The following is a 126,454-nucleotide window of genomic DNA, read 5'->3' as shown; positions in this document are numbered from 1 at the left end:
CCTTGCATGACCAATCCTCCTGCCTGTACCACCAGAGGGCTGCGATTACAGGCTTGCCCCTTCAAGCCGGTTTCTGTGGTCCTGGGGTGAACCATGGCTCCACACATGAGCCCAGGCTCAGGTACTTGCATTAGTTTTTTGGTTTAGTAGTTTAGGCTCTTGAGTTTGACCAGGGTTCCAGGTTCCTCTGTGATCTCCTGACCGTGTGATGCAGGGGTCTTTCTGTCTCTTAACCTTGTTTTTATTATGTGGTGTATGCTGTCCTTACAGACGCTGTCTCATGCATGGGCAGGTCAGAGGACAACTTGCAGTTCTCTACTTCCACCATGTTGGTCCGGAGGATCAAATGTGGGTGGTCAGGCTGGCAGTGAGCCCTTTTACATGCTGAGCCCTCTTGCTGGCCTTGTCTTTAATGTCTTGAAGTCTAGCCTGTAGTCCGGGCTAACCTTGACTCACAGCATCCTCCAGGTTGAGCATCCCAGGTGTGGGGATGACAGCTGTCTACAGGCTAGACCCTGTCTCCCAACAACATATTTTTAGTTTGTGGCTTTTTTTTTTTTTAATTGAGTACTTATTTACATTTCCAGTGTTATTCCCTTTCCCAGTTTCCGGGCAAACATCCCCCTAATCCCTCCCCCTCCCCTTCTTTATGGGTGTCCCCCAGTTTGTGGCTTTTTGAGACAGGGTCTCTCTACATAGCTTTGGCTGTCCTGGAATTCACTGTAGACCAGGCTGGCCTGTCTCTGCCTCCTGAGTGCTAGGATCAAAGGCATATCGCCACCACGCCAATATTTTGTGGATTTTGTTTTTGTAGTTCTGTGAAACGACCCGTCCTGCAGAGCTTCAGCCTCAGGAGGGAAGCTCCTGCTACCCTCCTCAGCTCTGATCCTTGCACAACGGTGGCCCTGGGACACTCTACCCACACGAACTCAGTGTACAGCCCCTCAGAAGAAAGGCCACTTGCAGGCAGGGACTGAGGCCCCAATGAGTATTGTGCTTGCCTGACCTAAGGGAATCCCCAGGTCCTCAGAAACAAGGGGTAGAGCACGCCTGTCATTCCAGCACGGTGGACACGGGCAGGCAGGGGGCAGAGATCAGAAGCTCATGAACTGAAGACTACACAGAGACACTGGGAAGGAGAGGTCAGCTTCTTATCCCAGGACAGGAGTCAAAAGAATTCTCAGCTACTCTGGTATCAGCGAGAAGGGAAGGGGCCTTCCTTCCTGGGGCGGGGCTTCCTGCTGAGGGGTCAGCCAGAAGCCTGCAGCAAACCACAGGCACAGATAAAATGCATGAGGGTGACTCAGAGATGGTCTGGACAGACAGAGTTGCGGTCAGCACTTCAGGGACAGCCCTGATGTCGGTAAACAAGATGTCTTGGCCCCAGGCCAGGACCCAGACATGAAGGTAGTCTGGACTTAGTTCTTCAAGAGAGGAACTATGGCAGGGTTGGTTGCCGGCGAATGTGACGAATGCATGTTAACCGCCTGTACATAGGGATTTGGCTTTTTTTTTCTAATTTGTCCATTTTTATGCAGGGCCCTGGGTGGTCTGGAGCTCACAGAGCCCCTCCCAAGTGCTGAGATTAGATATGGCTTATGCACTGCCCCACTTCAGAATTGAAACAAGCCCTCCCCACACTGGGACAGACCCACTGCGCCACACCCTGATTCTGATTTACATTTATAAGAAGTCACGAGAAGTGGTATGCCCAATTCACAGTTGGTCAAACAGTATAGGTCACAAAAAGCCACCAAGGTGGTGCAGCTAGGAAAGTTAGCTATGCTGTGCTGGATGTGAAACCCAGGGCTTCCCACTGCTAGATGGGTGTTCAAGCCACGGCCACCCCCACCAAACTCCCCAAGTGACAGTGGGCTTCGTGACTCTTCACTGTGACTTAATACAGGAGTCGAACTTGGGCCAAGCTTGCTTCAGGCTCTCAGCCTATGGTGACAAATAATAGAACTTTCAATGTCACCTGTCACCACTCTTCGAAGCCGTGGAGGCCTAACTCCATCCCTCCCCTGCACCCTCAGGGGCCTCTGGGAGACTTCCACACCCTTCTCAGTCTAGCAGGCTTCCACCAGAATGACTTTTCAGTGTCCCTCTAGAGAGCAGACAGGGGGAAGCCTCCCTGTTCTGCTGGGAAGTCCAGAAAACACTCATCTTGTGACCTGAGGTGCCCACAGCTCTGCAGGAGGGGGAACAGAAATCAGCGGTCAGCAGTGTCTCGGGCTGCCTTTCAGGAGCCCACAGGGTTGCAGGACAATGGGTCAGTTGAACTGGAGTGTGGATGTGACCAATGTGTAAGAAAAAAACTGAGTGGGCTTAGTGGTGAAAAGCACTGACTGCTCTTCCAGATATCCTGAGTTCAATTCCCAGAATCCACAGAGGCTCCCAACCATCTGTTCACAACCTCCTAGAATGGAATCTGATGCCCTCTTCTGGTGTATATGAAGATACATAAATACTGGGCTGGAGAGATGGCTCAGTGGTAAAGAGCACTGACTGCTCTTCCAGAGGTCATGAGTTCAAATCCTGGCAACCACATGGTGGCTCACAACCACCTGTAATGAGACCTGATGCCCTCTTCTGTGTCTGAAGACAGCTACAGTGTGTATAATAAATCTTAAAAAAAAGAGAGAGAGATGGAGTTGGGTAGGTTCAGCTCCCAGCACCCATATGGTGGCCCACAACCGCCTGGAACTGAAGTTCCAGGGGATGTGAACGGCTGGCATGCTCAGAAACCCAAATCACAAAAGGTAGACAACTGGGTGTGGTGGAGTAGAGGCAGTTCCAAGCCACACGGGCCTGGCTCTTGTCTCCATAAGACATGTGGAAGTGGGTGGGAGCCATATTGAACATCTGATCCCAGCTTCCTATGAGCAGCTCATAGGGGAGGTAGAAGGTACCCAGGAAGCTCCCTGGCTGACAGCCTGGGGTATGGGCTATCCTCACCTCCACACATAAGCAGGCAGGCAAAGACAAATGTTTCTAACCTAGTTGTGGTAGTGCACACCTTTCAGCTCAGCACACAAGAGGCTGAGGCAGGGACTCAGGGCAGCCTGGGTTACACATACAGGGAGACCCTGTCCCAAAATAGAGTCATTTGAGTTCAACACATGAACCACACACTCCACTCCTGGTGTGTGCCGGACACAGCAACTACAGGGACAACGAGCCCAGTGTCACGCGGCCATCAACAAGCACGAGGCTCCAACAGCAGCCAGTGTGGCGAAACCCTAAGGACAACCAGCTCCGTGAGACCCAGAGGTGACAGTGTGGGAGAAAGGCAGGAAACATGAAGGACAGGATGCGTGAACAAGGAATGAACTCCTGGATGCTGCAGAGGCAGGGCTGGCTGGCCGGCCGAGCCACTAACATGGCCAACACACTCCTGGAGTCAAGACTGCTGCAGGACCTCAGGAACCTGGCCAGCACTACTGAGCTGAGGAGGATGGGGACACTGCCTGTGGCCAGGTGCTGCTTGAAGCAACAGCAGGTACCTGGGGGACAGCACAGAGGAGCCGGCCAGCCTGACACAGGCTGAGACGTGACCTTGTCACCTCGGCACTGAGGTGAGCAGAAGAGCATGGACCCCAGCTACCCTGGAAGCTGGAGGCCCACCATACTGCCCCGTCTCAAGTCTCAGAGTGGAGAGAAGGGCAGGGTGACCCAGGGGCCTGGCGATTGTGTGGCACAAGTTCTTCCAGCCTCACGAGCAGCGAGGCTGCTATATGGTAACGGACGCAAAGCTCAGAGTCCACCCCAAGCCAGAGGCTCTTTAGGACCCACCCTGCAGGGTACCAGGACCACCACCACCACAGCCACAGTAACTTATCCCAAAGTAGCTTTTAATTCTCCGGGGAGTCATGGAGAACTCTTAACAGAGCAGTGACCTCAGGGCGAGGAGTGGGGGTAGGGCTGAAGCTCTGAAGTTGCTCATCCTGCGGGATGAAAGCCATGACCCACACGCTGGGGCTCATGGGAGCAGCGGCTCTGGCCTGGTCCTCTGTGAGGTTGCTGGTGAGCTGTGAAGGGCAGAGCAGAAGGTTCCTGGGTCTCCCTGCGCACTGTGCCACGCGGACTCCACAGTTTTCCAGAAGAGACTCTCCCAACACCGAAAAGTCCACAAACTTGCCTTCAATCGCAGCAATCCTCCTGCTTCAGTCTCCAGAGTACTAGATTTCCCCTGGTAATAGTACAGGTTTTTTTGTTTTTTCTTTTTCTTTACTCTGTAGCCCTGGCTGGCCTGGACCTCAGAAATCTGCCTGGCTCTACCCCCCCTGGCACTAGGATTCAAGCCTGCCTTTCTGTTATTTTATTTTTGTGGGTACAGCTCAGACCCTCTACCACATCGAGGGCAGGCAGCGGGGTCATCCAGCACCAAACCCTCATTCTGCTGGGGCTCACCTGCAGCTACTGCACCAGGCGGTAGGTGATGTACCGGCCGGCTGTCTCACTGGGGCGGATAATCTTCACAACCTGTGGGAGCAGGTAGAGTGGGGAGTGGCAGGGCCTTGGGCATCAGTGGCGAGGGACGACTGTCCTCTGGCCATAGTGATGCTGGCTTCAGAGAGAGAGAGCGAGGGGAACAACGGCTATGGCTTCTCACCTGCCCTCGCTTGATCCCGAAGTACCGTGCCACCGGGTCCCCAGCCTGGATCCTGGGCAGCTGGCTCTCACGGAGCTTGCTAGAACAGTCAAGGACGTGCTGGTGGGCAGTGCTGGGGGTGAGGGCATGCGGGGACAGGGTAAAAAGGATACTATCGCGCCAGTAATTCCGTCACCTCCTCCTTGGTCATGACCACGTGCTCAGGGACTAGCTGTGAAAACAGAGACCCACCCGCGGCCATCAGGAACCGACAGACTCAATAGGCTAATGGGTACTGCCACAGGGCTGGGACAAAGGACACAACCAGGCTACTGATATCACCAAGTTGGATGCTCAAGGCCACTGCACTAAAACTGGGGAACGACCCTGCCCAGCTCATGAATGGCACGGCCTGAGACTGGGAAGGTCCAGGGCCCTCCCGTATCCTGTCCAGACCACGCCACCAGGCCATGCCACCCAGACCTTCCCTGGGACACACGCACCTCATGTTCTGTGATATTGATGAGCAGCTCCTGCTGTAGAAACTGTTCCAGCACGTACTTAGGGGCCATGTCCACCAGGGACTGCTTGGCGGAGGGTGTCATGCCCTGCTGCACCACGATCAGCGCCCGTGTGATGTTCTCCTCCTGCATGCGCTGGCAGTACACCTTGATGGTCTTGATGCCCACCTTGGGCTCCTCTGCAGGCACACAAGCGTGACCCTCACACCCACCACTAGAGTCCCTGATGTCCTGCTGCCTGTAGACTTAGCTTCTCCACTCACAAAGGAAGACCAGAACGCAAAGCCAGCCACGATGGGGCTACCACAGGGCGGCCATGGCGGAAGGAAGCTGCACTGTTGGCCCCTCCTGGTCCAGGGGGTGAAATTTTCAGCAGCTCTGAGATTTGTGGAATATGGTATTGTCAGCTTGGGCAGCCTCAAGGAGAAACTGACTGACCAGGAGGTGGACCCTGTGTCTGACATGGGGCTAAGCCTTCTCTCCTCAGGCAGAGTGGGGTTTACTGGAGCAGTAGGATGCAGAGCACAAGAGCAGGCCCAGGTCACCCAGTCTGCAAATTATCGGACCTTATCTAGACTCTACACACCTTTTTACATTATGATAACAGTGGCAAAATTAGTTAGGAAGCAGCAATGAAAATTTTATGGCTGGAGATCACCACAACATGGAGAGTCCCATCGTCGGGAAGGCTGACAGCCACTGCCTTACATAGTTCTGGCTGTCCTAGAAGTCACTGTGTAGCCCACGCTGGCCTCGGCTGCCTGCCTCCGCCTCCTGGATTTACAAACACATGCTACCATGCCCATCCCTGCACCCCCAATTCTCACACTAAAACCCCAGGCCCCAGGCATCAACATCAGGTATTAAAGGAAACAAGCTGCCTGCAGAGACTGGAGGAGCTGCAGAGCTCACTCCCACCACAAACCTCTGAGAGCCGCCTGGGCCTCAGACAGCAACTGTAGACTACAGCAACAGGAGCAGGGGGACTGAGCGCTGGTCTCGGACTCAGGGGCAAAAAGGACACCAGGGGAAGACAGGGACAAAGCAGGCAGCTGCCACCAGAACTGGAGGCCCCCACAGGATGCCACTACTGCCAGCCCAAGGACCCTCACCTGGGAAGAAGACAAACATCTGGTCTGTGGGGTCATCGTTGTGGGCCACCAGCACGGTGAGGTCTGTGCGCCTCGGCCGTCCTTCGCTGGGCTTGTCCCCAAACTGCGCCTTGAACTCCTCTAGTGTCTGGTCCAACTCATCCTGGGTCACCAGGTAGCCTCGGTCATGACACAGCTGTAGAGAGAGAAGAGTACTCAGCTAGAGGACAGCTGGGGACTAACACTGACAGACCCGCAGTACCCAAATTCTGCATAGGCTGAGACTACAGAGGCCCCAGCCAAGCCTCCTCCCTTCCCTCCAGCCTCACCAGAGCAGGCTGGGGTCAATGACCTGGCAACTTTCCTGTCTTGGACCCTCCTAATGAGGGAGACTAGAGCATCATTCAGGCTGAGAACAGGCCTGAGGGGGCCTAGATCAGGTCCTGGGCTCCACCCAACACAGCATAAATTAAAACTATTAATACCTCTTTCTCCACTGGGGTCTTATCTACTCAACTCGAACAACCAAAATTTTTTCCTTTTTTCCCTTTTCTTTCCAGACAGGGTTTCTCTGCATGAATGTGACCCTGTCTATCCGGGAAATTACTATGTAGACCAGGCTGACTTCTAACTCAGAGATTCGCCTGCTTCTGCCTCCAGAGTGCTGGGGTAAAGGCGTGCGCCGTCATGCCGGCTTGTTTTATTTTTTTAAATAGCTTCTTTTAATCCTATGTGTGTCCAAGAGACCAGAAAAGAGACACAGATGCCCTGGAACTGGGGTTACAAATGGTTGTGAACTACCATGTGGGTGTCGATGGTGAGGCTCCCTAGTACTGAGGAAACCATTCGTTCCCAGCACCCCGTAAACCAGGTGTGACCGTGTAGCAGCCATGTATCCCGTTTCCGAAGCAGAGAGTCCAGCTAGGACTTTTCCTCTGGGGCAGGGACAGGGGCAGGGGCAGGAGGCTGAAGCAGGAGGATTGCCAACAACTGAGGTGGGTGGACTCCACACTTTAAGAGGGGATGCATCCTATTACCTGGGAGGCTGAAGCAAGAGGATTAGCCCCCATTGGAGGCCGGCCTGAGCGGACGGACAACCGCAGTTAGTCCACAGCTCAGCGCTCGCTCAAAACCTCCCCATGCAACTCGCCTGCATGATAGTCTTGCGGATCTTCCACAGCCGATACGTTTCCTCCTCGTCGTCCATGTTGTCGCTCTTCACAAACAACTCTGCACGCGCACTCGTAGATCTACCAGGACTGAGCCTGCGCGGGACAGCATAAAGTGCACGCCCCCAGCACAGTGCGCCTGCGCGGAATGCCGAGAAGGCCCCGCCCAGGTTTGGTTTAGGTGATCGCCGGAATACACCAACTTTCCAGGATAGGTTGCGCGGTGGGCAATCCCAGCATTCACCGCAGCGGTGTCTGCGCGAGATCGCACAGGGAAGATCGCGCGATACTTGACCCGCCTTAGTATTTTCCCACTAGGCGTTTGCAAAAGAAAATTTGGCTGTAGTTCACGCCTTTAATCCCGGACCGAGGCAAGCAGTCGATGAGTTCGAGGCGAGCCTGGTCTATAGCCAGGGACATCCTGTCTCGAAAAAGAAAGGAAAGAAAGAAAGGGGGAGCCCGGTGATGAAGAGCCAGGTTCATGTGCCTCAGTTTCCCTTTTTATATAAGTTTTTATTAATATATTTGCACTTTGTATGAGAAATCGGATTCCAGCGCCCACTTGAGGTGGCCCCCAGCCATCTGTAACTCCAGCTCCAGAGGATCTGGGGCCTCTGGCCTCTGGGTATGTCTAAACACACATGCAGACCCACACACATGATTAAAATCCTAAAAACTAGAAGGAAAAAATGGACATATAGGCATATAGACAATCGACAAACAAGTGTGTATGTGGTGGGCTACTCGTGCTGCCTTGAAAGTTAGAATGTAAACCAGGTCTCAACAGCACAGAGCATGCCCTGCCTCTGCCTCCGCAGTGCTGGGATTGAAAGCTTGTACCATCGCAACTGGCAAGGGCTGTCATTGGAAATCTAGATGCGGACTGTACCCTCCATTCTGTCCTGATGTGAGTCTGACTCAGGTCTACAGATCATGACCGGTTCTGGTATGGAAACTTAGGCTGATCCTGACTTGGAAAGACAAGTTTTGGCCAAGGGCACCTGATCACTGAACCCACCATATGCCCTGTAGACCAGGGCTGAGGGGCTGTGGTTGCTACAGTTGGCTAAGAGCTGTGGGTGCAAAGTAAGGGGATATGGGCAAAGAAATTTTTGGGGAATGAGAGAGTTTGAGGGGCTGGAGAGATGGCTTAGCGGTTAAGAGCACTGACTGCTCTTCCAGAGGTCCTGAGTTCAAATCCCAGCAACCACATGGTGGCTCAACAACCATGTAATGGGATTCGATGCCCTCTTCTGGTGTGTCCAAAGACAGTGATAGTGTACATATATATATATATATATATATATATATATATATATATAGAGAGAGAGAGAGAGAGAGAGAGAGGCATTTGATTCTAGCACTCTGGAGGCAAAGTGGGTAGATCTCTGAGTTCTGGGATGGAGCCTGTGTTTCTCTCTCTCTCTCCCCCTACCCTCTCCCTCTCCCTTGCTCTAGCAGGGGAGCCCCTGACATCCACTTTCAGGAGGAGACATGAGCCTCTCATTGTTGATGGTAATGGACTATCAAAGCCTAAGTATGTATACTTGGGATTTAGGAAAATAGCTGGGTGTAAGACAGGAGCTTTCCAGGGGTTGGGAATTTGGCTCAGTGGTGAGCGCTTGCCCTGGGTTGGGTCCCCAGCTCGAAAAATAAAATTAAATTAAAAAAAAAAAGACAGGAGCTTCCCAGCAGCCATGTGGATAAGTGCCACTGAGAGGCAGCCTCCAGCCTCCAGGTGAGAGAGCATAAATCAGAACCTGCCTGAAGGAGCCTCTTCTACCTCCTCTGTGCCTGGGATCCTGCCTCTTGGTGTGAAGCCTGTCCCTAACCCCTTTCCTGGGTTCCTCTCAGCCTGTACTCCTAACCCATCTTCCTTCTTGTCTGCCAGCAGCTGATTGCAGACGTCTCTACCAGGGAGCCCACAGCAACCACACTTGCTAGGATCCACAGACGGCAGCAAGCAAAAAAATTGAACACCCACCCAACAGAGATAAAAGCAGACTTAATAGCAAGAAAGACCTCAACTAACTGGTTGGGGATTTGGCTCAGTGGTAGAGCGCTTGCCTAGGAGGCTCAAGGTCCTGGGTTCGGTCCCCAGCCCCAAAAAAAAGAAAAAGAAAAAATGCCTAGAGACCAGTGTGAGGCCACCAGGCCTGGGCTCCCTGACCTTAGCACAGCTGGTGAAGCATAATCTGGGCTGTAAAACTCAGCATCGGGGGTTGGGGGTTTAGCTCAGTGGTAGAGCGCTTGCCTAGGAAGCGCAAGGCCCTGGGTTCAGTCCCCAGCTCCGAAAAAAAGAACCAAGAAAAAAAAAAAAAACTCAGCATCGGCAGCACCAGCTTCCAAAATGAAAACAAAGGCCTACTCTGTTGTCAAAGCCCATAGCTCTGGGAAAGTCTCTAAAACACAACCTTGCTTTTTGGCTTCTGTAGTTCTGCCTCTGGGTAACTGTTCTTGATAACTGAAGATGCATAAAAGCTCACCCAGAGAGAGGCTCCAGGCTACACTGGGATCCCAAACATGCAGGCGTAGTTGCTGGCTGGATCATAAAGACTTTCTATTGGCTTCTCTGGTGGACACCCCAGAACACAGGGCAAACACAGGAACATGCACAGGCAAGATAACAGAGTTCCTCCTGGGGCCAGCAACCCTGTTGCGGTAGGCCCCGAGAGATACAAGGTAGCTGAGGCCTAAGATGGCATGAAAGCAGTAATTATGACTTTGTTCAAGGACCTTAAAGGGGTAGGAATGAATCCTGAAGTCTGGCTGATACAAACAGGTGGATGACTTAATGAAAATAACTGAGGACAGGGAGGTAGAAGCTCAGGGACAGAGAAAATCCAGCCGGTGCAGCGCGCGCTCCTTTGGCCCCAGCACTCAGAAGGCAGGCAGAACTCTGGAAATTCAGGGCCAGCCTGGTCTACAGAGCGAGTTCCAGGACAGCCAGGGTTACACAGAGAGACCCTGTCTTTAAAATAAAGAAACAAGTAAATAAAATCACTAAAGAAAACCACGTCTAAAATAAAGTTAAGGGCTGGAGAGGTGGCTCAGTGGTTAAGAGCACTGACTGCTCTTCCAAAGGTCCTGAGTTCAAATCCCAGCAACCACATGGTGGCTCACAACCATCTGTAATGGGATCTGATGCCCTCTTCTGGTGTGTCTGAAGACAGCTACAGTGTACTTACATATAATAAATAAATAAATCTTAAAATAAAGTTAAGGGGTTGGGGATTTGGCTCAGTGGTAGAGCGCTTGCCTAGGAAGCTCAAGGTCCTGGGTTCAGTCCCCAGCCCCGAAAAAAAGAAAAAAGAAAAAAAAAAATAAAGGAGGGTCTGGGAAGAACTGAGGAAGAGGGTGTTGGCATTCTGTCTAAGCTCCACCCCCACAGTTGCCTGGCAACAGCCAGGTATGCTCTGCCCCACAGTTGCTTGGCAACAGCCAGCTTGCCTGACACTATATAAGGGGCTGCTTGCCCCTTCCTCACTCTCTTTGCTCTTCTCTCTTCCCCTCTTCCCTTTTTTTTTCCTTTGGAGCTGAGGACTGAACCTAGGGCTTTGAGCTTGCTAGGCCAGCGCTCTCCCACTGAGCTACATCCCCTACCCCCCCCTTCCCTTTTAACCCTGTCTCTTCTCCCCCCATCCCCCCCACCCCTTCCCTCCACACGCCCATGGCCGGTCTTTACTTCTTCCCCTTTCTACTCTTATCTCATTAAACCTCTCCTCGTGGAACCATGTTGGTTTGGTGTGTTCTGTCTGGACGCCAGCCGAGATTTAAGCCTCAACAGAGAGAATATGACAGATATGCATTGTGTGAAAATATTTTTCAATTAGAAAAAAATAAAAGTAGACACTTGACCGATTCGAAACAGTGGATACAGAAGTAATCTGAGAGCTCTTAACTGTTTCAGTAAACACTTCTGCGCTGAACCCTAAGACCCTAGATACCGGGGATGCCCCCCAAGTGGTTGACGAATAGTGGAGCCCAGCCTGCTCTCAGGATAAACCTCTCACCCCAGAGATCAGTGCTGTAAAAGGGTCTACAGGCCCAGAATGCGGTCCCCACGATGTGATCCTCTTCATGGCCTACAGAGCAGGTGGAGAAGTGAGGGGTGGGGTGGGGGCATACCAGGATTGGTTTGGCTTACCCGGTTCCATGTCTTTGTCAAGCCTAGCAAGCAGGTACTGGATGTGTCCTAGTGACCCAAGGGAGAGCATAGTCCTCACAGGATCCCAAACAGGGTAGAAAGAATGGGCTAAGGGATTTGAGACCTTACAGGAATAGGAGGTCCAATGCAGGACTCGGCAGCAGCAATTGCTGTATTCCCTTGACAAAGCCCCAGGCTAAAAGAGTGCCCTTTCTTTCCCACTGGGACAGGATGCCGTCTGGGGCACCTTACAAGCTGGCCTTGTTTCCAGATTAGGACAGCGGGTGAATGAGGCAAAGTCTGCTCCTGCTCCCGGCCGGCCGTGTAGACCAACACAAAGGAACTCTTTCTCTCAGCCTGCAGTGTGAATTAATCTCCGTGTGTCACATGACAGGGGATGGGTTTCACGCCTAATGGGTTTCTCTGCTGATGTAATAGCTCAATAACTCAAACCAAATTAAAAAAAAAAAAATACAAAAGCAACTGCACACCTTTAATCCCAGCACTAGAGGAGAGGTGGCAGAACCTATCTCTGTGAGTTCGAGGCCAGCCTGGTCTATAGAGCGAGTTTCAGGGCAGCCAGGGCTACACAGAGAAAATGACTTGAGAAACAAAAACATAAACAAAAGAAAGAAGAGGAAGGAAAGGAGGAAGACAGACAGACAGACAATGGTCAGAGCAGTCAACAGACAAAAGCACACAGCACAGCAGTACTGCTCCTCACCGACCGCACGTCTGTCCTATAACAGAACAGAATCGAAGAACTTTAGGTCAATTCGAGAAATAAAAATAAAACTGAAAAGAGAACCTCTGAACGCAGAAAGGAGTAAAGACTTAACAGAATAAGAGACTGTGGTCCATTTCCAGTATGAGGTGTGTTGGAGCTCACGGGAGAATCGGGGTGCTCAGAGTGCAGACTGCTTCCTGAGTCCGCTCCCGGTTCAGTCTAAGGCTGAAAACTTGCAGATACTCTGAGCCCAGGGGAGGATGCAGAATTGAGGAGGGACCCCTGGGAAGAATGTCTGGAGGGGGTGAGGATGTGGGGCTGGTGGTGTGGGGTGTGGGTGTGGGTGTGGATAGGGGGGGTGGGGGTAGGGGTGTGGGGTGTGGTGTGGGTATGGGGCTGGGGTGGGGGTGAGGGGTGTGGGAGTGGATATGGAGGGATGGGTGGGTGGGGTGGGAGGGTGGGGCTGGGGGGCTGGAGGGGTGGGAGTGAGTATGGAGGAAGTGGGAGTGGGGTGGGGGTGAGGGTGGGGTGTGGGTGACGGGGTGGGGGGTGGGGAGTGTGTGGGGTGCAGGTGTGGGGCTGGGTGTGGGCTGGGGTGGGGGTGGGGTGGGGCCATTGTTCCCTGGCCACCAGGCATGCCAGCTGCGGCTGCCTGCCTTCTGTCCAGTCTGATGCTGGATCTTGCAGAATGAATCCATCTGGCTTTCACTCTGAAGTCTCTCAGCTTTGTTGTCGAGTGAGGGTCCCTCCTGTCGCAGATGTATGTATACGTGCATGTGTGCAGTTGCAGAAGCCCCATCCCCTCTCTCTGGTCCCCGCACTGGCCAGCTGGCCCTCTGATGCTGCCTTACCCCCCTAATGGTAACTCATGTTTCCCCGTGTAACGCTAGTGGGAATGTGTTGTCCACGAACATGGAGGGAACATGCACCGTCTGGTACTGTGGAGAGGAGAGGAGCGGTTGCCATAAGGCCAGCCTGGACCCCTGAGCAAAACCCTGTCAAACAGTCAAGGCAGGAGATGTGGCTCCATTGTTGATACCTATGTCAGGTGACTCAGAACCACCCGCAATTCCAGCTTCAGGGGGACCCAAGGCCTCTGGTCTTTGCATGTATCCGACCGAACTCACACGCATAAACACACGAAGACATAATTAATAGACATAAATAAATAAACTCTCAGGAGGCAGCCTGGTCTACATAGCAAGTTCCAGGCCAGCCCAGGCTACATAGTAAGACCCTGTGTTGGTTTGTGTTTGCCCCATACTAATAGTGCCCCAGCACTATTAGAAGGTGTGGCCCTGTTGGAGTAGGTGTGTCACCGTGAGTGTGGACTTTAAGACCCTCCTCCTAACTACCTGAAGATACCCAGTCTGTGCCTGGCTTCTTTCAGATGAAAATGTAGAACTTTCAGCTCCTCCTGCACTATGCCTGCCTGGATGCTGCCATGTTCCGGCCTCGATGACAATGGACTGAACCTCTGAACCTGTAAGCGGCCCCAATTAAATGTTGTCCTAACAAGAGTTACCTTGGTCCTGGTGTCTGTTCACGAAGTAAAACCCTAATTAACTAAGATAGACCCCGTCTCAATAAAACAAAAACAAGTCTCATAATCAGCAGGAGGGCGGCTGGGGCACTGTAGCAGCACTGTCAGAAGCCCTGGGTCCCAGCTCCACCAGGTACGGGAGGCACAGTTGGCTGTCCTCTCAGAACTGGGGAGCTGAGGCAGGAGGATTGCTTTAACTTTTCATCCCGTCTAGGATACATAACGAGTTCTATACCTACCAGGTGTCCAAGCAAACACAGCCAAGCTAACTCTGTGGGTTTCTTTGTGGCCACAGTTGTAATTGGCGCCGCCCACTCCCGGGGCGGGCGCCTCGGCAGGGGTCAGGGAGGGGCACCCCAGCGCACAGGATGGCTCCTCCCTGGGCTCCAGTCCTGGCTGTGTCTGCAGCAAGCAGTCATCCCATCCCAGACCAACCTGCTGCCATTGTTCCTGAACTAGAACACAGGGCCAGAGGAGCTGGGTGTCTCGGCAACCAGGAGGAAGAGGTGTCTGGAGGCGAGGGAGCCACCCACTGCCAAGTTGGACAAGGTTGCCATGACCTAGGAGCAAAAACAGGGGTACTGGGGGCCTGCAGCCTGAGCTGGACCCAGGCACAATATCAGGGCAGGAAGAAATGGCAGATGTTGGAGGTGGGAAGACAGGGTGTTAGGGTGTGAGAATCCAACACTGGACAGGGCCAGGGAGGGGAGCAGCTGGGAGGAGAGAGGAGGAGGCCTGGGGAAGGGGCCCTGGGCCAGGTGACGGGGTGAGCGGAATGGGAGCAGCCCAAGGGCTTGGCATGGGTGGCAGGGTGGGGTAATGGCACTGCTCGGCCCAATGAGTGGTAGGGACGGTGGCAACCAGAGGGAAGACAGGTGTTGTCTGGAGTGTGTGATCCCAGGGCCCTGAGCAATGACTCAGACTGTGGCCTTGGCACCTGAACTCACCGCCCTGCCAGAAACAACTCAGGGCTTGTGGGAGGAAAGGTAGAGGGTGCTTTGAATGAACGCGTGGGGGCGGTGGGGGGGGGGCCTGGAGAGCCGGTTTCTGGGTAGGAGCCCGAGCTGTTGTGGACGGGAACCTGGGCTTGGTTCCCGGCACCCATGTGGTGGCTCACAACCACCTGTAACTTCAGCGCCAGGGATCTGACGCTCACTTCCATGGTGCCCGCGTACGTAACACAGAGGAGAGTCAAAGGCTGAACAATTACTGTGGTACCTAGTGATTCCATTGTAGGAACAGCAGAAGAAAACACAGGCGCACATACAAGAACAATAAACCTTGGCAAAGCACATACTTTAATCCCAGGAGCTCTGCAGGAGGATTCCTCTGAGTTCAAGCTCAGCTTGGTCTACAAATGGTATCCCCTTCATTTAAAAAAAAAAGGGGAGGGGGGTTTGGGGATTTAGCTCAGCGGTACAGCGCTTGTTTAGCAAGCGCAAGGCCCTGGGTTGGGTCCCCAGCTCCGAAAAAAAGAAAAAAGAAAAAAAAAAGGAAAAAAAAAAGGACCGGACAGATGGTTCAGTGGTTAGAGCACTGGCTGCTCTCTCAGAGGATCCAGGTTCAACTCCCAGCACCCATGTGTACAGTATTCTGCCTGTAACTCCAATTCCAGGGGATCTGGCACCCCCATAAACATACATACAAGCAAAACACCAAATGCACACAAAATGAAAACTTTTGTCTGCTTTGTAGAAGGACTCTTTTCCTCCTACTGGGCTGCCTTACGTTGGTGTGCTGGTATGTACTGGGTCTTATTGTAGCGTGTTATGCTGTATTTGGTTTAAGTCCCTGGGAAGCCTGCATTTTTCTAAGGGGAGGTAGATGGAGGCGGGGAGAAGGGAGGGGAAACTGCAGTCATATGTTATATTTGAGAGGAAAATACAGAAAGAAAAAACACCACCACCATTAGTTGTTATCTGTGTAACAGAGGTGACAACCTCAGTCAGGGGGCTGCCTGGAATTCCTGGTGCAAACAAGTCTGAGGGTGGAGGGTGTGGTTCTGGTTTTCTTCTAAGCAAGGGCCACTGACTAGCACACAAAGGAACCGCTATCTGCAAGCAGAAGCCACCTCCAAGTAACCCACATTGGGTCTCAGTGAGGTCTCCGGAGACACCACTTTGCTCCTCTATTTTCCTTGTCTTGTTTCGATACCAGGTCTTTGTAGCCCAGCATGACCTCCAATGCATGACCTCCTGCCCTCAGCTTTGGAGTGCTGGTGACCGTGCACACACTGTCCCTCCTCTGCTGGGGTTGGAAACCAGGGGTTTTGGCAGTGAGGGTGGTGAGCTCTATCCACTTAACTTCACAGCCCCCCCCCTTTAAAAAGGATCATGTGACAGGCGTGGAGACAGCAAGGCCTTGGACCTTAACTACTTCGTGGGTTCCTCCTTTTCCCACTATGTATCCCCTCGGTTTCACCTCCTATCACTAGGTGGAAGAGAAGAAAGGAGGGGAGAGAGAGAGAGATCTGAATCTAATTTCTTTCTCCGTGTTTCTTCTTTGAGCACAACTGCTAACAAATTACAACCAAGCCAACAGCCATCAACCCCACCTCTTGGGGCCCAGCATGTATGTACCCTCTGAAAAGTTCCCAGAATTCCAAACATCACACACTCCCAGACACTGTCTTTGGCTGGCACAACCACACCTCTGCTAGAGCACGAGGCAAATCATAGTCAGCTGCTGCGGACGGTCTGAAGCAGCCTCACATCCCACGCCTGGGATTAACAAAAACACATTCTTTTATTTATTTATGTATTTATTTTTCATCTTTATTAACTTGGGTGTTTCTTATTTACATTTCGATTGTTATTCCCTTTCCCGATTTCCGGGCCAACATCCCCCTAACCCCTCCCCCTCCCCTTCTCTATGGGTGTTCCCCTCCCCATCCTCCCCCATTACCGCCCTCCCCATGAAAACACATTCTTACACCTGTTTGTTTGTTTTTTTAAAGAAACCAAAATTCCAGGATTTTCACTACACCCAGCACTGGAGGAAAGAGGTCAGTCTGGTCTGCATAGTGAGAGTGTCAGAAGGAAGGAAGGAAGGAAGGAACGAAGGAAGGAAGGGAGGAAGCACAATGACTGGAAAGATGGAGCTTTAGAACACTTGTTGCTGCACAGGGCCTAAGTTTAATGCCCAGCAGCCTCATAAATATCAACTTCCAGAGGCTCCGTGTCTCCTTCTGACCTAGACTCCAGGAACACACATAGTTTACAGACTATATGCAGAAAAGACACTCATACACAAACAGACGATAAATGTGCATTGACTACATAAATGTAAAGGAGAGGGCTGGAGAGATGGCTCAGCGGTTAAGAGCACTGACTGCTCTTCCAGAGGTCCTGAGTTCAAATCCCAGCAACCACATGGTGGCTCACAACCATCTGTAATGGGATCCGATGCCCTCTTCTGGTGTGTCTGAAGACAGCGACAGTGTATCCATATACATAAAATAAATAACATCTTTTAAAAAAATAAATAAATGTAAAGGAGAAGGTGTTTCTCTGGGAGTGCGCGCTTCTAGAACTAACATGTCTTCCTGACCAAGCACAAAGGAATAAAGGTCTCAAAACGCAACGGTGGGGTGTATGGGAGGAGTGGGGATTGAAGGAGAAAGGCAAAAGCAATAGCTAGGCCTGGGAGCTCTTGCGTAAACTGATGCCTTAGGCCAAGCAAGGTTATTAAAGAGCACCACATCCTCCATGCAGTGGTGGCACACACCTTCGATCCTGGAGGCAGAGGCAGGAGGATCTCTGTGAGTTTGAGGCCAGCCTGGGCTATATAGAAAAACCCTGTTTCAAAGAAACTTTTGAAATCCAGCATCCAATTTGTAGGTGGGGAATGGTCTAGGACAGCAGAGAGTTAAATCAATGTTGGCAAAGAGAGCTTGGGACACCTCAGACGCAGCTTGCCTGAGGACCAATCAATCATCGCAGCCCTTCAGGGGAGAAATCAGACTTCTTGGGAAACAAAACCTTAACTCTTGAGGTTCAAGCCCCAACCCCAGGCTGTACCTTGTCATGTGAGCCCCTAGACAAGGACTCAGAACTATCATTGCTGGGTTGGGGATTTAGCTCAGTGGTAGAGCGCTTGCCTAGCAAGCACAAGGCCCTGGGTTCGGTCCCCAGCTCCGGAAAAAAAAAAGAACTATCATTGCCTTTGTCCTTCGATTGAGATCTGAGAGCTTGGGCTCGCTTGGGCTGGTTTGGCTCCCGACACTTGCACAGTGAGAAATCTCTCCAACACTTACAGATCACCGAAGGGAAATTCCCAAGAGCACCTGACCAGCTCTGCTCAAGGCACAAAGGGTGCAGCCAGCGACAACAACCCTCTCAATCTTCCTGATGGTGCCATCCCTTAATACGGGGCCTTATGTCATGGTGACCCCCCAACCAATTATTTTCATTGCTACTTCATAACTGTAGGTTTGTGAGTTATGACTTAATTCTAAGTATTTAGTGTGCAGATGATCTGATAAGGAAGGACCTCTGTAAAAGGGTCCCCAAAGGGGTCTTGACCCAAGGTTGTCTTAGCTTCTATGGCTTCACGGCCCCAACTTTGATCAGTTAAACATGTTTGATTGAGGCAGAAACAATCCAAGGCTGTTTGGACGAAGGCGGAGATTTCCGGTTTAAATAGAATCTCAGTCCTTTGGACACAGCCTAGGGGCCTGTTGCTTGACAGAATCCAGCCCTTCCTGAGAGTGGAATTGAGGAAAGACCGGACTGACTGGCTGCAGGAGTCCATGGGCTGACTTTGAACTCCAGGGCTTCGATATCCGGCAAGGGGCAGCTGTGAGCCTGGACTGGGCTCCGTTTGTTATGGGAAGGAAGCCTAACTGGCCAATCTTAGTAATGAATCAGAGTACTCTGTTCTAGAGTTCTCTTCCTACTGTCCAGGTCAAGGCTGCAAGCCTCTGAGAGCACTCCCTTAGCTAAATTCCACTTTGCATAACTTAATCTTTCCTAAATCCTTTCAGCAGGCCATCCATGACGTCAATTTCTTATTCCCAGTGTCCCCAGTTGGTGGCTGTGCCTCTGTATTTCGAGTGCTTAGGAAGCAAGAAGAGGGAAGCTCCAAGGAGCTGAGGCTGGCCTGGGGGAATGGAAACAAAGGTCTCAGAAAACAAAGGAAATTAGAGTCAAAGGCTGGGACTCAAGGGCTCACTTGGACCCGGGGTCCACACCCAGCACCCCAAAAACAGGCCTAACAAACCAACAAACCTGTCATCCTAACATTCAGGAGGTAAGGTGGAAGAACAGGAGTTCAAGGTCATCCTTGGCTACAAAGTGAGTTCCAGGCCAGCCTGGGCTATATGAGACACCCACCCCACCCCCTCACCCCCACCCCAACCCGGTCTCCACAATAAGAAAGGTAAAAGCCAGGCTCTGTCTTGGTCCTTCCTGGAGTTGTGGCTTCTCGGAAGGCACTAGCTCAGGTTTTCATTTCCCAACTGGTTAAATTAGGGTAAAGTTGGGGTTCCTTGGGAGAGGCAGGCACCCCACATGCAAATCCCTCCCAGATCCTCCAGTGCGGCCACCTTCAGCCCCAGCCCTGGGCCTCTTTCTCAGTCCAGCGTTTATCGAGGTTAACAGTAGCCCAGAAGCAGGGGCCTTTCAGATGCCCTGTGAGGGTGTGGCTGTAAGCCTTTGGGCACTGGTATTTACAACTTCACACTAGTCCCTCAGAGGCCATGTCACCCCAGTCTAGGGGCTGGGAGGAAACAGAGACTTCCTGAGGTGGGAGGGGCCCTCGGAGCTACCGTGAACCTACAGAACAGGGTTGTTCAAGAATGGATCTTGAGGACCCAGATCTCTGGTCATCTTAACCTTCTGGGGGTTTGTCCAAGGTGCGCCTAGGACTGGAGTAGAAGGAAGGGGCTCCTGAGCTCCCCTGGACCTAGATTCTCTCCTGGGGAGGGCTCCTGATCTGTCTCAGCAGCAGACGGTCTCCTCCAGGGGTCAGAAAAATAGGGAGGATTTAAGGGATTAGAGTCCAGGGGAGGGCGTGTTGGACAGGCAGCTGGGCTGAGGAATTTCTGAGTCACTCCTGTGACACAGAGAGGGCAAAGGGCCCACAGTGCTGGGCTGAGAGCAGTGGGGCCTAGACAAGGTCACAAGGAAAGTTGCAGGGAGGAACCTCGGGCCTTTAGTTTCTCACACAGGTCTTTAAGACCTGTAGCTTCTTACATATGGGCAGGGACCTCTGCGGTCCCAGGAACTGTTGTGTTTCTGATCCAGGGTTCACTGTGTAGCCCTGGCCCCACCTGGAAATTGCTAATGAGGCCAGGCTGCCCTCTCAGCCTCCAAGGGCTGGGGCTCAGGGTATGGCTGGCTACCAGGCCCATCTGTCTTGGTTTTGAGGCAGGCTCCCTCACTGAGCACAAGCATTTGGCGGACCTAACTGATCCCCTGGGATCCTCCAGTCTTCGGAATCCCAGGTTCTGGAATGACAGGAGCATCCTTGTGCGCAGTTGGTGTGGGTGCTGTGATCTGGAGTCCTGTGTGTTTGCTTGGCAGTGGCTTTCTCCGCCAAGCCCTCCTACCACCCCTCAGATCATCTCCTTCACATCAGTACCTACAGGGGACAGGACCAGGCCTGGTGTCATCGACCTATCATCCTAGTACCCAGGAATCTAAGGCAGGAGGATTGCTGTGAGTTCTGGCTACATCTGGGGTTCAGTGGGGAGTCAGTGGGTTGAGAACCCTCCCTGGCACGCTTCAGGTTCTGGCTTCCATCTCTGCACTGCATGGCTGCACACTTTTGCCATTCCAACTCTTAGGAGGTGAAGGCAGGAGGATCAAGAGTTTTAGGTTGTGCTGGCTACACAATAGTTTAGGCTAGCCTGAGCTACATGAAGACAACCTCTGAAAAAGAAAATAGAAATGGAAGGGAATGAGGGGACTAGCCGACTTCCGCGATCCCAGCACCAGAAGGCTGAGGCTGGAGGCCCAGAGGTTCAAGGTCATCCTCTGCTATATAAACGGTTTAAGGCTAGCCTGGGCTACATGAGATTCTGTTTCCAGAAGAAAAAAAGAGACTCCTGTATTCAAGGGGATGTTTAGGGAGATGATTTTGCCATGCTTTCTATTCCCAGGGATTCCCCAAAGCGCCCTGGCACCCTGCTCCGCTGCGGGCAACCTCGCGGATAACTGTCTGCAGCCCTCCAACGCGTAGGCCGCGTGGACGCTACTCCCGTTTCTCCGTCTTTCCCATCACTGAGCATGCGCAGTTGCTGACAACAACAAACTCCAAGCCCCGCCCCGCCCAAGCCGCCCCTTCATTCAGGCTTCCCATTGGCTACAGGGGTCTCGCGTCTTCGGCGCAGGCGCACCCGGCCAATAAGAGACGTCAGTGGGCGTGGCCGAGGGCGGGCAAGCCAGACTCGGCCTCGCGCGTCCATTGGTCGGCTGCGTGAGGGGAGGAGCCGCTGGCTCCGGCCGCCGAGATGAGCTGGGGCCGTCTGAGCCGCTTATTGAAGCCAGCACTGCTGTGCGGGGCTCTGGCTGTGCCTGGCCTGGCTGGCACCATGGTGGGCTACTGGGACCTAGGAGATCGCGGGAGGGGGCAGGGTTGGAGTCGGGTCACTGTGTCCAGGGTGGAGGTCGGGGGGTCGTGGGATCGGTTAGCTAGAGTAGGGGGCACCCAGGTGGGAAAGCGGAGTCTGATAGGCATCCCCGGGGCTGAACAAGGCCAGGCCTCGGCCGGGGAGGTTCCTGGGGGGTGGGAACCGGTGTCGGGGTCACTGTAGCGGGCTCTGACCTGGTCACGCGCCCCGCCTGGCCTGATGCGTCACAGTCGGCGGCTCCTTGGCTACCGGCTCTTTGTCCCCGCGCTGTGCTTGGGACGCACAGACGGGCGGGCATGGGCCGCGCGGCCGCCCGCAAGCGGGGACGCTGCAGACAGCGCGGCCGGTCCCCGGGAGGCCGGCGACGGCGTGAACCTGGACGCCAAAGTCCTAGGAAGCGCCCAGGCCCTCGGAGGAGAAAAGCTCGCGCGCGCCGCCGCAAGAGGGCGCGCCCTCGCCGGATGGAGCCCATTCCCGAGCCTTTCAACCCGCGGCCTCTGCTGCAGGACCTTCCCCAGACCAGCAACAGCCACGAGTTCCTGGGCTTGGTGTGCGGCCAGGGATACCCCTGCCGTCCTCTTCCCTGGTAGCATATTAAGGGATGTCCAGAGATGTTTTCTGGAGGACCTGAAAGGGGCGTACTTAATGGAAGAAGGAGGAGCCTCGTGACTCCTCCACTCATTGCCCCAGGACTTTTCCTTGGGTCGGATATTCCTCCCCTGGGGGACCTGGGGTAGGACACTCAGTTTCCCTGTTTTTACAGTGTGCATCCCGCGATGATTGGCGCTGTGCGCGCTCCATGCACGAATTCGCAGCCAAGGACATCGATGGGCACATGGTTTGCCTGGATAAGTACAGGTGGATGTCTGATCATATGGGAGGTACATGGCTGGTCTGAAAACGGGGCCTCTCCTGACTGTGGCCTCATTCCCACCCTTTCCCTCCGTAGGGGTTGCGTGTGCATCGTCACCAACGTGGCCTCGCAATGAGGCAAAACCGACGTAAACTACACTCAGCTAGTCGATCTGCATGCCCGATACGCCGAGTGTGGTTTACGAATCCTGGCCTTCCCTTGCAACCAGTTCGGGAGGCAGGTCCGTGGCTGTTCCCGGGTGCTGTGTCAGTGTGTGTGTGTGTGTGTGTGTGTGTGTGTGTGTGTGTCTGTCTGTCTGTCTGTCTGTCTGTGTCTGTATCTGTCTGTGTGTGCAGTGTAGTGCACCTTCCAAGTAAATCTGTTGCTGCCCGCAGGAGCCAGGAAGTAATCAAGAAATCAAGGAGTTTGCAGCCGGCTACAATGTCAGGTTTGACATGTACAGCAAGATCTGTGTAAATGGGGACGATGCCCACCCACTGTGGAAATGGATGAAAGTCCAGCCCAAGGGCAGGGGCATGCTGGGAAAGTAAGTGACCCTGGGGGAAGGAGGGGGCAGATGGCTCTGGACCAGGGTAGGGAGGGAGTGCCAATTTTTTAGTATGTTTTGAGGGGGTTGACTCATTGTGTAGCTCTAGATGGCCCAGAACTCACAGAGATCTGCCTGCCCTACTAAAGTGCCGGGATTAAAGGAGTACACCACCTGGCCAAGCCGCCTCAAAGATGGGTGTTTTGCCCGAGTGTATTTATGTGTAGCACATAGGTATGGTGCCTGCAGAGGCCAGAAGAGGGCATGGACTCTCCTGAAGCTGGGCTTGGTGGGTTGCAAGAGGGGACTGGGGGCTGCACTTGAGTGCTCACAATCGTTGGCCTGTCTGTCCACCCCGCCGCTGCTCTGGATTGTTTTGTGTGTGGGTTTTATCTGCACGCAAGTCTGTAGCCCATGCGCGCCTGATGCCCCCAAGGGCCTGGAAGTGGAGTTAATAGACTTTTGTGAGCCAGCGTGTGATGTGGGCACTGGTAGTGCCACCCCATTCTCCAGAAGAACAGTTCGTTCCTCTAACCACTGAGTGAGCCTCCGCCGTTTGAGGCAGGGTCTCACCATATATCCCTGGCTGGCCTGGAACTGACTATGTCGACCAGGTTGGCTTAGAACTCCACTTACCAGTGTTTTCTAAATGCTGGGATTAAAGATGTGCCCTAGCAGGCACCACTTCTAAACCCATTTTCCCTCCCCTCTCTCTGTCTCTCACAGTGCCATCAAATGGAACTTTACCAAGGTAAGTGCCATACAGTGTGGGCGGTGTGGCCCCGCTCCCTCCCACCCCTGCCATGCCCTGTCAACATGTTCCTCTGTCCTCCAGTTTCTCATTGATAAGAACGGCTGCGTGGTGAAGCGCTATGGTCCCATGGAGGAGCCCCAGGTGAGCACCTTTGCCAAGCAGCCGGAGTGAGGGCTGTGTGTGGTTGCTGAGGGGCAAGTCTGAACGAGTTGTCTCCCTACAGGTGATAGAGAAGGACCTGCCGTGCTATCTCTAGCCCTACAAGTGTGTGCCCCTGCACCGAGCCCCCCTGCCCTGTGACCCCTGGAGCCTTCCACCCCGGCACTCATGACGGTCTGCCTAAAAACCAGCCCGCTGGTGGGGCAGTCCCGAGGACCTGGCGTGCATCCCCGCCGGAGGAAGGTCCAGAGGCCTGTGGCCCCGGGCTCGAGCTTCACCTTGGCTGCCTTGTGGGAATAAAATGTAGAAATGTGCTGCATGTGTGTCCTCAGTGGGGAACAGACGTGGGCTCAGAAGGCAGTGCCTGTCCTCCAACTGCAGGTGCGGGGCTGGCTCAGCTGCTCACGGTCCCTGCTCATCCTAAGCTCTGCCCAGGCCAGCAGGAAGGACCAGGATGTGGGCCGCTTAGGAGCGCAGTAACCTGCTAGGAGGCCTGAGGTCCGGGACACTTGAGTCAGGGTTGCTGCAGGGCCGTGTGTGTGTGTGTGTGTGTGTGTGTGTGTGTGTGTGTGTGTGTGTGTGTGTGTGTGTGTGTGCTTAAGTGTGTGTAAGTTGTCCCATGTTCTCTGGGGACTGTGGGATGCCTGCCTATGGTGGGTTGAGCTGGTGTCATTGGGTCTGAGAGTCTCTCTGCTCCTGTCCTGTGCTACTGGCCTTTTCACTCCCTGTGGAACTGTGAGCCTTGTGCTTAAGTAACCGTATGTCATAGAGGCTGCCTGCCTCTGGTCTTCCCTGTCATCCCTTCTGCGGACTTGCCCCTCCCCAACCTCTGTGCAAGGCCTGAGACCAGGATCCTCAGCCCAGCCAGGACTGCAGCTGCCACTGTCTGGGAAGAATCCCGTCTCCCCAGCTGGTTCCTACCAGCCAACCCTGGACAGGTGGGTGGCAGCCACAGCTGGGACCCTTGGGTTCCCCCTTCCGTTGACCTTTAGGCCACAGCACACGGGAAGTAGGCAAAGGCACGTATATTTTAGAAAAGGTCTTTACATATGTACACAGTTCGTTATAAATACATAGAAACCAGGGCCTGCCGGCTGCCCACAGATTCAGGGGCTGGGGAGGGGCAGGTGACAATAATTTAGGGGGCAGGGGATTGCATATATTAACGGGGTCTACCCCGTGGAGCCCCCATAGCCAGCGGGGCCCGAGCACCGATTTCCTGAGTTACCAGCTCTCTGGGACAACCAAGCCCCACGGCTTCTAGGCTGGGCACGGCTGTAGCAGGGGAAGCACAGGGGCCCCACGCCCCACTGGTTGGGAAGGCACCGTGGCCAGTCACCCTCAGTAGTCATGGGAACCCCTGCTAGCAGAGGAGCCCATAGGCCTTACTGCCCAGTGCAGTGTAATCCAGAGGCTGATGTAGCAGCCTAAGAGTTTGGGAAGGGTGGGCTGAAGTGGATAACGCTCTGCCGCTCTGTGCCGCCACCGCCGCCGCCGCCGCCCACGCCCACCAGAGGCGCAGGGGTCTCAGTGGGCCCCGCGCGCAAAGAGCGGAGCATGTCCTCCAGCACTTCCCTGAAATTGATGTCGCAGCCCTGGTGTGCCAGCTCCACAGGGTTGGTAGCGTTGTCCCTGGTACCCAGCATCAGAGAGCTGGGGTCTGGGGGTGGCAACGAAGGGAAGGCGAAGCGTGGAGGCGCTGGGAAAGGCTCGGCCGGGGGACTGTAGGTCAAGTCCAGCACCTCACCAGGACCGCATGGAAGCGTAATCGCACGAGGAGTAGGCGGGCGCGCAGCCAACCCATGAGCGCTGCGGCGCTTCACTTCTGCATCCATGAGCTGCAGTTCCTGCAGTACGCGGTGAACGCAGCCCTCCGGAATCTTGATGCCTGTGGTGCGGACACGCAGTCAGGTCCTCCTGGGGACCATGCTTGGGAACCCTTTCTCCAGGAACCCCACACCCGCTGCCCCACTCACCCACTTGCTTCTTCTTGTCCTTGGTCTTGAGGCGCACGATCTGTAGGTAGCTGCTACTGCTGACGTCCGCCATGACAGCAGCGATGCGGCCCCACACGCGCAGCAGCGCCCCGCACAGCATGTAGTGGTGGCGGAGGCGCAGGCCCTGGGCACAGCACTTGCCCTCCTGTGCCAGTCGACAGCGCTGGTTCCTGTATCAGGGACCGCTGGTCAGCTCATAGTCTGCACTTTCCCATACCACGAGGCCCTGGGATACTGGCCGCCCAGCTCCGCCCTCCTTGTGACTTCGTGCCCGGCCTCACCAGGTAGTGTGGCTGCAGTGCTCCAGCGACAGCGCATAGCTGCTCTCCCAGGGTTCCCGTGCCTCTTCCGGGGTGACCTGGGGACGCAAATCTACACGTTAGCAGGGGAAGCGGCTCAGTTCCCCATGCATTCCCAGCCGCCATGAGAGGGTAGGCTCTTCCCTACCCGGTGGAACTTCCGGCACAGGTTGTCCAGGGTCTCCAGCTGGCTCTGCCGGCCAATGTTTGGCTTGTACACGGTGAAATAATCGCCTCGATTCTGTTCTGCCAGAAGGCAGCTCGTTTTGCTGCCTCGTACCTAAGGGCCAGAGTGGTGAGGTCGACTGCCACCGGGATCTCTGGGTAGTTGGCTGGCAGGGCACCTGCTGTCTGGGGTGGGACTACTCACTCACCTTGTAGGAGAGGTAGAAGCCGTCATAGGGGCCTTTTAGCTCCAGCGACCTAGTGAATGCCTCTTCCCACTTCATACCGCGGTCCACGCTAATCTGTGGCAAGTGGGGGTATTAGCAGGTTTGGGGCGGAGCTTGGGCTGGTGCCGGGCGGCTCCCTGCTCACCTTGTAGAAGACCACCTGCCCGTCCTGTGGGTGCCCGGGTGCCAGGAACACCTGCTGGCTCTCTTCATGTATCTCGTTGATGCCGGGGGCCAGGTCTGAGGAGAGGGTAGGAGGTCAGGGCCACCCCGAGGGGGCTTCTTCTCTGATGTACCCCATAAGAGGTGACTACCCCATCACTGAGCAGAAGACCCAAAAGCTCGGAGGTCAGATGTCCTGCGGGTGGGTGTCAGGTAACCCTGTGGCCTGGGGCCCCCGGTGTCCTGCTGTGCATGGTTACCAGAGGGATTGCGGGCTTTCGATTTATTTATTTTATGTATGAGAGTTCTATCTGCATGCACATTATGCAGAAGGAAGTGTCAGGTCCGCTGGGGCTGGAGTGAGTTGAGGCACAGGGTGAAACCTGACTATGTCTGGACGAGGGGCAGGGAGCCTCGCTGTTTTGTTTGCCTTGAGACAAGATCTCAGGTAGCTCAGGCTAGCTTTTAATCCAACATGTAGTGGAGGAGCCTGAACTTCTGCTCTTTCTGCCTCTGAGAGCTGGGTTGGCAGGCAAGTGCCACCACACTCACAAATGACCATCTGTTTCAGGGCCTAAAGCCTTAGCCTGGGGTGGCAACAGCCTGTGCGTGAGTACAGCCTGCAGGCCGCGTACAGCCGAGGCTGCCTCTCAGTGCATCCTGACAGAGACAACATTCCCAAAGCACTGTTCTCTGTAACTGCACAGCGTGAGTCTTGAGCGTGAGCCTCCCCAGGTGACCACTGTTAGAACATCAACCGGCCCTCGTCTGTAGCCACTCAGTGATGGACTTCACATAACGGACACAGTGGGCCTCAGATGCCACCAGGGCTCCAGTGGGCCCTGGGCACAAGGTGTAGAGCCCAGCCCTGCCCTTGAGGCCTACCCAGAATGCCCATGTCGTATCTGCCCTCCTTCTTGTCGATCTCGATGAGATGGTCAAACGTGTCGGAGAAATACTGGAACAGCGCATTCTGCTTGTGCACCTCCAGCCCAAGGATGCGGTTCAGGAACTTGGTGATGGAGCAGTCTGTGGGCGGAGCTGCGTCTCAGGCTGCTGGCGCCACCCTCCCCCCTGCCCCTGGATCACCATCTTCCAGTGCTTCCGGGACTCACCCTTCTCCACATCCAAGCAGCCAGAGCGTGACTCCCGGCCACCGATGCCCACAGACAGCAGGCCCTGCTTCATGTCTGTGAAGGAAAACCAACCGATGACCCTGGGGTCTCAGGGCACCATGCCTCGCCTCTCCCTAGAAACCCACCTACACCCAGTCCCCAAAGTCTAACAGGACCAGCCCTGCTGTAGTCCCACACCTCCCAGACACATTCATGAGCCCTGGCTCACCCCGAAAGAAGGCAGCATCCCCTCCTGGATAGCCCTGGGGCAGGGGCACCCTGTTGTTTGTCTGGCCCATGATTGTGGCAAGGACACGGCTGAGCGCACGGGCGCCATACTGTGGGGCAGATGAGAGAATGAGGCCCAGGTAGAGGGTGGCCTTCCCTCACATGGCAGCCTCCCCACTCCCCTTGACTTACCTTGTTCTCGAAGTTATACTTGCTCAGGTCCCGGGACTCAGTGGCCCGTCGATCTCCGTGGGTCAGAGCACCCTGTCAGGGTAGCAAAGGACAATTTGTGAGTCAGACCCCAGCATACCTGACCCAGCCCCTGCCTCAGGCTGGCCTGCTCACCAGACTCTCCAGCCGCTTGGCCACAATGGAGGCGAACCTGCGCTCCCCTGCCAGCTCGGAGATAAGGAAGACATACTCGGGCGCTGAGACCTGGTTGGATCTGTGGGTGCGGCCTGAGGGCAGAAAGGCTCTAAGAGACTGAGATAGGGGGTTACAGGGAAGGGATAATTGGGCTAGGGCTGGGGGCCTCACCAAACTGTTGAATTGCTCGGTCTGCGCTCCAAGGCAGCTCCAAGGTCATGTGCACCCGGCGTCTCTGGTTCTGGACTCGCCGGTCGGCTTGGAGGGAGACACCAGAGCTGGAGGCCTCAGAGATAATAGCCACGAGCTGGAGGTTGGGGGTGAGAGGGGTCAGGGTGCTTGGGGGCTGCCCTCTCCACTGCCCAACTCTGGGTACCCAGGGAGAAAGGTGTACACCTCCAGGAGTGCAGCCACACCCCTCCCCACCTTGCACTCATACACTCCATGCACTGGGAACAGCCCCCACCCCTAGCTGTCCCTAGCTGTCCACGCTGGCCCCACCTTCTCGCCGCTCATGAAACGCTGCTTCTCCCTGAGGTTCACATGGTCGATGGACAGGCCCTGCTCTGCTCTGGACTCAAAGACCACTGACCCGTCGGGCCTCGATACCACTCGGCCTTTCCTGCCAGTCATCTGTGGTTGGGGATGGAGGAAGAAAGGAGGTTCCCCATAGGGTCAGTGTGGTGGCCAGGGGCCCAATGCACTGTGTCCTTGTCCGAGGTACAAGGTGGCTCTGCTGGGACCCTTGGTTTGCAGTGTGGCTTCAGTAGCTGAGAGAATTCCTGCCCCCTCAGGTCCGTGTGTGTGTGTGTGTGTGTGTGTGTGTGTGACACGCACATACTGGTGCCCTCAAGTCTACTTGGAAGAGCAGGAAGTGTGCTTAGCTGGTGAGCCCTCTCTCCAGCCCTTTCCCTTTTTTGAGACGGGATCTCATGTAGAACAGGCTGGCCAATGTGGGTTGGGGTGCACATGACCCTCTGCAGCCAGGTTCTGCCCCTGTCCCCAGGGGTTGACATAGGGCCCTCAGAGCAGTCTATGGGCCGCCAGGCTCACCTCGGCCACACACTCCGGGCCCCCAAGCTGGTGGATGAGCTGGTCCAATGTGTTCACAGGCAGCTCCCGGCCCAGTGCTCGCACCTTGGCCAGCAGGCCCTGTTTCAGCCGTTCCACCCGCTCCAGGACACCAGGGCCCTGTAGGTCTCTCTGAAGTGGGTACAGGGGACCTGGGGGTGGGCAGAGGGTCAGTGAGGTGGCCTTGCAGGAGCAGCGTAAGGAGCCTCCCAGCAGGGGAATGGAGGCCCATGGGTATAGCAGTCACTCAGCTGTGTGTGATAGCTCGGCCCTGAGCAGGGCTGTGAGCCTCAGCCTCCCCATCTGTAACAGGGTATGTGGTAGAAAGGTCCTCATGTGGTAATGTCTGCTGCCTGAAGTCTGGCTGGATGATGGACACTCACCTCGGTCATCTGTGGGGAGCGTGGGGGCGTCTACGATGACCACATCATCATCTACCAGAGACTCTGGGGATGAATTGAAGTCGCTATCCAGGCCAGCATCTGACTCTGTGCTGCTGCCATCACTAATACGGATAACTCCTGCTGCCTCCAGTGTCAGTCTGGAAGCCTTGGGACCACGGCCCCGAGGCCGCCCTGCAGGGAGGAGTCATGGGTCAGCTTTCTGAAGTGGAGGCTGCAGAAGTGGGTGAAGCTGGGGTGGCAGGGTAGAGAGAGCAAGAGGGGCTGAAGCTAGGAGCTGGCTTGACTCTGGTATGGCACCGGTCTAAGGCTGGCTGGCTTCCTCTGTTGCATGTGTCTTGAATCCCTTCCACGAAGCCCTTCAGCCCTTCTTCTGGCAGGGAGAGGCAACGTGGGGTACCATGTCCCCATCTCCAGCCATGATGGCTTCATGTTTGGACCTAGTGGTAGGTGAGAGGCTCAGAAGACATCAGAGCCTCCTCCAAGGACAAGTTCCGCCACTTCATGTGACAGTGCTGTCTTGTCAGACAGAATGATGTGTGGAGGGGGTGGGGCCTGTGAGTGTCTGGGGGCATCTGGAGTGGAGGAGCCTGCACTGCCCTCACCACCAGCGTGCCTGCGGGTAAGGAACTTGGCTTCTCTGAGCCTGGCTCGGAAGGTCTGTGAACCGGAAGGAAGGTAGGAGACCCTCGCGCTGACCCGAGTGCTCCAGGCACTGGCGGTCCTTGTGGTCAGCATGTGCACAGCTGAGCAGTGCAGAGGCCTGCCTGCCTGCCTGCCTGCCAACCAGTGGGGGCTGGAGCTGGGGTTCCCAGGGCCTTGGCTAGTGGGGCTGGATGGACAGGCTGGGTAGCCTGAGGTTAGAGTCGGCCACGGTTTTGCCCAGATCTTTGCTTCTCTGAGCAGCCTGCAGGGAAATGGTCAGCTCTACACACATGCACTGCCTGGGGGACTTGTGGAGACTCCCAGCTGGGACACTAGAGTGCAGGACACTAGAGTGGCAGGTCCGCAGGGAGGGCGGGGTAGAGAGGGAAGCAGAGGAGGAGATGGGCGGGCATTTACGTTTCCTCTTTCCTCCTCCCCGGTCACGCCTCCTCCTGGTGGAAGGGAAGTGCTTCTGGATCAGGGACAGGAAGACGCCTCTGCAAGGGAGAGAGGGCTCAGCACATGGGCCAGCCATGGCCTTGCAGTTTCAAGGAGATGAGCGGCAGGACACAGTGGCTCCCATGTTGGTCCCTGGGTAGGATCAGCAGGAAGGAGCCTCGCTGGGGTAAACTGAGGTGACTCCTGAGAGGGATCTGTAGGTCTGTGGATGCCAGGCCTGAGAAGCCCATGGAACTGTGGTGAAATAGCACCACTGTGTGGGGGGCAGATGTCCAGAAGTCTGCTTTTGAGGTCCCAGGATCAAAAACCCATGTGCCTCCAGACCCACAAGATTCCTGTCTGGTCCTGCGCCCTGGTGGCCTTTCCCCAGCTGCTGAGGGGCACTGGACAGCAACAGGCACAGCAGGGTGAGGACCAGCTGGCCAGCCAGCCAGTAAGTCCATCACTTACTCTGCTGCAGAGACGAAGCAGTCCAGGCGGCCCTCATTCTCATCTAGCACCTCTCGGGTCCGCGCCTCCCCTGTGGACTGCAGCCCGATGACCACGCACTGCAGGGATGGGGAGATGGGGTGTCTGGGCTCCATCAGTCTCTAAAATGACTGTCCCTCCCCAGACTGGTGTCTAGACTCACCTTGTCCCTGCTCAGCTCCTGCTGTGCCAGCTCCACCAGCCGGTGCACCTTGGCCGCAATGCACAGGTATTTAAAGAAGCGCTGGTGTGCGGACCAGAACTGACCCCACAGGGACTTCCGAGACTCCAGACCAATCCAGTCAGCCGCCTGCTGGAACACACTCAGGGCCTCGGCCCACTGCAAAAGCAAGGCCCGTGCTGAGGATGGCGGGCAATCTCTGGCAGGGACTAGGGCAGCATGTGGGGGAGCACCAGTGAAGACGGGAGCACAGTTGAGGACGGATGGGGTGAGTGTGAGCAAGAACACGCTCCATCCACACCCACGGCTGTCAAAGAACTGCTCATAGGGGAAAAAGTACGGGCTGGGCAAGGGCCATCACTGTTATTTGATTAAGAATCTCAGGTAGCCCAGGCTGGCCTTGAATTCCTGATCCCCTTGCTTTAGACTTCCAGGCTCCAGGACACGCGACAACAGATGTGCACTCTATGTCTAACTTACTGGGGGAGAGGGCTGGCTTTGAGCTGGATATAAAGCCTATGATAACCTTCAATTTCTTTTTATTTTTAAAGATTTATTTTATTTATGAGTACACTGTTGCTGTCTTCAGACACACCAGAAGAGGGCATCAGATCCCATTACAGATGGTTGTGAGCCACTATGTGGTTGCTGGGATTTGAACTCAGGACCTCTGGAAGAGCAGTCAGTGCTCTTAACCACTGAGCCATCTCTCTAGCTGGATAACCTTCAATTTCTGATCATCCTGCCTCTACCTCCCAAGTGCTGGAATGACAGGCATGAGTCCCCACCCCTAGTTCCAGAGTCTCTACTGGGCAGCTGAACTCAAGGCCTCGTGGGCACCATGAGTCAGTTAAGAGCATGGATTGCTCTTCTAGGGGTCCTGAGTTCAAATCCCAGCACCCACATGGTGGCTCACACCCATCTGTAATGGATCTGATGCCCTCTTCTGGTGCGTCTGAGGACAGCGACAGTGTGCTCACATATAATATCTAAGTAAATCTGTAAAGACTTGCTCCAGATAAACTAATGCTGAGTGGCTCTGGCACACCCTGGGAAGCTTCTGCTCCCTCCCACATATCCCACAGTGTGACGCTGTGTCACAGGCCTACGAGAAACAGGGGTCCCTGCAGACAATCTTACCAGCCGGGCTGCCCGATTGTAGACCTGCTCGAAGACAGGAGACAGTGGGATCTCCTCGATTCGGAATGTGACCCCTGAGAAGCTGAGCTGGCGGGCGATGTACATGCCACTGACCTTCATGTCCATGGCCACGATCTCCATGGCACCCACGCCCCTGCAGACACAGAGCCTCTGAGCGCTTCACCCACGAGCCGGGAGGCAGAGCACACCACATAAGCACAGGCCTGGGCTCGGGGGAAGACAGTTGAGGCCGGGCCTGAGAGAAATTTGTGTGGGAGAGGGGCAGAGCAGAGGGACCGTGAGAGGAAGCTCATCTTTCCGAGGGGACAGGAGGGGCTAGGAGAGATGGGCCCTCTGGAGACCTGGCCAGGATAGCCAGCCCAGAGACAGAGACAGGGCTCACCTCTTCTCAATGGCATGCAGGAACTCCTCGAAGGTCCGGAAGGGTGTGCCCTCGCCCCAGATGCCCAAGCGGCTCATGTATATCATGTTGCGGGGCTCAGAGGCGCCTAGGGGTTGGAGGCAGGAAGCTGAGGCCAGGAACTCACCACGCCACATGGAAGTACTGTAGGTCTAATGGAACCTGGGGTACAGTGTGGCAGCCCCAGAGACTCGGACCAAGGGAGGGAACTGAGGCTCTGAGGAAACTGTCTTGATGGGGTACCATCAAGGTCAGAGAGCCACGAGTAAAGGGGAGGCTGGCTGAGAGACAGCAAGTGCCACATCTGCCCCAGGTGCCAGGCAAAAATGATACAGACCCACATCTTTGCAATCTAGCATGGCAGGACCCCCCTCCCTGTGCAGATGACGGCACTAACAGCAGGCCGCCGGTGTGAGCTCAGCTGCCGCCCTCATCTCACCTGTGGCGCTGGCATACACCACCCTGGCCTGGGGCAGCTTGTTCTGCAGGTCCAGCACGGCCTTGCCCATCTTGGTGGAGCTGGCGTTCTTGGCTTTGTGACACTCGTCAAACACAATCTGAGATACGCTGGGTTAAGGAATGTTCCCGAAGCACAGAAGGTGTCCCTAACCAACTATCCCACAATGCAGCAGGGGGGCTCAGCAGCAGGCAGACTTGCTTAGCATGAACCTAAGGGTTCCGTCCTCAGCACCACAAAGCCAGGTCTGGGCCCACCTCGCCATGACGAACTGCTGTGGCAGACTCTGTCTCAAAAAAACAGGTCAAGGGGAGACACCAAAGAGGGATGCACTACACAGAAAGACTCTCAAGACCAAAGGACAAAATGCCAAGAAGAGAAAGACAGCAAGAGAGTTGTGCTGAGGGTCTTGCCCCAGCAGTGCAGATCCTGTGGGTCTCCACGTCCACCACCGCTGGGTCCCTGGGCACATCCCTGAGGGCCAGAGGCACTGGCCATGGCACAGACTGAGGAGGAGACCCACCATCTCCCACGGCCAGCCTTTGTCATGCAGAGTAGCCACAATATTCCCAACAGTCACCCCTAACGCTATGGAACCTGGTTACTCACATGCTGGCTGGAAGCAGGCCAGGAGGACGTAAGGATGACTTGTGAGGCCTGCTCCATGCTTAATCCCCAATATCAGAATGGCTCTGAGAGAGGCTGTGCCAGGCAGGGGTGAAGACCCAGGCCTAGTATGACGGCGCACTTGTAGCTATGTATGTCTGGCCTCGGGCCCCTCCCATCCAACACCTACTTAGTACAGCCCTAGTGCTTCAGCTCTGCCCTTCTCCATGCCCACCCACCCACCCCTGGCAACAGGATACCACACCATCAAAGGCCTCTCCACACCACTGCAGGATCTGGCGTAGGCGTGTGCGATGCTGCCCACCTGCCTGGCTTTCTCCAATCAGGGCAGAGTAGGTGGCAAAGAGGACACCCTCTGAGGTAGTGTTGTCACCGTACTTGATCTGTGGACACAGGTTCAGACAAGGGGATGTGTTCAGGGATGCCCCTGCCTCAGTTTACCTCCTAGGAAAGAGTCCTTGGCACAGGCAGGTCACCCACAAGTCTGTTTTCCTCCTGATGAAGGAAACCTGGTAGAGCTGGGACACTGCCCTGCCTCAGTTCCTTCCTTGCTCAGGGGTCTGGATTCAGCCCCCTGTGCCCAGCCCACCTTGCTTAGTGCATGCACTGCAATGCCGGGGGCCTCGATGTCTCTCAGGTCCCGTTCTGCATCATACTTGAGGTCATTGGAGGCACTGAACCTACAGGAGACGCCTGGTCAGGAATGCCTCCCTGCCCCACCCTATGCCCCCTACTCCCTCCACTGGCAGGTTTCTCACCACAAAGCCTTCTTCCGGCCCCGCAGGTAATTCTCCACTATGATGCCAGCCACCGTGCGGCCCTTGCCCACGCCGGCCCCATCCCCAATCAGGAAACCAGCACGCTGCCCACTGGGCAGCAGGACCTCGTGTTGCTGTGGGTGAATAGAGGCAGGTCAGGCCTGTGTACCTGGCACTCTCCTTAGCAGCCAGGAAGGGCGGGTGGAGCAGCTACCTGGCAGGCATAGGTGATGGCTTCCAGCTGTAGGGCAGACAGGGTCCCGTTGTCTGAGGTGGGTAGTGCCAGGGTGTAGGTGATGTCTGGGGGCGGAACGCTGGAGAGTGTGCTGGTCTCCACTACACGGTCTGGGTGCTGCTTTCCAATCTTGGCTGGTGATGAGACAGAGGGCAGAGTTGGCACATGACAGAGGAAGAGAGGCCAGCAGCATGTCAGTCTTCCACCCTGTTCACAGAACCTGCTCTCGATGCCTTCGCACTACGGATCGGGAACTCGACCTCATCTTAGTGGGTGTCTCCATGCCGTCCCTGGCCGGGACACTTACACTTGGAAGGTACATAGTCGGCATAGGTCTCAGCATGGCCCAGTTCCTCAGCCTCCTCCTCGTCTTCGCCTTCCTCCTCCTCAGGCTGGCTGTGTGACTGCAGGGTGCGACAGTTCAAGGGTCTGTCCCACACTGTGTTGACCGAACCTCCCCAGGGGCAGCAGAGGGCTGCACCAAGTGGCTCTGCCCTCAGCCCCACGTGGGGCCCGGTGTTTGCAACTGGACAACGGGCAGGGCATTCCAGCATCCAGGCTCCTAGGGCCTTGCACGCTGAGCTTGAGCCTCTCGAGCCCCAGGAGACCCCCGCCACTCGGCTCACCTGATAGCTGACGAGAAGCGGGGTGCTGGAAACTGTGGTCACCGGGTCTTCCAGAGCCGAGAATGGCACACTCGGTAGGAACAGCTGTGGGGACAGCAGGGCAGGGCGTGAGCCATGCCTCCTATGCCAGTGTCTGTGTCCTTAGGCAGGGGATGCTCAGTCTCAGGGGCAAAGCCCCGCCTGACTCATCCTGTGACTTGGCAGGCCCCGGTAGGGAGGGCTGACAACAGTCTATGACCCTGTGGCACATGGGAGACCCCAAGATGTAGCACCCGGTCCAGGGAAAAGTGGACAAAGGCCAGCCAGCCAGTCCCAGGATGCAGACTTGGGCCCTGAGGGCTGGGTAAATGTCCTTGAGCTAATGAGTGGCCATACCACCTGTGGTGGAAGCCGAGGACCTCCCCAAGGTAAAGGTTCCTCTGTGGGTGACAGGGTGAGAATGTCCCCAACGCATGACCAGACTCCAAATATTCCTCTGTAGGAGACATGGATGGGCCACAAGTGCTGACCAGTTCTGGACAAATGTGTGGCCTGGCCAGTGTGCTGAGTCTGAGGCCATGTAGGATACACGCACGCACGCAGGGTACACACACGCAGGGTACACGCACGCAGGGTACACACACACAGGGTACAGGGTTCTCCTTTGCACACTGATCTGATTCTCAAATCCTCAATCTACAGACATATAGATAGATTTTAAAGTTTTATATTTTGTGTGTTTGCGTGTTTTCCTTACATGTATGTAAAGTGCCCTGTGTGAAGGCAGTGCCCTCAGAGGCCGGAAGAGGGTGCCAGACCCCCTGAAACTGGACTTACAGATGGTGGTGCTCTACCGTGCAGATGCTGGGGACAGAGCCTGTGTCCTCTGCAAAGGCATCACAGCCCTTGCGTTTTTTGATTTTGTTTTTTTTTTTTCAGACCAGGGTCATGTAGTCCAGGCTGGCCCCAAACTCCCTAGGGATGTGGCCAAGGATGACCCTGAACTCCCAATCTTCCTGCCTCTCCTTCTGGGTGCTAAGATTACAGGGACAATACCACACCTGGGCCATGTGGTGGGGAGGAGAGAACCTAGACCCTCTGGTTGGCAGGACAGGGAGCAGTTGCTCAGCGACTGGGCCATGCTGGCCACTGGCCACGAGGGAAGTGGCCTTCAGCCCTAACCTATAGGGCTTGCTTGAGATGTGGCATCCGAGGGAGGACAGGAGCCTCTATGGCACTACTGCACAGTCACTATCACATGCCCCTTGCTCTGCTGGGCACAGGGCCAGGGGTGTTGAAAGCCAGCGGAAGCTGGGGAAGGTTGAAGTCCACACTCAGCCCTCCAGTCTTTTTTTCCTTTCTTAAATTAACAAAACCCAAACAGACTGGAGGTTCCTGGAAGGCTGAGTCATGCCCCAGGCAGGAGCCACATAGGGTGTTGGGTTTCAGATATGGGCTTGCTTGGTCCAGGCAGCCTGGGGCCCTGGGCAGGGTAGGCAGTACCCTGTGGCCTTGATCTCATGGCTCCACACAGCAGGGAGTAAGGGACACACGGGACTGCCTGTCCTGCTGGCTCTGTGCCAACTGCACTGTCAGCCCTTAGCTTGGAGCTGTATGGCTCCAGGGCCTCCTTCCTGGACGCTCCCAGGGGCAATCCTAACTTACACTCTCAAAGTCTAGAAGCTTCCATCTGGAAGACCCTGGCAAGGCCTAGACTAAGTCCCCTGCATCATTGTGACTGGGGACCAGGTCAGGTCAGTGAGGCTTTGTCTACCCCAGGAGCTCCCTAAGTTGGATAACCATACCCATCTCCCAGACACTGTTAATGTCCCCTGGGGGGAAATCACTGCTGGCTAAGATCCCTCTGGGTCAGAGTCCTGCACACCCGGAAGCCTCGGTGTCCCACAGTCACCTGCCTGCTGAGTGTGTGGACAAAGTGTCCCTGAGAGACACTGCTTGCTTCAATGTGGCGGTCAGGGAATAGACCCAGCATGAAACCATCAGCTAGGTGTCTCTTCCTCCTGGACACAAGGCTCGGGCATTCTGGGCCACACGGGGAGCTTAGCAGGATCTCTGACTATCGCCCACCGTAGGCCAGGAGCTGCCTCCAGACACCATCTGAAGTCCACTATAGAAAGAGTTCTTGGGCTGAGAATTGGTGACCCAAATTGCCTTTGGAGTCAGACATGCGGGCACACACCTATCACCGCAGGACTCAGAGAGAAGTGGATCAGCAGCTCAAGGGTAACCTTGAGCAAAGTTGAGACCAGATTGGGCTATGTGAGTCCCTGCCTCAGAAACTGAAGGAAGACAAACACCCAAACTGCTCTCCATCTCTGCAGGAAGCACCCGTGTCCCCAGCAGGTATACAACATCTGGGCACAGTACAGGGTATGAGGGGACGTGAAGAATGTGGGAGGCCGGGGCTGGAGAGATGGCTCAGTGGTTAAGAGCACCCGACTACTCTTCCAGAGGTCCTGAGTTCAATTCCCAGCAACTACATGGTGGCTCACAACCATCTGTAATGGGATCTGATGCCCTCTTCTGCTGTGTCTGAAGACAGTGACAGTGTACTTATATAGAATAAATGAATAAATCTTAAAAAAAAAAAAAAAGAATGTGGGAGGCCTCTAGGGCTGTCTCTAGGCTTTGGAGATTGGCCTGCCAGCCTCTGGGGTATAGGATCCTTTATAGCCCAGGCCGGAACACACTGTCATCATACTCAAGCTCTGCCAGCCCTCCTTGTCCACCTGTGTCACCAGGGTGACCCTGGAGGTGCCCTGAATGCTGACCTTGTCACGGGTGGTGGAGGTGGTGCTGACATCCCAGATGGTAGGCACCTCGTTGAGGCTGTCGGCCGGCAGGAAGTCGGGTGTGTCTGGGATATCTGACAGGGAATCCACAGACGAGGAGAAGACAGAGGCATTGGAGAGGTCCTCGAGGCACGAAGGATCCTAGGAGACAGACAATGGTGACACAGTGGCTAGCTGTGTGTGCACTCACATGTCCAGGCAAGCAACAATGTATTCCGAGTGTCACACAGCCAGGAAGACGAGTGAAGACCCCATACACCACAGCATGGAGTGACCATGAGGACACGGTCTCAGTGAGAGCAAGACACACAAGGCCACACAGTGGGGACTCCATAACAGAAAATGTCCAGACTAGGAGAACACAGTGATGGCAAGTGGTTCAGGGTTTCCAGAGCTGAGTAAGGGTGGTGATGGCCAGTGGGGATGGGGTTCTCTTTGATGGGATGGAATGTTCTAAAAGTCATAAATACACAGCCATGACTACATTAAAACAGCAGAAATGTACAGCTTAAATGAGTAAACTATATGGATTATGGATGAAACTGAGTAACAATGTTTGTTTACTCTGTAGCCCAGGCTGGCCTCAGACTCAGGGCAATTCTTTGCCCTCAGCCCCTCCTACCCCCAAGTGCCAAGATGACAGGAGTCCTGTCTCCACCCAGAGACCCTGAGAGTGAGCATCCTGTAGGCTGGGAGTTTGACATTCCACCCCCACCACAAAAAGGACTGGAGGCCAGGGTGATGACCCTGAGGACCTGGGCCGGGCAGGATCACCCTGCCTCATTGAGCCTGTGTTCCACACCAGCCAGTAGCCCCAGCATAGCCCAGTATCAGATAATTAGAGGGTCCAGTTGACATCTGCCTCGGAAGCACCGGGTAACATTTCCTTGGCAGGGCGGGAGGCCAGGAGGGCCTCTAGGGCTACAACTAGAGCCGGCAGTAATCTGCTGTGGCTTGTCCCTTTACGCATCCTGTCTGTCCCCTCGCCTTGACAGTGAGCACTCAAGGGTACACAATAGACAATCCAAGCTCTAGCTGTGAGACGTCTTTGGAGAATGGGTGACTAGCGGCTAGGGAGGACAGGGCTGTGCTGAGTGAAGGGCTGTCCCTGAACCTGGGTAACCAAGGGTATACGTCTCCTGCTCTGTCCCAGGAGATAGGGCTAAGTGATGAGGCAACAGGGTTTCAAGGCTTCAGGGTCAGGAGGGACAGAAGACCCCTGAGTATGGTGGCCCTCAGCCTACCCAGCCGGGTGTGAGGCTGATCTCTAAGGCTTATGTCCTTAGACTCAAAAGTCTCCTTGGTCCTGAGGAGGGTCCTGGGGAACTGGCCACCTTCTCCGAGGGTTAGTGTGTCCAGGGCCATCTGGTCTTACTCAGAGAAGGGAAGACAACTGGCTGGGTACCTAGTGACTTCCTAGGGACCACTGAATGACCCTGGTCTGGGGATGTGTTTCTGAATCCCCACCTCACAGGGCACTATGACCCCACTGCAGAGGTGACAGCCTGCATTCAGGGGGCAGGATAGGGGATGGTAAGTTTTTGAGACCAATTTCCCCACTGTATGCTAGGAGTAGACTTGAACAGTCCCAGCCTGTGCGGTCCCCACAGAACCCAGTCTAGACTCTGGCAGCATAGGACAGCTCTGTAATCCTTGTTCTCCAACATAGTGAGAAAATCCCAAGAGAACCCAGTGCTGGACCAGGAAGCAGAGGAGTTGTGAAGTCCTGGGATACAGGGATCGCATGTCTCAGGGCTCCCCGGGGCCCCGCAATAGGCCCAGCACCCTCTCACAATGGCTCTAAACTGTGAGTGATGGTCTCCACAGCTGTGGCTGGGGGAGGCAAACCCAGTGACTCCTACAGTGGCCTCAGTTCAAGATGGGACAATGTCAGTTAAGGCTGGCCCAGGGAGGCAGCCTGATGTCCTAAGGGGTCATAGACAGAGAAAAGAAATGAGGGGAAACTGAGGCACTGGAAACAGGCCACTATGGTTGAAGGTACCATGTGTCAGTGGAAAGCCCCTCACTCGGTGTGATGGGCATGACATAGGGACAGGAAGTGAGGGCCCTGAGGATTACATGGTGAGATAGTCTCACATTGCTTTGGCTGACCTTGAACCCTTATCCTCCTACCTCCACCTTTAGTACTGGGGTGTCAGGCAAGCACCTCGCCTGGAGCCTTCAATTGTAGTCTAAAACTTTTACCAACCAGGCCAGTAGGGACAAACTTCCTGACACCACCTCCCAACAGCCTAGCCACCCATGGACGCTGGGGCACAGGGCTTCTGGAGTGCCCAGGCCTGGCCCTGTGCTTGGCTCACTCAGCGCCCCAGGACAACTCAGTTGTCACTAGCTCATATACACAGACCCACACTGGTGAGGTACCTACCTGTGTGGGAAGGCTAGGTGCCTGGACCCTGTGCCCTGGGCCACCCCTGTGGGATGCTCTGAGGATGGGTCCCAGTGAGGCCCCTCTAGGGTAGGTCTATCCCCTGTAGCTCCTTCTGGCTGGGTCTCTAGCGAGAGCATGGGCACACTGGATGGCACACAGTGAGGTTGGGAGGGTCCCCACTGTGGTTACTCTGTTGGCATTTCAGACAGCTCTGCTAGGTGGAAGGGAACCGGCAGGGACTAGCCCTCCATTGTCCCAGGTCATACAGCAGACAACTCCCCATCCCAGAAGACAAACCCAGAAGAAAGGCACAGAAACGCAGACACCGTCCACCCCTTCTGGACTGAAAACCCAGATGAAAGATGCGCTCCTGCCTCACCCAACCCATTAGACCTCCATAAGACTGAGTCCTGCCTTAGCCCAGGCAGAGGTGTTGCCAATAGTCCCACCTGGACTGAGGACACCCCAGCCCATCCCTTCCCCAGCACAGGGAGCTGGGACAGCTCTGGCCACCTGCACACTGAGCTCCCTCCCCCAGCCATCCTCATGCCACTATGCTGAGTCTCAAATCTCTGGCTTAAAAAATTCTGGCAAGTTCACTGTGACTTGATAAGAAAAGTACAGAGTGGGCAGGGCTGGGGGCGTCCCAGCCACAGCTCTGCCACCTGTGGGAGCTCAGGGGCGCCACAGGTGGCTCTGGGTGGCCCTGCTGGTCCCTGCCGGTTACCTTGTTGAGCGCGGCGAACTGCAGCCAGAAGCGCAGCTGTGACATGGTCGGGGTGCGGGGCGCTGAGCGGTGGCCGCCGTGTCCCCCTGTTAGAGCTGCCGGGGAGCACCAGCCTCATGACCACGGTAGCCGCAGGCTTAGCGGCTCCGTGGGGGACAGAGGCAGCAGCAATCTTGCTGGCCCCATTTGCATGAGGGTTAGTCACCGGCTCCCTCCCGACTTCCCCTAAGGCTGGGCTGGGTTTCAGGAAATGATGCCGCCTGGTAAGTCAGGGCAGTTACTGGCAGAGCACGGAGAATTACTGTAGGGGGCGGATCAGCCCAGAAGGGCTGTCAACAACGCGCACCCTGCCGGGCTCAGAGCCTGGCCTGACCCCACTTCTCTGGGCCATCCCATGGGGAAGAAGAGAAAGCTTCAGTTTCGCTGGGACTACTGACGCACGGGCTGTTCTGTGCACCAGCCCCCTTCTCCCCCCACCCCAGGGATGTCAGGGATCAGGGGCTGCAGGCAAAACTGAGAAGCTGGGCCAGGGGAACTGAGGCCTGGGTACCCTTCTACTCCTCCCTCCAGCTGAGCTGGGCCCCCAGTCCTTCATCAAAGTGCATCCTCCAGAGTCCTCACACCAGGGCCCACCGCTCACCCCTGGTGTCCTCCAATAAGTTGAGCTGCTGGGGAGAGCCTAGGGCCACAAGACATAGGAGAAGACACTTCCACTATAGGCAGGCAGGGGTGCAGCACAGGGCCACAGTTGTGGCTGTCTCTGGGGACATGGCCTCTCCTGTTGGGGATGAGGTGTCCCACAAAGAAGGCCATCCTGTATCAGTACTCATGGGCAGGAGGCTGAGGAGCCCAAGCCAGCAGGATCCCATCCATCAATGAAGATCCCAGGCCATCCTGTCAGGACAGCAGTGCTGCAGGGTTCTACTAGGCTCTCACATCCTCAGCCACCCAGGACAAAGGCCCCAGAAACAGCAGCTGGAACTGCCCTCATTCACCCTGGCAACATCCTGCCCCTATCCAGGCACAGGCACTGAGCAAAGCCTCAATTCCAGTCAGCACAGCGAAGCCACGCATTGTGGTGCATCCTTGTTGACACAGCCCTTGACAGTCTGAGGCAGGAGGACTGTGAGAACAGCCTGGGCTATACTGCAAAACCCTATCTCAATAAACTCAAATCAAAACTCAGAGCAGGGGTTCTGGAGAGGTGGCTCAGCAGTTAAGAGCACTGACTGCTCTTCCAGAGGTCCTGAGTTCAATTCCCAGCAACCACATGGTGGCTCACAACCATCTGTAATGGGATCTGATGCCCTCTTCTGGTGTGTCTGAGGATAGCTACAGTGTACTTATATAGAATAAATAAATCTTTTTTAAAAAAAGAAAGAAAGACAAATATCAGAGCGGGATACCACCAAGGACAGCGTGACCCCGAAGCCAGCAGTAGCAACTGCGGCAAGGCTGTGGAGAGCGGCCTCTGGGGAAGCAGGCACCGAGTGCCTCGGACAACAAAGCACTGGCTTCCATGACTTGACAACTGCTTTCCAAAATAGCCGTAGAAAAACCAGGAGTACCACAGCAGTGAATCTCAGTACCAAAAGTGGGGTCATCCGGTGTCCCCCAGTGCCCACAGGTAGGAGTATCCCACAGCCATGAACAAGAGAGACATGGCTGTGGACATGCCATGGCTCCAGCATGACACAGCATGGAGGGACATAGAGGACACACTGCTCAGAGACAGCCAGACACAGTGCACACAGGGTCTGGGGTTCCAAATGACATGGAATAATCTGCCATGGGGATGTGCCTCCCTTGGAGGAGACAGAATGTTCTAGAACTGGACAGAGGTGAGGGCTGTCTGGGTCTACAGTCTGTGCAGCCAGGGCTAATCTCTACTCCTGATTCTCCCGTGGGTGCTGAATGTACTTTGAAGGGACAATCTTTACAGCTGTCTCAAGTCTAAGAACTGAAGGCCCCGTGCTGGTGGCACATGACTTTAATCCCAAGACTCAGGAGGCAGAGGCCAGCCTGGTCTGCAGAGTGAGTTTCAGGACAGCCAGGGCTACAGAGAAACCCTGTCTTAGGCACTGGGGGTATACAGGGATGGATGGAGCCAACATGAAAAACTCAAGTCCCCAAATTACCGCAACTGTGAGGTACAGGGAGGGCTGAGGTGCTCCCAGGGGTCAGAGTCAGGTGGGCATGAGGAGGTACACTCAGGAATGGCAGGAGAGGGTCTCCGGTCATGGATGTGGGGACACTCTGCCCCTCACAGCCCCTGGAGGCCAGGCATGTGGGCTATCAGGCAAAGGCAATCTAGGGGCCAAGGGGACACAAGACACAAGCTCAGAGGGCTGGGACCAATTAGCCTGGGGTGAGGGAGAGCTAGGAACATGGGAAAGAGGGACCTGAGGACTTCAGCAGAAGAGTCATCTATGTGACCTGTGCTGATCCTGATGACAGACAGTGCCAAGCTAAAGCACATCTGCTCATGTGGCTGATGGCAGCCAGGGGCGAGAGTCATGGGAGGGATTGTGGGCACAGCTGGTCTTTGGATCTGGCAGAGGCAGAAGGGGTGGATGTCCCTTACAGGGACAGCCTGAACCATCAGAGCTTGGGTCTAATTCCCCACTGTATCAGTTCTGTCTTGACTCCCATCTTCCTGTCCACTTGGTACAGGGCTATGTGGCCAGGCTGGGAATAGCAGAGAGCTCTCTATACCACAGTGAGGGGACAGAGCAGGGCAGGGAGGGAGGGCTGCTAGCCTAACATGAGGGGCTCCAGAGCACAAAGGCAGGGCTGGCCTGGATGGGTGCAGGCATCTGGCAGGTCATCCCAACAGCTAAAGCGACAGAGTGGCTCCTGTGACTCTGGAGGCTGAGGCAGGAGCCTGTCACCAGGTCAAGGCCAGCCTGGGCTACATAATGAGACTTTTGTTTTAAGAAAAATGAAGGGGTTGGGGATTTAGCTCAGTGGTAGAGCGCTTGCCTAGCAAGCGCAAGGCCCTGGGTTCGGTCCCCAGCTCCGAAAAAAAGAAAAGAAAAAAAAAAATGAAATAACCCAGGCCTAGTAGCACATGTCTTTAGTCTCAGCACTTAGGAGGCAGATCAGTGTGAGTTCAAGGCCAACCCGGTCTAAATAATGAGTCCCAGGACAGTCAGGGCTACGTAGAGAGAGACCCTGTCTCAACACAAAACAAAACAAACAGAGATAATACAGGAGCTGGGCTTGCTGGGCAGTGTTCTCATCACGCACAGAGCCTGGGGTTTTATCCCAGACACTACATAAACCAGCAAGGCAGAGGAGGGAGGATCAGGAGTTCAAGGACATTCTCAGATATATAACAAGTTTAGGGCTAGCCTGCACTGCATGAGATCCCATCTCAAAAAAATGTATATGTAAATAAATAAATAAACAAGTAAAATGTCCTGTTAAGATAGCTTATGTCTGGCCCCAGCTCCTAAAAGCATAGTCACTGCAGAAATACTGAGCTACTGTGAGGTCCCACAGCATGAGGGTGAGCTTTTACCCAATTGTAGTAATGACTGTCCCTATAAGATTGAGGGACAGACACAGGAGGAGGGGTGACACAGAAGGTTGGAGGCAGGCTCAGGGGTACGGTACATAGGAGCCTGGGATGGTGGGAGTGGCCCGGAGGCACTGTGCAGACTGCCTGGGCCACCAGGCTCGCCGGTTGGGAGAGACTGGTTTTAATGGTTTTGGCCTCAGTCCCCACCACCCTGCCCACTCCTACCTCTCCAAAAGAGAGGCCTGGGCCACAGTGTGTACGGAGTTCCGTGTGCAGGGTCCCACTGCCCACCTCTACTTGCAGCAGCAGCAGCAGCCGCCGATGTGGCTTCCTGTAAGCTAGCGCCCTCTCTGGCTCCCCTTTCCTGATGCCGGTAAACTGTTGGGCAGCAGTGGCCAGACCTCTGATCCTGACTAGCACTTGCGGAGTCTGAAGTTGGAGTAGTCGATGCGGCCACTGGGTGGGAGGTGGGAGGTGGGAGGCGGCATCGCTCCTTCCTGAGCGTGAGCTCATCTGGTTTCCCAGAAGCTGGTCCAGTGAGCATGTTACGGGACACATGGCCTTGGAGGGAAGTAGAGGGCCTGGGGCACAGGCCCACCTGTGCGCCCCAGGCTCCTGGAGGCTGCCCTCCCTGTACAGGGGCTGGGTAATGAGACACAGGACCATGGCCAGGAATGTGGGGTCTGAATGGCTCTGTATCTATACAGGGAGCCTCAGGGAAGGTGCAGGGCTTGGGTGAGCCCTGGGAACACTGAGGACACCCGGGACATTCCAGGAAGGGACAGCCCAGGAGAAGCCTGAGGAGAATGCAGAAGAGATGGCCCTAGGTGGCAGGTCCTTCCCACAGGCCTCCAGCATCCCTCTCGTTGGACACAGGCTTTGCCCCAGGTGTGCAGTACCTGCCCTCCTGGGGTAAGAACCAACGCCCCCTACACACATACCCAGTACACAAAAGCTCTCACTAAAAGTTTACAGCTGTCACCACCGCCCACTTCCACTCCTGGGTGTGCACTCAAGAGCCACAGGGACAAGTCCCCACGGAAACTCTTGCCCTCCATGACGGTCAGTGGGTAAGCAAGCTCTGCAGAAGATGAGTGGACGGCACACACGTGGATGTTACTCAGGACGAGAGGTGGAGACACAGGCCACAGTGTAGGGGACCTTGTGAGAGACCCAGACACAAAGAGCACACTGTGTGGGGCTCCAAAACTGAACTGTCCGGAGCAGACTCCAGAGACAGGGAAGGAGTCTGGGTGCTGGGGACTGAGGAGGGAGAGATGGAGGTCATGGGATGGCGACATGGTGGCTTGGGAGTCACATGATGTCTCAACTAAAAACTCAACAATGGAGACAAAAGCAGGTGTCGGGTAGCCACGCACCTGCACGCCCAGGGTGGGTATCCCACAGGGGACTGTGAAGCTGTTCTGGTCACCAAGCAGGGCCATCAGAGCCCATGGGAAGGGGTTCCATGCCACCAGAGATGGAGGGCAGACCAGGAGTGCACGGGCCCTGTCCTCGGAGAAGCAGGAGGTCGAGGGCTGGGGCTAGCTGCAAAGGAAAGCAGGGCTCCAGGCACTGTCAGGCGCTCAAGACACTGTGGAAGCCTGATGTCACCAGTGTGTCACCAGTGTGTGCCCTGCCGGGTCCAGTCAGCAGCTACTGGGGCCCCAAGTGTCAAAGTCATGCAGCATCGTGGGAAATGTATGTTGGGGGAGGAACTCCCACAGCTCACAGAAGAGGCCACGAGAACAGGAGTGAGTGGAAGATGGCAGACAGCAGAGGCGACTTCCAACAGGCCATCGCACAGGGGGCCCTACCCACAGGGAAGGGACTGAATGGCAGACAATATTTGGTTTCTTCTACTTCTCTTCCTGTTACACTTTTCTTGTTGCTTTGAGACAGGTTCTCCAGGTGTAGCCCAGGGACACTTAAACTCTTCGTCCGTCCCCTGCCTGCCTTCCTGAGTGTGAGAACGCCGGGTGCCCTCCGCAGGCTTGCTTTCTTCTTGTACAGCTCAGCCACGGGACTTGTCTCTTCCTCTTTGCTTCTGCCAGGAAACTCGGCCTCATGTTCCTTCCTAGCTCTGGGTCCAAGCAGGGTGGGCTTTCCATTCTGACTCCTGGTTCACACCGTGGTCACGATCATATCCACACGGAGCACAGAGGTAGCATGATGGCTGGGGTATCTGCTTTTCTTGCCACAGGAACATACTGTGGGAAACTGTCCTGAAGCCAGACCCACACCCTAGCAGGTGGGGCTGGCACCACACCCAGCATCTCCTGTAGACTCGCAGCCCCTCCCCCAGTTTTGGGCATGCAGCGTGGCCTCTGGAAGGATCTCTGATTCTTACTGTCCTGCCTCACTCTGAGGGCCACAGGAAGATGTCCCCAGCTCAGGGTCCTCACTTACACCACTGGTCATGTCCTTTCTGCCCTGTCGTGAGGCTTGGCTCAGCTCTGCCTCCTTCTTCTGTGGAATCTGAGGCCATCCGTGGTCCGGCAGTATGGGGGAGGTGGAAGCAGGTGACAGGCTTAGGCAGCACAGCCAGAGGCTCTAATAGAATCCCCTGTCCAACCTTCTGTGGTCAGGGCAACAGGCATGAGGGTAGGTATTTCCACAGGCATTCTGGGGCAGCATGTGTAGGACACAAAAACACCAAGGGCTCAATAAACGCTCTCCCAATGGATGGCCAGCAAGAGGTAACAGGTAGCCACCACATTGTCAGATGTGTGGGATAAACAGGTTTCAAACAAGCAGATCACGTGAGCACAGCTGGCAGGAGGGGGTGAGGGAGATCACCTCTGGGAGTTTTGACCACAGGGAGGCAGGTGTGGGCCTCTGGCATCAGAAGAGAAATGGAGACACCGATACAGAGGGAGAGACAGAGACAGGGAGACACACACACAGAGAGGCAGAGCCTGATGGCTGATCTTGGGTGCCAGTTTCGCAGCTGGAATCAACTCTCCCATGCAGCTGGGCACACCCCTGGGGGAGGCTCTTGCCTGGACCCACCCTAAACCCCCAGGCCACACCTTCAGTGGCAGCCCACATAAGAGGGCATGGAAGGAGGAAGCTTTTGCATTTGCCTGCTTGCCCTCACGCTCGCTGGCAGGCTCACCTACCCTGCTGCCGAGGCGCGCCCTCGCTGGTGTCAGAGCCCTGTTCTTCAGGGTTCCAATGTAGACTGGAGACCAGCATGCCCTGGGAATCCTTCAGGGCTCCAGCACTGATCGGGAGTGCTGGGACATCAGCTTCAAGGACTGAGCAGCTACTAAAGACAACCGCTGATGAACTACCCAGAGCACAGACATAAGGCGCTCTACTGAGTGGCTACCGTGTATCTGTGTGTGTGTGAGTGTGTATGTGAGTGTGTGTGTGAATGTGTGTGTGTCTGTATCTGTGTGTGTGTGTGCATGTGTGTGTGTGAGTGTGTGAGTGTATGTGTGTGTGTGTGTGAGTGTGTGTGTGTGTGTGATACGTACTACATGCTACACATTCATTCATCAATCAGTTCTACTCCTTTAGAAACCTAACACACAGAGACAGACAAAGACACTAAGACAGACAAGACAGCAACATGGGGGCCAGCAGGCTTGGTTTCCTTGCAGTGGTCTGAGGAGCCTCTTTACACTTCTAGTGACAGAGATATGTGCCCCTGCCTGGCCACTAAGCAGAGACCTTCACTGGTGTCCCATGGGGAATAGGATTCAAACCAGGTGTGAGGCAGGCTGAGGCCCTATGGTGTCTAGTGAGGACGGCCTCCAGTGGGCACATACCCTCAGCCCTCAGCTTCCCCATACAGCTCTGGACACGGCCCCAAAGGCCAGTAACATGCCTCAATTCCAGGATGCCACAGTCAGTCCTTCTTGTCCAAAGCAGCCTCAAATTCCTGCCCCAATCAACCCCACTGAAGACCAGTGGCCACAGTGACAGCTCAGGGCCCCATACGCGAGAGTGGCCGTTACCTGAGGAAAGTCGCTGCTCTTGGAGAAGAAGCTGGGGACGGTGGCTGTGGTGGGGTAGCTGGTTTCAGGGCAAGACTGGCCACCAAGGAATGGGGTGGAGCTCACGAACTGTCTGTAAGCAGAAGTAAGACGGTGACCACAGGCCCCGGGTGAGGCATGAGGACAGGGGATCAAAGCACTTCTCCAGCTGCTGGGTGCACGAGCAGCCATGCGGCAGTCGGGTCCAGCCCAGGTGCCTCAGGCACAGCTTAGAGCCTCCTGGGCCAGGCTTCAAACAGCCATTCCTCCATGGCCCATCAGACTCTGGAGATGGGACAGACAAGCACAACTAAGACCTGAGTCCTCTCCTGCCCACCTGCACCCTACCCTATTTCTCCATAGCCGAGAAGAATGAGGAGGGTGTGGCCAGCGCAAGGCCACCTTGCTCCCAGAGCTAAATGACAATGATGGCCTGCAGGAGACAGGGTTGGACTCAGTGGCTGGGCTGTGCCTGGGAGTGGGGACGAGGCCTCTGAGCCTCTCTGCTCAGAGTTCCAATTCCTTGTCCTCTTTGGGTCCTGGGGCAGAGAGACAGTGGTCATCCCTAGGTCTCTACCTCTTACCTGAAAAGGTTTGCTAAGACAAATGTGAAGGCAGGCGCACCTGCTAAGGGCTGAGTTTCCATAATACATTCCGGAGCCCTGCACTGGGAAGGCAGCTCCATGCAGGGGAGAACCTGTGCCCTGAAGAACAGGGTGTGGCCACATATGCCTATAACCTCAGCACCGGGACAGGCAGAAGCAGCCAAAGCCGTGAGCTCTAGGTCCTGTGAGAGATCCAGGCTCAAAAACCAAAGTGGGTCAGGCCTGGAAACCTACACCTTTAAGGAGGCAGAGGCAAAGCAGATCTCAGTGAGTTTGAGACCAGCCTGGTCTACAGAGCAAGAGCCAGGGCTCTGTTACACGGAGAAACCCTGTGCCAAAAGAAAAAGAACCTCTTCTTCAAAAACAAACAAACAATAAAACAAACAACAAACCGAAGTAACAAAAGACCAGGGAGGTTGGGGCTGGAGAATCGACTCAGCGGTTAAGAGTACGGGCTGCTGGGTTGGGGATTTAGCTCAGTGGTAGAGCGCTTGCCTAGTAAGCGCAATGCCCTGGGTTCAGTTCTCAGCTCCGAAAAAAAGAAAAAAAAAAAAGAGTACGGGCTGCTGTAGTCCCAAAGGGCCCGAGCAGCTCTAGACCATCTATAATTGCCAGTTCTAGGAGGTCCTCTGTGGCACGCATGTCATGTACAGACATATGTGCAGTCAGAATACCCAGCTCTTTAGCTAGATGTGACAGCCTCCTTAATGGCAGCAGTCAGGAGGCAGAGGCAGAGGGATCTTTGAGTTCCATGCCATCCTGCTCTCTCTAGGAAGCTCTAGTCATGGCTACAGAGTGAGACCCTCTCTCAAAAGAAAAAATAAGGTGGGAAGTGACTGAGGAAGCTGGCCCCCACTGAACTCCAGCTCCACATCTGCACATGTGCAAACACGCATGCATGCACAGAGGCACGCAGAAGGAGTCCATCTCAAGCGTGCAGGAAGCTTGGACGGCACTTGCACTGAGCTGTTTGCACGGGGCACCTCCTGAGACAAACTCCTTCCAAGCCTTTAAAGCCTAGGACCTCTGGGTGCCCTGGAGCCCGTCCTCCAGCAGCTGCTTCCATTCCAGCCCCGCTGATGAGACACAGGGCTCACGCAGAGGTGGGGTGAGGCCCCGCAGTAACACTTACTGATTTTCACTGGAGAAGGTGGGGTACAATGGCGGTGAGAAACTGCCCCACCAAGGACAGTGCAGGAGTCGGTTCTGAAAACACAGAAACACGGGCATCAGGTGCGGGAGGAGAGCAGGCCCCAGTGTGCAAAAGGCAGGGGTCCTGGAGAACCCGACATCAGCCAGTGTCTCAGCTGTCCCATGTACATGGGAGAAGCCATGGTGGGTTGCAAAGAAGGCAAAGGGAGAGAAGGGCATGCTGAGCGCGGGTGCACGGCTCCAGAGGGCTCAGTATGTCCCCTTCTAAGAGAGCCTGGAGACTGTGCTTGGAGGGGCTGGGGACATGGCTCAGCGGCTGAGCCCCCCTCCCAAATTCTCCAGTGAGAGGATGGGGGTGGGGCTCAGGGATGGAGCTCCTATCTAGAATCCCCCAGTGAGAGGTTGGGGGTGGATTGGGCTGGGAGTGTGGCTCCAGGCTCTGAGGCCCAAAGAAAACTCTGGTGAGAGAGACCTTCTCCTATCCCTAATGTGGCTTTGGTCCTGCTCTAAGCGCATATCACCGGAATGTCCCCATACAGCAGATACATCCTGTATCCCGGCTCAGTCCACTAACAGCCCACTACCCCTGGCCTGTCTCTGAAATCCTGAGAACTCACACCACTGGTATGGTGGGAGGGAGGCGGAGGCAGACTATTTATAGCAGAGGAAACTGGACCCTCTGCAGAGGCCGACAATAGGGAGATAATTAAGTAAATTACGGGCTGTGGATGAAGGAACAGTGGGCGGGGAGCAGAGAGGGCCAAGCAGAGAGAACAGGAGCTGGGTATGGTCTGGCTGCCACTAGGCACAGTCACTGGGTGCCAGCAGGGTTGGTGAGTTATGAGTGGCATTCTGGGTACCTGTCGCTGTTGCTTTGGATCTGGAAGCTCCATTACTGATACTTCGCCTTCAGGGGCCAGCACAGGAGCACTCGATGGTGCAGCTGGGCATGGTGTGTCCTGGGTCAGCAGGAGTCTACCTAGCTCCAAGTGCCAAAGTGCCCAAGAGTCCCTGTCATCCCCGCTATGTCCCAGGGACTGCGCTATGGATGGCACAGCTCTGGCTTACCCTATCCTGTCTGACCAGCCACCCTTCCTGTGTCCTGTATGCTTAGGACCTGTGACAGCATGATACTGTGACAGAGGATACTGTTTCCCTGAAGAGCAGCCCCTGCCAGGGATCCTAGCACTCAGGGAGCTGAGGCAGGAGGACAACTGTGAGTTCCAGGCCAGTCTGGGTTATAGACTGAGACCTGTCTTAAAGAACCCAGAAGCAAGGCTGGAGGCAGCACATAAGCCCTGGGACATGGGAGCACGCCTGTCACCTGGCTTTCAGAAGATGAAGCTAGGAGTTCAAGACCATTCTCCACACATGCAAACCTGAGGCCAGCCTTGGTTACAGGAAACCCAGCATCAAAATAAAAAGCAAAACAAAACAAAAACCCAAAACCAACAATAAGACAAACAAAAGCCCCCCCTCCCGTGGCAAACTGTGGGGCAGGAGACTGAGAGGAATAGGCTGTGGGCCAAGATCAACCTGGAGGTCAACCCTTAGGGGACACACCATGTCCAGGGTCTCAGGGTAGCTGGGAGCAGGGCTCTGGAAGTGTTGTCATAGCCTGACATGGCCCTCGGGAAATCTACTATGTCCCCTGGGATAGTTTCAAGATCAAGGACAGGGCTCACCTGGAGCTGGATGCCACCTCCGGGGGGTGGGAGCTCATGTGGAGGGAAGTCCCCATCCATGGTGGGTTCCACTGCCAGCATCAGGCAGGTGGAGGCGGCGCTCCGCGACCCTCGGGTGGCGGCTATCGAGGCTGCTCACTCTGTGGTGCTGGCAGCAGTTGTAATGTCATATCCTGTAGTAGGAGAAGAGGCCATCATGAAAGGACTATGTAGGTTCCCCAACTCCTGTCGCTCCTGTCTGGGAAAGTGCCAGGGCAGAAGGCACAAGTGTGACTCCTGCCCACTGTGGCCATAAGCACTGGTCCTAGCATGGCTGCTGCCCATTGGGTCAAGCCGCTGTGGAAGCACAGGCTGAGGCTGGCACTGTGACCCAAGAAGGGGGTCAGTTAGGACCTCTGAAGACACTGCAGACAACCAGAGCCTATCAGGAGACCCCCAGAAGTTCCCTCTGAGTCAGAACCTGCAAAGACAGACAGGGTGTCCCTGGCGTTCACCACCCTAAGCCTCAACAGGACAACTATGCCTTGGCCCCAGGTTTGTGACACAGACTGGAGCACATCGATCGAGGTCTACAGGCTCCCCACCAGCCTAGAGCAGAGACCCCTGACCATCCAGGAGGGAGGTGGAACTCAGGCAGGCAGCACACAGGTTAATCACCAGAGGCAGGAAGGGGAGAAGGACGCCGCCCAGCCAAGCCCTAGAGCGGAGCTGGGCCTTCCAGTAATTGCCCACAGCCGAGGCCACAAGCAGCAGGCAACGGCTTGTGTAATCCAGTCAGGGGAAGGGCCTGCCTGGGGATGGTGGCAGAAGGGAGGCAAAGGGGCCCAGCGGGCAGAGGCAAGACTACTGCCAGTAAGGCCAGAAGTCTTGCTCTGTCTTCACTGGTTCCAGCTCTGAAGGCCATCAGCCCGGCAAGCCCAGGCCTGTGAGTCTGGTCATAACTGGATGGCAGTCACAGAGGCTCACAGTGGATGGATGGATACTGTGTGATCTGGGGACTGGTTGACCTCTTATTTTGGTGTGAACTGGGGATGTGGCTCAGTGATGAATGTTTGCCTAGAGTTCTGCAAGCCTGTCACCACAGCACTTGGGAAACTGGGGCAGAAAGGTAACAAGTTCAAGGCCAGCCTGGACTAGAGTGTGACTACCTCAAAAAATAAGCATAGGCTACAGGGCCGTGGCTTGGCTATTTGCCAGGCACAGGCGACGCCTTGGGTTTGATCCCCAGAACCCCATGAAGAAGCTGTAGTGTCCCACACCTGTTGTCCGGGCACTGTGGAGGTAGAGGCATGAGGACTGATTGATAACTGAGACCAAGGCAGGCCAGCCCTGGCTCCATCTTGGCAGCTGACAGGCCGCAGAGGCTGAGAGGCAGAGCCTCAGTCACAGCCTCCCAACCAAACTCCCTAGGGTAAGTGGGCCAGACCCTCCCTTATCCTGAGAGTCCAGCCCTGTAGTGCTGGCTGCTCTCCTGTCCAGGGGACCGTCCCACCATGTGCTGGGCTGGCAGCTGCTGTCAGAGAGTGGAGAGACGGGTCACCCCAGGACCCTGCAGCAGCAGCTTGGCCCCACTGTGCTGTATGCTTTCCTCCTGCCATGAAGGAAGGCAGGGGTCATGCTTGGTCAGTCAGGAACAGGGGTGAACTGGGGGTCTGGCTCCTCTGACCAGGCAAAGGACTCACACCTGAACCTGGGGTGGGGCAGGGACAACATGGGCACCTGCTCAGGCAGCCACTGAGCACCATGAATTGTAGAGGAAGTAGCCAGGTGCTCACAGCACAGGCAAGCTAGCAACATGGCAAAGCCCTAGAAATGGTCTGGTGGTTCCTTAAGAGTTAAACAGAGTTGGGGTTGGGGATTTAGCTCAGTGGTAGAGAGCTTGCCTAGGAAGCGCAAGGCCCTCGTTCGGTCCCCAGCTCCAAAAAAAAAGAACCAAAAAAAAAAGAGTTAAACAGAGTTGTTACGAGGCCCAGAAATTCTGCTTTTACCCATGTAGCCAGCTATGGTCACACAAACTCCATGTGAAAGCCAGGCTCCTCCGAGAGATGATGCATACACATTATGTACTACCCACATAGCCATGAACAGGGACACTCAGGGAGAGAATGAGACACAGACCAGTATGTGACTCCATGACAAGAACATGCAGAACACAGGCTGACAAAGCACATACAGCATGCATGTGTGCACACACACACACACACACACACACACACACACACACACACACACACACGATATCTGGGTCTAGGCACCCTATCCCCCACACCTACCTTGCTCTCTCTGCAGTCTGTTCCCAGTTATGCTGTTTGCTGCCTTGAACTTACATCACAGGGCATCCAGCCAGCCACATACACGACCAGAATAAGCTCAGGTGGGGACCAGCAAGATGGCTCAGTGGGTAAAGACTTTTTATGACTAGTGTCTAGCCTTGAACTCGCAGATCTCCACCTGTATCTGTCTCCAAATGTTGGGATTAAAGGCTGTGCTGTCATGTCCTGCTGAATCATCTGGACCCAAAGAACAGTCTTTTGTACATGTGCATGTAGACACACACACACCAAACACATAAAAGAAAGCAAATTCCTGAGCAGGGGCATACACAGCACATGGGGCAGGCCTGAGGGCACAGAAGTGCCTGCTGTCGGCAGCCTGCTGTGTTTACAGTAGGCGTGTGTCTCATGGCAGCAGCGGCACAAGCCAGGCACACTGCTCCCGCACACAGGAGACAGATTCCAAGCAGTGATCTGCTCAGTATCCAGGAGCACGTGGCTTCCTTCCGCCACCACATCGCACAGAGCCAACGTTGTAACCAGCGTTCAGAGGAGCTGAGGATGGCGAAGCCGAAGTCAGAGGAGAACCAACCTGGATGGTACACAGCGGCCCGAACCTCCCATTCTGAGCCTGACTCAGGTCCCTGTACACACAGGGAGGATGTGGGGGTCCCACCCATGTGCATGCAGCCTCTCCAGCACCTCCAGGATGCTGAAGACACAAGGGCTTCAAGGAGGCCAGACTAGGTCCTGATTCTGTTCTCAGAAACCCGATCACAGTGCAGTAAAATGTGCCTGCAGGCTCAACACGCAGGAAGCTGAGGCAGGAGGATTCCCCCAAGTTCTTAGACAGACTGAGCTTCAGATGGAGACTCTGCATTAACGTAAATAAGACAGACAGACGGAAGAGCTGGACCAGGGCTTGGTGTGAAGAGCCCCGTTTGGCGTGTGTGATGCTCTGGGTCTGACCACAGCGGTGGTGCACACTGTCATTCTGCAGTGCGAGCAATGACAGTGCCGAGAGCTGCAGAGGTGTCGGAGAGGCAGAGCCAAGTGGATCCCTGTAAGTGCCAGGCCAGCATGGGCTACGTGAGCACAGACAAAACCTAAAGCAGGGGAGCCTGCGGTGTACTGTGCAGCTGCTCTGGCCCCCAGGAGCCTCAGCGCCTCTGGGTGCTGCTTCAGCTGTGAGTGACGCGCTCTGGAGTCACCCACAGAAGCGATGTCCGGGCCTCTGCTGCCTAACAGGGACCAGCCAGACTGTCCTGGGGGACGTGCAGGAGCAGGGCCAGGGCGGAGAGATGGAGCGTGAAGAGCCCTGGCGCTCACCTTTCAGCATGACCGAGACCCACAGGCCTCCTTAGGGTAAGGGTGGCCTCACATTCCCAAGTCCAGTGCGTGGACGGCCCTGCGACCTAGCCCAGGCGGCAGAGGCTGTGGGGTTCTCAAGGCTTCGCTCAGACGCAGTATAGTCTTAGGCCATCAGAGCCGAGTCAGGTTCCAACATGTCCAGTGGGGAGAGCACTACAGTCACTCTCAGGTCCGAGAGACCCAGCCTTTGGTCACAGAGGTAGGGTCAGGTAGCTTCTTCCTCTGTACAGACATTGGCCTTTTTGGAACCTTTGTGGCAGTTACATGGGGAAGAGCCTTGCAGAAGCAGTACCCACTGCGCGCACACTTAAGAGGTGTGTCCCTTCCGTTCACAGATGAGAAAGGCCCAGCGGAGATGGCCTGGGCTCCCAGGGTTGGGCAGGCATGCGGCGAAGTCTACAAAACCCATTGATAGTGAGTCACTGACAAGGAGAACATGAGGGTTCTAGGGGGGCTCCACCCAAGCCACACCCCCAGCCCCTCACTGAGAACTCTACACTGGGCTCTACTGTCTAGCCACAGCCATAACCTGGTTTTTATTTTCTATTTCTTAGATTTATTTATTTTATGTATGTGTCTGTACAGACTGTAGCTGTCCTCAGACACCAGAAGAGGGCATCAGATCTCAGTACAATGGCTGTGAGCCACCATGTGGTTGCTGAGATTTGAACTCAGGACCTCTGGAAGAGCAGTCAGTGTTCTTAACCCCTGAGCCATCTCTCCAACCTCATAACCTAGTTTTTAACTTTTTTTTTTTTTTTCCAGAGCTGGGGACCGAACCCAGAGCCTTGCGCTCGCTAGGCAAGCGCTCTACCGCTGAGCTAAATCCCCAACCCCATAACCTAGTTTTTAAAACATTTTTGAGAGACTTCTAAGATGGCCCAGCAGGTAAAGCACTAACCACCAACACTGACTGACAACTTGAGTTCAATACCTGAGACCCACACAGTGGGAGAAGAGAAGTGACTCCTTTAAGCTGTCTTCCAACACGTGTCTGTCAATCAACTCCCTCACCCCCGGCTGAGGATGTGTGCTCAGACACAGACACACAGACACACACACACAGACACACACAAGTAATCACTACCTTGCCCTGCCTGGCCTTAAACTTGTAATCTTCCTGTTTCAGCCTCCTAAGGTGATGGGAACAAAGATCTGTGCCATCATCGTCCTTGCTTGCTTTCTCCTCCTCTTCTTTGAAAATATTATCCTGAGGCTGGAGAGCTCAATGGTTAGAGCACCAGCTGCTCCTCCAAAGGGCACAGGTTCAGTTCCCGGAGCCCACATGGCAGCTCACAACCATCCCTAGCTCCAGCTCAAGAAGATCCGACATGCTATTCTGACACCTATGGGCACCAAGCACGCACATGCAACATTTTTAAACTAAAAACAAAAAAAATCTATAAAAGTGTACTAAACACAGGGGGCAAATTATAAATAATAATACTGGCCACCTTAACCCCAGCACTCGGGAGGGGGAGGCAGGGGGATCTCTGAGTTATTGGCCAGTCTGGTCTACAGAGTGAGTACCAGCACAGGCAGGGCTACACAGAGACCCTGTCTTGAAAAACCAAAGCCAACGAACCCAGGGCAAAGATGGAGAGAGAGCTCGGTGGTTAAGAGCACATGTTCCTCTGTTCAAGGGGACTCAGGACAGATTCCTAGACCCAGGCTGCTCAGCCATGCCTGTGAGCCCAGCTCAGGGCCTTCTGTGCCTCTGGCCTCTATGGTACCTGTGCATACACACAGGAAATGTAAAAACCAAAAACCAAGTAACGTAATGGTGGTAATTTTAAGAGCTTTGAGGCTTGTGTGACTGGAAGCCAAGAGCTTTTTCCTAAGCACTACAAAAACTAAAACCATAGCCGTATCAGTGCACTGGTTTAGCCACACAAGCCTTGGCTGCCAAGTCACGGAGAGTGAGCATGCAGAGGGAGCTCACGGGTGTGCACATGGGTGTGCACACGTAAGTGGGAGCCAGGCAGGTGTGCAGCCCACAGCAAGGCCCCAGGAGTGGCAGGACCACACTGTAACATACTGTCACCATCCCTCAGGACAGAAAGTGAATTTAACCATCTCCAAAACCAGGCTAATTTGGTGACAGACAAACATGGGCAGACCTATGAGTGCAGAGAGCCACTGGATTCAAGGTTGTGATCTGGAAACAGAAAGTTCCAGAATAAATGGCCTGGTGCTGAGAGCACCTGGCTCTTGGCACTGCTTGTCTCATGGAAAGCAGGGCTCCGTGCAGGCTGGAGGAGTACTGGACTCATCTGCAGAGCGTCCCTGCTCACAGTCAGCACTCAGAGCCTAGAGGGGCAAGAGCCAGCTTCGAGGGCAGACGCACATTTTGTGTGTGCACGGCTGAGGGGCAGAGGGCTGTGTATCCCGCACACCATTCATCAAGTACCCACAGCGCAAGTGAGTGGCACAGTACTCAGCCACACCCACAGCAGCCCTGCCTCACACCTAATGCCCCTTGCTGTCCCCTTGGTCCATGCATGAGGGCAGCCGTGAGCCGGCTAGACTCAGTACTGCCTCTCTAGAGCTCAGAGTCTTTACCTTGGCCAAGGACAGCAGCCTGGCAGTCTGTCCCAGCCAGTCCACCCTGACATTTTCCAAATAGACAGGTGAGCCTGGGTGCCAGGAAACCCAGCAACACATCCTCTTCTTGGCCTCTGTGGAAGTCAGCCTGGCTGTGGAAGAGGCTATGTCCCAGAGAATACTCCCACCCCGCCAGGGTAATCAGGCAACACCAAACCCAAATGTCTCCGACACCCACTCTCAGGAGCTCAGGATGTACACTTACTCTCCAAGGTCCAACTGGGCCCTTTCTTCCCCATGCCGTCAGGGACAGTTAACCTGGGTATCCCCAAGGCCTGGGAGCTTCTCGTAAACCCAATTTGACCTTGGGCGGTAATGGCTCTGGAGAGCCTGGGTGAGAAGAGCACGGCCTTCCCTCTTTTGGTCCTGAGGTCTGGTCTCCCCTCTGGGATTGCTAGAAGCACTGGGGTGGGTGCTGAGGACTGTCTTAACCATTGGTAAGGGCGGGAAGGCGGGGCTGGTGCCAGGGGCTGCAGGATCAGGTGTCTGGCCAGAGCCCCGCACGCTTTGTCTCCTCTCCCCATCTCACAGCCAGGAAGCCTAAGGCTTCTGTGGGAGCTTGGGACAGGGGCCCAAGCAGAGACCCCTAAACCCATTCCCCTCTGTCAGGAGGTAGATCTGAGCTAACATGTGAGGTTCAGCCAGTATGGGGGTTCAGCAAAGGCGTAGAATGACAAGCCTAGCACCGAGTGGGGTCTCTGACCCAGAAGCTTGAATGAGAGAGCCACCACACAAGTTGTGCTCTGACCTCTGTGTGCACGCTGTGATGTGTGTACTCTGCAAAATCAATGAGAGTAACAAGTAAGTAACTGGGTGGTCAGGCCCTCAGCTCACCTGGCCGGGATCCCCAGAGTCAATCTTGACACCTGACACACGGGGGACTCAGGCTGACCTCTCCTTACCTGGCAGGTTGGGGTGGGCACAGGACCAGCCCATGGCCCTCCACTGTTCTGTACCCAGATGAACATGGCTAGGTCTGAAGGAGTCGGAACCGCTACACTGTCAGTAGGAATGGGCAAAGGCAGGCACGAGTCTCATTTGGAGACTTTGAATACACAATAGAGAATCCTGAGATGGCTGGAGTAGCTGACGCCAAGCCCAGTGATTTGCACAGTTTAGGTGACATTCCCAAGTTCAGTCCCAGCCTTGGAGATGACAGCATGTGAGACTGAGGCACTGGGGTCTCCAGAACTGGGCTCAGGGTCCAGCAGTCTCTACCTCTGTGGTTAAAAATTACCCAGGTTGGAAGTCTCTATGCCCAGGAGAGGCTGTCCTGGCTGACCTTGAGTTCCCAGAGTTCCCTGGAGGCTCCTGAAACACAACACTGGGGGTGCCAACCATAGGCAGAGGCCATGGCCTGCCTAACCCCAGGTCCTTCTGGACATGGGCATAGGGTATCACAAGCAGACCGGTGGGAGGAGCCAAACTGTGTAAGAGGACAAGTGTCCCTGGGGAGTAGCCAGGAGGCAGGGGTCTGGATGTGGGCCGTGTCTCACTTCTAGTTCTGACCCTCAGCTAACACCTCAGCCATTGGTTGGTCTGCAGGCCCCTCACCCAGGATGCCCTCCACCAATCTCACGTGATCCCCTGAGAGAAAGTGTGGGTGTCAGTGCTGGTGCACACCTCTAATCCCAGCAACTGAGAAACAGGTGGATCTCTGAGTTCAACGCCAACCTGGTGTACAGAGTGAGTTTCAGAACAGCCAGGGCTCCACAAACCTCCTCCCATCTTCCAGGGGAAAGTGTAACAGCCGAGCTTGGCTCTTGGCCCCTTGGAAAGCCCTCACTCCTGGCTGTACTTGGGTCTGCGGAACAATGGTCACAGGGCCACCACAGCCCTTTTCCAGGATTACTCACACAGGAGGTCACAGAGTGGGACGATTGCCTTCCTGGACCTTTTGAGAGACAGGGATAGGCAGGAGGGAACATTAGAAGACAAGATTGCCAGAGGCAGGGAGGAGCCTGGAGTGACGTCTTAACTGCCCACCCTCTCTTGCAAAACTTTCTGGTCTGGCCGGCCGGCCGCCTAGTCCAGAGGGCCGCATGCTGGGATGGAGTGGCAGCTTGTATGCTCAGGGGTGGGGGTGGGTGATCAGGCTGGAGACCCCATATCCTTTGACAGAGCTGGCCATAAGGATGGCCCTGCTGGGAGCAGCCTAAAATGTCCCAGGCCTGCTGGGCAGTGTTTGGCATCCCCTCAGCTGGTCATGGCCCCTCTCTCAGGGGAGACTGGGCACAGTGTGGTGGATTCAAGGGCACTAATCTGATCCACTGACAAGGGATGGGGGGAGACTGAGTCAGTCACCGCGAGGCTCGAGGAATACCCAGTTGGGAACAGAGATTAGGGGAGACTACCAGCTGTGTCTATGACTCGACCCAGGGAGAGCAAGCAGAACTGGAGGCCAGTGGGGGCTGAGGCACAGGAGACACAGACAATGAGGCAGAGTTGTATGGAACCCTCACCCTCACAGAGCCAGGGTGGGACACAGGCCAAGCTGCTGTGTGTTCTGTCATTTGGGACAGTCTCCATCGGCTACTGCAGGCTGGCCTTGAACTCACCCTCCTGCCTTAGCTTCCAACTCCTGGGGCAGCGGTGTCTGTTGCAGCCAGTGTCCCATGAAGCTGTCACCACCGGGAGCAAAACCTCATCTGAGGAGGAAGTTGTAGACACCAGTCCCACGGGTGCCATCAGGGCTGGGACAATTGGAGGCCTCACAGTCCCTCCCCACTGAGGTATCAACTGGCTTCCAGAGCCCATGAGCTCACACACCCTCTCCAGGCCACAGAGAGAGGAGCAGCCTAAGGGAGCAAGGCACGCAGGCCATGTCAATTCCAAAGGACCTGGAAGGAAGCGAGGCTCAGGTGGACAGGACAGGCCCCAGTGCCCAGCTTTGGGGTACACGGTCATCCACAACGCCTAGCTTCTTTTCTACAACAAAGATATTTTCAGGTAATTTTCTTTTAAAGTAACAACTAATTACAGTCTTTACTTACACCCCAGTCTTTCAGTAGTCCACTCCTTGCCTACAAATGATCCAAAAATACAGAAGCTAGTCATAGGCAAAGTCTGTCAGTACTGAAGGCACACCCAGAGGAGCCTCTGTGTGCAGACGGCATCTGAAGAGCTGCCTTCTGTAGTAGCACGAGGGGGAGGGGAGTAAGGGGGTGAGGAGTGAGGAGGGGGCGAGGAGGTGAGGGTGCATATCACCTAGCTTTATAGATGCCTGTCCCATAAACACTGCAGAGCCTCCTCAGGCGGGGTCTCCGCAGCCCCAGCTCCAGCCCTGGGAAGTTCCAGTTTAGGTCTTAAGCTTAGGCCTGCTCTTTGCGAGACTTTCAGTACTGAGCTATGATGTCTGCTTCCCAAGTCATTCTGTTAAGCCACTTTCTACCTGAGCCTGGCTCTCTTCCTGTTCCTTTGGCACTGACAGGGCCTGGTGTGACTGTGGTCCACAGAGAGCCTGCTGCCATCCCACCGCAGTTCAGTGCCTCTAAGAGAACTCAGGTGGTGGCTGGGGCTGGCCATCACTGGGCTAGTGATTGTGGTGGCCCCCACTGCCCTTGGGATCCTTTGGTCCAGTCTCAACGCCAACACAGGACCGTCATCCCGGCATGAGGGTTAGCCAATGCTGAGAGGACGTGGAGTCTAACTAGCTCTAGCCTGGGGTTAGGTTGTGGGCACAGGAGCAGAGTGTGTCTATGTGAGTGAGGGTCCATGCTCCATGCTAGGACAAGTAAGGGTGGTTGACACTGCCTCCCACATCTGCCTGCAATTGAGAGAGAGGCCTCTGCCTGAGAAGGCCTCAAGGACACCATGGCCACTCAGACATACCCAGAACTCACTCTGTAGCAGAACTGCAAAGGGCTGGGATGACAGGTGTGAGCGACCACACAGAGTTTATATGATGGTAGAGGTGGGACCTGGAGATTTCTGCACGTATCTGTCCCTGGAGCTACAGTCCCTCACTCATCCAGGACTCTTACCCAAACCTCAGACAGACAGGACAGCCAGCATGCCCACAGGGCCAGTTATTCTAATGGCTCTCTAGACCACACCTGAGATACTAACACTACACAGGCCAGGGACGGACTCTTGAATGACCAGCGGGGCTCCAAGGACACAGTGTCAGATGTTGGAGTGCCGGTAGTCCCACAGCCTCTCTGGGGCTCTTTCCCCAGCCCCGCCCTTGGGGGGGGGGTCAAGAGGAAGCAGGTGGGCGGGGCACACTGGAGAGGCCCAGGCATGGCAGGAGGGGGCAGGAGAAAGGAATGTGGCTCTCGGTATCCAGACAGGCTGGTTTTTCAGGAGAAGCCTTGGACTGGAGTTTGGGGGTGGCAGCCCCTGACTATCTAAAGTGAGTGAAACCGGACATCACACTCAACCCCCAGTGCTGGGTGCTACCAGGTCCCCACAAAGCCAGAGTAGAAATGTCAACTCGGAGACACCCCTAATGGCATCTCTGAGTCTCCAACCTCTACCTGGTGCTCAGAAGGCCAAGCTTCAGAACTTAAAAGGCCATCTCCCTGGGCTCCAGGATGCCTGTGCCCAGAAGACACCAACAGGTTTCCTCAGCTGGCCTCTAGCCAGGCTTGGACATGAACACCCCTGGCCGGGACACTGGGGCTCAGATACTGCAATTCATTGTGCTTGGGATTCACAGAGCCCTCACTGGCCCAACCCAGGACACTCTGGCTGCCCTTAACCATTTGTAACACTACCTGGGCCCTCTGGGCCCTGCCAGGCATATGAGACCCCACAGTATCCACTCCCCAGGACCCAGAGCCAAAACTGCACCCACCCTATAGAGAATTCTGAAATTTTTTTTTTTAAAAATCACAGAGATATTAAAAGAATGTGTTTTTGTTTTAATCTCAGGTGTGGGATGTGGGGCTGCTTCGGATGTCCACAGCAGCTGACTGTGATTTGCCTCGTGCTCTAGAGAGGCCTGGTTTGCCAGACACCAACAGTTTCTGGGAGTGTGTGATCCTTGGAATCCTGGGAACTTTTCAGAGGGTATATACATGTGGGGCCCAGAGAGGCAGGGTTGGTAGTTGGTAGTCGATCATGGGGGTTTTTAGTAGTCATGCTTGAAGAAGAAATTAGATTCAGGGATCTCCCCCCCCCACTCCTTCTTTCTCTCCTATCTAATAATAGGAAGTAAAATGGGGTGGGGGAGATAAAGGATGGGAAGAGGAGCAAAGACCAGAAATAAGGCCCCTTTCCCCATGCTGCAGAGGCAGGGATAAGGGGACCACACTGTCCTTGGTTTACCTGATGTGCAGAAGGCCTTCCTGGGCTACAGAATGGTTGGAGAGCCTTTGGGGTAGGTGGCTGCTGTTCTGTGTGGCAGAGACTTTCTCTCTGACCTATTGGCACTCCTGGTACAGTCACCCCACCCTTGTCATGATGAGTCACCACCATAAAGAACTAGATCTGCTGTCCTCCCGGGACCCTCAACCTGTCCTGCCTGTACCTGCAGCCTTTGACCCTCCATGGGTGGGGGTTTCCGGAAAAGGCAAGTGAGCAGCAGCTCTCCTCCGAGCTCTGCACTGTCACTTTCCAGCTGGGGCGGGACCTTGCCCCATCCCAGCCACTGCCCCTTTCAGTTTCACTCCGTACTGGATTTCCAGCGGCCCAGATGGGCAGTCTGATGAGAGAGCTTTCCGTCTGCTTACCACAGACCAGCAGCACATGGATATAGGTGGTGCAAGTGTGGAGGCAGCAACCTACGAGTGCTCACTGGGAACAGGGCAACAGGGTTGAGGGACAAGAGATGGGGTGAAGACAGGCCAGGCCAGACAGAAGCAGATCTGAAGCCACCTAGGAGTACTGTATCTGACCCCTATCCATCTCCTCTGTGTGGACACAGTGGCCAAGCCAATGTCCTCCCCAGCATATACGGCAACATCTCTGCACTAACCCAGGCTGGTGGGCTGTTCTCCAGACACCAGAGGGACTGTCTTGGTCCCTTTGACCACAAAGCGTCCACTACTGGGAGCAAGAGGGCAAGACAACAGCTGATACCGGGACTACCTCTAATCACTGTGGCACACAGCCCCTTCACTGCTGCCAGCACATAGTCCCCACCACAGCATCTGTGTCTGATGTCTGGAAGCTGCCCTCCGAAGACAGAGTGGGCTATGGCCATATGGACCACTGTGCCTGCCCTCATCCAGGACGCCCAGGACAGGGTTCCCAGCCATTCTCCAGTGTCCCTGATGTGAGTTGGCTAGGAGCCAGACCTATGGCCCATTCCCAACCTTGCAGTCATACCCATGGGCTTTGGAGGTGCACAGCCCGCCTTGCTTTGGAAAACAGTGCCCATGTGTCAAGTTCATTTACAGTTTCCAATGCATAAAATCATTCAAACATTACCTCTATGAGCTCCAGAACATGTCACCCTGCTTCCCAAAGGAAGGCCTGTCCACACAGCAGTCACCTCATCCTAACCTCCTGCCCCAGGCCCTACAAACCCTCCTCCTGTCTCTGGATCCTCCTGTTCTGGAACCTTCCCACCACAGAGAATTCGTGACCTTCTGTGTCTGGATCTCTGAACACAATGTCCTTGAGGTCTCTCCACACTGTCCTAAGCACGAGATGCCCACAAGCACAAAGGTGAAAGTCTCAGCTAGAGTCCTGGCTTTGCAGTCCCCTAAACCACAGCCAAAAGAGTTGCCCACCTCTCTCAGGGAGAAAGCAGGGCAACCAGAGAGGTAGCAGCCACTGTCAACAATGGTCCCAAAGGAAGTCAGCTCCTCACCCCAAGCCCTTACAGGCTGCAGACTTGGCACTCCGGGGGTGAGAGTGGGGGTAGCTCCAGCTGGGAGTGTACAGGAGACAGGCCAGGATAAACTGGTGACCTTGTCCTCAGGCTGTATCCTATGCTGCACTCCCACCTTGTAACCATCAGGCCCTTAGTTATGGAAGCAATGATTAGAGCTACAGACTGTGCACAATTCGCAGCATAAACATGTGAACCTAGGATGTGAGTGAGGACACTTGCATGCAAACACACACATGCACACAGCAGACCTGACTGCTCCCACAATTAGTGGACGGCACATACCGACACAGGACATTGTCAGCAGTGTGAGCTGTGGACCGTCGCCTACACTCAGACCTCCCCACTCTCATAATTCAGATTATGTCACACATAGTCCTAGCAGGGAAGCGGTCAGTCCTCCCCGTGGAGGTCTGGGGAGGCAGCAGGACAGTCAACTCTTTAATCTGCTTCTGGGTCAGTGTTCCTGCTGGCCCCGCTCAAGAACCCCTGGTGTGTAAGTAAGGTCAGGACTGCACAGGAAGGCATGTGAGTCTCAGTGCCTCAGTTCCCTCTTCTGTACGTGCACCCACTTCACCCTCGGAAGGAAACTGCTCACACTACAGAGCCCTGAGAAGCTGCCAGTGGGGGGGCCAAGCTGCCCACTCCAGTGTGTATCCCAGTTTCTCCTTAAAGGTGGGAGCAGAGCAGAGGTCCGTCAGGGTCAACTGAAGGCCACAGAGGTGCCTCTCTATTGCCATCATACCCAAGACTGGGCTGGCAGGTCCCTGCCTTAATCCTTCCCAACCGAACAGAGCCTCGGCAACTGGCCTCCAGGAGCCGGCTCCTGGGAAGTGCAGAGCTGGGCCCAAGGGCTCTGGAGAAAGGACAGGAGGCAGGGTTCAGCCGGCCAGGTCTCCCAGACACAGACTCCAGCCACTGATTGCTATTGACTCGGGTCCCTAGCACAGCCGATGCCAGGTAAAAAAGCTGGTGCAGACCCCTGCACCAGCCCTGGATCTGTGATATCTTTGCAGCCACCAGGTTATGCCCCTCGTTCCTTCAAATGTCTCCAGTCCCACACAGCAGAACTCTATGCCCAGCCTAACCCAATTGTGCCAGGTTCCAGGCAACGCCTCGTCTAACAAGGGTTCACGGGGGTCCCAGCTCAGCCGAAGGCCCTCACCACATTGGAAAACTCACCACTCACCAAGCTGCCAGCAATCATGCCACCCCCAAGGCCAGGCACCCCGTCGCTCCCCACTCACAGGGTGCAGTGGCTGGCACTAGACGGCCAAGGCAGGAAGGCCGCTCCCGAGCAGGCGGGACTCAGAGGCATTCCGGGAAGCAGAGCCGGGGGATGTCCCAGCCACTTGACACACTCAGGCCTTTTTTTTTTTTTTTCAAACTTTTCAAAGTGTTAATCATGACATCTGAGGAGACATCCTGAGATCCCTACCTCACCACCAGGCTTGTTCCGATGTGTCCCTCCAGTGCATCTCTAGTACTTGGGGTGGTGGCACCCACTGTCCCTCACTGAGCTCCCTGGCACCTTGGTTTCAGAGTCACTCTCTGCATATTCCCCCAACCCAAACCAGGAGAGCAGACATGAGGGACGTTGCTGAGACCAGTGGTGGGGCCAGGCCTGGGCATCTACCCAGGAAACCCAATTAGGAAACTCTTCCTGGATAGTCAGGGTCCTGAGAACCCCCAACGCTGAGGCTGCCAAGTGGGGTAGGAAGGGACAAAAATCCCTCAGGGGTGTCAGGGTTAAAGACCACCAGAAAAAGAAAGGGATCAAAAAGAATACTGAACAGAAGTTGATAGAAAACAACAGAAAAGAAAGGTTAGAGGTCATGACTGAGCCTGGGGTTAAGGGATCATGGCACAAGATGGGGTTTGGGGGTCCCCTCCCAGGACCAGGGTCAAGGACAGGAGTCATGGGAAGGCAGTGCTCAAGGTTCCAGGGAGCAACCAGAGTCTCAGGAGAGGGAAGGATCTGGATCACAAGGAAAACGGGGTCCCCGGGGTGAGGTTAAGGTTCACTAGGAGAACAGGGGTCCCGGGGTGAGGTTAAGGTTCAACTGTAGACACAGGGTAGTGGTCGGTTAGGGTCAAGGTTCAAAGTAGATTGTCCGGAACTCGAGGTACAGGAAAGAATAAGAGGTACCTCCCAGGACCCAATACCAGGGTCAAGGCCAGCAGTGACAGGCTGTGGTCAAGATTCCCAGGAAAGGAAGGGTTCTCATCACCAGAGTAGGGAATTAGGGTCTGCCAGAAAGGGGGAGAGGGGTCATAGGAAACTGGGGTCAGTGTCAAAGATGGACAATGGAGGTCGCAAAAGGAGTCAGGATTCCCAGAGAGAAGGGTCAAAGCGGGAGCGAGAGGTCCACAGGGATTGGAGAGTTCAGGTTCACACGGAGTGCAGCCAAGGGGCTTGTCGGCCGGGGGCGGGGTCAAGGGTCACAGGTGGACATGGTGTCAGGACTCATGGGGCAAGACCGAGTCTGAGATCCACGCAGAATGTGGGGTCACATCTCACAGAGAGATGGGGCGAACGGGGGTCGTGACCGGGGGCGGGGTCACGGGGTCGCGGGGAGGGTCAGAGGTCGCGGTGCCGCACTCTCCTCCGCAGTCGCTCCCGCCCTGCAACCCCAGAACGGCCGCGAGAACTACGGAACCGGGGCCTGACCGCATGAGTCGCGTGGGGATCGCGGAAGGGTCACAATGGTGTCTCGGGCCGGCGCCTCACCTCAGACCTGGTCGCTGAGCCCGCGACGCCTCAGTTTCCCGGAGCCTCTCAGCGGCCGCCGCTCACTTCCGGGTTCTGGACGCCATCTTGGCGGCGGCGCGCACTTCCGCTTCTGCAAGGGGGCGCGGCCTTAGGGGCGGGGCTTCTCAGGGAAGGGGGGCGGGGGGACAGGATCTTGGTACCTCTGGGAACCGGTCCCTTTGACTGTCCCCTGCCTCAACAAATGAACTTGACCATGCTGGGCTGTATGATCCTCAGTTTCCCCTTCAGGTCTTTGCACATGCCCTGGCACACTTGCAACATCAGATCCCACCAACTTCTTCCACCCTTGCTTTCCTCAGCTCCCTTAGAACTATCTAGAAGCCCTTTCCTTTTTTTCTTTCTTTTTTTCTTTTCTTTCTTTTTTTTTTTCTTTTAGACAGTCTCACTTATACAGCCTTGGCTGGACTAGAACTCGCAAAGATCCACCAGCACTCTACCAGTGCTGATGTTAAAAGCATAAACCATCATGCCTGGTCCAAGCCCTTTCTCACCCCCACCATAGACCTAATTAATGTGTCTCCCTTCTCAATCCAGACCTAGGGCTTTGGCCTCCGTGGGGATAAAGCCAGTTCAGTCACCATCCCCTTCCCAACTGGGTATCATGACTTCAGACCCAGAGCCACCATCATTCCGAGGCCTATGTCCTGCAACCCTGAGATTAGATTTGCCTGTAGATAAATAAATGAACTGTAGGAATGCTGTTTTATCTCCATGTAGCCCTGGCTGTCCTGGACTCCCTCTGTATACTAGAGTGGCCTTGGACTCAGAGATCTTCCTCCCACTGCCTCCTGAGTGTTGGAATGAAAGGCATGTGCCACTGTCCCTGAATGAGAACCTGGTTCTTTATTGTGCCTATAGAAAACCCCTGTCTAGGGGACAGGGGATCATGACTATACATCCTCACATAGGCGCTCAGGGAAGGGGACCCAGGCAGGAGTCCCTGCATAATGGTGAGGATACCACTGGGGATCACGAAGGCTCTAGAAACTTGAGTTTGAAGTTTAAGCAGGAGTTTGTCACATAGACCAAAAGGAAAGACAGTCTAGGTAAAAGAAAAGCCGTTTAAAAGCCTGGTGTGGGACTGGGCAGTGGTGATATGTTCCTTTAACTAAGTCTCGGCTCTGGGGAGGCAGAAACCGGCCATCTCAGTGAGTCCAAGGCCAGCCAGAGCTACACAGAGAAAAATGTCTTCAAAAGCAAACAACAACAATAAAAAAGCCTGGTACAGTTGGGGAGCTGGCTTGGGCTAAAGTGCTGAGGACCCAAGCTCCACCCTCACCCCTAGGGGTGGTGGCGCAGGCTTACATAATAATCCTAGCGCTGGGGGGCAGAGGCAGGAGGGTTCCTAGAGCTCTATGGCCAGCGGACCTAGCCTAGTGGGCCCATCTCAGGTCTGTGAGGGACCATGTCTCAGAGCAATACAGGTGGTTCCTGAGGAGTAGCTTTCAAGGTTAACTTCTACCCTACACACACACGCACACACACACACATGCACACACTCATATGCACACACAGAGAGTAAAGAGTTTGGAAGTATGAGAGCCACAGGGAGGTCTGAGTCCCACACTGAGGAACCAGCTTCCTCTCTTCTCAGTCCTCTGAGGATTGGTGTTACCTGCCCTCCCAGAGGAAGAAAATGGAAGCAGAGGACTGTCCTGCAGTTAGCCCCAGGTCACCTAAGGAAAGGGATGGAAGCGACCTCAGCCACGTCCAGCACGGGAAGCCATGAGGTCACTATGGGTAATCTTGCCTCAGATGGAGGCAGTTTGCCCAGCCCAGGGTGTATCTAGCCCTGTCAGCCTGAAGGAATTCGCCAAGAAGGGGATGGCTAGGGAATTAGTCAGATTTGGGGATTTCCGAGGAAACATAGGAGTCAGCTTTAAAGAGCATCAGGGACCTGGCTCTAAGTTCATGGCCCAGTTTTAAAGATGCAGCAGCATGGACTTGCTGTGTGACCCCAGGAAAGGCACCTGACTCCTCTGAGCCTTTAAATTAATGAGCCATATCCTAGGTGGTTCCACTGACTACACTGACAAAGTGTAGACTCTTTGTTTTGAGAACTGTCTCAGGCACTCAGGCCAACACCAAACTCAAAATGTAGGCAACAGTGACCTTGAACTCCTGATCCTCTGGCTTCTACCTTCCAAGTGCTGGGGTGATAGGCATGTGCCTGGTTTACATGGTGCTGGGGATGGGACCCAGGACTTAGAGCATGCTGGGCAATCTACCCTTAGAGCCCCAGCCCAGTTTTAGAGTTACAATTTGGTGTAGGGGGTAGGGGGCTAGATCCATGGGGACAGATGAAGCCCAGAACCTTAGACTAACTAGGAAAGTGCCCAGCCCTGTCAGGATTTCAAAGGACAGAAAAGCCTGCCAGTGAGAGCTAAGGACCAGCAGCCCTCACTTCTCCGGTGCAGCGCACCCTGCCCCGGCTTCCCTGTGGAGATCTGCCCATTTCCAGCTGCAGCCAGCTCCTCTCCAGATTCCCAGCACTCAGTCAGACCAAGCAGCAGGTGAAGCAGTGTGGCCAGGCAGGCCTGGACCTAGGGATTCACTTCCTGTTTCCCTATAGTCTGGAAAGTCCCGGTGTTCCCAGGCTGCCACCGAAGCTTCTCCTCCTCCTCGCAGTCCCCCTGGCCACTTCTGTTTTCTATACCCACTTCCCCTGGTGGGGGCCCCCAGTCTGGCACCGCCTCTTCCCTCTCTACCTCCCCCACCCTTTCATCTCTCTTCCTCAAGCTCTAGCCCAGCTCTCTTCAATGCAGAAGGGGACACTGAGGCAGGAGCAGCTGCGGCACAGAGAGACCTCACCCCAATAGCCAGCGTCACCCAGTGTAGACATCCTCCTCCTCCTCCAGCGCCTGACCCACCTGTAGGAACTACTTCCTTGGTGTCCCCGGTGTCTAAGGCCACTGTCCCAGGATCTGGGGCTCCCAGCTCTCTGCCTCAGGACATAGAGCCAGATCCTGCTAAAGCCCTGTTAGAGCTGTAGTCTGTGCCAAGGCTTCGGGGAAGCAAACCTGCCTGACAGGTTTGAGATCTACCCAGCCCGGGCCTTCCTTCTCTACAGGGAGAGGCTGCGACACCTGGGACATCCGTGGAAGCGCTCATCCACACACCGCCACTTTGTCCCGAGTGGGTCCTGAGGTTGGGGAGCTGCAGGCTGGACAACAGAAGGTCAATGGGAATAGTAACGGAATGAGACACCGGGCACATGGACGGGGAGGTCCAGGGCTGGATGTGGGGATGACTGAGGAAAGGGCAACAGGAAGCCATAAAAGGTTGTGGAGCAGGGATATGGTGGATCCAGGGCAGAAACAGCAGTCAGTTGGAGCTCCACATGGTGGCATAGTATGTTATCCGGGGACACTAGAGATGAGGCAGGGACAGTGTGACTGCAAAGCCAGCCTGAGGAGTCTTAAACCATAAAGGAGTCGGGGGAGGGGAAGCAACTCAAGAGCACTGGCTGAAGTCAGGTCCTAGCCCCCCACATTCAGAGCTGCCTGCAACTCCAGCCCCAGGGGATCTGACATTGATGTCCATATACGCAGAAGTTTTTCAAGTAAAAAGAGGGCTCTGGGACTTGACTTACAAGTGGAGCTGGTGCTTGGAGTCCCATAGTAAGGGACTGAAAGCCTGGGGGAACACATAGACACACAGGCAGAAGCAAACATACATAAACACATGCATACATATGCACACACATACATACATATGCATATATACACACATATACACACATCCCATCCATGCACATGCACATATACACACACACACATACATACATACATACATACATACATACACACATACATACATGCAAACATTCATGTACACATGCACATACATATGCACACGCATACATACATGTACACATGTATATATACATATGCACACATACATACACACATGCATATATACACATATACACACATCCATGCACATGCATATATACACATACATACGTATATGCACACATACACATATATACATACATGTGCACATACACATACGTATGCACATGCAAATATACATTTACAGTGTATATATACATATGCACACACAGACATATACACATATATGCACATACACACACAAACAACTCATATACGGACACACACACACACACACACAAATATACACTAAAACCCAAAGGCTCAGCTAGTGACAGACCTAGAGAAGAGAATGGAGGGCTGGAGAGATGGCTCAGTGATTAAGAGTCTCTTCCAGAGGGATTTAGCTCCGGGGTAAAGCGCTTGCCTAGGAAGCGAAAGGCCCTGGGTTCGGCCCCCAGCCCCGAAAAAAAAAAAAACCCAAAAAAAAAAAAAAAAAAAAGAGTCTCTTCCAGAGGTCCTGAGTTCAATTCCCAGCAACCACATGGTGGCTCACAACCATCTGTAATGGGATCTGATGCCCTCTTCAGGTGTGTCTGAAGATATACTCATATCTGAAATAAATAAATCTGAGAGAGAGAGAGAGAGAGAGAGAGAGGAGTCCAACTCTAAATGCTATACCACCCAGTACCCCCATAGGGAGACATGTGTAACACAGTCGGGGAGAGAGGAGGCCCCTCAGGGGTCCCTTAACCCCACATTGAGCTCCCAGCCCAATACCAAACCTCGACTGGACTGAGGGCCTCCCAGTCAGCTCTAGAGCTTTGGTCAGATTCCTGAGAAGTTGGGACCAAAGGGGGCAGGGCTGGGAGCAGAGGGCAGAGGAGGAGGAGCAAGTGAGGGTAATGGAGGAGGGGTGAGGGCTCAGAGCTTGGGTATCTGGAGAATGGGAGAGAGGGTTCAAACAGAGCAGAGTCAAGTGACTCTGTTTTTCTTTATCTCAGGTGTATTTAGTGGCTGCCCTGAGGACAGGCAGCAGGTCGGGCACTGGGACACTAAGCACAGAAGAGGACAGAAATGGCAGAATCCCTGACTGCTGGCCACAGGCGTCCCTAGAGGTGGCAAAGCCACATCCTATTCCCCTCGGTCCTAACCAGTGGTATTAAGGGGTTTGAGCCCTGCTCTGGGGATTCCTGGGAGTTGCCACCCAGCCCAAGGGAAATTCCAGGAAAGGTGAGTCACTCTCCATCCTGGTGGGACAGAGGGGCATTTGGAGGAGGGAATGGAACCCAGCCGGGGACCCAGCTCAGCTGTCCCCACTGGGTTCAGAGTCTGGGATTCCAGCAGTCTGAGAAGGGGTCTGATCAGAGGACTGGTCACAGGTGTGTGTTTGCCATTGTGGATCCTCTCAGAACTCCAAGTCCAGCTCTTCCGCCCGATGCTGGAGTCCCCAGGCAAGGCTGATAACCTGTTTACACTGCACTACCTTTAAAACACCGGGGAGCCCTGGCTCACACCTTCGATCCCAGCGCTCAGGAAACTGAGGCAGGTGGATCTTTGTGAGCTCAAGGCCAGCCTGGTCTACACAGTGAGTTCCAGGACACCCAGGGCTACACAGAGAAACTGTCTCAGAAAAAAAAAGAAAAGAAAAGAGAAAAGGTGTCAGTGACACCAGAGGAGCTTTATAGGGGTTTATATAAACAACAGGAATGGAGTGCTGTGCTTCTATAGGATGGGGACCCTGTTATTCTTTTGGTGCTGGGGATGGAACCAGGGTCCTTGTGTGTGTTAGGCAAGTGTTTTCCCACCAAGCTAGATGCTGTATGTCCAGCCTTATACAGATGACCTTATTGTCAGGAATGACTAAACTGGAGAGTGAGACCCCACAGCCAGGGCTTGGGGGAGCCCCAGGTGCAAACCGTGTATGCCATATGTACTGGAGTATTATGTGGCCCTGAAGAGGGATGAGCCTCTGATACAGGCCAGATATGGAGGGACATTGAGGACACAAAAGATCAGTGTGGGACTCCCTGGAAGGAAATGTGTAGAAGAGAGGAGTCTGTAAACAGCAAGATGATTCATATGCTTGTCATCCCAGCATTCAGGAGACAAAGAGAGAAGAATCAAGTTTAAGGCCAGCCTGGGCTACCTGGGGGATGCAGTTCAACGATGGAGGATTGGTCTGATGCATGTGAGACTCTAAATTTATTCATTACAAGTTATGCAATAAACACACGTAGAGTTGGGCATGAAAGTCCAGGCGTGTCATGCCAGCACTTGAGGGGCTGAGACAGGAGGATTGCTGTTAATTCAAGGGCATCCTGGGCCACAGAGGTCTTCAAAAACAGAATAAAAATAAACTATGATAACTGGACATGAGCGGTACAAATTTGTAGCCTAATTATTCAAGAGGCAGAGGCAGGCAGATCTCTGAGTTCTAGGCTATCGTAGTCTACAGAGCAAGTTCCAGAATAGCCACCCCCTCCCCCACACACACACCAAAAAAAGACAGGTATTCGGGACATACACAGTAGAGGGCTGGAGGAACAGCCTTGGTTGGTTGTATCACCAGCCTGCATTAGTTAGCTACAGCTGTGTAACAACTTGCCGTGACCATGGTGTGAATGTTCCTCACTATGCTCCTGGATTAGAGAAGTCTGTACAGCTGGATTGGTCAGGACGGGAGTCTACAGAGACCCAACTGGCGAGCCCACCCATCCTGCTGTACACGGGCAATGTCTGCTCCCTGGGTGTGTAAAGTACTCACGATGAAGTCTGCTGGGAGAGGCATGGCAGAATGTGTTGTGTTCATGTGACAGGCATTTGTTCTATGTGTATAAATGTATGTCTGTGCACCACACAGGAGCCCGGTGCCCACGGAGATCAGAAGAATCCATCAGATCCCCTAGAACCAGAATTAGCAATGGTGGTGAGCCACCATGTGGGAGCTGGGACTCTAATCCTGGTCCTCTATAAAGAACAAGTGCTCTCAACTATTGAGTTATCTCCCTAGCCCCCACCCTTTCATCACTGGTCTCACCGTGTGGCCCTGGCTAGTCTGGGACTCCCCTGTGCAAAGCAGGCTTCCTTGAATTTACAAAGCTCCACCTGCCTCTGCCTCGGGAGGGCTAGGACAAAGGCGTGTACAGCCATGTCCTGCATGCCTGACTTCTTTATGCTCCACCTCACTGGACAGAAGCTTTGAACTGACAGCGTGTACTGGCTGGCTTTGTGTGTCAACGTGACACTAGCTGGAGTTATCACAGAAAAAGGAGCCTCCCTTGAGGAAATGCCTCCATGAGACCCCGCTGTAAGGCATCTTCTCAACTAGTGATCAAGAGGGGGAGGGCCCAGCCCATGGTGGGTGGTGCTGTCCCTGGGCTGGTGGTCCTAGGTTCTATAAGAAAGCAAGCTGAGCAAGCCAGGGGGAGCAAGCCAGTAAGTAACATCCCTCCATGGCCTCTGCATCAGCTCCTGCTTCCTGACCTGCTTGAGTTCCAGTCCTGACTTCCTTTGGCGATGAACAGCGATGTGGCAGTGTAAGCTGAATAAACCCTTTCCTCCCCAACTTGCTTCTTGGTCCTGATGTTTGTGCAGGAGTAGAAACCCCGACTAAGAAGACAGTGTCTCTTGCAGATGTGTGTGAAAACGACGGGGTGACACTTCATGACAGCTGTGTGAGAATGTGGGACAGGGTCATCCCCGTGAAGAGTAGAGGAAGCCTGGGATTCACGGGACTTTTTTTTTTTAAATATTTTATTTATTTATTATATATATGAGTACACTGTAGCTGCCTTCAGACACTCCAGAAGAGGGCATCAGATCTCATTGCAGATGGTTGTGAGCCACCATGTGGTTGCTGGGATTTGAACTCAGGACCTCGGAAAGAGCAGTCGGTGCTCTTAACCGCTGAGCCATCTCTCCAGCCCTCACAGGACTTTTTGCTTTTTTTTTTTTTTTTTTTTTTTTTTTTTTTTTTTTTTGGAGGAGGCCAGGAAAGTTTGAGGGTAGCCTGTGCCAGATAGGTAGATCTTAGAAGGAGAGGAAAGGAGGAGAGAAGGGGGAAAGGAGGGAGAGAGGGAGGGGAGGAGGGAGAGAGGAAGAGAAGGAGGGAGACAGAGGGAGGGACGGACAGATGGAAAGGGAGAAAAGCACAAAGGAAAAAAAGCTGGCAACAAGGTGCAGCTAAGCAACAGAGGAGGAATTCAGGGTCAGCCTTGACCACACAATGAGTTCTAGATCAGCCTGGGCTAATGGACAGCCCCGTCGCAAAGCAAACAAGCATTGCAACAGCCGGGAAGCTCAGGGAAGACCTTCATGGGGCAGCGAACATGGCTCTGCCCCATGCGCTAAGATTGCTGCACCAGCTGGGGTGGGGTGGGGTGGGCTGGGGCCTTTAAGGAAGAACACTCAAGGGTCTAGGAGAGAAAGTCCTGCTCTTAGAGGTGAAATTATACCATGAAAAAGATGCATATCAGGTGACTTCGAGCCCCTATCCCACATCAGGCAGCTGGGGTTGGAGGCCAGCTGTGGATTTGGGGAGCAGGCTTTATCCTTTCTCTCCTATGCTACAGGTTCCCACACCAGAGGATGGGGATTTAGCCCTGAGTCTCCTGTCCCAGACTCCCACTCTGCCACAGGCAGAGAGATAGCTCTCCAAGGCCCCTGTGAAAGTTCTGAGGGTACCCCCCTCTCACAAGGTAAGACAGAACTGCCTGTTTCTCAAATGGGCCTTATGGTACGAATAGAACCCAGAGTCCCAAGCTAGTGGTATCGTTCGGTTTGTATCAGTCAGCTATGGCTGCGTAATAAAAGGACCCAAAAGCAGCAGCTTCAGACTGATGGATACACCAGCTCACTAACATAATGGGTTGCTAGGCTGCCTGTCATCTGGCTGCTTGTCTGTCAGCACTCACTCACTCATTCACTCATTCATTCGCCTATTTACTGAGTCATTCATCCACCACAGTCTTCACTCACTCATTAATTATTTAGTTATTGTCAAGGATACTGAGTATCAGTGAGCCATATGAGGGCAGGGTGATGGTGCGAAACCCAGGCATAGCCAGGCCATATGAGGGCCTGGGGTGGCAGGATTGAGCTGCATGTGACATTGCACAGGACAGGTTAGAGACACGGCTGACCCCACAGAACCTGGGCTCTCCAGCTCTTCAGGCAGTGCAGGGTGGCCTTGAGCTGCTCCTGCTACCACATCTATTTAAACATCATGAATTTATCCAAGTTGGGGGCTGAGGATGGACCCAGGCCACATAAGGCCCCGCTCATCCATCTGCTTCTGAGGCGCGTCCTGACCCTCTCGAGTTGCTGGCATTCTATTCGTCTGCTTTCGTATCTGTGGGGGTTTGCCTAGCAACGTATGTGCACCACTTGCGTGAAGTCCTGAGGTAACCAAGAAGGCATCGACCTCCTGGCACTCGAGGAGAGGGAGTCAGAGCCACACCCCACTTAAGATGGAGTTACAGGAAGTGGTTGTGAGTCACCCCAAATTCACAGAGACCCACTGACCTCTGCCTCCCTCTGCCTTGCTATTGGCGAGATTAAAAGTGTGCATTACAGCTGGGTGTGGTGCGCACACCTTGAATCTCAGCACTTAGGAGACAGAGACAGGTGGATCTCTGAGTTCAAGGCCAGCCTGGTCTACAGAGTGAGGTTGTTTTTTTTTTTTTTTTAAAGGTTTATTTATTTATTTTTAATATTTATTTATTTTATGTGAGTACGCTGTAGCTGTCTTCACACACACCAGAAGAGGGCATCGGATTCCATCACAGATGGTTGTGAGCCACCATGTGGTTGCTGGGAATTGAACTCAGGACCTCTGGAAGAGCAGTCAGTGCTCTTAACCGCTGAGCCATCTCTCCAGCCCAGAGTGAGTTGTTTTAGGACAGCCAGGACTCCTTGGAGAAACCTTGTCTTAAAAAACTAAGAGGGGGAAAAAAAGAGTGCTTCACCATGACACTGGACTTGATTTGTAATTTAATATTTTTTGAGGTTTTCATATGTGCATACAGTGCTATTGTTTGTTTCTCTGTGTAGCTCTGGTTGTCCTAGAATTTACTTTGTAAGATCAGACTGGCCTTGAACTCAGAGATCTGCCTCCTGAGTTCTGGGATTAAAAGTATGTACCTGGCGGGAGAGATGACTCAGAGGTTAAGAGCACTGCCTGCTCTTCCAGAGGTCCTAGTTCAGTTCCCAGCAACCAGGTGGAGGCTCACAGTCATCTGTAATGGAATCCGATGCCCTCTTCTGGCCTGGAGGCTTACATGCAGGCAGAAATCTGTATGGTGTATATATTAAGAAATATTTAAAAAATAAATGTGTGTACCACTACTGTCCAGAGAGTCTAGAGGTTTTCACTGGACAGTTTCCAGTGGGTGTTTTGGCTCAAATTATCCAAACATTTATTGGAGTGTTTTCTTTTTCCTTCTTGAGACACTCTTGCCCTCTGCAGTCCAAGCTTGCCTTGAAGTCAGAGATCCACCTGCCTCTGTCCCGGCCTCTGCCTCCCAAGTGCTGGGGTTAAAGATGTGAACCACCACTTCTGGCCAAGTTTTTATATATATTTTTTAAAAGATTTATTTATTTATTATATATAAGTATACTGTAGCTATCTTCAGATACTCCAGAAGAGGGCATCAGATCCCATCACAGATGGTTGTGAGCCACCATGTGGTTGCTGGGAATTGAACTCGGGACCTCTGGAAGAGCAGTCGGGTGCTCTTAACCACTGAGCCATCTCTCCAGCCCAGTTTTTATATTTTTATTTTTATGTTTTCCCCCCCTCTTTAGAGACTGTAATGGCTATTCCTGGTTGTCAACTTGACTATATCTGGAATAAACTAAAATCCAGAATTGGAGGGCTCACCTGTGATCCAGACCTTGAGGCGGGAAGACACAAGTTTCTGACCTAATCTTGGCATGGAGAACTTGAGGCATAGTGGCCATGAAAAGCTTAGGCCCAGGCAAGATCCTGGTACACACCTTTAATCCCAGGAGACTGAGCAAGCGGATCTCTGAGTTCAAGGTCAGCCTGGGACAAAGGAAGTCCCAAGCATGGTGGTACACACCTTAATCTGGGCCACACCTTCCGCTGGAGACTACATAAGGACATTGGAAGAAGGAAGACTCTTTTTACTTGCCAGCACATCTGTTGGAATCTCCCAGCCTTGTGGGACTGAGAACTACTAGATCCTTGGACTCCGCTTCTCAGCTGACGATTGCTGGAGAGTTGGAGTACCCGTAAGTCCTCGTAACAGATTTCTGTATAGAGACATTCCAGAAGCTCTGTGGCTCTAGAGAACCTGACTAATGCAGACAAAGTATCATTATGTAGCCCAGGCTGGCCCGAACTCACTATGTAGTTGAGGATAGACCCAGATGACAGTACTGCTAGTGTGGCTTATGTGGTACCAGGGATGGAAGCAGGGATCCTGACCCGTCAAACTGTGCCCTACCCACTGAGCCGGCTGCAGGCTTGATGTGGAATCTGCAGGTTTTTTCTTCCTGGTGGCATTACCTCCCCCAGTGCCATTTCTGATGTGCTTCCATGGTCTGGAATCTGCTACTTCTGAGGGGAAAGTCATGTTATCGAAGTGGTACTGAGTTCCCAAATTTACAAAGTAGCTGCACTACCAGAACTCACAGGTTCAGTTCCCGCTAGCCACAACTATTTATAACTCCAGCTCCAGGGGATCTGAGGCCTCTGTGAGGTCCTGAATGTGATGCGCGCGCACGAACAGACACACACACACACACACACACACACACACACACACACACACACACACACGCACCCACACTCATATGTATGTAAATACAATAAACCTCTAAATATATCTATGTCTCTGACCCGGAGTTCTTACCAGAGTGATGACTCTTCTCCTTAGAGAATTCAGGGTAACATCTTGGTCAGGTGTGGCTGTCCCACTCGGGGAGCTCCAGGTTCAGAATGGGTGGGGACCAGGATGATGCTTATTGCCCCTAAAGCTCCCAGGATGCCTTAGTGTCTGTCAGGTGAAGGGTGTAGGTATAGGTGTTTGAGACTTAATTATTGTTGCCATGCAATGGAAGGTGAAAATCCAGAGAGTCTCCCTGTGAGGGGCTGCTTGGGCTGCAGCTCTGGAGGTGGGGGAACGATATTCCCTCTGTTTCCTTCATCTTTGTCTCTCCTTCCTTTTTCGTGAAATGTTTTAAAAGATTTATTTATTTCATGTATGTGAGTACACACATATTTCAGACTCACTAGAAGAGGGCATCAGGTCTCATTACAGATGGTTGTGAGCCACCATGTGGTTGTCGGGATTCAAACTCAGGGCCTCTGGAAGAGCAGTCGATGCTCTTAACCGCTGAGCCATCTCTCCAGCGCTTTGTGAGTTTTTTAAGTTCAATTTTTATGTGTATGAGTGTTTTGACTGCATGTGTGTATGGCACCATGTGTCTTCTGAGGCCAGAGGAGGGCACTGAATCCAACAGAAGTGCATTTGAGCCACCATGTGGCTTCTCTGAAAGAGCAGCCAGTGCTCCTCACCTCTGACCCTGCTCTGCTTTTTTTCCTGTTTGTCTAGCCTGTGTTTTCCCTCAACTTGTCTTCAGATCTGTTTCTCTGATCTTTTTTCCCTTAATTTATGTGCTAGCATGAGTCAGTTCTCTCCTTCCTCCATGTAAGTCCTGGGGTTGAGCTTGACCACCAAGGCCTTTTGCCTACCCCTAGTGGCGTCTCTGTCCCTTATGTCTCCTTACTCCAGGACTGGCCTTCTGGCAGTCCACCCCGCCCCCTGGTGGCCTCAGAGGGAACCGTAGATTCACGGATCTATGGGCCTTGTAACCCCCGTGTGAATGGTGTGTGGAGGGGAGTCGCACAGGGTGAGTGCTAGCCGCTCAATCATATCACAACCTTCATTTTCATACATGCAGTTAAAAAAGGACACGCCTATAAAAGTAAACAAGTTAAATTTTTATAGGAAAGTGACCAAAAACCAAACCACCCCAAAATACTGCAACACAGTTGAGATGAGGCCAGCGGCCACATCAATCTTACCCAGACACCTTTAAAAAAAAAAAGATTTACTTATTTATTTTATGTATGTGAGTACACTGTCACTGTCTTCAGACACACCAGAAGAGGGCATCAGATCTCATTACAGATGAGATGCGAGCCACCATGTGGTTTCCGTGAATTGAACTCAGGACCCTTAGGAAAGCAGTCAGTGTTCTTAACCACTGAGCCACCTCTTCAGCCTACCCAGCCACTTTTTTTGACAACTGTTATTTAAAACTGTGTTGTGTGTGTACGCGCGCGCCTGCCACGGAGCGTTTAGGATCAGAGACAAACTGTGAAAGGCATTTCTTGCTGTCCACCTTGTGAATTTACGGGGTTCGAACTCATGCGGTCAGACTTGACGTCAATCGTACGCAGCCGCTGAGCCATCTCACCAGCCCAGCTGCTCTTATTTTGCACACGAAACGCTCCTCTCTATGGCACCAGCTTGGGTCTATCCCCACACTGATCTCAGTGGCTCCAGGTTCCGAAGTGTCAAGTTTGGGCTACTATTTGACCTTTGACTCCGCCCCCAAGGCCGTTAAGAACAAGCAGTGGCTAGATCACTTCAGGTATCCAGGAGTCCCTTTCTCCCCTCCCCCCCCAGGCCTCCAGTCGCGGCTGTTCCCAGAGGACGTTGACGCGCCTGAACTCTAACCCGAGGCACGAAACTCCGAGGTCACCACCGCCAGCCCAGAGATTTCGCTGGCCAGTCGCACTTGCCGACGGGCGTCTAGGACAGCCACTTACAGATAAGTTCCCGCCCACACACACCAACCAACTACCGAGGGGCGGGGCTTGAAGCCACAGCCCACGGCCGCTCCCTTACAGTCGCTTGCTTACTCCAACTCCCATTGACCGGCGTCTGAGACTACCAATGAGAATGTAGATCACGCCTTCACAAGTGGAACCCGAGCTGTCCAATGTCAGCTCGGACGCCCACCCAAATCCAAATAGCCCAATCCGCGTTGCTGATTGCGGCGGGTTCGAGGGGTGGGGCTTAAAGCTACAGCCAACTGCCGCGCACGTCAGCTCCGCGAGGGGCGTGTCCACCGTTGAGACGTGCGACGACGGCGCGGCGCAGGGCGGTAAACAAGATGGCGGCGGCGTGTCGGTCTAGGAAAGGGGAGGCGGCTCACAGCGCCCGCGAGTGAGGCGCGAGCCTCCGAGGGCGGTGTCGGCGTGGAGTTTTCTCTCGCGGACAGCATCTTTCTGCCTGGAGTTCGACTCCCCCCTCGCCGCTCCCGCCTCCTGCCTGTCACGCGGCGGCTAGGCGGCGAGGGGGACGCGCCGCCCGGGGTGGTTTTCTCCCCCCTTGGTCCCCGGAAGATTTCCTGTCCCGACTTCGTGCCCGCGACTTGTGGGTGTCCCGCGTCCGGGTGGAGTTTGCGCCCCGAGAAGTAGTGGAACTAAGGGGCCGCGCGCGGCGTCGGCGCGGGCCGGACATGGACGGAGCGGACCGGCCTCGACGCGGCCGCCTGGGCCCCTGAGCGCGGGGCCCAAGTGGCGACCATGACCTAGCGGCCCGCGCGCCGCGACGGCGGACCGTCGCCTCCGTCGGAAGCAGCGTCCCCGGGGACCCGAATTAGGGGGACGCGAGGGTTGGGGGGGGGCTCATTGCTTTTTTTTTTTTATTCTTATTTTCATTTTTTTCTCCCTGAGCACCTAGAAGAAAAGGGGAAAATCAAAAGTGAAGAATTGGCGCCCAGGAAACGGACGTGGACCCGGTTGTGGGGACCGGGAGGGTTGTGGAGGTCGTTCCTTTTCCCCCCCATTCCTTTTTTCCCCCTTCTTGAACATTTGGAAGAAGCGGGTGGGGGAAATTTGAACTTGAAAAGAATTGGCGCTCCCGAAGGGGACGAGGACAAAGAGTGGGCCAGGATGGACGTGGCGGACCCCCAGCCGTTGGGCCTGTTCCCCGAGGGCGAGCTAATGTCGGTGGGCATGGACACCTTCATCCACCGCATCGACTCCACCGAGGTGATCTACCAGCCGCGCCGCAAGCGCGCCAAGCTCATCGGCAAGTACCTGATGGGGGACCTGCTCGGGGAGGGCTCGTACGGCAAGGTGAAGGAGGTGCTGGACTCCGAGACCTTATGCCGCAGGGCGGTCAAGATCCTCAAGAAGAAAAAGCTGCGCAGGATCCCCAATGGCGAGGCCAACGTCAAGAAGTAGGTGCCAAGGGCCTGGGGCCGACGTGGGTGCTGCTGCCTTGAACTCCTTGGGCAGCCCTTCCTCCACTTTTTGGCTCTTCACTTTCCTCTAACCTTCGTTCCCTTCTCTTTTCCTCCTTTTCCTCCCCTTTCCTTTCACTATCTTATCTACCCAATCTCTCCCTGAGCGTCACCTCGGGGGTCAGTGTGCTGGGGCAGCCCGAAGGACTGTCCTAGCCGGAGGTCGTGTGGCCGACTGTGCCTCCAGCCCTCCTCTTTGGGCCAGGTCCTGGCGCAAGTCGGGCCTGCCTTCTTTGGCGGGCGTTGCCAGGCGGGTGGCTCGTTTGTTTACACAGAGGGAACCGGCAGGGCCAAAAATAATGGTGATTTGGGGTGAAAGGGGGTGGATAGCCAGCCAGTGCTGGCCCGGGTCCCTGCAATATCCTGCCTAGTTGGCATTGCTGGGCCGTGGGGACTCTTTATCGCCTGCCCGGCTTGGCGGAACTTGGGAAACTTCACCTACCGGCTTCCGAGAAGGGGCCTTATCTTTGGGGCCTGCATTGGCGACGCGCTGCCAAACTGACCTTGCCTGTGGTCCTGTCCCAGGAAAGGCTGGCTGGCAGCTTCTTGCTTTTGCCAGCTGTGCACTGTTCTGAGTGGTACCCACAGGAAGGCAGGCAGATACTCAGGAACCGATGTGTGGACCCAGCGGTGGAGCCGGGCGGGCGGGTGGGTGTCCTCAGGATCTGCTTTGCCTTCTTTGTAGGAGTGGTCCTAGGTTAGTCTTGCACTGGGGAACCGTGGGGACCCAGCATCAGGTGTGCCTTCAGTGAGTTCAGAACCCTGAGCTGGGGAAAACCTGGTTCGAAAAATTTGTCTGTAAGGTGGAGGTGCCATAGGCTGCTCCTCTCTGGGTGGTGTCTGCTGATCTCCCAGGCAAGTGGCCCCTTTGGCTTCAGGGTAATGGTCCTGTCTGGAGGCCCAGACCTGCGTCCTGGCTTGGGCTAGCAGCATTCATGGGCACATGGCAAGCCTGCGTGCTCTCTCTGCCTGTGACAGCTCCAGAGCTCTATGTGGAGTTCATAGCCAGGACTCAGGTGCTGCTGCCTTAGGCTTCCTGCCGTCTGTACCCAGTACTGCCAGGCTGGGGTGTGACTGCAGAGCCCGGCAGGTTCAGGTGAGAGAAATTGGTCTCTAGACCCTGAAGTGGCCCCTTTGGGGAAGTACAGGAGTGATAGTGTGAGCTTAGAGAGACGCTGGACACAGCCCACTGGAGGTCAGTAGGGTGCTATAAGGAGCCTGCACTGTTCCTCAAGCCAGGAGTTGGTCTGGGCAAATGGGTACATACAGTCGTCATAGTGCTAGAGAGACTGAGGGAGGAACATTGCTTCTGTTTGTAGACCAGCCAGGGATGCATGGGAAAACTTGGTTTCATGAGGAAAACTGGGGTTGGTAGGATGCTCAGTGGGTAAGTGCCCCAAAGTCTGGAAGGTGAAAGCAGACCCAGCTCCTACAAGTTTGCTTTGACCTCCATATGTGTGTGCGCGCGCACACACACACACACACACACACACACACACACACACACACACACGGGCAGGAAAGATAAAAGCCAGGAGGAGAAACTGAGGCAAAAGCTTCGGACTGGCAAACTGCCCTGCTCTGAGGTCCTTGAATGGCAGGACACAAAGCCAGGTGTTTCTAGGGGAGTGCTGGTGTTACCCACTGCCTGAATGACTCGTGCAGTGGAAACCCTAAGGTTTCGGGCACCTGCTGGTGTGCACAGAGCCACAGCATGGAAGGGGCAGCTTGGCGACAGCTGGTGCAGGCAGAAAGGCCCCTTTGTCTGTTGGAGCTTAATAGACTGCACTCATGTTGTCTCTCTTGTGGCGAAGTGTCTGGAACTTTCCAGGCAAGCCTCTGGGGTCCTGTCATCCAGTCTGCACACAGAGCTTTCTCCTCTCAGGACCAGAGTGGAGTAGTGTGATGCCTTCGTTTCTGGGAAGGCTGAAGGGACCTGTGCACTTTGGTTCCTGTCACACACACACACACTCATTCACCCGTGAGAAGTAGCAAGATCTTTTTTTTTTTAATGTTTATTTTTATTTTTTAATGCTGTTTTGCCTGCATAGACATCTGTGTCGGATTCCCTGGAACAGGAGTTAGAGACCATTGTGAGCTGCTCTGTGGGAACTGAACCCAGGTCCTTGGAAGAGTAGCCAAGTCCTCTTGGCCGCTGATCCACCTCTCCAGCCTTAAGTAGCAAGTTCTTATACCAGCCAAGGGGAGAGCTGGAGTTGCTGCTGACCTGCTGGCTCTGCAGCTGTGGCTTTAACCCCACCCCCCTCAAGAGTGCTATGGTTGTTCTGCTCTGCCTTACCTGGGGAGGGGGGGCCGTGTGAACCCCCTGGGTGCATGGGCCTTGTTGCTTGTGCATAGACTTCTGAGATCCTCCAGATGGGACAAGTTGGAAAGCCACCCCAGAAGATGGCAGGTGAGGCTCTTCGAGCCTCATGTCTGCATGCTGCAGTGGAAGGCACAGACCTAGTGAGAACTGGCCACCTGACGCCCTCACCATGACCCAGGAGAACGCTTTTGTACATTTGCTCTTTTTGTCTTTTGTTTTGTTTTTTAAAATTTACTTATTTTATATATAAGTACACTGTAGCTGTCTTCAGACACACCAGAAGAGGGCATCAGATCCCATTACAGATGGTTGTGAGTCATCATGTGGTTGCTGGTACTTGAACTCATGACCTCTGGAAGAGCAGTCAGTGCTCTTACCCACTGAGCTCTCTCCAGCCTCGTTTGCTTCTTGTTTATGTTTTTGTTTTCTTGTATCTTTTGTTTTTTGTTGTTGATGTCTTCCTTTTTTAGATTTGTCCCTCACTCCTGGCACCCCCAGCCCCACCCACCCCCACCTCCACCCCAGGCTGTGTAGCCCTGGCTGTCCTGGAGCTCACTCTGTAGCCCAGGCTGGCCTGGAACTTATAAGATATACTGCCTCCAGAGTGCTGGTGTGACAGATGTCCGGCCACCACTGCCTGACCATTTGGATTTGCTTTTATGCATGTGTGTGTATAGAGGCTGGTGGTTGGGGATGCACGTGTGCCTGTGGAGGCCTGGAGAGCATCAGCTGCAGGAGCGGGACTTGGGAGCTGACTAACATGGTACTCGCAACTGAACTCAGGTCCTCTGCAAGAGCCAAAGACATTCTTAATCACCGAACCATGTTTTGAGTCCTCAGAGATGTCTCATGTAGGCCAGGCTGGTCTCCAGCTTGCTATGTAGTTGTGGATGACCCAGTCAGTGTCTCCTGAGCAGTGGGCTGATGGCTGGGCACCATCATGTAAGGCATTTAGTTTTCTTCTGTAAGGCAGGGTCTTGTCGGAATGCTTGATCTTAAGCTCTGGGCCTCAGGCTTCCTCCAGCTCTGCACGTGTGGCATCACCATTTGCTTGCTCTTTGCTAGTTGCAGGTTATGGATGGCCAGCTGTGCCTGTGTTCTTTTTTTTTTTTTTTTTTTTTCCCCTTTTTTTTTTTTTTTTTGGTGCTGGGGCCTGAACCCAGGGCCTTGCACTTTGCTAAGCAAGTGCTCTACCACTGAGCTAAATCCCCAACCCCTTTGAGCTAAATCCCCAACCCCACCTGTGTTCTTTCAGTCCACTAAGGTGGTGGCTCCTGCTGGCCCTTGCTCTTGACCCTCCAGTGGTTAGGGCTGAGGGCCCTGCTGCCAAAAGCTGGGTCCTGGCAGTATGGATCATGCTTAGTTGAGCTGCTTGTCCTTTACAATTTGTCTGGCCACCATCTCTCTTTGGGGACAGGGAACACCTGCCTGGGCAGAGTGGCTTGTGCTGGATGGCTACTGTTGCTGAGACAGTGCAGTCAGGGTGCTCAGCTGTTGGTTGTCACTGCCTGTCCCGATCTGCACCTGTCTGGGTTGCTGGGACCATGGGAGATGCTGGCAGCTATCCAGGGACAATTGGAGGCCATTCCATGGTGACTGCCTGGCTGTGTGATGTGGACTGTGCATAGTTGGGACGTTAGCGAGTTGTGGGAAACATAGCCAACAACCAATTTCGTTGGTTTTCAGCCCTCAGCTCATAGAGCATCCAAAGCAGACTCAACAGCTGCTCATGCTGCCTGCCTGAGGGACAGTGCTGGGAGGCGACCCTGTGTGCCTGCATACATGTATGTGCATGTGGTATCCAGAGGGCAGCCTCAGGTGTCACTTCTCAGTCAGTGCCTGGGACCTGGAACCTGTCACTAGACAGGTGACAGGGCTCACAGGTGTGCAGCAGCAGTCAGATTTTTATGGTGTTGGGAGATGTCAGGTTCTCACGTATGCTTGCAGAGATTTCCTGTGTCTACAGTCCACTGTCAGCTGGTTTCCTTGGCAGGGAATTGGTGCTTCCGTGAGTGACCCATGTTGTTCCACAGACCCTTGCCAGGCAGCCAGTGCACTGAACTCTGGGGTAGGGTGGAGCGCTAGCATCTGCTGTGCAGACAGAGTTCGGGACTCTGCGTGGGCCACACTTTCCCAGTGCCAGGCAGGTGGCTGTCAATGAGCTCTGCCACCTTGAGAACTGAGAAGTGCCCCTCTCCTGAGTTTAGGGTCTGTCTAGGATGTGGGATGCCTGTGACAGCCTGGTGTTTTGTCAGCTCCAGCAGGTTTGTAGTCTCAGCTTTGTGTAGTTGCTCAGAGGGCAGGACTGTGCGCATGTCCTTCCTGGGCCTTGACTGGGCTGCCCGAGAGGAGCTTGGATGGGACCTAGGGGAAGTCTGGGGCTTCCTCCCTGGCCTGGGCTCTGAGGTGCTGAGCTGGACTCCTGCTTCCTCCCACACCAGTGCACAGCTGGCTTCTCTTAGCATCGTTTCCTGTTGTTTCTGAACAGGGCTCGCTCTGTGGCCCAGGTTGATCTGGGGGTCTGCTTTGTTGAAGACTACAAGCTTGTGTACAGCACCGTGTGGCTTCCTTCTTCTCACCTGCTTTTCTTGGTTACCTAAAAGAGACCCTGAACACAGGGAGGGTGGCAAAAACCCTGAAGCCAAGTGGTTGGGGTCCTTCCTGGTCTGAACCTGCCTGGGCTCTCTGGCTGTCTTATGCTCTCAAGCACTTTCCTGTGGGTGAGAGTTGGGTGCTGGGGGTTTCAGTAATATGTGTGTGTGTGTGTGTGTGTTTTAATGAAAACTTTTTATGTGTGAGTGTTTTGCCCATATTTATGCTGTAATGTACCTGGGGAACCAGAAGAGGGCACCAGATCCCCTGGAACTGGAGTTCCGGATGGTTGTGAGCCATTGTGTGAGTGCTGGGAACTGAACCAGGGTCATCAAGAAGAGAGCGTTTACCTGTTGAGCCATCTCTCCAGCATCCCAGGTTAGCCTCAAACTCATAATTCTCCTGTTTCAGCCTCCTAAGTGTTGGGTTACAGATACATAGCACCATGTCCAGTCCTCAGGATGCTGGGACACTGTCTCATATACTTGTCTACTTGCTGTCACCCAACACCAGACTAAGGCTACTTAGGAAGGAAGTGATTGCAGGCAGAGTTCCTCCCTGTGGGGGAGGCCTGGCAGCAGAACTGGGAGGCGCCTGATGACATCACATCATATCTGCAGGCAGGAGACAGACTCCCCCTCAACCCATTTTTGGGGGGTAGGACTTTGTCCTTGCTCAGTCTAATCTGGAGACTCCCTCAGACTTCGCCAGTGCCTGTAGAATTGATCACCATTAACCAGCACATCATCTGCTGTGTAACAAACTTCTGGAGAGATGCTACGCACTGTCTGCTTAGCCCAGGTAGGGAGCCCACAACAGACCCAAGTATGAGGACCACCAAAGTCTTATGTGGTGAACCAGTGAGTTTTACTGGGGTTACTTACAGGAGCAGAGTGACTCGGAGACAGCTGCATCCCCAAGGAGTGACTCCCAGAGCTGGGAACCTGGAGCACAGCCTGCAGGCAGTTTGTGACAGGCTGGAGAGTGTCCTCTCCAGGTGGCTCGTTCTAAATGTCTTCCAGTAGTGACATTTTAAAAAATGCTGGCATTTTGGTTTAAGAAACACAGAAATGGGGACTGAAGATATGGATGGCTTAGTGGTTAAGAGCATATAAGAACGTGCTTTCATTTTAACCCCAGGCGTGGGATGTGGGGCTGCTTCAGACTGTCCGCAGCAGCTGACTATGATTTGTCTTGAGCTCTAGCAGAGGCGTGGTTTTGCCAGCTGCAGACAGTTTCTGAGATTGTATGACATTTGGAATTCTGGAGACTTTTCAGTGGGTATACAAAAGTGAGTCCCACCCCCAACCCCACGCAAGGTTGGTGATCTAATTAATGAGGTTGGTTGCAGTTTGCTAGTAGCCAGGGTTGAAGATGAAACAAAAGGAAAGAAATTAGATTCATGGAGTTTCCTAGTTACTCTCTTCCCTCTACCCTTTCTTCTCTCCTATCCAGTGTTAGGGTGTGAAAAGTGGGGGGGGGGGAGAGATAAAAGGTGAGGAAGGAGAACCCACAAAGTAACAGCCTAGCTACAAAGGGGCTTCCGGCATCTGGTCAGTTTCATGGACTTCCTGAAGCTGTTCAGTGTTGTTAGTTATCTACCTTCTGGTTGGTTTGTTTGCTTGTATGTTTTTGGATTTTTTGGTTTTGTTTTGTTGGCTTCTGGAGATAAGGTTTTTCTGTGTAGCCCTGGCTATCCTGGACCACTACTAACTGGCTTTGTAGACCAGGCTAGTCTGAACTGAGATCCATCTGCCTTTGCTCCTGGTTCCCCCAAGTGCTGGGGTGCCCCCCACCCCCAATGCCAAGCTATGTTGTTTACCTTTTTTTTTTTTTTTTTAAATTTATTCATTTATTATATGTAAGTACACTGTAGCTGTCTTCAGATACACCAGAAGAGGGCATCAGATCTCTTTACAGATGGTTGTGAGCCACCATGTGGTTGCTGGGAATTGAACTCATGACCTTTGAAAGAGCAGTCGGGTGCTCTTAACCTCTGAGCCATCTCTCCAGCCCTGTTGTTTACCTTTTATCTTAGATTCCCTGCTGGATTTCAGTTTAGGAAAATTCCACAAAACACCATCTCAACTTGTGTGCACAGGAGGGGATGGACCACGCCACACACAGGTGCATGCTCTCACACACAGCACACAGGCTGTCCTGGAACTAACTATGTATACCAGGCTAGCTTTGAACTCAAAGAGATCCGCCTGCCTCTGCCTTCTGGGTGGGGATTAAAGGCGTGTGCCACATGGCTGGCTATTGGCTTCTACTTACTTGTTTTGCAGTGCCTCTGTAGGGTACAGCTGTCATCTGACTCACTCAAATGTCCCCTCTACCTTGACTGACATCTGTATTGGTATGAGTATTGGCCTCTCTCTATCACAGTCAACTGAGGTGGCATCTGCCTCAGCTCGCACCTCCCTCTTAGGCTTCAAGCCCTGCCTTTGTGACAGTCTCTGCTGCGATGTGGGGCTATCAGAATGGGAGCCTTGTTTTCTACAGTAACTGCTTGGAAGTCACTGTGGAAGTGGGTACTGCTGGGGTCTGTGGGTTGCATCATGCTGTACCTGACCACTGCTCCGGGCGGCTTTGAGTTGGTTTCCCAGAAACCCCAATCCCAAGACACCTCTGAATGTGTATCCAGCCTGTGCTGTTTCCCTTTCATGTCTGTGGTTCCTAGGGACAGAAAGTGAACTAGGGTTGAGGCCGAAGTCCACTTGTACCCACCACATTGAGGAGGGATAGTTGTGTCCCAGTGTAGACTGACTCCATAAATACCATGTGCCTACACTCAGTGGGGGGGCACTGTTGAACTTGGGCCCAGGAGTGGGGGGTGAAAGTGCAGTGCTCAGAGCAGAGCATCTTTTCCCTTCTGGCCTATGACCAGGCCAGATCAGGAAGAAGACAGCCGAGAACATAGGATGGATGTCCGTCCATCCGTCCAGAAGGTTGTGCTCAGGGAGACTTCTGAAAGAAGGGGAGTCTGGGGTGGTAAAGGCAGGCTAAGGAGAGGCACTGTCTATCCAGCTGAGCTTTTGGGTGAGGGTGCAAACCACAGAGTATCATGCTGCCCTCACCCATCATGGCATGCTAGCTAGCCTCTTGGAGAATGTGCAGTGTCTCTGTCACCACTCTCTAGTCCATATGTTCCATCACCCTAAAGGAAGTCCCTGTGAGCTGTCCACTACAGCCATAGCCCTATGCTCCAGTGAGTTCTTCTGTCTCTGGAATCACTCGTTCAGACATCTGCTATTGTGGAGGCCCATACTGTGTGGCCTTCTTGTGTTGGTCTCTCACTGGGCTGAGAAGTCTTCAGGGCCCCTCTAAGCCATGACAAGTATAGGAGCCTTGTTCCTGTTCACACCTGTGTGATACTTCATTATGTAGGTGGGTCATGTTGTGGTATCTGTCCATGTGTGAAAGCTGGCCTGCCCCTTTAGCAGCTGGGCGACTTCTCTGATGAGGCTGTGATGGGTGCTATGCATGTACTTGGAGCTTCTGATATCGGGGTGCTGGGTTAGTACCTGGGTATCATACCTGAGCTAAGGGAAGCCAGTGGCCCCATCAACCTGTTGGACAGTAGCTCTCATGTGGGACCAGTGCCTTCCTCGATAGTACCATGGTGGCTGTTGCTGCTGTTGCTGGTTTCTGGGCTGACCTTCCACTGGGGGAAATCCAGGGTGTGAGGTGGGACAGTATTGGGAGAAGGCCCTGTGGCCCTTTTAGCCTAGCTCCAGGCACATCAGGTGCTGACCTGTGCCACCTTATATGGAGCTTTGCTTCTACAAAGCAATCTTAGTGTCCCCGCGGTCCCTCTTGGCTATGGCCTGAAACCACCACAGCCCAGGTGACTGTTCTCTCCCTGGGACTGAGCCAGGTGTCACAGGCAAACAAGCTCAACCCCCACCTTCCCCACTGTCCAGTGTGCTCCCACATGGCAGCTCTGCCATGACTAGATGTAGGCTTCTCACAGCAGACAGGGTCAGCTGAGCAATGTCCTCTGTTGCAGGGAGATCCAGCTGCTGCGGCGGCTGCGGCATCGGAATGTGATCCAGCTTGTGGATGTGCTGTACAATGAGGAGAAGCAGAAGATATATCCTGTGGGATGGAGTAGGGTGGGGCGGTCCCCTGTACAGTAGGGACTGGGAGGAACCTTCTGCTAGACTGCAGTTTAGTGCTGTGTGTCATCCCGTGGTGCCTGTCAACTCAGCAGGCAGGGTGAACAAGACATGGGGCTCCTACCTTGTGCTAGCCTAGTCTGACCAATGTGACTGGAACTGGGCATGGCCTCACAGGTACTTGAGGGCCTACATATATTGACAGTGCCCCCGTTCTAGAGGTTTCCATGCTGTCCCTTCCCAGAGGTAGAGTTTGCACAGCCTACACCATGTCTGGGTAGTCCTGGGAGCATTCTGAGAACCAAGTACCCTGTAGTTGGCTGCAGTCCTAACTCCCAGGTTCCCATCCTTCCCAGTAGTGAGTAGGCCAGCTTATTTCTAGTCCTGTTGTGACCTATGCTGACTCCATGTGGTCCAAAGCCTTACAGGCATGTGGCAGTGGCTTTTGAGTACTGATAGGGAACACAAGATGACTGGAGATTAGAGTGGTGGTGGTCTGCTAGCCCAGCGGGGCCCTGCACCCTTAGCAACGTCTTCTACCTCAGTTGCCCTGGGATTTCAGGGCATTCCAGACTCCCAGGCCTGGTGTGTGCTGCTTTCCTTAGCGCCCTACGTATATGGTGATGGAGTACTGCGTGTGTGGCATGCAGGAGATGCTGGACAGTGTGCCAGAGAAGCGCTTCCCCGTGTGCCAAGCTCATGGGTGAGTGCCCTGTGGGTGCAGGAGGACCAGCCATTATCAGGAAACTCAGATGTTTCTGGCCCCTAGTTTTTAGCCCAGCCAATGTGCTTGGGGTTACCCTCTTGTAAGCCCTGTGGGCCCACTGCCCTGCAGAGAGGCATAGTGGCTCTGAGGCCTGATCAACCCTTCCACGTTCGGTTAACAGAATCAAGGGAAGGGGAGGAAATGAAGCCAGATGGGAAACCTGGCTCCCTGAGCCTGGACAGCAGTGACTGTTAGTTGCCCTGTGTGATTTTCAGTGGGCCCTAGCCTTCTATCAAGTCTGTCTGCCTGAGCCCTAAACACTTATCCCCTTGTGGGCCAGGCCTCATGAGTCTTCCAAAGTTCATAGCAGACTTATGTAGGCACTGTGGTGTGGGCTGGGACCCTGTGGGGCCTGAGCCAGTCCCACCCATTCAGGTACTTCCGCCAGCTGATTGACGGCCTGGAGTACCTACACAGCCAGGGCATTGTTCACAAGGACATCAAGCCGGGCAACCTGCTCCTCACCACCAATGGCACACTCAAGATCTCCGACCTCGGTGTTGCCGAGGTAGGCCCCGTGTGCAGGGATCCTGGGCCGCTTCTCCTGAGCTGCCCTGACTCTCACTGCCCTGCAGGCCTTGCACCCTTTCGCTGTGGATGACACCTGCCGGACCAGCCAGGGCTCCCCAGCCTTCCAGCCTCCAGAGATTGCCAATGGACTGGACACCTTTTCAGGTTTCAAGGTGGACATCTGGTCAGCTGGGGTCACACTGTGAGTGTCTTGTATGTACCCTGTAGCAGAAGGGGGTAGAGGGAGGGGGCTGTGAATGTTCTCTAGTATTCTTGGGCCTTTCGACCTACAGGGTGTGGCCAGAAGGTTGGACATTCCAGGTCTGTGGGTGTAGTTTCCCTCCACACACCATCCCACAGGTGTACAGTGTACAGTGCCATGGCTGCACATCTGCCAGTTAACATGTGTCCTCTCTGGGAGTTGGGGGCACCTGGCCTCTGGTCTCCAGTGTGGCCAGCACTGATGCTCTTTTCCTGTGTGAAGCTACAACATCACCACGGGCCTGTACCCATTTGAGGGGGACAATATCTACAAGCTCTTTGAGAACATCGGGAGAGGGGACTTCACCATCCCTTGTGACTGCGCTCCACCACTCTCTGACCTACTCCGAGGTGGGCATCTCTAATCACACCAATGTCAGACAGCCAGGGACAGAGCCCCTGGTCTGTGGAGGGTTCTGACCCAACTGACAGGACAGCCCGTCTGCTGGGGTGGGAGGTTTCTAAGATCGTTTACTTCTCCAGTGGCAGAGTGGGTGTTGGGAGTCTCAATGCTATGTCCCTGCTACCTATTGCTAGCTCACTGAGGCCTAGCTGCTCACCAGCGGGAAATGGTGGGGTGGGGCTGTGGCACAGAGCAGGCAGGCAGGCACCTGCTACCCTCTCAGACATCCCTTCTGTCATACAGGGATGCTGGAGTACGAGCCAGCCAAGAGGTTCTCCATCCGACAGATTAGACAGCACAGGTGAGTGTGGCTGGCCTGCCTGTGTCAGCCTGCCTAGGGGGTGAGCTGAGGGATGGTCTCAGTGTATGTCGCAGGAGTTGGGATTTGTGCATTGTGTTGTGTGCATTGATGACCTGAGAAGGCTGTGTGTGAACATGGGGTACGAAGGGGGTGCCCAGGGCAGGCTATGGGTAAGAAGTCCTTCCAGGTTCCCCTACCTTTAATCTATCTGTAAAGGAGTGCAGGCAGCTGTGTGGCTAAGAAGTTGGAGATTCAGGCCCTGAATTTGGAGGCAGATCCTCTCATGGTGGGGAGGGCGTAGATAGGGAGGTGTCACTCTGGCCCCCAGCTGGTCCTTGGCCATCTGGACATGAGAATGATGTATCTAGGGAGGCCAGCAGAAAGCGTGAGGCGTGGTGTCTTTGCTCAACTCAAGGGTGAGAGCCTTCTGGGTGGCAGGGGAGCCTCCTGTCCTTTGTTTATTAACCAGCTGGTCGGAGCCCTGGGTCCAGGCGTTGTCGCTTGTGTTGTCCCCAGCCCTCTTGCCACTTCCATGCTAGACTGAGACTGGCTCAGCTGGGTGTTCCCCAGGGAGGGCTTTAGCCTACCCTTGTTCAAGGCGGGTGGTGCAGACTGTAGGTGCAGGGACCAGATCACCCACCCGAGTCCAAGGTGCTATGGCTGTCATCAGTAGGCAGTGGGGTTTTTTTGGAGGGGGAGGGTCAGTGTTGTGGGTGTTAGGCTACCTCAAGTCTGTAGCCTGAGTACTGAGGCCTTGCCAAGGGCAGCCATGGTATGGCCTCTGAGGCCGAGCGCCTGAGTCTCTGTCGCACTTGCCTTCTGCAGCTGGTTCCGGAAGAAACACCCGTTGGCCGAGGCTCTTGTGCCTATCCCCCCAAGCCCAGACACTAAGGACCGCTGGCGCAGCATGACCGTAGTGCCCTACCTGGAGGACCTGCATGGCCGTGCAGAGGAGGAGGAGGACGAGGACTTGTTTGACATTGAGGACGGCATCATCTATACCCAGGACTTCACAGTGCCTGGTGAGTTGACTGGGCGCAGCTCACGCTGGAGCTTGTGCCTTTGTGCACTCTGGGGCTGGTCCTCTTCCCAAGGCTCCAGCTGATATGAGCCCCTAGGACTGCCAAAGCCATCCTGGTGGCTGTGGCATTCACTCAGGGCTGGCTGGAGGGCTCCCTTGGGCCCCATCTGCAGCTTCTTATGGCCTCCGTATGGCTGTGTCTAGCAGGAGGAGGGGACCCTGGAGGGCAGCGGGTAGGTGCCCTGAGACAGCCGCCTGAGGGAGGGTCCAGTGGCCCTCAGTCCTGGCCATGCCTGACCTTCTATCGCCTTCTTCCCCAGGTGTCGAGGAGACGGCCGAGTCAGGGCTTAGCGAGGACGCATGCGACACATGCATGTGGAAGAGCCAGGGCGCAGGCCTTCCTGGAGAGGAGCCCGAGGAGGGCTTCGGGGCCGTAGTGTAGCTCCCTGTCTGCTGCCCCACCCTTGTCTTCCATAAAGCTTTGTCCACTGTGTCTGCAGGGGATGCTTGCCGCGACTCCCTCCTCCCTCCTCCCTCCTCCTCCCTCCCTCCCTCCCGTCACTGCTCGTCATGACAGGCTTCCCTACCAGGGTTTCAAAGGACATGCCTGGGCCCAGGGCCTAGGGCAGGGTCTCAGCGTCAGGGTGGCCATCAGCCAGGGCTGTGGAGCCTTTGTTCCTGTGCCCCTCGGGCCAGCCCCACTCAGCTCCTGGCCTTTCAAACAGCCATGCGGGGAGGGTAAGGACCTTGGGCTACTGTGTCTCCTGTAGCAGATGAGTGTTCTGAAAGCAGTGCCCCCGCTGGGTGCCAGGTAGGCCCACAAGGACAGGTGTGCGCCTGATATTCAGTGTGGGCCTTGGCTGCAGCCCTTCCATCCCCATGTGGGAATAGTGTCTTCACTCTCACCTGGAGCCCTTGCCTACACTGTCCCACCGGCTCAGCTCTGAGCTGACAGCTGGTGCGGGGCAAGGCCCTCTTTCTTGCTGTGGGACCCTCTGCTGGGGAGCAGGTGCACGGAGATGCTGGCTGCATGAGGGACCCTCAAGGTTGCTGGGAAGGAAGGGACAACTGGGGAAGTACTGTACAGGGAAGTGATGGCACTCAGAGGGGAGCCTGGTTCCTCTGCCTACAGCAACAGCACAGGGCCTTTCTACTCAGTGTCTTGTGTGGATGGAGGAGGGGCAGAGTCCACCTGACCCCACGCCTACTCCTGTCCAGCATGAGCGCCTGGGTGGGTGCTGCCAGTGTGGCTGAGTAGGAGGCTCTGGGAGCAAGGGCAGTGGGGCTTGTGCTGGGTTCTCAGCCGCATTGCAGAGCACTGGGCTATGTAGTTACCTGTACACTCTGCCCACTGAAGCCTGGGGAGCTCAGAAGAGGTCCGTGCAGCCCAGCAGAGCATGCTGGGCCTGCACCCCCAGCTGGATGGTCTCCTTCCCCATGCTCTGCACATCTAGTAGCCCCCAGGCTGAGGGCTTCATCTCCTTGTGCCTGTTCTGAGGGTCTAGAGCCTGGCTCCCTTGGAGAGCTCTGTGAGCTGGTGCTGGGCTACCCAGGCTAGACAGGCAGGTGAGCATGGGTGTGCTGCAGGAGGGCCAGGGCATACCACTGGGAAGGTATGGCCTGGCTATCTTTGGAGCTACTGAGGGGTGGCACAGACCAGCCTCTGGTGCAATTGGGGCTGGCTGGACCCTGGGACTTTGAGCTGCCTGGCCCTTGGCTCAAGCTATGCTTGCCATCTTCCCGCAGGACAGGTCCTGGAAGAGGAAGTGGGTCAGAATGGACAGAGCCACAGCCTGCCCAAGGCTGTTTGTGTGAATGGCACAGAGCCCCAGCTCAGCAGCAAGGTGAAGCCAGAAGGCCGGCCTGGCACTGCCAACCCTGCACGCAAGGTGTGCTCCAGCAACAAGATCCGCCGGCTCTCGGCCTGCAAGCAGCAGTGACTGAGGCCTACAGGTGGGCAGGGGCCAGGATCCAGAGTCATGCTTGGTGTTCACAGTGGCCTCGCTCCTTCCCAAGGGCAGGGCTGCAGGGGGTGAGGCCACAGCCCTTACTATGTGCACAAAGAACCTTTCTGCTCTGGAGTGGCCAGTACCTGGGGCCTGGTGCTAAGTGGCCACCCATTCTACCAACAGTGTGTCGCCAGGATCTTTGGGCAGGTGTCCCGGCAAGACTGATTCCGGGCCTGTCTGTCCACACACTTCTGGACATTGGAGCCGAGGGCGGACCTGCCACCCCAGAAGCACTTTATGTCGAGACCACTGGCCGGCCTCGCCTGCATGCCGCCCTGCGAGCCTCGCTGTCTTTGGGTTGGTTTTTTTTTTTCTTCTTTTTTCTTCTTTTTTTTTTTTTTTTTAAATAAAACAGGAGGATTTGAGCTGTGGCTATGAGGATGTTTGGAAATAGGGAGCAGGCAGGGCACAGGGTGGCCTGCAGAGAAAACCCAGAGCGAACAAATATGCAGAGACATTTATGATCAACCAGACAACACGACCAACCACAGGGCGCAGGGCAGGGAGTGGGCGGGCACTCATGGCGAGGCTGCCCTATCTTTTGGCAATAAATAAAGCTTGGGAAACTTGAAGCTGCCACCGGGCTGTTCTGTCTCTGTGTTTAAAGCCCAAAGCTCGTGGGGAGGGATGGGACAGGCTGGAGCCTGTGCACATGCAGAGAGAGAGCGAGCAGGCGCAGTCGGTTATTGCTCGGAGAGGAAAGGTATAGCTGCTACAAAGTGCATACCATGGACAGGGGAAAGGATTAAGGATCTGGGGCGCGAGTTCCTCTCTGATCCTCAGTGCCCCGCAGTCACTTCCCCTCCAGTAGGTTCACGCATGCAGTGGCACTGCCAGCACGTGCTCACGAGTGTGGAGATTCGGCTGATCCTGGAGTGAGGCTGCACGCGCACCTCAGAACCTGCTCCACCCGCATCTGTGGCCAGAGGCTGGGTGCCGGGGGTCAACGGTATATGGACTCCAGAATCCAAGATCTTCATCCTCCCTGCAGCTGAGCCTGGGTCCGGAGGCCTTGTGCATCCGGAGGCCACTGCACCCTGCTAAGTGCCCGAGGGGACACTCTTTGTGCACACTTGGGATTTGGGCCGCGTACCCATGCACAGCAACCTCAGGTTGCTCCCGCTGTCGCCACCATTCCCACGGCGGCCCCACGTGCTGCCGGCAAAGCAGCCGAGAGGCAGGTCCAGTACACAGAGCTTAGGCTGGGCTGTGGTCAGGGGATGTAGGGGCAGCAGCAGCGACAATCAGCACCGGGGATGAGGCAACTGGCTCAGCAAGACGGGGAGAGAAGAGTCTCTCGTCGAGGCTAGCTGCTAGTTTGTCCAGCAGTGCCCCGGCGGGCTCAACACATAACCCAGAGCCTGGGCAACCACTGCCTCCACCACCAGGCTCCTCCTCAATGACGGGAATGGATGGGTCATCACCTGTGATGGGCGGCGCACGGCCTTCAGGAGGACAATCAACACTATCCCCGCGGCGTAAGGGGGCACGTGTGGGGCGGGTAGCCCCAGGGGGCGTGGCCACGCGTGCACCTCCGGGGTCGCTGTGCTGCCGGCCTCTCTGTTGCCATTGCTTCCGCGCATGAGTGTGAGGATGTGCACGTGCGCGGTGTCGCGGAGCATCATCAAAATGAGGATCGTGGCGCAGGAATTCATGGAAAAGAGCGTCCGTCTTCTCATCGATGCTGTAATCGCGGCGCGGCCTGCGTGGCCAGGCTCGCGGGCTGCGGGGAGGGCTCCGAGCTGGAGCAGGAAGTTCTGAAACTTCATCGCCAGCTCCACGTCCCTCGATGCTCGCGTAGCCACTGTCCATCTGTAACAGGCGGCGGGCTTCGCCGTCCTTAGGCCGCAAGGCAGGCGGAGACTCAGGAGGGGGCGGAAAGGCGGGTGCTGCGCCTCCACCCCCGGAACCCGAGCCCGAGCTATCGCCGCTGCGCACTGAGTCACGGTCATTGCCGCTACTGCTGTGGTCTGATGCAGTGGCTGCGTGGAGCTCGAGCGAAGCACGAAGGCTCCACAGATCACGGTAGCTGCACTGTGCATGCTCGGCGTCCTGCTCTTGCTGCGGGTCCTGCTGCTGCGCATGCTCGGGCCCCAAACTGATGCCATGCTCCGGAGGAGTCTCGGGGCTTCCTCCGCCCGCCGCCTCAGCTGCCTCTAGCCTGCAAGGCCAGGCCCATGTGGTCAGAGCCTGCAGGCATTGCCCTGCCCTGCCGGCCACGTGTTTGTGCTTTAGGGACTATGGACATGGAGGGACACTTATCGAGTCTGGGCCACTCAAGTAATTCTCTTGATGTGCAAGGGGACTCCAAGAGAATGGACCTGAACTAGACACCAAATCATCAGCCCCTTATACTAGGTGGTTACTTCACCCACTGGACCTAGTACAAGCTGGGTGTGAATCAATGAAGCTCAAAGGTCACCCCCAAGTTGGCAAGGCCTCAGCCCGTTTCCCAGTGTTTTTAGCATTTGGGAGTTTTGCTTTTGGCTTGGGGTGGGAGGTTACTTCTGATAGCAGCCGTTACCAAGGACGCTCCCTGATTGGGGTCAGGCATACATCAGGAGTGCAGGCAGGCAGAAGGGACGCTGGGACCACTGAGGAGCCCTTCAGGCCTCGGAGCCTGCTACAAATCGGCAGGGCCATGGTAGGCCCCAGCCCACTGCCCTGCTCTGGTGGGTGTCTCATCTTGGAGACCCTGGGACCATCAACTGCCCACCTACCCTTACCCAGTCTCTCCCTGCTTCCCTCCTCCTCCTCCGGTCTGCGCTGGAGAGGTGGCCCCCATGAAGTGGCCAGGGTGACTCGAGTTCGTGTCCACAGGGCCAGAAGGGCAGTCCCCGGGCCACCTATGGGGGACGGGGCAGGGCAGGGGCCCACAGGCCCACCCTTAGCACCTCTATCTACTGAAAAATACCTGCCGAGAGTGGGGGGCGGGCTGGTGGGGCTGGCCAGAAAGGGGCGGGGGGGTGGGAAGGCCACCGAGTCGCCTGCGCTGGCAATGTATTGAATGAAGTCGGCATGGGGGATATCCCCCTCCTGCTCCATGCTCTCGCTGGCTGCCCGCTGTCGCTGAAAGTGGTGCCGCTTCGGGGAACCTGTAGTTGGCGATCAGGCCAGGGCCAGAGATTACACACGAGCTGAAAGACCTCAGGGGAAAGCAGTCCAGAGAGCCCCGGCTGGACTGGTGTGGCCATGAGAGGATGCCCAGTGGCTCACAAGGCCCAGTTCTTGCTGAAGCCATGGCCTGGGCAAGGTGGGGAACCTGCATAGGCAGGAGGAAGATGCCGCCTGCAGGCTGCACCGTGCCCTGGGAAGCTTGGGTGAACTTCCCAAGCACCGCCCATGCCCCCAGCCTCTGGCCAGTAGCCAGGATCTTACCCCAAATAGAACTGCCAGTGGGCAGGCCTCCAGGTGGGCTGGGAGCCACCAGGCAAACAAGTTCTGGGCTGCAACAGTAACTATGGGTAATCTGCACCAGGAATCACAACTCCATCTTAGAACCCCGGTTCTCACCAGGGCAGTCAACAGAACTGCCACGCCCACAGTAGTACTCCGGAAAGGAAGTAAGGTAAGCCCTCTGCCACCCAGATCCTCCCTGATGCTAACACTGTGTCCTCCCCTTCTCCTCCACATGGAAGGCCAGTACCTACCTAGCTGACACTGTCCCAAGCAAGGGCAGGGTATCCTCCCTACAGTTAAGCAGCCCTGTATCTTAGGGCCAGCAGGCTACCTACCACCGGTTTGTATAAATTGCTTTATGGGCACAATCTATACTGATTTGCATATGGAACTCACTTCCTAAAGCAGCGGCTGAGGATGGGACAGTGTGACTGCCAGAGCACAAATTGTTACTGTCCGGGGCCTTATCAAAGCGTGTGGGATTGGCTGGGTATGGTGTGCTGATCAACAATCCCCAGGATGTAAAAAGAGGGTTGCTAGGAGTTCAAGGTCTACTTGGGCCACATGGCGAGACAACTCAAAATACCAAAAGGCATCCACAAATCCTAAAATCAGTCCAGTGCTCCCTTTTCTTTGTTGGAGACAGGCTCTCACTGTAGTCAAAGCTAGCCTCAAACCTACACAGCTGAGGCTGGCATTGAACCTCTGTCCTCCCACGAACCGGGAACATGTACCCGAACACTGGAGGGGGAAGCCAGGGCTTCAAGCGGGCTCTACCTGTGGCTTGTTCTAACAACTCAAAGCCATACAGGCAGAGGCGGTGGAGGTCTCGGGAAGCTAGGGACTTCTGGTGACAGGATGGTCAACTGCTTAGGAGACGGGTCATTGGCTTCCCTACACTCAGGCCCTGGGATTCCTGGCCACTTGTGAGGCCTCTGTCAAGATGGCCCCTGGAATCACTCGGGGTTCCCTTACCTCTCGTGTCCAGACTGGACGCTCTCTGGCTGGACTCCAGCTTCCATTTCTTGACCTTGAAGTAGGGGCTGGCTCCATCCAGGCTGGCATGGCGGCGTAGCCGAGTGAAGAATTGCAAAACAGTGCCAGCCCCGGAGGAGCCTGTGCCCATCTCCCCAGGTGCTGTCTCGGGCCCAGCAGCCTTGGTACCCCGGGTACCCGCATCTAACTGGAGGAGGTGGGGGAGGTAGGGGTGATTGTCAGGAAGGCACAGAATCCTCTCCCCAGCTGGCCCTGGCCCAATACCTGGGTCCCCATTAAGTGTGCCTTTGGTCACCCCTTCTTGCAGCCTCTTCTCACAGGCCAGCCGCGCCAGCCTGTCCTGAATCCTGCCGTTCACGGGGGAAGGACCCTGCCTACAAGTTCTCTTCCTTGGGCTGAAGTGGAGATGGTCACCATTCCCACCAGCCTGGCTCTTACTGGGAATCCCAGGCCACCGTGTTCTGGGAGCAGCGTGGTCCCACGATCTTGGGATGACGTAGGGGAACCAGAGGGAACCCTCACCGAGGTGCCCTCCCCAGAGTCACTGGAGGCCGAGGGGCTGATCTCCGAGAAGTCCACGGAGCTGTAGGGATCACCTGGGAGGGCAGAGCTGGGGCCCACCGAGTGGCCAGTGAGGGACTTCCCAGGGGGCTGTGAAACAGAGAGTCCATGTAGGTGAGGGGTGGTCCCGCATTCCCACCACAGCCTGCCAAGGCCCCACTGAGGGCCACAGGCGGCAGCAACCTTGACCTCACCTGGAATATAGCCAAGCTGTCCTTGGGGGTGGAAGCCGGGTGGGGGTGGGGCGTGGCCGCAGCACTGGCCTCACCCGAGTCACACTCATGGATGGTAGCGATTTTGAGAGGCGGTAGGTGGAGGTGGGTGAGGCGGGCATTCTTGAGGTGATGGAAATCCCCTTCTGTCAGGGTGTACCTATGTTGGGGACCCCAGCAGTCAGCCCTTGGCAATCCCTAGCAGAGCATGTTTTAACATCGGCACACATAGGTCTCTCCGTACTCGAGACTTTGAACTTCTGATTCTTCTGCCTTCACCTATCGAGCACGGGGGGGACGACCAGGTTCTCTCTGTAGACCAGGCTGGCCTTGAACTCACTGAACACCCACCGGCCTCTGTGCCCCCCCCACCATTGTTTTTTAGACCAGGTCTCACTCTCTAGCCTGGATTTGGCTAGAACCTTGAGCTTTGCAGCGATTTTCCTTGGCCCTCCCCAAGCCAGGTCTGTGAAGTGCGCCCGCGGTTGGCCTGGCACTTTCTATGCAGTCCAGCCTGGGCTCAAATTTGTAGCAATTGGGGCTGGAACCATGGTTCAGGAGTTGAGAGCCCTTCCGGCTCTTGGAGAGGGCCTGAGTTGGGTTCCTAGCACCACCTACTTATACTGGGCCGACTCAGAACCACCTGTAATTCTAACTCCAGAGAGATCTGACGCCCTCTTCTGGCCTCTGTCTCAGCCTTGCTTAGACCTCAGTATGAATACTTACTCTACTACCCACCCTTGCCAGCCCATACCAAGGCACATGAGCCAGGGTCCCCAGTTTTCAGCACCAAGCAGCTGTGACCTCCCCCTGACTTCTCTCACCGGCGGCCCTTGTCCTGAGCCTTGCGGCTCTGTTCAAACAGGGCAGCCTCGTTGAAGGACACGCGGCGACCGGTGGAGGTGGTGGCTAGGAAGCGCTCTGTTTCGGTGTCCTGGCCCTCGGGGTCTTCCCCCCTGCAGTCGGGGTCTGTGAGGAGAGCCAACAGAGGGTGGGCCCGGGGTGGGCCGTGCGCGTGTCTGGCTGCCAGGCAGGCCGCTGGGCGGGGTGGGCTGGGAGGGGGGCACGGGCCGAGTGAGGGCAGGACGGGGCGGGCTGGGCGGGGCGGCGGGCACTCGCTCATCCGCTCACACACTCACTCGCTCTCAGCACGCGCCTGTGCGCACCTACGCCTGGGCGTTAAGGAAACAGAGATGAGTCGGACTCGAACTGCGCCCAGTCTGGTGGGGGAGACAGACAGACAGACCGTCAGGCGGCCCGAGGGGGCGGGCAGGGGGCCGAGGGGGGGCGCGGCGGGAGGCACAGTCAAGTGCAGCGAGGGGTGCTGCAGGCCGCGCGGGCCCCTCACCTTGTATGGGGTGGGTGCCGTTGTCCAGGTAGGTAGTGGTGGTCTTCTCTGTTTCTTCCATGGCCCTGAGGAAGAGAGGGGCAAGGGTGAGCAGGGATGGGGGCTCTAGTGAGGCTCTGCAAGCGCACCTGGCCATGTCGCCAAGAGGGTCCCAGGACATGCACCTGTTGAAGCGCTGGTGCACCTCCCAGCAGCGTTTGCAGAGCAGAAGAACGCCAGACAGCACCACCAGCGTGCCTCCAACGAACAGCGACATCACCACCACCAGCAGCACATAGTTGTCCAAGATGGGGTCAGGCTCCGCCTGAGTCGGGGTTGAGTGCACAGGGCGGGGCGTGTCAGGGCTCGGGGTATCAGGGCTCCACCGCAGAGTGGAGTTTCCATCCCACCTCTATCCCCAGTCTCCAGGAGTCACCCAACCCACCGTGGGGCGGCTGGTGGCATTGTCCCACGAAGTCGTCAGGGCAACCGTGGCGGTAGTGGCGGCCGCTGTGGCCATGGTGGCCGTGGGCTGCATTTTGAGGCTACAAGTAGGGCATAGAGCCAGCTCAGGTTCAGCTCTGCCTGCCCCTCCCCACAGGAGCCCCTGCAAATCAGCCCCTATCGTCCCCGTGCAGCAGCAGCAGCCGTCACTGGGGTGACTCATGGACAGGTCTTACAATATGAGCGCCCCCCCCACACTCCCCATCCCCGCAGGGGCGCCTGTAGCCAAGGCTTTTTTTCTCCCTAGGACCTTTCTTTCGCCATCTTTATCACATAAAAGGTGGCATCGCGCGTGCGCAGAAATGTCTATCTCTGTGTGTGTGTGTGTGTGTGTGTGTGTGTGTGTGTGTGTGTGTGTGTGTGTGTGTGCGCGCGCGCGCGCCTGTATAAGCGTGGCTTTTCCACATGCCAACCACCTCCCTGGCTGGCTGGAGTGGCCGGACCGGCAAGGTAACGCAGCCATGCCCAGGAAAGGGAAAGCACCCTTGAAGGAACGGAGAAAGAAGCCTCCACAGCACCCTCAGGCAACATCCTAGGGTCCTTTGTGTCTCAGGGTCTCATGGTGCAGAAAAGGAATTGAAGGTAGTGCACCTGCGGTGTGGGAGGGGCTGTACCAATGATTCCCCCACCCCCAGTCACGACTCTATAGGGAAAGGTCCTTGTTCCCTACACTGGTGGGAGTGGAAAGGACAAAAGACGCTCATCTGTTCCTGGCCTGAAAAATCTGGTTCCCATGGTGACAGTGCGCAGGGCCGCGCTGGGGGGGAGGGTGTGTTGCCAGGCAGAGGGAGGCGGGCGGGGGCGCAGGGGAGGCCGCCCACAGGGGCGCCCCAAGGCTTGGCCAAGATGGCTGCTCACCAGGCCTCTGCCAGACGAGTGGAGAAACTGAGGCTAAGGCACATCAAGGGATGGGGTGGATTCAGAAAGGGACTGTTAAAATTGCACCTGACTCAGTCCGGGAATGAAGATGATTATGGAGTAGTAGAGGCCGCTCTGGCCATCCATCCCTAGTTCCCACACCAGCGTGAGCATGCAACCCCCCCCCTTTCCCATGGAAGAAGAGCCCACAGGCTCCAACGTCACCAGTATTTCTTAGACTGGATGGTAGAGGAGTTGTGTAGGGGGACTTGAATAAACGAATGTATCCCCAAGAAGGCTACGTCTCCTCAACGCTCCGAGGCAGAGACAACGGGCATCAATTTTGGTGGGTGATAAGGGGTGCATATGTAGGTCGGAAAATGAGTTCAGGCTGGAGGGGGTGGGGCTCGGTGAGGATGGTAATGAGAGGTGGGAAGGAAGATGGCTGGAGACCAAAGGCGAGGAAGGCGGGATCATGAGGACCAGCGAGAATGCGAGCCTAGACATGGAGTCCCTACAGAACGTCCACCAGCTCCCCCCGCCCCCAAGCAGGATACGGTGAGGGAAAGCGCAGAGAACCCGATGCCAGGCTCGTGAGGATCCAGGAGGCCAAGGCGACATCGCTCTCGCCCTCTCACTAGGGTAAACTGAGGCCAAGGGCAGGCATGGGCGTGATCCCTCTCCAGGCTGCGGGCGGTGGGCGGGGTGCAGGGCGGCTCAGGCCGTTCCCACGCTCTGCTCCCTCCCCGGAGCCGCGCGCGACAGGATCGGTGGGCCAGGGTGGGCCCTGGAGCTGGTCGCCATCCCCTGGCCACGCGCATCCGCCCGCCCGTCCCCGCCCGGCCCCGTACGCCAGGGCCCGCCGCGCCTACCTCAGCGCCGGGGCGTGCGGCCCATGGGCGGCGGGAGGGCGGGCGGCAGATACACGGCTCTCCCGGTTGGCTCTGGAGCTCGGTGGCCGCGGAGCCGACGGAGAATTTATGAATGGGGAGAGCAGCGCGCGGAGGAGGCACGCAGGAGAGGTGGGGCTGCGCACGTGATCGCGTTGGCGATGCGCCCGCTCCGGCCCCTGGCTCCGTGTACCCGGTAACCGCCCGGTCCCGCAGCCTGACCGCCCCCGCCGCTCTCGCCGCCGCGTCTGGCTGGCGATGTGATGGCCACCGCCTCCCCTTCCCTTCCGGCGGGGGCGGGAGGCGGAGCCTGAGCTCCCGCGCCCCCTCCCGCGGGCGCGCAGCCCCGCCCCCCTCACCCCTGCGCGACTCAGCCTACCTGGTGCTGCAACGTCCCCGAACATGGTGCGGGCGGGGCGCCTTACACCCCTAACCTAACAGGGGTATCCCAGGTCTTGGGGACTCTGGTCTACCTACTTTGTCACCTGTCACTCCAGATGTGCAATTCCAGTTTGCGGATCCTCTTGGTCTACAAACCATGAGATCTAGATACATTCCCACACCCGGACCATGCCTGTTTTTCCTGTGCTGCTCTCTGTTCTTTTCTGGATCCACCAGATAGCCAGTGCCGTCCCACACCTACTTAGAACTTGCCTTCAGAACTGGTTGTGATGGTGCACACCTGCATTCGGAAGGCGAAATCAAGTAGATCAGGAGTTCAAGGTCAACGTCAGCCTCACAACCTGATTCGCGTGAGACCTTCTCAAACAAGGAAATTGGTGACAGGGCTGAGCGGGCAAGGGAGCCTGCGGCCAAGCCCAAGCACCCTTGTGTCATCCCTCGGTCCCCTAGAGTAAAAGAAGAGTGCTTCTTCCCACGTTATCCTTTGACACCCACAGATTTGCTGTCCTCTTGCCCACTAACTAATGAATGTAATAACATTTGACTTGCATCCATAAAGGTCTGTTACAGAATGATCCATATCCCTTTCCCTTGCAGACAGGTCTCTTTCTGTTGGTGCTTGGGTTCGAACCCGGGGACTGTCCTATTATAAGAGCCTAAGCTTCCAGGCCCTACCTGTTCTTCCCGGCTTCGCCATAGTCAAGACAAGTGTCATCATGAAGGTGGGTCGCTTACACTGATTTTTTTTTTTTCAGTGAAGGGGATTGACACATAGACTCAGTACTCGAGGCTGGCCCACCCGCCCAGGCTAGATCGCCAGGTTGGCCTCAAGCTCAGGCATTTGTCAGCACTGCAGGCCTGGATTTTTCAAATACTAAATATTGTGTGCGTACGCGCATGTTGAGAGGGGGTGGATTTACTTTGAAGGCCAGTGGAGGATGTCAGTTCTTCTGAAGCTGGAGCTACTGGCAGCTGTTAGCTGTCCCGCATGGGCGATGGGAAGAACAGTGCTCGTTATTAACCGCTGAGCCATCTCTCCTGCACCCTAGGTTTAGTGTTTTTTTTTTTTTTTTTTAAAGACTTGTCTGGTAAGACATAGTGGCCATGGGGTAGGAGGAGAATACTCAAGACAGGACGAGCATGATCTATCTAGGTTTGAGTTCTTGCTTCATGGAACATTTTTGTAGATATGGGATCCCGGGGGTGTGCGCGCAAGTGTGTGTGTGTGTGTGTGTGTGTGTGTGTGTGTTTGTACGTGTGCATCTGTGTGCTGGAGTAGGGAAGGGAATGGAGTTTCTAGATGCCACTGTGCAAGTAAGAATGCCCAGATTAGAGAGACTGAGAACTAGGTGTCTCTCACAGAGACGGATTGAGGCGCAGGACTGCTTATGAGCAGGCCTGAGCTCCAGAGTTTGTTGATTGTAGAATGACAAAAAGAATTACTCTTGCATCCGCCAGGCTCTGGTTCAAGACTGATCACTACCAAGAGCTGCCAGCTGCTCTTCTAAGATCCAACATGCATCCTTAAGTCAAGTTAATGGCTTCTTGTCCCACCAACTCTATACCCGTATTTTTTGTGAACCTATGTGGTGGGACCTGGGGACCAAGAGCTGAGCGGAGGCTGGAATCTGCGTGAATGCGGGGGCAGGGTGGTGACGTCATGGCCGAGAGCGAGGCTGCGCGGACACAACTGGCGTCAGTGGGGCCCCTTGGCCGCCCGCGCACGGGCTCCTGCGTCAGTGGCGGGCAGGGGCGGAGGCCCGCAGGGAGGGGACTGCGGAGAAGAGCAAGTACATCTCCAGGTTTCGCGCGCCCTCTGCCTGCTTCGGCGTGCATGCCACTCAGTAACCTCTTCCGTGAGCTGCTCTCCTGGCCCGACCTCTCTCTAGCACGCATCGCGGGCGGCATCATGGAGTTAATTAATTAATTAATTATCTATCTATTTATTCATTTACTTATTTAGCAGCTTCTCAAGATGTAGACCTGGTTGATCACAAACTCACGGAACCCCGCTTGAGTCTTCCTCCGGGGAGTTGGGATTAACTGCGCCTGGCTAATATTTGATTTTTTAAAGATTTATTTATTATTATATTTATATGAGTACATTGTAGCTGTTTCAGACACACAGGATCTTATTACAGATCCTAGCCACCATGCGGTTGCTGGGAATTGAACTCAGGACCTTTGGAAGAGCAGTCAGTGCTCTTCACCGCTGAGCCATCTCTCTAGCGCTAATATTTGATTTTTTAAAAATGTATTCGGCTGCGCACTTTTGGAAATAGATTTTTACCTATTTCCAGGATGCGGATTGCAAAAGTGCGTCACCACACCTGACTGGTAGTCTACATTTTAATTCTTCTGTCCCAACACGTTACAGGTTTGCTTCTTTTGGGCCTGAATGCGCGCTAAGTGCCTCTCTCCATTGGTTGGCACCTGACATCAAACCGGCATCTTTTCAGCTCCAACGTACTCTCCGGAGGGAAGGTGTCCGTTTGCAGAACACGGTCCTATGGACCCAGGGCACCGTTTGCTGTTAGAAGGCGAAGAAAACTACAGTTCCCAGAATGATTCACGGGGCATAGGAGGGTCCCACTTCTAGGCAGCACTGCAAGGGGTGTGGCTAAGGCAAAGTATACCTCCCAGTATGCTCAGCGCGTTCTGCACCGCGCAGCCTTCGGAGCATCTCAGTGCGCGCGTGCGTTCTTGTGGGAACTGCGCCTCCCAGAAGACACCGCGCGTCGTCCTCCTCGCCCTCCCTGAAGGCCGCCTCGCTATCCCTGTGTGTCCGCTGTCCGCTAAGCTAAAGTCCACTGACGTTTCCGCCACCATGCTGCCCGCCGCATTGCTTCGTCACCCGGGTCTGCGCCGTCTGGTGCTCCAGGCGCGTACGTACGCCCAGGCCGCCGCCTCACCTGCCCCCGCCGCTGGGCCTGGACAGATGTCCTTCACCTTCGCCTCCCCGACGCAGGTACGACTCACAGCCCCCAGAGTCGTCAAGCCCCTGACTTTACCCGTGGGAGAGGGTCACTTGTATTGGGTCTCAGGTTTCACCCCCATAGGGCCGCGTGAACCCCCTCCCCAGGCCTCGCCCCTGGATGGGGTCACCCGGACCCAGGGCTCGACCTCTCTGTGTTCACTGAAACTTCATACCCCACCCCTAAGGGCGTCACCTGGACCTAAGGCTCCACCCTCTGGGGGTTGGATCACCTATACCTGGAAACCAGATTTTGATAATGTACTGGTGTCACCTGGACCACAAGCCCTGCTGTTTTTGGGGTGTCCTAGGCTCCACACCTTGGTGGTGGTCACTCAGGCCCCATCCTTGGGTGTTGTCCCCGAGATTCATATGAACTCCAGGCTCTACTCAAGGCTTGGATGGTGTCATAATGGACCACAGATTAATCCCTTTGGGGTTTACATGGATCAGAGTTTCTGTCCGTGGGGGAGTCCCCAAGTCCTCAAGATGTTGTCCAAGCAGGAGTCACCAGTACCCAGGCCTGGATCCCTTCTTGGGGATTGCCTGGACCCAGATCCTGAAAGGTCACCTGGGACTGACCCAAGTTCCTTGTCCTGTTGGCTTCCCCTGGACCTAATACCCTTAATTGTACAGACCTTAGCCAGGGTTTTAACAGCTTAATAACCATGCTGTTTGTAAGCCTATGCTGGTTTTACACTTTTGACTCCCTCATAGCAACTTCCTGAGTAGTGGTGAGACAGCCTTAGGGTTTCCCAGAAACCCCATCCCAGACACCAGATTGGCATGCTTGTACAGCACTGGGTTGCCATATGTTTCTGTCACCTCTTGCAGACCCTCTGTTAGACATGGCATCCCATTTCACAGGTGAGTCTAATGGCAAACTGAGTCTAATGGCAGCTCTCGGTAGCTTTTACGTCCCATCAGAATTTCATCCTCCCTGTGCCCACTGTACAGAAGGAAAGACCAGTCTCCATGGCATGGGGGCAATGCCAACTCTGTGGTACACTCTCTGCAGGTGTTCTTTGATGGTGCCAATGTCCGGCAAGTGGATGTGCCTACGCTGACTGGAGCCTTTGGCATCTTGGCATCCCATGTCCCCACACTACAGGTCCTACGGCCTGGGCTGGTAGTGGTTCATGCGGAAGACGGCACCACAACTAAGTATTTTGGTGAGTGTGGCCCAGGATGTCTAGAGGTTCGGGACTCAAAGAGGTCCCTGACTCAAAGGGCAGGGAGAACGCAAAGGAAAGAGGCGTCCATGAAGATGTGGTTGTGTGGGGCACAGAGGGGATTGAACAGCTGCCCTCACCTCCATTGGGAAGGAAGAGATGGAAAAGTGCTGTCGAGGAACTTGCCTTCAGGGTAGGACAGGAGCCAGTCTGAAGGACCCACTTCTCCAGATGAAGAGCTGTGTCTTGTCTTCTCTCCTATCTCACTGTTTAGCAGTACTATCCATGGAGCCCAGGGCCTTGAGAAGCTTTCCAGGCAGGGGATCCAGCCCACAGCCATCACTTGGGGGGGTTCCAGCCCAGGGCTCCATCCCTGAGCCAGCCCCCCCCCATAGTCGGTCTAGTTCTGTCTGGTTCTGTCTGGGCAAGTGCCAGAGTAGGTGTGGTGGTGAGGTGGGAAGGGTGTGCACATATGTAGGAAGGACATTGGTTGTGTCCTCTTTATAAGCTGTGCTTTTTATTCCTTTGACGGGGGCAGAACCTGATTTTGCTATGTCCTTAGCTACGCAGGCTGGCCAGTGAGCCACAGACATCCTCCCGCCCTGCTCCCTACCCTTAGAATTACAGCACCTTGGCCTCACGGCTCCCCAGGGACTCTGATCCTTCTAACTGCACAGCGGATGCTCTCTATAGGCTGCCTCTGGGGCCCTTTAATTTCCCCTTCTTGGTTTTCTTTCTGACTTTAAAGTAGGGTCTCCTGTAGCCCAGGCTGATTTTGAATTCCCGATCCTCCACCTCCTGGGTGGTGGGGATGACAGGTTTATGTCAGCACACCCAGTTTCTGCTTTGCTGGGGATTGAACCCAGGGTCTTCTGCATGCCAGGCAAGCACAATGCCTACCTCGCCTGGGAAGAGCTCTCTGCTGTTCTGGATGGCTTTGAACTGGTAGCCTGCTCAGCTTCCCCAGGGGCTAGATGACAGGCGTGCACCAGGCCCAGCGATCCCTGCAGGGTCGCCCTGTACAAGTGGCCTGGAGTGGGCATTGGACTGGTGGCTGTGAGTAGACTGGGGAGGCGGAGGACTGGTGACCCTGAGCACTCTTGGGAGGTAGAGGCTGTGCAGATGTTGCCTGGAGGCTGTCACACCTTCTCTCCTCCACAGTGAGCAGCGGCTCTGTCACTGTGAATGCGGACTCCTCTGTGCAATTACTAGCTGAAGAAGTCGTCACACTGGACATGCTGGACCTCGGGGTGAGCCATGGCCGGGGAAACTGAGGCTCAGGGCGGGGCGGATTGCTCAGGAGTCCCCTGACACCCAGGGAGGCAGCTCGCGGAAGAGTGGTGTTCTGCTGCTGGTCCCGCCTGGTCCTCACACCGGCCCATTCCTCTGCAGGCAGCCCGGGCAAACCTGGAGAAGGCGCAGTCAGAGCTGTCAGGGGCAGCAGATGAGGCAGCACGGGCTGAGATCCAAATCCGGATCGAGGCCAATGAAGCCCTGGTGAAGGCCCTGGAGTAGGCGTACTTTGTCACCCACAGGGTAACAGAGGCAGGTCCTGGGGGGCTGAAGTCGCCACCAGGGGGCAGCAGTGCTCCGGTTACTGGCTTAAAGCTTCCCTGGTGCTGCCTGCCAGGTCATGGAGGGCTTCCCCAGGCTTCCAGAGTCTGGGATCCCCAGGATGCCTCTGGAGAGCTGGCCTTGATTGCCCCTCAAAGCCACCCGGACAGTCAGCTGGCCCAGCCTATCTGCATTAAACACCAGGAACCAACAGAGTGTTCTGTCTCTAACTGGGTAGCACAAAGTCAAGCCTCTCCTCACCCCCATCTGACTGGGTCCCCAGAGGCACCCTGCGACTCTGGGTAGGATACATAGTGGCTGGCTGTTGCGGGGCTGCCTGCCAGAATGGGTGGGATGGGCAAGGGTTGAGGGCAGGGCATGAAAGAGTGGGTGTGGCTAGAACTGCAGGCCAGGCAAAGTGCCCTGACCACCAACCAGGCCCAACTGGGCCCTCCCTGAGGCCCCCTGCCCCACCTCAGGCTCTGGGAAGAGGCGGGAACCACCTGCTCCCACAGAGGCCCTGCCCTAGGCACACCCAGCCTGTGGGTGGCCCTAGCCTGGCTGGCTACCTTCCCAGGCCCTCCTTAGGCACTTAGGCCCCTAGCTGGCCCTGGGTGGGGTGGTGGGGTGGGGTGGCTTGGGAGGGGGTGGCCTTGGCACCCCACCCCTTTGTACAACCATCCCTCCCATCCCTATCCCCACCCCCATGGTAGCCAGGTATGATGCTGGCTTACCCTCCCCTCCCCCCTTTCAGGAGCCTGTGTGGAACGTGGGGGTGGAGGTGGGGGTGAGGCCTTCCATGGTGGTGAGTGAGTCTGAGCTTGCCATCACTGGGTCATCTGGAACACCTGGACAGTGACCAGCGGGCTGGCTGGGGCCTGGGTGGCCTGTCACACAGCATCAGGACCCTGTGTGGGTGACTCGCTGTGGCCCCATGTGCCCGATCTAGGCATGAGTGTGCTAGAACCCTTCTGTTCTGACACTTGCAGCCTGGGGGTATTCCAGGCTAGTCACAGGACGGTCATTCTAGGTCCCCACCTTGCCCTGCTCAAGTTTAGCAGTGTGTGGGCCCCAGAGGTCACTGAGGTCATCAGACTGAGTGGCCAGGCTGGATAGATGTCAACAGGAGGCCCTCAGAACAGCCCGGGCTGGGCTGTTATACCTTGTAGTGTGAATCCCTCATATCTTCCCACCAAAACACGGAGGGTCTCCTACACGGAAGTGTGAGCCTTGCTGCCTGACCTCAGGACAGCCTGTGCTGGCTGGGCTGTGTCCTGGGACAGCAGGCAGTAGGGCGGGACTGAGGTCCCGGAGGTTGGGCCTTCCTGGAGGGCACGGCCTAGACAGATTACTGAGTCTTGGGCTTCACAGTAAGGACAAAGGACCACAAAGGAAGAAGAGCCAGGAAGCAGGAAGTCTGGGCACCCTGCATTTATTACACCGGCTTTCCGTCTGAATGGTGTCAGCCATCCCTTCCCTGTGGTCGGTGGGAGGCCCACCCTGCCTCTGACCTCTGCCCTCTGCCTTCAGTTTGGACTGCCTGAGCAAACCCCTGCTCGTCCCTTGCTCAAAGTCTGGGCCACCAAGTGTTCTCTGGCCTGTCCATGACCCTTGGAGACTGGGAGTGCCGGGCACGCCTGTGTGCTGGGGGCCCAGCATGCCTGTCCAGAGTGATCAGCCAGAGCAGGAAGGAGACCTAGGAAGGAACTGGCCTGGGAGGAGCACCCGGGGTGGTAGGGGTGCTCAGCCCCGATAAGTGCAAGAGGCCGGATAAGTGGACAGGGGGTGGTAGGATAGGGCAGTGATGGAGGGTCCGGCCACACTCAGTCATCTTCAGGAAGCTGCGGGTGGAGGCCACTCAAGTGACAAAGGACTGACTTCCTGGTCCAGAGGGTGGGTGAGTGTTCACCGTAAAGGCCATCTGTGGTGTGGCCCCACATGTGTGGGGTTGCAGAAGGCTCCTGTAGGAGGCTTTCCTTTGGTTATCTGGTACTCTGTCATTGACACAGAGGAGCCTGGAGATACAGACACATTCTGCCAAGCCCAATGACCTGAGCTGACTTCTGGGACCCATGAGCCAGAGCGAGAACCAGCTATGCTATGGTGTAGGGTTAGGGTGCATTAGGGACTGGGCTACTCATAGAGGTCACTCAGGTGACTGGCCTAGGCAAGGCCAGGGATGGTTGAATGGTCACAGAGATGGCCTCTGAGGTCATCGTTAAAGGATGCGGAGGCCAGGCTATCAGGCAGCTGTCAGGGGCACCCCACTGCCTAGCAGGTGACACTGCCCTGTTTTCCTGGACCCAGGCTGCTGACTAAGGAACCCCTTCCCGTTCCGCCCCCCCTCCCACTTCCACACGCGGGCGCCCCCAGGCGGAAGCACCAGGCCAGCAGGAAAGGGGGCGGAGCAGGGAAGCGGGCCAGACTTCCCCCAACCCCCATCCTAATGTGAGGTGCACCTCAGTACTTGGGAAGGTAGGAGTTACCCAAGCCGGTGGCACCCGCGAGACACTGCTCTGTGGGTGCTGAGAAGCCCTAGGGCCGGGTGTCCCAGTCCCAAGCTAGCAGGCGGGGGGTGGGGGAGATGCGTCACCATAGCCCGGCCCCCCGCCCCTTGCCCGCCCAAACTCCACCCCAGGGAAGGCGGCGCGGATAAAGGCTCAGGGGCCGCCCGGTCGGCCCCAGACCGGCACGGCCACCTCTCACCACGACCCACACGCAGGTCGTCTGGAGCAGTGGTGACACACAGGACCTACGGCACCCGGTGAGTAGGGGCGGGGCCACACGGAGCGGAAAGGGGTCTCCAACAGTCGTGAACTTCAAAGGGTGCACCACTCTTTGTTCTTTGAGCCATCCGCACCTAGGGTGCGTCTGGACAGAGCCCTCCAACTTGTGGGGTGGGAGGGGCCGCGCGCAATGGGCACCGCCCTGGCGGGACCGCAGCCCACGCCCCCCCTGCACTCCGCCTTCCCAGCCAGTGACCTTGAACTAGTTGTAGATGGACTCAGTTTCCCTTTATGTACAGTTTTAGTCTTCTCCTCATTGTAAGTCTAAGAAGGTTCTCAACGGAGTCTCCCTACATGCGGACCCCCAATTTTAGGCGCGCCCTTTCCTTAGCCAAGACGCACGGCACTCCTCCCCCGGGACTGGGGCAGCGCTCCCGGGCGGGGACTGCAGAGGGCGCGCCGGGGCTGCTGACTCACCGCTGCCCGGAGCGGGGCGCGCGCGGGCGCAGCCGGGGACGCCGCGTCACGTCACGGCTTGGGCGGGCGCACCTCGGGAAACGGGCCGACCCGTGATTGGGAGGGGGGAGGCAGAAAAAAATAGGGTGGGTTAGGTTGGGACGCGAAGTGGCACTGGTTCGGGAGGGACGGATCTAATCGAAGCCACGTCACCGAGCTGCAGGGCCCTGCCCAAGCTGTGGGTCCCGCCCAGGTTCTCCAATATCATTGCATCCACCCACCCACGGGGGCGGAAGACTGTCCTGTCCTTGAGAAGCCAGCCTGCGACCCTTGGCCATGAGGCTCAGGCTCAAGCGACAGCTTCCGCAGGCTGTCGCTTCCCGGAGAAACCCAGCGGGATGGCCCCACGATTTCCTGTTCCTTAGTCGGGAACAATGGCCGGTTCCTTCCCTCTTCTCCAGACCGCTCCGGTGGCGTACAGGAGGGGTTATGCTCGCGCGGAGGGGAGGGGAGTGAAGGTGCTAAGTCCTCGAACTCGGGTCCGCAACCCTGAGGTCCCGCCCGCCCTTTGTTGAGGTCTCTGGGCCTTATGAATGGCTCTGGGCGCGGGTGGGGGTCGCGGGGGCTGGTCAGGAGCGGCATCAGCCCAACCCTCTTGGCACCTTCATTGGACACAGAAGGGACGGGGCGGAGCAAAGGGGAGGGTCTCGCTGCCACGTGGGGTAGCCCCGCGGCGGTCCTCATTGGCCCGGTAGCGCGACGAACTGGGCGGTCTGTGTGTGTTGATTGGCCGCCGCCTGGCCGGCGGAGTAAGTAGTGAATGGGAGGGGGCGGTGGTCCCGCCCATTGGAACGTTGATACATGATAACTTTTTTTTCTTCGTACTTTCACCCCCAGATCTTGAGAGCAGCGGCTGCGGCTGTTGCTAAGGGAAGGGACGCGCGGGGTAGCACGACCCGAGAGGGATCCAGGCACCGTGCGAACCAGGATAGCTCGCCCCGTTTCTGTTGGACCCTCCCCGTGCGGTACCCTGGTCGCTGTCAAACGCCCTAGAAACCGGATCGCAGACCCCACCCCGGGGCGCAACCCAAGGATCCCACGCGACCCCGAGCACCATTCGGATTCTTGATTGCCGGCTCTATTGCTAACGTTGGGACCTTCCCCAAGGGGCGCACGCACTGCTCTTGTCCCTGGGCGCCCACGGAGCAGAGGAAGACCTTGTTTTGGCGGGGGAGTCCCGGCAAGGATTGGAGGCGACCCGCAGGCCCCCAGTTATCCTGCGCGCGCCGGGGATGGAGCCGCAGCCCGGCGGCGCCCGGAGCTGCCGGCGCGGGGCCCCCGGTGGCGCCTGCGAGCTGAGCACGGCCGCGGAATCGGCCGCACCCATGAGCCTGGCGATCCACAGCACTACGGGGACCCGCTACGACCTTTCGGTGCCCCACGACGAGACCGTGGAGGGGCTGCGCAAAAGGCTGTCCCAACGCCTCAAAGTACCCAAGGAACGCCTGGCGCTGCTTCACAAAGACACGTAGGTAGAGCGCCGCCCCCGCTTGCGCGCCCCCTGGCACCGGGCCGCCCCCTCGGGCCCGGGCCCCGGGCGGGAACAAAGAGCGCGCCGCGCGGGGAAGCAGGGGGCAGCCAGACGGGGGGCGGGGGCGCGCCGCGCGCTCTCGGGCGCCCTCTGCTCGGCCTTACTTGCTTGGGCCCCCTCCCCCGCCGGGGTCTGCACAAAGGCAGAAGCGCCCTGCGGGCCTCCAGGGTGCACGGGAAATACAGGGGTGGCAGGGGAGTTGTGGGCCCCCGGGACGGCACGAGGAGGGGTCCGTTCTCTGCGCGACGAGGGGTGTGGGGGGAAGCAGAGCCACCCCCTCTTGTGCCGGCGGTCTAGCCGCTTCCGCATCTGCTTGGCGGCCCCCTCTACGTCTGGCTGTCTCCCCATCACTTGCGTCTCTCAACCCCCCCTTTGTTCTCGGTTCCCCACACCCCCCACCTGGTATTTAAATCGCCTCCAGGCCAGGGAGTCTCCCCTGGTCCCCTCAGGGCCTCTGGGGACATGCAATGTCCATCCCCAGCGGAGGGCCCCCAGTGGGGGAGGGGCGAGAGGGGGAGGGTCTCCTTTGTTTGAGCAGCGGGCCTGCGCCGAGGAGGGAGGAGGGGGAGCCTGGGTCGGCAGAGCCCCCGAAGGCCTCACTAAATGGGCCGGAGCCCCGCGGCGCCCACAAAGACGAGCCCGGGCAAGAATTGAAGAGTTGTAGGCAGGAGCTGGCCTGAAGAGAGGCGCGGGGGAGGGTGGCAAAGAGCCCACGGGGGTTCAGGTGATAGAAGTCTCTTGTCCCTTGCAGATGCGGTTAGTGCTTTCACCTGAAGTTAAGTCATGGCTTAGGGGGCTCCCGAGACCAGTAGGCCTCCCCAGACACTCGGGTCTGGAGAGCAGTGGGGTGGGAAACGCTCCTCTGTCCTCCCCTCTCCTTGGGCACGCACAGCCCTCCTCCTCCTCGGCCTCCGCTTCCGCGTCTCTGTGTTGTCTCCCGTCTCACCCTCTTCCTTCCTACCCCCAGCCGGCTCAGTTCGGGGAAGCTGCAGGAATTCGGCGTGGGGGATGGGAGCAAGTTGACGCTCGTGCCCACGGTGGAAGCTGGCCTCATGGTAAATGACTGAGGGGCGCGTGCCCTGGAGGCTTCTATAATCCCCTGGCCACCCCACTCCACAGACGCACCATCTTGCCCTTGCAATAGCTTTCCCACCGCCCCTACCACGCAAGGCCCCCTCCCCACTCACTGCTCTAAACCCACTCTGAGGTTACTCTACTCTCCCTCTCTTTGTAGTCCCAGGCCTCGAGGCCGGAGCAGTCCGTTATGCAAGCCCTGGAAAGTTTGACCGAGACCCAGGTAAGGACCCACCACCTCGCCCTAACCAGGGGATGGGGGACTAGAGGCAGTGGCCACGCCTAGGGACCTGGCAACTCTCAGGACACCCTTAGAGAGCCTCCAGTTGTTTGTGCTTCCCTGGTGGCCTGTGGGGGAGGGGATAAAAGCCCCGCCTTGGTGCCAGCTTGGCCTGGTCACCCCGCTTCCTCTTCCTCCCTGCCTCCCCCAGCACCTGACCACCTGACCTTGAGAAGTTTTCTCTCCCACGGTGGCTGCCACAGTGGGGGGAAGGGCTAATCTTTTCGACCTGCCCTGACTGTGGGTGACCTTGGTCCATGCCCACTGGAGGTTGGATCCTCCACAGCCCCATAAACTCTCCCATTGTGAAGTATGTACCCCCTAAAATAAAAACTCAGTCGGTGCGTTCGTTCACACCTTTCTGGAAGCAGGATGACAGAACTTACGCTGCTAGTGCAAAGGGGTGGGGAGTCACCCATCTTCCCCTCCTCCTCTCTCTGGTCTTTGTTCTCTGCCCCAACCAGGGGAGGGACAGGCAGGGGCACCCAGCCCTAGGCCAGGGAGGCCTCCGCAGGATGTTAAGAAAATATTTAGTAAGCAGCCAGGAGGGAGGCTGGGCCTGGCTCTGAGGAGGACTCCCAGTTTTGTTGCCGGTTTTCCCCTCCCTCCTACTTTCCTCATATTCTTGGCCACGACAGGGCACTCCTCTCTAGCAGCCCCTAGCTTTTCTAGTACAATGACTGGGGTGCCCTTAGCTTACTCTGGGGAGTGGGGCGCACAGACTGCTGGCTTAGCCTGGTGAGGGAACTGGGCAGGAGCCCTGGACTCCCTGCCTGGGCCTAAGTGCAGGAAACCTAACCGCGGAAGGCCTTCACTCCCTGTTTGGAAACGTGTCCCGCCCTGCTTCTTCGTGTAGGGGGCACAAGGGCTCCGGAGCTGGGTGGTCCTGCCTCTCAGGGAAGGATCCTGGGAAAAAGGAGGTCCCAGAAACCAGACACAGGCGCTTTTTCCGGGCCAGCTTTGGGCAGATTTGCCTGCCGGCCTGTGGGGGGTGTGCCTGGCATGAGGAAGTTAGAGGGGGTTGGTGGGTGGAGCCTTGAGATTCCCACAGTGGAAATTCTCACCTGGCCTCCCATTTGCCCTCCCCACGGGAGGAAGGGGCGACCCCCGGTGCTCAGAAAGCTACTTCAGGCCTTTCCCTGAAAAGGGGGGTAGGATTGAGGGTCTGTGGCAGGATTCGGGAGTTCAGGGTCGGTTGCCTCCTTGTCCACTCAGCTCTTTGTCCCCTCCCCACGGGGCCCCAAGTAGAGAAGGTTCCTCCAGCCCCCTGCCAGCAGAGCCAGGGGAGGGAGTTCTGCCAGGCCGTGTGCTGTGACTCACAGCCTCTATGTCACTTCTCAGAAACCTCTCACCCCCCCCCCCATGCCTCTGGGGAGAACAAGGCTGATAGCCAGGCCCTCAGAGGTGGGAGAGAGAGTGCCCCGTGTATCCAGGGGTCAAGTAACCCCACAGATCAGCCCCCATGGAGAAGGGGGTGTGTGTGTGAGTGGCTGGAAGGTCAGAGAGCTGCTTACCAGAGCATGTGGAGGCCCTTGGAGACAGTTCTCCAGGCTTCCCCTTGTCTCCTCACAGCCCAGGACACATAAATATTTATCTTGGGGAAGCAAAGGTTATCTGAGGAGTCCCCTCAGGATTCAGCTTGCCTCTGGTGTGGCTTAGCTGTGAAAGATAGCTTGCCAGGATTCTCCTCTGCTACAGTCATGCTGTGTGACCTGCAGACGGGATCTGGGGACTGAGGTGGGAAAGGGAGAAGTGACTGATACTTCAGGGAGGGCAGTGACCATCAGCTGGGCTCCTCCTGGTCTCAGTTTCCCCTTTAAAGGACCCAGGTTGGCTGGGAAGAGCCGGAGGCTCCAATCTGACCCACCTCTGTCCCCCCACAGCCCCCAGCGACACCCGGGCCAGGCCGGGCTGCCGGAGGAGGCTTCCGGAAATACAGATTGATTTTATTTAAGCGTCCGTGGCACCGACAGGGACCCCAGAGCCCAGAGAGGGGCGGCGAGAGGCCCCAGGTCACACACTGTGGGGGAGAGCTGGGCTGGGTTGGGCTGGGGGCATCGTCGATGAGAGCCCCTTTGGCTGATGAGGTCCCCCACTTCTCTCTGCAGGTCAGTGACTTTTTGTCAGGCCGATCGCCTTTGACCCTGGCCCTGCGAGTTGGGGATCACATGATGTTTGTACAATTGCAACTGGCAGCCCAACACGCCCCACTCCAGCACCGCCATGTGCTGGCCGCGGCTGCCGCAGCTGCTGCCGCTGCCCGGGGAGATTCCAGCGTAGCTACCCCAGTATCCTCACCTTGTCGGCCCGTGTCCAGTGCCGCCCGTGTCCCCCCAGTATCCAGCAGCCCTTCTTCGCCTGTGTCCCCCTCACCTGTCACCGCTGGCACCTTCCAATCCCATGCAGCCTCCACGACTTGTCCTGAGGTGAGGATGCAGATACTTACACAGGGGAAGATTTTGAGGGCTCCAGCTGTAGCCTTGTATCAAAGGCTGTTGAGCTGATACAGCACGTCTGGAACCTCGGACAGTCCCTGACACACTGACTGCCCTAGAGGCTGGGGAAATCTGAGCTGAGGAATGGACCCATCACAACAATACCCATTTGCCAATCTCCCACCAGCAGACGGACTGTTCTCCACCCGCCAGCAGCAACACCACATCCACCCCAGGCAGCAGCCCCACCCCCCGATCCCGCAAACCCGGTGCAGTCATTGAGAGCTTCGTGAACCACGCTCCAGGGGTCTTCTCAGGGACCTTCTCTGGTAGGTGTCACCACACACGAGTGGCATTGGCATCTCAAACTCGAGATCCTGTGTGCTGGCTGTGCTCACTAAACATCTTCCCCTGGAATCTGGGGCACGCACCTGTGTGGTTCCAGACATATAGGGCATGGCACCTGCGCCAGCGTGGTTCCGTGTGCTTCACTGGGACATTGGGGATGGTGCCTAGGCCAGCCTCCCGCTGAGGCACACCCTCAGCCCCTTCCTCATGGGGACTCTATGCAGAGGTTCTACCCTGAGTCAAGCTCCAAGCCTATTTTGGGTTTTTTGGGGTTTTTTGGGTTGCTTTTGGTTTTTTGAGATAGGATCTTCCTGGACTGGAGGGGTTTTTTGTTTTGTTTTTGTTTTTCAATATGGGGTTTCTCTGTAGCCCTGGCTGACCTTGAACTTGCAAGGATCTGTCTGCCTGCCTCAGCCTCCCGAGTGCTGGGATTAAAGGAGTATGCCAGCACAGCCCAGCAGTGGCTTGGAGTTTGAGACACCATCCTAGCCTCCTGAGTAGCTAAGCTGACAGGTGTACACACCAGACCTGGACCCTCCCTTCCCAGTGTGTGTGCACAGACTTGTCTGCCTCCCCTTGCTGACATCCCTCTGGAACTTGATTGCTTGGGCTCATGATCCTTTCCTCCTACAGGCACACTGCACCCCAACTGCCAGGATAGTAGTGGGCGGCCTCGGCGTGACATCGGCACCATTCTGCAGATACTCAATGACCTCCTAAGTGCCACAAGGCATTACCAGGGCATGCCGGCCTCACTGACCCAGCTCCGCTGCCACGCGCAGTGCTCACCTGCCTCACCAGCCCCTGACCTCGCCCCCAAAACTACCTCCTGTGAAAAGCTGGCAACCCCATCGCTGCTCCAGGGCCAGAGCCAGATCCGAATGTGCAAGCCCCCGGGTGAGTCCCACCCCGCCCAGCCTGCCTTTCTTCAAGGCTGTCTCTGTGTGCTGGCTCAGGGGGACCCCTGAGCTGGCAGCTGCTCTCCCCACCCCCTACCCAGACCTTCCCTAGCTAGGAGAAAAGGAGGCAACTGTTGCTACACAGTGTCTCCTTGTGAGCCCTGCAGGGCTCCCCCCACCCCACTTCCTTCCCCCCCTCCCCAGGCCCATCTCCAGATGGCCTTTGGCACTTTCCATGAATGGCTGACTTAGTTCTGGCCCCCCAGATTTCGCCAGACATGCCCACCCCATCCCTACCCAAGCTGTGAGGTGGTGGTGCACACCGTGCCCCACCTAGATCACCTGTCTCCGAGCCCTGTTCACAGGAGGGAAACTGAGGTACAAGCTTTGTACCACTTACTCTGGACGCTGGTTCCTGTAGAGGTTTTGTTTGTTAGGCTCTTGTATTTTGTTAGCAAGGCCCCCAGCCCTCACTGGGAGCGGCCACGCAGGCTGCTTCTGCTCTGCCAAGCCTTCAACCCTGTTACTTTCACAAGGGTTTCCTTGAACTTGGAGTGTTTGGGTCTCTGCTTCCTAAATGATTGGTGACAGGTGACCTGGCCATGCCTTGCATAGTTCTCTCCATTTGCTCTTGATACAGAGTCTCGCTATGGGACTCCAGCCATCATGGAACTCACTTCCATCCCCCAGCCTCTGCTTCTCCTCCCCAGTGCTGGGATCAAAGGCGTGCACCACCAAGCCCAGCTTACTTCCTGCATTTCTTCTGTGACTAAACCCCTGTGCAACACTTACTCAGCCCACAGCCCTGCCTGCTCTCCCAGCATGCTCCAGTGACTGGAGGATAGGCCGGCGCCCTGTGTTTCCTCGCACATCACCAGGTCCTTGCTGCCAACGGTGGGGGGCTCAAGATTAACAGGTGCCCATCTCCTTTTGTAGGAGACCGTCTGCGACAGACAGAGAACCGTGCCACGCGCTGCAAAGTAGAACGCCTCCAGCTCCTGCTGCAGCAGAAGCGCCTGCGAAGGAAGGCACGGCGGGACGCCCGGGGTCCTTACCACTGGACCCCAAGCCGCAAAGCTGGTCGTAGTGACAGCAGCAGCAGTGGGGGTGGAGGTAGCCCCAGCGAGGCCACAGGCTTGGGCCTCGACTTCGAGGACTCCGTTTGGAAGCCTGAAGTCAACCCAGACATCCAGTCCGAGTTTGTGGTGGCTTAAAGAATCCCCTTGGGCCTGAACATCCCCTACCCCATACACGGGGCAGGAGGACGACACAGACTGGACGCTGAGCGGCCCAGCTCTGGAGGGGAGGGGCAGGAGGTCACCTCCATTGCCACTTACCAGCCTTTCTGATTCTTTTTTAGCTCCTCCCCTGGTTGTCTACCCTGCATCCCTGGTCACGTGCCCACCTGTCTTTCTTCCCTTACCATGGTCAGGGCCTCTGAGACAGGGCCCTTCCCTCCCACCTTCTCCAGTTCCAAATATGTAGCAGTCTGTTCCCAGATGGCCCAGACGGAGGAAGCCACCCACCCCAGCCCTTCCGCTCTGCCTAGCTCTCCCCACCCCCTTCCATAACCCAATTCAGGTTTTTAAACTCAATGTAGATTCTCCAAGCACTTTACAGATGAGGGTTGGGGACCCCAGGATGAGTGCGCCCCCCTCCCCTTCCCCTCTGCAGACTTGGCCACCATTCCAGGCCAGCTGGCTCCCCCACCCCTCCCATCCCGGAAAGCCACTAGATACACTCACAGAGGATACCTTTGTCCATGATGCCCACTTAACTCACAGCCTTCCTCCTGCCTCGGTCTCCCAAGTGCTACAATGACAGGCTTTGCCACTATGCCTGGCCGCCCTTGCTCTTGCCACAGAAAGCTAATTCGATGGAGACTGCTGGAGCAGGGGGGCTGTTTGTTAGTCAGGTGGGGGATGTTCCTTTTCCTCACGAGAGGAGGATAGGCCCCGCACCACCCTCCCTGGACACTGGCCTCTTGGTCTCCTCCCTCCACACACCCACTTATTTCCCTAACCTTCCTTCCCAATGGGGCTTGAGGGACTATTTATAGACTTCATTTTTCTGACTGAGCCAGTAATGGTTTCTATCCTCTAGGGGAAAGAAAAGAAACTGGGGTAGCTTGTAGGAGGAGGGGCCCAGAGAGACACCCCTGTACCTCTTCTCTAGGCCCAGCCTGCAGCTGGGGATGGGAAGAGAGGTGCTGAGCTGTGACTGCATTAACCCCACCCTGGGGAGGGCGGGCGCACTGCTGATCCACATTGGCTCCATGGGTGAGAGCCCTCCCCTCAGATTGGGGCCCATACAGCAGGGGTGATCTTGTGGGGTTTTTTTCCTCCACATTTTGAGATTTTTGTGATAAACGGGATGTGTGCCCACCCCTGATGCCTGTCCACGTTGTCTAGACTCCACCTGTCCACGGTTCCTTTGTTCTAGGCTGTGAACCCATCCTTGTCTTCCCCCACTGTGTGTTTAAACCGTAATGGTTTGGGATGTGAACGTGTGTTGACTAGCTGTAAAGGTTTTTGGGGTGGGTGGGTGGGAAAGGGATCCTGAATGGTAGAGGCCAAGTGAGAATTCGGTTTGGTTTTTTGTTTTGTTTTTTTTCTATTTTTTTTTTCCCAAAAAGAAAAGGGGGGGGGGAAAGTGGGTGCATTTTTTAAGCTGTCTTGAATACCTATTTAAATGTGTGTTTTGGTTTTTTTAGGATTTTTTTTAAGCTGCCTGTGATATGTCCGCTGGGCTGAGGGTGGAGACCTCAGGCAGGAGCCCACCCATAGTTCTCTCTTCCCTGTGAAGACATCCCCAGATAGCATTAGCCACCCTCGGGGGGAGGGGGAGAATCCAGCTATGGGGAATCCACCTCGCCCAAGTCTCCTTTTATTGAAATAAAATTTGAGGGGAAAAGAAAAACCTTACACGAGCACCGAATTTCAAATAAATGAAAACGAGACATGAACTCTAGTCCCGGCTTGCTCCTTTCGGAGTCCCCAGGCCCTGGTTCCCGCAAACGGTTTCCCAGGCCACTGCCCAGCTTGGGACCGGCAGGAAGCTACTTAGGGCGGAGGGAGGGAGGGCCCGGCCACTTCCTGCTACCCAAGGCCGGAAGTCCCTTTGGGCGTGGGGTTGGGGCTTGCCCTGGGCGACGCTTTCACCCTCAGTTCCTGGCTCTGAAGTGGGCTGAAGACGGGAACTTGGGAGTCAGTGCTGGGGCAGGCAGGGCTTCCCAGCTTCCAGGAGTGGGAGGCGTTGCTCCAACCCAGAAACTGGAAGTGCTTGTGAGAGCCGCACGCTCTGCCCATGGCTGGAGAGGGAGTTGCACCAGCCGGAGGGGGACGAGCGCCGCGACTTGAGGTTCTCAGGGAGCTAGACTTCCCCAGGCTCTTGTGACCTGCTCTTGGTGGCCACACCGTCGCGCGCGTTCCGCCCCCTGAGGATCACGCACCTCTAGACCTTTGCCATACCCCATCTGGGCATGACAATCTCGGTTACGCCTGGGAACTTGCCAAGGTGGACGCCCACCTTTTCCTGCCCCCATCCGCAAGCTAACCTGGCGCTCCCCACTGCCCCCTAAGTTGCTTCTCGGGTGTCTCACCTCCATTCCTCTGTGGCTGCGCTGAAACAGTTATTTATCACTCAGCCTGTTAATTCTCTTTATTTTTCAGTGCTCTCCACGTATACAGTCACAAGTAATTACACTCCCATTTTCCAGCCCAGAAAACTGACCCCCCCCTCACCCCCTCCCGCAACACAGCACTGGACCTGAAGGTATAGGCCTGTGGTTGGAAGCTAGTCCTCTCCCTGAGAGCCTCACCCGGTGAGAAAAAGCTGTCTTCCCCAAGGGTGGCTTAGAACAACTCCTTAAGGGTTTTCTGCTCCTCCCTCCGCCCAGTCACCCCAAATCGTCCCGCGCCCACGCCAAGAAGACGGATGTCCCGTCAAGCCTGATCCCTGGAGAGTTCATGGTCATT

The 126,454-nt window shown here is 55.6% G+C and overlaps 7 protein-coding genes across 22 annotated transcripts; 4 read left to right on the top strand and 3 right to left on the bottom strand.

Moving 5' to 3' along the window:
- Window positions 1-3,833: 3,833 nt before the first annotated feature.
- Window positions 3,834-7,487, bottom strand: Polr2e (RNA polymerase II subunit E). 2 transcript variants are annotated; one of them, XM_032908379.1, is made up of 7 exons: window positions 7,357-7,484; window positions 6,228-6,402; window positions 5,098-5,294; window positions 4,768-4,826; window positions 4,616-4,694; window positions 4,414-4,485; window positions 3,834-4,192 (listed from the first exon to the last, which is right to left on the bottom strand). In XM_032908379.1, the coding sequence occupies exons 1-6, from the start codon at window positions 7,411-7,413 to the stop codon at window positions 4,420-4,422; spliced, it is 633 nt and encodes a 210-aa protein (XP_032764270.1). In that variant the 5' UTR covers window positions 7,414-7,484; the 3' UTR covers window positions 3,834-4,192; window positions 4,414-4,419. The 2 variants fall into 2 exon arrangements, with proteins under 2 accessions (XP_032764270.1, XP_032764268.1); XM_032908377.1 differs by lacking the exon at window positions 3,834-4,192 and having other exon boundaries at window positions 4,230-4,694; window positions 7,357-7,487.
- A 13,715-nt stretch (window positions 7,488-21,202) lies between these two features.
- On the top strand, window positions 21,203-23,993 carry Gpx4 (glutathione peroxidase 4). Of its 2 annotated transcripts, none has more exons than XM_032908372.1 (7): window positions 21,203-21,329; window positions 22,129-22,223; window positions 22,315-22,459; window positions 22,614-22,765; window positions 23,492-23,516; window positions 23,601-23,660; window positions 23,743-23,993. In XM_032908372.1, the coding sequence occupies exons 1-7, from the start codon at window positions 21,246-21,248 to the stop codon at window positions 23,773-23,775; spliced, it is 594 nt and encodes a 197-aa protein (XP_032764263.1). In that variant the 5' UTR covers window positions 21,203-21,245; the 3' UTR covers window positions 23,776-23,993. The 2 variants fall into 2 exon arrangements, with proteins under 2 accessions (XP_032764263.1, XP_032764265.1); XM_032908374.1 differs by lacking the exon at window positions 21,203-21,329 and adding an exon at window positions 21,353-21,913.
- Window positions 23,994-24,688: 695 nt separating this feature from the next.
- Sbno2 (strawberry notch homolog 2) lies at window positions 24,689-71,363 on the bottom strand. Of its 8 annotated transcripts, none has more exons than XM_032908308.1 (33): window positions 71,258-71,363; window positions 68,346-68,457; window positions 52,586-52,758; window positions 50,881-50,954; window positions 49,126-49,237; window positions 38,498-38,659; window positions 35,727-35,810; window positions 35,408-35,504; window positions 35,080-35,234; window positions 34,866-34,999; window positions 34,643-34,787; window positions 34,347-34,538; window positions 33,463-33,580; window positions 33,006-33,111; window positions 32,603-32,756; window positions 31,445-31,621; window positions 31,264-31,361; window positions 30,772-30,851; window positions 29,692-29,883; window positions 29,291-29,460; window positions 28,739-28,870; window positions 28,409-28,544; window positions 28,217-28,329; window positions 28,064-28,135; window positions 27,873-27,981; window positions 27,644-27,718; window positions 27,414-27,557; window positions 26,512-26,606; window positions 26,349-26,441; window positions 26,123-26,254; window positions 25,957-26,033; window positions 25,655-25,845; window positions 24,689-25,566 (listed from the first exon to the last, which is right to left on the bottom strand). In XM_032908308.1, the coding sequence occupies exons 3-33, from the start codon at window positions 52,664-52,666 to the stop codon at window positions 25,106-25,108; spliced, it is 4,161 nt and encodes a 1,386-aa protein (XP_032764199.1). In that variant the 5' UTR covers window positions 52,667-52,758; window positions 68,346-68,457; window positions 71,258-71,363; the 3' UTR covers window positions 24,689-25,105. The 8 variants fall into 8 exon arrangements, with proteins under 8 accessions (XP_032764199.1, XP_032764224.1, XP_032764207.1 ...); XM_032908333.1 differs by having other exon boundaries at window positions 34,347-34,490; window positions 34,697-34,787; XM_032908316.1 differs by lacking the exon at window positions 68,346-68,457.
- A 10,974-nt stretch (window positions 71,364-82,337) lies between these two features.
- Window positions 82,338-98,396, top strand: Stk11 (serine/threonine kinase 11). Of its 3 annotated transcripts, XM_032908273.1 has the most exons (10): window positions 82,340-83,446; window positions 92,440-92,523; window positions 93,162-93,251; window positions 93,690-93,822; window positions 93,890-94,026; window positions 94,309-94,436; window positions 94,732-94,789; window positions 95,615-95,811; window positions 97,557-97,763; window positions 97,943-98,396. In XM_032908273.1, exons 1-9 carry the CDS (start codon window positions 83,157-83,159, stop codon window positions 97,748-97,750), a joined length of 1,311 nt encoding a protein of 436 aa, XP_032764164.1. In that variant the 5' UTR covers window positions 82,340-83,156; the 3' UTR covers window positions 97,751-97,763; window positions 97,943-98,396. The 3 variants fall into 3 exon arrangements, with proteins under 3 accessions (XP_032764173.1, XP_032764164.1, XP_032764155.1); XM_032908282.1 differs by lacking the exons at window positions 97,557-97,763; window positions 97,943-98,396 and adding an exon at window positions 96,131-96,303 and having other exon boundaries at window positions 82,338-83,446; XM_032908264.1 differs by having other exon boundaries at window positions 97,557-98,391.
- On the bottom strand, window positions 98,265-106,654 carry Cbarp (CACN subunit beta associated regulatory protein). The gene is made up of 10 exons (XM_032908249.1): window positions 106,549-106,654; window positions 104,760-104,859; window positions 104,500-104,639; window positions 104,336-104,400; window positions 103,812-103,956; window positions 102,970-103,147; window positions 102,737-102,865; window positions 102,194-102,401; window positions 100,734-100,914; window positions 98,265-99,980 (listed from the first exon to the last, which is right to left on the bottom strand). The coding sequence occupies exons 2-10, from the start codon at window positions 104,850-104,852 to the stop codon at window positions 99,017-99,019; spliced, it is 2,103 nt and encodes a 700-aa protein (XP_032764140.1). The 5' UTR covers window positions 104,853-104,859; window positions 106,549-106,654; the 3' UTR covers window positions 98,265-99,016.
- Window positions 106,604-112,879, top strand: Atp5f1d (ATP synthase F1 subunit delta). The gene is made up of 6 exons (XM_032908295.1): window positions 106,604-106,698; window positions 107,566-107,690; window positions 109,346-109,936; window positions 110,961-111,114; window positions 112,276-112,364; window positions 112,507-112,879. Exons 3-6 carry the CDS (start codon window positions 109,613-109,615, stop codon window positions 112,627-112,629), a joined length of 690 nt encoding a protein of 229 aa, XP_032764186.1. The 5' UTR covers window positions 106,604-106,698; window positions 107,566-107,690; window positions 109,346-109,612; the 3' UTR covers window positions 112,630-112,879.
- A 2,321-nt stretch (window positions 112,880-115,200) lies between these two features.
- Midn (midnolin) lies at window positions 115,201-125,447 on the top strand. 5 transcript variants are annotated; one of them, XM_032908223.1, is made up of 9 exons: window positions 115,201-115,432; window positions 116,748-117,378; window positions 118,409-118,496; window positions 118,676-118,738; window positions 120,679-120,807; window positions 120,904-121,221; window positions 121,421-121,559; window positions 122,212-122,475; window positions 123,414-125,447. In XM_032908223.1, exons 2-9 carry the CDS (start codon window positions 117,143-117,145, stop codon window positions 123,689-123,691), a joined length of 1,515 nt encoding a protein of 504 aa, XP_032764114.1. In that variant the 5' UTR covers window positions 115,201-115,432; window positions 116,748-117,142; the 3' UTR covers window positions 123,692-125,447. The 5 variants fall into 5 exon arrangements, with proteins under 5 accessions (XP_032764114.1, XP_032764098.1, XP_032764128.1 ...); XM_032908207.1 differs by having other exon boundaries at window positions 115,205-115,432; window positions 121,418-121,559; XM_032908215.1 differs by lacking the exon at window positions 115,201-115,432 and adding an exon at window positions 116,017-116,426 and having other exon boundaries at window positions 121,418-121,559.
- The last annotated feature ends 1,007 nt before the right edge of the window (window positions 125,448-126,454 follow it).

The sequence above is a fragment of the Rattus rattus genome, chromosome 1 (genome assembly GCF_011064425.1).
Source record: "Rattus rattus isolate New Zealand chromosome 1, Rrattus_CSIRO_v1, whole genome shotgun sequence".
In the NCBI taxonomy this organism is placed as follows: Eukaryota; Metazoa; Chordata; class Mammalia; order Rodentia; family Muridae; genus Rattus; species Rattus rattus.
This window is presented reverse-complemented; position numbering and strand designations above follow the sequence as displayed.

Excerpts from the sequence above, each read along its gene's own strand:
- Atp5f1d (XM_032908295.1), top strand. The coding sequence starts at position 109,613 with ATGCTCAGCGCGTTCTGCACCGCGCAGCCTTCGGAGCATCTCAGTGCG. Across the intron at positions 111,115-112,275 it reads CACCACAACTAAGTATTTTG|TGAGCAGCGGCTCTGTCACT; the intron begins GTGAGTGTGGCC and ends TCTCCTCCACAG. Across the intron at positions 112,365-112,506 it reads TGGACATGCTGGACCTCGGG|GCAGCCCGGGCAAACCTGGA; the intron begins GTGAGCCATGGC and ends ATTCCTCTGCAG.
- Midn (XM_032908207.1), top strand. The coding sequence starts at position 117,143 with ATGGAGCCGCAGCCCGGCGGCGCCCGGAGCTGCCGGCGCGGGGCCCCC. Across the intron at positions 118,497-118,675 it reads CGGTGGAAGCTGGCCTCATG|TCCCAGGCCTCGAGGCCGGA; the intron begins GTAAATGACTGA and ends CTCTCTTTGTAG. Across the intron at positions 121,222-121,417 it reads CCTCCACGACTTGTCCTGAG|CAGACGGACTGTTCTCCACC; the intron begins GTGAGGATGCAG and ends ATCTCCCACCAG.
- Stk11 (XM_032908273.1), top strand. The coding sequence starts at position 83,157 with ATGGACGTGGCGGACCCCCAGCCGTTGGGCCTGTTCCCCGAGGGCGAG. Across the intron at positions 93,823-93,889 it reads CCGACCTCGGTGTTGCCGAG|GCCTTGCACCCTTTCGCTGT; the intron begins GTAGGCCCCGTG and ends ACTGCCCTGCAG. Across the intron at positions 94,790-95,614 it reads CGACAGATTAGACAGCACAG|CTGGTTCCGGAAGAAACACC; the intron begins GTGAGTGTGGCT and ends TGCCTTCTGCAG.
- Cbarp (XM_032908249.1), bottom strand. The coding sequence starts at position 104,852 with ATGCAGCCCACGGCCACCATGGCCACAGCGGCCGCCACTACCGCCACG. Across the intron at positions 103,148-103,811 it reads GCTCAGGACAAGGGCCGCCG|GTACACCCTGACAGAAGGGG; the intron begins GTGAGAGAAGTC and ends TCCCCAACATAG. Across the intron at positions 99,981-100,733 it reads CCGCCCCCCACTCTCGGCAG|GCTAGAGGCAGCTGAGGCGG; the intron begins GTATTTTTCAGT and ends CTGGCCTTGCAG.
- Sbno2 (XM_032908308.1), bottom strand. The coding sequence starts at position 52,666 with ATGCTGGCAGTGGAACCCACCATGGATGGGGACTTCCCTCCACATGAG. Across the intron at positions 31,622-32,602 it reads ACAATCGGGCAGCCCGGCTG|TGGGCCGAGGCCCTGAGTGT; the intron begins GTAAGATTGTCT and ends TTGCTTTTGCAG. Across the intron at positions 31,362-31,444 it reads AGGAGCTGAGCAGGGACAAG|TGCGTGGTCATCGGGCTGCA; the intron begins GTGAGTCTAGAC and ends CCATCCCTGCAG.
- Polr2e (XM_032908377.1), bottom strand. The coding sequence starts at position 7,413 with ATGGACGACGAGGAGGAAACGTATCGGCTGTGGAAGATCCGCAAGACT. Across the intron at positions 5,295-6,227 it reads GATGTTTGTCTTCTTCCCAG|AGGAGCCCAAGGTGGGCATC; the intron begins GTGAGGGTCCTT and ends GTGTGCCTGCAG. Across the intron at positions 4,827-5,097 it reads TCAATATCACAGAACATGAG|CTAGTCCCTGAGCACGTGGT; the intron begins GTGCGTGTGTCC and ends CTGTTTTCACAG.